Source organism: Rhinolophus sinicus, linkage group LG05 (assembly GCF_036562045.2).
Source record: "Rhinolophus sinicus isolate RSC01 linkage group LG05, ASM3656204v1, whole genome shotgun sequence".
NCBI lineage: Eukaryota > Metazoa > Chordata > Mammalia > Chiroptera > Rhinolophidae > Rhinolophus > Rhinolophus sinicus.
The window spans coordinates 23,931,906-24,076,084 of record NC_133755.1 but is presented as its reverse complement, the minus strand read 5'-3'; positions in this window follow the sequence as shown (position 1 = coordinate 24,076,084).

Genomic DNA, 144,179 nt, shown 5'->3' with positions numbered 1-144,179 from the left:
GTCAGAAAGTCCTCCATAAATAACCTCCTTCAAGCAGTGTTTGGATATGAGGTGAAAAGTATAGAACTTATGATTACATTTTTATGAGCCCATGAATAATTCTTCATTATTAATTGAGGGTGCATTACTGATTATTGATTGTCCCTCATCATGTTATATGCTGAATTATTCTTATTATCACCACCTCTACCAAACTCACCATTGTCAGAAAGTATCTACTTAATCGCGTCATGATATGCACATAGTTGGTGATTAATGATCATGAGTTGAATTAACTATGCTAGGAGCCAGTTGAAAGAAACTCCAAGTTTATATCTCTTTGGAAATTGACTGTTAAATAAGCACTAAAGATATATCAGAGATAAACAGAATTTTCTATAATCAATTGCATCAGCATGAAATACCTAATTTTCAAGCCATCGGGAAAATGGTCCTAAGAATTGTATCCATGAAGTGGGCCCTCAGAAAGTTTTAAAATGAAGATGAAGGGATGATAAAAAAAAAAAGTATTCTGGACAAAGAGCAGTGTTTGGGAGAATACTCAGTAGGCAGAACATTTCTAACCTTATTTTAAGAAGTCCAAGTTCACAAAAATGATTAAAATGAACACTTCTATAAAAATAACTTCCTTTTACCTTAAATCCGTCCTGCGTAGTAGAGATTAGTATATAGTCATCCATGGAAAGAGACTCAGAATGGCTATAGAAAGACCTCTCTATGTCACAGGGCCAGGACTAAGGATGTTTTCTGAGATCAAATCCTAAGCTTTAAGAGGTCTCTCTTCTGCCTCTAAAGTTTGCTAAAGATGTATTTAAAAACTGATAAATATTCAGCATGGAAGGAACAGATCTTCCACTTGCTAATTCTCCTCTTCTTCACCACCTTATCCAGTTATACCCCTTTTGTTCTGTACTTCCTTCTCATCTTGTTTTCCCTTCCTGCCAATTCATAAAAGTAGAGCGTAAGACAGAACACCTAGTGGATAGTCATACTTATGGATTGATTCTTCAAATTTGGGGAATGATGCAAAGAAACCCATTCCCTGAAGAATGTTACAAGAGTTCCCGACAAAGCAAGATCATCATAACATAAACTTGATATTTCAGTTATGACTTGGGTTCAACTGTAAATATCAAATACCAGAAATAATTGTGGCTTAACCAAAATAGATGTGCAGTGGACATCTAGGAGTGGCCATCCAAAGATGGGAGAGTAGATATATGGAGTCATCAGGTTCTAGGTTTCTTTCTGCTTCACCAGTCTTAGCGCTGGGTGCTAGACACTCTATGAACCCATGAACTGAGTTGGCTCTGGGAACTCGAGTCATTAGATCCAATGAAGGTTAGCAGCAGAGGGAAATTGGGGAGGGTGAAGACTACTCACCTCTCTTTTTAAACAGTGGTCTTAAAGAAGGATCCACTTGGGTCATATAAGGCTTTGATTTACATCACATTGCCTAGAGCTTAGCCACAGGCTGCAGAAGAGCTAGTAAATCAAGACTGTTCCTAGAGGCAATGTACTATACTAAATATAGGGGCTCTGCTACTGAGAAAGAAAGATGGGATGCCACAAATGGTGTGAATAAATTATTATAGTTAGGATTTCTAGTTTCTGATAATTACAGATTTAAGACTTTTTTTCCAACATAAATAATTTTCTCACTTAGGTTACTCTTTCTGTATTGCATCTACTCTTAACCTCAGTTAGATTTAAAACTCATGTTCCCACGAAAAAAAAAAAAAGAAAAGAAAAAGAACGGATTGATATCCTCTTTCTTTTGTTCACTCTAACAATAGTTGATTAAAAACTCTCAAAATTCTTATAATAAATGTTACTTTTAAATATCTTGATATTTCTTTCCTAATATTGCTTCCCTTTTTTTTTTCATTTACAATCTTTACCATTTACTTGTATTTTGAAAACTGAGAACCTTTTCCAAAACCATATGAATTTGTATCATTGTTTTCTGTGTTTTTTTTTTTTTTTTTTTCTGGCAAGAATTTTTGTGTAAGATTAAAATTACTTACCTCCTTCATGCCAAATTTAATTATGTCTTAATGCAGAACCACTTTTAATGAAAGATGTTGAGAAAGACAGATACTTGGTTATTTTTAGTTTCTAAATTTGACTCCGTGGGATAGGTTTCCTGACCCATTTGAAGTTAGGCATAAAAGAAAACTGCATCCTACAGATCACAAGGTAAAATAGAAAACATTTTGAAACCCCTTTCCCCTTCATTCTTTCTTGCTAAAAATAGATTCTTTCCTTCAGAATTCTTTTTATACTATTCCTCTTCTTAAAATAGGTTTTATCCATTGCACATGACAATTTCTTATAGATGCATCTACCTTTAGAATTTTCCACTACCCATCAAAGGCATTTGACTCTATTTATTTGTTATTCTTTTAAAGTTATTATTTAAAAAAGTGTAATTTTGAACATAGGCAAAATGAAACACCTAGAATCTCACAACCTTAACACAACAGTTTCAGATTTGCATAGGTTCTAATGGTACCACATTTCATTTCATCTAAGATGTATCATTATTTCATATACCACTAAGACAGAAAAAGTTCTTATAATTAAAACATAAGATGGTATTAACTGTAAAATGCATCTTGATTTCACAGATGTCAACATACTAAAATATGCCTTTTAGAATTGAGAAAATTTGGCATTGATTTACACCAATACATTCTTTTACAGTTACAGTCATACAATACAGGGCTCTCTTTATTTTTCCCCACTCAAACTGTAAATGATAAACATTTCCTACATTTCTACATTTACTTTATAATTACCATTTTAATAACTACATAGTTTTCCATCAAGTTAATGTACTGTAATTTACTAAATCATTTTGTTACTGTTTTGCATTTAGGGTGTTTCTAGGTTTTTGACAATAAATATCTTATGCATGTAGATTTTTTTATACCATTGAGTAATTTATCTGTTTCACTTCTTTGATTATCTGGATCAAAAGGTTCATGAACATTTATATGATTCCTGATATTTTTCCATTCATTTTAAAAATGTTGTACCAATTTCCATTGCCACCAGCAGTAAATAAGCATCCCAATTCCACAGGAACTACTCCAAATGTTGAGAACTATTTTTTTCCCAGTACTCATACCCTTTTATTTTACACATAGAGATCTTTCTTTAAGATTATAAAAATTTTAAGATGATGATAAGAATATATGAAACTTATCTGGCCAGAAGGAATACTTTTATTTTATTTTATTTATTTATTTTTAAGGAGGGCGCATCTCACAGTGGCCCATGTGGGGATCGAACTGGCAACCTTGGTTTTATCAGCACCATGCTCTAACCAACTGAGCTAACTGGCCACCTCCAGAAGGAAGAATTTTAATAAAAATATAAGTAATAGGCAGGGTAATGAAAGTGGAACTGTTACATGGGATTTTCCAGAAAGCTCCACCAAAAGAAATAATTCAAATGGAAGGAATGTCCCTTTCCTACCCTCCCTTTTCCCACTTGATACTTCTTGATATCTGGAAAGAGTATGTGATGTTTGGAATAATAGTAAATATTTTATGCCCTTGAGATCGGATACAATGAGCTGGGGAGAGCAGAGAAGAAAGATAGAAACAGCCTGATAAATCGATGAAGTTATAACCCTTCCTAACAGCCTTGAAGTGACAGCTCTGGACTTATTTTTCATAAGAAAAGTATTTGTTTAAACCATTGTTATTTTAGATTTTCTGTTACACATAGCCTAATCGAATCTTAATTATTCTATTATCCCTTCCCTCTCTGATTTCCTTCCTTCTTTTTTTCCTTTATAAATGTATGAAACTCTTGCAGGGCATTTGGATCTGTCCCAAACGTCCACTGAGACGTTTGACCCAAACCAAAAGGTACTTTATATTTATTTGGTCCTGTCCACAGTCATTGGACCAATAAGACATGATAATATTTTTTTAAATGTATTAATATTGTAAACCAAAAGTATAAATAAGCGTATGGGCTATTTGAACCTGGGGACATTTTCTTTGTATGGACATTTTGACAGGACCAAATTTGCTCATGAACATTTTTGAGAGCATCAAATTTCAAGGATCTTTTGGCATGGACCGAAAGTCTCAGTGGACATTTTGGAGAGGACCAAATATCCACTAATTCTATAAAAACACTTCTGACACCATATATAAGTCTTCAGAGTTAAAATAAAGAACAAAAGAGAGAAATAATTAGAAATTAACATAAGAACCTAGAATAAAAGTTGTAAATGAAAAATGACATGACTAGTTTAAAAATATTTTAAGTGTGTGCAGCCAAAGGGTATAAAACTAGGATTAATAAGTACATTTATGTACAGGTGAAATTGCATTTTTGGTGATGATTGTTCTGACATGGTTTGGTCAAAACTTAATTCCCCCAATAGCTCTTATTAACTTACTCATACACTCCCCAGTATTGACTAGTTTTGATCAACAGAATATTTATCTTTCTATTTTGCATAAAAGGTAAGCTTTTGTTGGAGTACTCTTGCTAGGTGATTTAAAAAAAAAAAAAAGCTCTCTGGTTCTAGATCTGAATGTAGATTCCTCTTATAATGACCTCCTTCCCCACTTGAGTTTCCATATAGCAGGAAGGGAGAGACACATCCAATGCCAATGCTTTATGTTATTTTTTTCCAATTTGTAACTTTATTTTTTAAAAGATTTTTATTAAAATATAGCTAACATGCAATATTTTATTAGTTTCAGGTGTACACCATAGTTATTCAACATTTATGTATCTAAATAAATGATCACCACAAGTCCAGCAACCATCTGACACTGTACCATACTATCATAATATTATTGACTATATTCCCTATGTTGTACATTACATCCTCACGACTTACTTGTTTTTTACCTGGACATTTGAACCTCTTATTACCCTTCACCTTTTACCCCCTGTTTAAAATTTTCAGTTACAGTTGACATTCACTATTATTTTATATTAATTTCAGGTGTAGAGCATAGTGGTTAGATATTTATATAATTCAAGAAGTGATCCCCTTGACTAGTCTAGTACTCACCTGGCACTAGACATAGTTATTACCATATTATTAACTATATTCTCTGTGCTTTACTTTACATCTTCATGACTACTTTGTAGCTACCAATTTGTACTTCTTAATGCCATCACCTTTTTCACCCTGTTGCCTAACCCACCTCCCATCTATCACCCCAATAAATCTAGTACCCATTTAACACCATACATAGTTATTACAATATTATTGACTATATTTCTTATGCTATACCCTACATCCTCATGACTACTTTGTAACAATAAATCTATACTTCTTAATCCCTTTCCCTTTTTATTCATCCCCTCAACCCCCTCTCATCTGGCAACCATCAAAATGTTCTCTGTATCTATGAGTTTGTTTCTGTTTTGTTTGTTTGTTTATTTTGTTCTTTAGATTCCACATGTAAGCAAAATCACATTGCATTTGTCTCTAGCTGTCTGACATACTCCACCTACCACAGTACCCTTCAGGTCCATCCATGCTGCCACTGATGGTGAGAACCCATTCCTTTCCATGCCCGAGCAATATTTCTTTGTATATATGTACAACCTCCTCGTTATCCATTCATCCATCCACAAACACCCAGGCTGCCTCCACATCTTGGCCATTGTAAACAATACTGTAATGAACATATGAATGCACAGGTCCCCTCAAAGTAGTGTTTTGGGTTTCTTGGGATAATTACCCAGAAGTTGGAATACTGGTTCCTTCTTTATCACTTGTTAAAGGGTTTGTTTTGAAGTCTATTTTGTCTGGTATAAGTATTGCTACCACATTTTGTTTGTTTGTTTGTTTTCATTTTCATGAAATATCTTTTTCCCATCACTTTACTTTCAATCTCTGCCTCTGTGTGTCTTGATCTAAAGTGAGTCTCTTATAGGCAGCATATGTAAGGGTCTTGTTTTCTTATCTATTCAGTCACCCTATCTTTTGATTGGAGCATTTAATCCATTTACATTTAAAGTAATTGTTGATAGATATGTAGTTATTGCCATTTTATTATTCATATTTTTTGCCTTTTTCTTTTCTTAAAGAAGTCCCTCTGACATTCCTTGTAATACTGGATTGGTGGTGAGGAACTCTGTTAGCCTTTTCTTGTCTGGAAAGCTCTTTATCTGACTTTTGTTTCTAAATGATAGCTTTGCTGGGTAGAGTAATCTTGGTTGTAGGTCCTTGCTTTTCATTACTTTAAATGTTTTGTGCTATTCCCTTCTGAACTACAAAGTTTCTGTCGAGAAATCAGCTGACAATCTTATGGGAGCTCCCTTATAAGTTACTAGTTGCCTTTCCTTTGCAGCTTTTAGGATTTTCTTTGTCTTTAAACTTTGGCATTTTAATTACGATATGTTTTGGTGTGGGCCTCTTTTGGTTCATCTTGTTTGGGACTCTCTGTTGCTCCCTGGGCTTATATATCTATTTCCTTCACCAGGTTAGGGAAGTTTTCAGTCATTATTTCTTCAAATAGGTTTTCAATTCCTTGCTGTCTCTCTTCTCCTTCTGTTATCCCTATGATACAAATGTTGGTATGCTTGATTTTTTCCCAGAGGCCCCCTTAATATACTTTTTTTTTGGGATTCTTTTTTCTTTTTCTCTTTTGTTTGGGTGTATTCTGTTATCTTCTAAATCAATGATTATATTATCTTTTTCATTTAATCTACTGTTGATGCCCTATAATGTATTCTTCATTTCAATCATTGTATTCTTTATTTCTGACTGGTTCTTTTTAATGTTTTCTATCTCCATTTTTACGTTTCCTCTTTGTTGAAGTTCTCGCTAAGTTCCTTGAGCATCCTTATAATCAGTGTTTGGTACTCTGTGTCTGGTAGATTGCCTGTCCCAATTTTGTTTAGTTCTCCTTTCATTCTTTTTTTTTTGGGGGGGGCATGTTTCTTTGTCTTCCTATTTTGGCTGCCTCCCTGTGTTTGTTTCCATGTAGAGCTGCTATTCATCTAGGTTTTAGTAGAGTGGACTTATGTAGTAAGTATCCTGTGGGACCCAGTGGCACATTCTCCCTGGTCAGCCAAACCAGGTGCTCCTGGTGTGTCCCTTGTGTGGGCTGTGTGTGCCCTCCTGTTGTAGTTGAGAATTGATTGCTGTTTGTATACCAATGGGAGGATTGACCCTCAGGATGATTTGTTGTGAGGACTGGCTCTGACTACAGTGGAGGAGATGTTGTGCAGGGGCTTACCCTAAGAGCAGGGTTCCTGTAGCAGGGCTCTGGTGCCTGCCCAGTCTACCCTTTGGCTGTGTCATCCTTGGAGTTGGTCGGGTGATACTCCCGTTCAGTCCAAAGCTGGTCACTGGGCCTACCAGTGCTAGGACCTCCTGGGAGGGGAGCCACTGCAGGCCAAGTTCTGCTGCAGTCTGTGCCCTGTCTAGGGCCACCTGGCATGAGCCACCAAGCAACTCAGAGATGGCCACACCCTGTGCTATGGTTGCAGGAGCCTTGAGAGTCCAAGCCGTGAACCAAGGCGAGCTGCTGCTGGTGCTGGGCTTAGTTTGAGCTGCTCAGCCAGAGATACAGGACACGTGGAAGCCAGATGCTGCTAGTTTGGGTTTTGTGAACCTTTGAGAGATTTTAGGAAAGTCCAAAGCATGAGCCAAAGCAGGCCGTTTATATGGAAAACCCACTGGAAGCGGCTTGGGTGTGCCCGAAAGGTGGGTGGGGCATGACCTCAGGCTATAACTAGGGTGGGGCAGATGAAAGGTGATAGTATGATGGAGACTTAAATTGGCATCTGCCTGCGTCTGCGCGCATGGAAGGGGAGGTCTCAACAAAGACACAATGGCTTTTGCCAGCTCCTCCATCGGGAAGAAAGCTGCTCTTCCAACTCTCATCCTGCAGCTAGACAATTTAGTTCCTCCCCATATTTCCCTGGAGACTTTTGAGCTGCTGCCCCAGCACCGGAGCTTAAAGCGAGTGATCCATCAATGAGTAAGTCCATGTGTGTTTCCTTTAAGATGAGCACCTGGGAGTGCTGTTACCCTGTGTCTCACTCAGCCACAGTCTCCACTTGTTTTCACAGCCAGAAGTTATGGGAACTTCTCTTCCCAGCATTGAATCCCTGGGCTGGGGAAGGGCTGGGACTCTTTGCTCTGGGGGGAACCTTCACAGCTGAGATATCACTCCCAATTTTTAATGGTCATATGCAGGTGTGGGACCAGCCCGTTCTGCTTCTCTGTTCCTCCTACCAGTCTTGAAGTGGCTTTTTCTGCATGTTTGTAGTTAAAGGGCTTCGGTTCAGCTAGACTTCAGGTGATTCTCAATAATGGTTGTTCTGTGGTTTAGTTGTAATTGATGTGGTCTGAGAGGAGGTGAGCACAGCATTTACCTACTCTGCCATTTTGACCAGAAATTTCCAAGAACTATTTAAAATCCCAACTTTTTTCTTATTCTAAAGTACTTCATAAATGTTGCTTTACTTTATATTTATTTGAACTAGTAAGGGTAAACATTTTCCCTTATGCTTGTTTATTAAAATTTTCCTTATTAAGCCTTATTTACCAATTACTGATAGTTTTGGTTTCTATTTCTTAAATTTGGGACTGGGACAGTTTTTAAAATAGTTGTGCTGTTGGTGTTGATAGAGAAAACAAACAAACAAAAAACAAACTAGTCTTTTCTACCTAAGGTCAGGATTGAGGTGGTAGCAGAGTTGGGTGATGTTGAAAGAGAGGTGCCCCCGGTTTAGCAGAAAAAGACTGGGAATTTCTTGAACTTGCATTTTCAGCATCTACAGAGGCTCAGTGGTTTTTGCTTTCTTTTGTCTTTGAAGGCCATTAGGTGATAGTTGTAGAGAGAGCCGCTGTGGAATAAAGACTTTGGTGCTAGTCCTACTGAGTTTTAATTCTAATTTTGACACGTAGTAGTTGTATGATTGGGCAAATTACTTGAAGTTTCATCTCAATTAAGTGGTCTATTAATCCTCACCTAGCAGGGTATTGAGAACATTGAATAGGTTAATGTATGAAAAGCATCTAATGTGAGGCTTGAGTTGCAATGGCACACTTAATTCTCCTGTTTCTGCTGTGGTTGCTAGAGCAGGTCATACATAGTATAAGGACACCACATTTAAGGGATGCCACTTGTATAATAGTCATTGTGGATTTATATATTTATTGCAATATAATAGACATTGCGGATTTTATGAACTATTTTCTTGTTTTAAATAAATTGAAATATTGTAACATTTCATCAGCTGGAGGTAAAGTTTCTAGAGAAAAGGTACTTTTTAAAATTTACATAGCAAAACAACATTACTGGTTAGATTAAAAAATATGTTAGTTTTATGAATGACTAGTTTATCATTACCTAAGTGTTTTTCTTGTTACAAAATAAGTTACATTTGTACTGGCAGACTAATGCTCCCTCAACCCCTCAAAGAAGTGCATGTCCTCAGAAACTGAAGATGTATTAATTACCTTCCATGGCAAAGGGGAATGAAGGTTGCAGATGGATGGAATTAGGTTACTAATCAACTGACCTTAGAATAGTGAGAATACCCTGTATTATTCGACTGTGCCCAGTGTAATTGTAAGAGTTCTTGAAAGTGGCAGAAGGAGGCAGAATAAGACTTAATCAGAGTGACGCAACTTGAGAGGATCTGATCCACTGTTGCTGACTTTGAAGATGGAGGAAGGGGCTATGGAATGTGTGCATTTTTTAGAAGCTGGAAAAGGGCAAGAAAGTGGATTTTCTATCTCTCCTAGAGTCTCTAAAAAGGAGCCCTCTTGACCCCTTGAATTTGGCAGTGAACCCATTTTGTATTTGTAAACTAAAGAACTGTATGATAACAAATTTCTGTTGTTTTAAGGCACTCAGTTTGTGGTAAATTGTTACAGCAGCAATAGAAAACTAATACAACATTATTAGCAGGAAATTTAGAAAATATGGACAAGAAAAAAGAAGAAAATAAAACTTCCTCATATTATTTTCTACTTCTGTCTTCTGAGCGGGCCTAGTGACAATGGCATACCAACAATAACAGCATCCCTCCCCTCAGATTTTGGTAAGAAAGGGAAACAATAGTAACTTGACAGTAGAGATACCTGGCAGACCCTACTATAACGAATGGTCAAGGTTAACTTCACCAGTGATAAGTCATATTGTTGTCATATACCTCCTGATCTGATGTGAGAAAGGCACTCTACTACTTCTATGGTATTCTTTAAAACCTATAACCTCAGTCAAATCATTAAAAAAAAAATCAGAAAAATCCAAATTGCAGCACAGTTTACAAAATACCTGGGCTGTGCTCCTCAAAACTGTCAAGATTGTGATAAACAAAGAAAGACTAAGAAACTCATAGATGAGAAAGATTAAGGAGACATGACACCTAGGAGCAAAATGACGTCCTTGAATAGAAAAAGGACATCATTGAAAAAAACTGGTGAATTCTAAATAAAGTCTGGAGCTAATCATAAGGCAGGAATATGAATCTCTCAGTTTTAACAAATACACTATAGTTATATAAGAGGTTGACATTCAGGGACATTGGGTGAAGAGTACATGGTAGTTCACTTTACTACCTTTCCAACTTTTCTGTAAATCTAAAATTATCCCCTCCTTCCAAAAATATCTTTTACATAATATCACTCAAAATTGTTATTCATATTTTATAAAAGTGAAGTTAAACTGTGATTTTTGGCAACCTGCTTTTTTACTTGTCAGCATATTAGGACGTTATCCCGTTTATAGAGCCAGGAGACACAGCTCCTTAGTTCTAGTCATTGTGGTTCTTAGTGGTCCTTTGGCTGTTTAAAGAGAGATAGTGACTGGTCAGCAGATTCTTAGATTGTACTGGACGAATGACATCTACCATATCATGGGAGGTAGGCTCTGCCTGGCCTTGGTTTGGTCCAAACCTCACTCCACTTGTGAAAGAGAGAAGCTTTCATAAGCTTTAATGTTCATTACCTTTCATATGTTCTCTACTCTCTGCATAACGGTGCCTGTCTAACAGCCACAGAACAAGAAAAGCATGAGGAGAGGTTCCTGTTGCTTTAACACAAGAGCATTGTCTTCTTTTATAATCCATGATTTATGATGCCACCAGTAGAGTTGACATGGTCCTTTGAAGGAAAAAACAAACAAACAAACAAACAAAACAAACCCAAATGACTATTTACTACTTGCCAGTCACTAGATGTTTTATGTGCATCAACTCATTTAATCCTCAAAGCAATCCTTTGCTTTGGAGGCAGGAAATATTCTCATCCCCATTTCTCACATCTATATATAGAGAGGTTAAGTAATTCACCCAAGGACACACAGTAAATAGCAGGGCTAAGTTTCAGCAAAGGCAGCCTGACTCCAACGAGAATATTTGATCTTCGTGCTATGCTGTTTCCTCAGGGAACAGTTACATAAATTGGGAGTTTGGGGAGAAATCACAGACCTTATTCTATGGAAATTAGTTGTGGAACAACAGCAACAACAAAACCCTTCTACAGTTGTCTTGTGTGACTGAGTCAGACTGCTTGGAAGAGAGAATGTCAGAGCAAGAAGCAGGGACATGAAAGAAAGAGTAAACTAGAGAGTTCTCTGCCCCTCCAAAGTGTCACTCCTACTCTAGTTATACTAAACTGCCATTTAAGTGACATTATTTTCAATATCTGTCATAAATACTTTTCTATATCATGTTTGAGGACATCATAGGGCATCACATCAATGTGACAGACCCTAAAACTTTTGCAAGTTCAGGAAAGGGAGTGTGGTAAATCTTTAAAATGCTTTATAAACTGTAAACTGCTATATAAGTATTAAGCATCCTATTATAACATATTTTTTAAATTGGCATTATTGTCGTACAATTTTTAAAGTGTCTGTATAGTTTGTTAATGCTAAAACCAAAGAAAACTTAAATGTAATTTTCTCTTATCTTGGTTTCTGTCTTGCATTTTTCTTTGTGAGTAGAATTAAATTACAACCAAAAATAGAAATGCATTTGTTAGCACCTGGTACCATTGTTCTGAAAGAAAGATATTTTCTCCATGACGGGCAACCTTCCTACGCTTAATAATATACAATTGAATTTGCATGTTAAAAAAAAATGTGTGCACTGCTTTTTTATAATTAAAGATAAGATTAACCTGTGTATTGAATTTTCCTCCAACAACAACTTGAAACATTTTCATGTTAATTTCACTGAAAATAGGATGAGAGTAATAGGTTATTATTTTCTGCTGACATTCTCTCCTATTAGATTGAATGTGCATTTTGGGACTGAGCTGTCAGTTTTGATTTCAGCTTAGCTTCCATGTAGAGTTGGTGCATTGAGATTATTTTCCCATTATTGTTTAATATGTGCTTTTTTATGGGAGTAGAAGTAATTTTGGGTCATCCTGTCCATCATTCCCTTAAAGTTTGGACATCTATGTGAGAAATAAGAAGGAAAGTTTTGAGTCATTTGTTTCAAGCAACCTAATTTATTTATGTATATAAAAACTCTGATTTTGTACCCTTTGTTAGAACTGACCATGGTTTATGTTAAATAATTTAATGAAAATCTATATATGCTAGTGTCATGGACAAAAAGTCATTTTATTTGTTTATACAAATAAATCCATTCATTCATTTTTAATGCCAGGCTCCTACGTATATTGCATTGACTAGGTGGTATTTATCCAGGTAGCTCAAAATATAATGTCAGCTGATCTCATCTTTTCTTAGCCTTCTTATGAATCTGAGGTATTGAATCACATGAAGAAATTCTGATTAATGTAATTATTAATTCATAAGGAGAACTTTACTTTCATTTCATACACTGATGGTTTAATAACAATGTTTTTTGTTTTTATTCATTCTTCAAACATTTATTATGTACCAACTATATAATCACCCTGTTAAGTGGAAAGCGGGGTCTAAGAAATACAAGAGGAGGTTTCTGAGCTCCAGACAGCAGCAATTCAGCAGCCTGGAAAGGTATTTTGAATATTATTTGATAAATTTTTGGGGACTAATGAATGTTTTTGATCAGGGCCATCAACTGATGGTTTAGAGAATTGAATTGATGGTGGTATATGCCATACAACTTACGGGGTCATAGACTGGGGCACCTGATATGAGGATATCATATCAGGTGATATGGGGCAAATTAGGGTGATGACATTTAGATAGATGGACAAAAGGGGAACAGAAGCAGTTGAGGAGCGTCTAAACATCCTGACAGCTGACCAGCTAACTCAGAAGGTTTGCATGTGCGTGACTAGATGCATCATTTTAGAGGCATAGTCAAGTCTGGGAGAGACTCTGGATGGGAATGGAGGTGGTGGTTTTTTGAACAACTTGAATTTGGATGGGTGGGATATTCAGTAACAAGTGGACATACAGGCTGAAACATGGAGAGAGAACAGGGAGGTACAGTTTCTGGAATCCCTGTTTTATAAACAGAAATTAGTATTCAGTACCTGTCAAAGTGGATAAAATTCCCTAGGGCAGTTGTTTTCAAATATTGTTGACTGTGACCCATGATATATTTTACATCATAACTCTTTACATGTGTATGTCTAAGTGTGAATATTTATACATGCTGCGTGATTGTGCATGCGCTCATATATATATATGTATATATATAAAATCTTCATATAAACACATTTCCCCCCATATTTTAACTTTATTACATTTAATATACTCTGATGATTTTCCATTGTATTTTTAAGCTCTTATTTTTAAAAAATGCTGGTCAGCACCAGTTTACTAGATTTCACAATCTACAGATCAGTCGCCACCTGCAGTAGACCCCAGGGCCGTGGATCCAGCTTCTGTGTGTTCTTCCCTGTGGCATGCCCTGCCCTCTACAGGGGAGGGTGGATTGTGAGCAGGCTGGTGTTGGGAACAGCAGCAGCCCTGTTTTTGCTGCTCCCAGAATTCTCCATCTATCTGAAATTGAACTGAGATGAATCAACAGCACTTAATTAAGGATGTCTTCTGATTCTTAGGGATCTGGGATGTGCAGAGTGTGGTTTTATTTTACACATGATAAAAAGAAAGGCAAGGAAAAAAGGGAAAAGGGAAAAGATAAGTGGATTAGAAGGCATGAAGGAAAATTTACTTACTTTGATGTTGTCTCCACCTTTCTTCACATGTATATACGCGGTCAGGTTATTGGCAATTAAATACCTTTAAGGTCATCAGAGGAGCCAGAGCTCTTAATCTGTTTTTGTATTGAAAGTAGGAAGTTGGAGGGTAGTGTGTGCCCTTGTGGTTGTGTATATATGTGTTTTTGTGCACTTGTATATTTTTGTGTGTGCATACTTGTGTGTTTATGTGTGTGTGTGTGTACTAGGCACCATTTTATTGCTTTATTCAAATCTTCACCCTGACCTTCAGTTTATACAGGCTCTTTGACATAACTGCCTTAGACTGCACCATCTGCTACCATCCCTCCATGTTGAAATCAACTATTCCCCTCCCAGATACTCTCCCTAATTCATTTAGGATTTAAGTACCTGGTTTATCTTTATTTTTCCACTAATTTTCTCATCATTTTTGATAACATCACATAATATTCACATAGACAATGGACTCCCATACCCTATCCTCTATCCAAGACACTCCTGCAAGGCTCTTGCTTCCATCCTTTGTACCCAGTTACTACCATAGTCATAGTTATTCCCTCTTATCAAATCTCCATACTCCTTGACTCATTCTTACTCTTAGTTGGTGATTTTGCATCTTATTTCACTTGTAGAATAGAAGCTATTGGTGGAGGACTTCAACGTATTTCCTCACCTCATTTTCCAACCCACCTACATTTTTGCTCCTGTATGCTGTCTTCCTCCTGCCACAATGAAGGATCCTTACTGCCATTATTGTTCCACCTGCTACACTGGATGCATGTTCTCACATCTGCTCAAGGATATTCCTCCTGTGGTTATACTTTTCCCCACCATAGAAATTTCCCCCTTTACCAGATTGCTTATGTCAGCATACAAATATGTTGAAATGTCTCCCATCTTCAGGGAAAAAAATGTCCATTTCCTTACTAAAATAGCCCATACTTGCTGTTTTCACTTCTTAACCTCTTACTCTCTCAGGCTTTCTTTCCCACTCCTACACCAAAACTGTTCTTGGCAATATTACCAGTGACCTATATCTGTTAAAATTTATTGGTCAGTTTTAAGTTTTTTACTCACTCAAATTCCAACAGACTTTTACATCAGTAATTATTCCATTCTGGAATCACTTTCTTCACTTGGCTTCTGGGTTACACAGTATCCTGATTGTTTTTCTCCCTCCCTGGTTGCTCTGTGGGATCTTCCTCTTCTCTATATCTCCAAATTGTGGAGAGACCCAGGACTCAGTCCCCAGTCCTCAGACCTCTTCTCTGTATTCTATGTTGGGTTGTCTCATTGATCCTTTGGCATTAAATGTCAATTAAGTGCTAATGACACTACAATTTATATTTCTAGACTTTTAATTCTTCCTTTAGCCTTAGTTTGACATTGATATCTATCTTTAAATTTTTAATATTCATCTCAAACTCAAGAGTGCCCCAAAAAACTAGGAGTCATCTTTGATTCCTCTTTTCCCTAATGTCATACATCTGGTCTACCAGAAGGTCCTGCTAGCAATGTTTCAAATATCTGTACTGAATTCAACCACTTTTCACCATTTCCACAACTGTCCAGGATACCATCATTTCTCCAGTGGATCACTGCTGCCGCTGGCCAAATAGCCTTCCTGCTTCTGCTCTTGGCTGGTATTCATACAGCAGCTAGAATGATCCTTTAAAAATTTAATCAAGTCTCTTCCTGTTCTCAAAACCATTTAAGGCTTCCCATCATAATTAGATTAAAATCCAAAACAAATATCCAGGACAATGCTAGTCCTTCACGATCCTCAGTTTTTATTATCCCTCCCTCAGCCCCTCTGGTGTTCCTCAAATACAACGAGCTTGTTTGGGCCTTCATTCTTCCCTCCCTCCCCACAAGGACACTTTCCCCCCAGATTCTCATTTCTTTCAGGTCTTTGCCAAAAGGTCATCTTCTCAGAAAGGCTTTTATTCTGACCTCTATATCTAAATAGCAGCCCCTCCCACCTCCTGCCATTGCTCTTACTCTTGTACTTTGATTCTCTTTTCTTTAGGGCACTTATTTGATGCTGCAACTATAAGATATATTATTAATCAGATTCTGTTCTTCTCATTCTTCACCCCCACCGCCCATCCAGAAAGCAAGTTCAAGTAGGCAAGGGCTTTATCTGTGTAGTTCATCTGTATCTGCAACATCTAGAAAAGTGATGCCTGGCACATAAAAGTGCTCTACTATTTGTAAAATTAAAACAAATTTATTTTCAAAAAGGAATATTAATACATTGGAATCTTATCATAGTTTAGTCTTCCCTGTAAGTCTCTTACCTGTGCGCTTACTTTTAAAGAGGACTCCTTTCTGATTATACCCACAGCATCTTATAAAACCAACCTCAACTATAAAGACAGTCTCAAGGCCAGTCTTAGACCCAAGTCCATATGTGAACATTGGGAAAAAAATCTTGATTGATTTAAAAAAAATTTTGCATTGTGTTCCTTTCAAGTGAATAGAAAGATCAATTGCAGCAAACAAATACCAATTCTTTTTCTGTTATTGAGAACTCAATACCTCAATAACTTGTGTGGTCTCAGGTCACTGAATGGCCTGAGACCACACAAGTTTTGCTGGCAGGTGTAGTAAGAAAGAGGACAGGAGTGGAGGAGATGTGGTTTCTAAAACTAGCACTACTAGCAAACTGTAGTAGGAATGGGGGTGAATCACCTAATGTCATAATCCGTGGTGCTCAAGTTTCCTTGTCATAATTTGGGATTGCTCCCAGAGGGTGGATGATATTCATTAGTATCTCTGGCTCCTTTCTGCTCTAATATCATACAGTTCTTTTGTCATACAAGCCTCTAAAATGAGCCTTAGCCATAGCTGTCAGGTATGCTATTCAGTTACTTCATATATAATGTATACATGGACAAATTTAATCCCTATGAACCATTTAGCCTTTTCTGAGGGAGAGCAATCTGTGTCACACTGAGCAAACCCATGCTGCTGGTACCAAGGCAGCAGTAAGCTGGAGCTGATGACCGATATAGCCAGTAGCGGGTACCTCTTTCCAACTTATTGTTCAGTCATGTCACACTGTGTTGGTAGACTGAAATTGGGCATGGATGCAATATTTACACCAGGGAAATTCTACAGGTCAGGGCTTTCCTCCCTTATCCTGCTCCCTGCCCAAGACACAGTTGTTAAATATTTATTAGCACACCACCAGATAAATGTGAATGGGTGTCATCACCATTATTAGATAAATCAAAGGATGTCTTTGATTCATAATGGTACATGGGTACGTAGAAAACCCACATGTACAACCACCAGCACCATCCTTTTAACAAACTTGATTGAGAAGTTACTTATTGAGCACAACAATAAGGATTCTATATGACTTATTTAACGCTGACAACAGCTTGTGAAATTATTATTATTACTATCATTTTTATAGACAAGGAAGCAAACATGGTGAGAGGATAAATAACCTACCTGAGATCATGCAAGTGACAGATGACAGAACCTGAACTTGAGCCCAGGTTTTTCTGATTTCAATGGTGAGGCCACACTGCCTCCCTGACACATAATGTACACACAGACACGTTCGTATCTATACCTATGTTTATGGGTTTAAAATACTCTTTCCCCCACTGTGGTCATTGTTTATCTCTTTCCTCACAAAGTGCAAACATGTCACAAACATGAATATTACAACAGCCTTGTTGGTTCTCTGAGACATTTAAAAAATTTCCTTGGGACTATTTCAGAAATGAGACCAAGGGTCTAATCTGAGTCAAAATCATCAAGGCGTAGAGATATGGAAGATGCACACACTTTTGGTCTTAGAAAGCTTTATCTCCCTCTGCTAGCAAAATAGTTGAAAAGGAAACTGCTTAACCTAAGACAGAGCAATTTACCCTCAAAATAAATTGCTTCTTTAAAAAGGGTAGTTGTATAATCTTCGAATTAAAATTCCAAATCCACAGAGGAAAACGGTACCGGCATGTGTTAGGTTTAAAGGAAAGTGTCCATTAGCTCACAGAACATGCTAAGGAAGCTAATCTCAGGGCAGAATGTAAGTCCCAGGAGTAATGACAACACCTTGTTCCAATACCCATATGGCATTCTTGACAGTATATGTAAATGACCTTTAAAAAGTATTTGAAAGCACGCAAACCTGGAAACATTTATAGATTTCTAAATCTGAGTATCTAATCAGATGAGAAGGAAATGAAGCTTTTCTTCATTTACTTCAACTAGAAGCTCCCTTTTCTAAGTTTTCCTTACATAAGCGTCTTTAAAGATGACAGTTGCAATGCTGCTAGAAATGCCTCCAGTCGATAAAGAAGGGGAAAAGAGAATAGCTGCAGTATAACTAATCAGTTTAAGCATATTGATCAATTTCTCTTCCCAGGAGATTTGGCTGAAGTAGTTGGCAAGGGGGTTGGGGATTTAGTTCAGGGCTTTCCACTAGGCAGTAGCATTTGGACCACTTGTTACATGGGTCTAAGGGTTTGTAAGACATTAAATATGCTAATGAATCAGGTTATTGTTCTATGGGAAATATTTCTCATCTGTCTGCATCTCTATGTCAGATGGAAGAGGGCTATTTTCAGTATGACCCTGAGTTGTTTACAGGCTGAAGCTGCTGGTCCACATGGCAAACTTTTGAGAAACACTGGTCTATGGTTTTCCACTACAGCTTCACTATTTTTTTGTTGTTATTTGTTTGTTTGTTTTAAGAGTAGGAAAGCCTGGAACTGCCTCAGACTAAAATCTCTGGGGCAGAGCTGGGACATCAGTGCCTTTTGCAAGCTCCTCCGGTGATTCTCTGGGTTGAAAACCATGGGTCCAATGATCTGGGCCCACATCTTCATTTTACAGGTGAAGAAACTCTGTTTAGAAATGTGACTAGTGCGAGGTTACACTTAGTTTAGTTTAGTTCAGCAAATGTTTTTTCAATCCCAGTTATGAGTTGAGCAATGGCTGTGAGCTCAGGAGTATAGAGATGAAGGCATTGCTTATATGAAAAGGGGTAGGTCTGTGCTTCTCCAGCTTGGCATTTCCTGAACTCCTTTCAGGTGTCTTAGGGCTCCGAAGGATATTTTCTTTATTTCAAAAATACTACAGGAGACTCCGTGTTCGCCCTTGATAAATCTGCATGAACTAACCACATGATCTAATTTATTTGCTATTAGTTGAAATTCTATCAACTCTGGTGTTCTTCTGCCAACCAGGAGCTCTGATTTCAGCAGCAGATATAACATGTAATGGTTATAAACACTGACATCTAGCATCAAATTTTTGGGTCAAGTCCTGGCTCCTCTCCTGACTAGTTATTTGACTCTGGTCAAGAAATTTTATTTCTCTATGCCTCAGTTTCCTCAAATGGGGTAACGATAGCTTTTTAGGCAGAGGGTTGTTGTGAAATATCTGTAAAGTACTTTTATCGTCAGGAAAATAACACACTATAAATGTCAGCTATTGTTACTAGTGTGTATTTGTTCCTTTCTTCTTTCTTCTACAAGCTTTTACTAAGCTCTATATTGGCTCTAATGCTAGGGAATGTGTCAGATCGCCAATCATTGTACATCTCTAACTTTGAATTCTGGTAATTATCAAGGTGAACTAGAAAAATAGGAGCCATGAATTGCATTGTTCTCTTTGTTGAAAGCAGTCAATTAACTGGAGCAGCAGGGACTTACCAGTGCCGAGGTGGAACTGTGTGGTGGCTGTGGGGGGTGGGGGGAAGGGGTGACTCAGAGAGAGAAGCAGTGGCAGAGGCAGTGGATTCAGTAACACTGAAAGTGAGCAGTCTTTTCTTACTTTAACCAAATATTTGGTAATAGACATCTCCAACAGAATATAATTAGCATAAATAAAACTGGCACAATAAATTGTCACCTTAATCATTGTCCCACACTACTGGGCAAATTTTTACACAATATTTTATTATTTAGATTTTTGCAAGTAGAAAGGAAACATGGTTAACAAGGGTTGGACCATTTTGAGCAGAATTTGTTTGTAGATCCTTTTACAAATTGACATAAAAAACACAATATGCAGTGTATGCTAATCTCAAATAGTCTTCATTAATAATTGGTGATTACTCATAGTTTAGGATGGGACAATATCCTCTCTGATGAGTAAATCCTTTTTGGTGTGTGTGTGTGTGTGTGTGTATGTGTGTAGGAGAAACTGAATTCTCTCACAGAACCTTTTCTTTGTCTGGATGTCTTTGATAATAATGTGAAGCTATCGATCTTATTCCCAGGAAAATGTGTTTCTAAATGTATAGGCATGATTTTTGTATGCATTTATAGATCCTTTCAGGTGAAAATAAGCTATAAGGTTGTACCTACCAAAGTTTATCATTGCCAAACTGAAATCTACAAAAAAGTGGGAGGGCTGGACATTTACTATATGAGAACATGTCTACCACTCAGGACTCTTCAGCTTCTCTGAAGGTTTGAGTCAGGTGGTATACAGGTACTGCTTTTTTGTAGTTGCCATAACAACCATGAGATGCTGGTCTGAACTATTGGCCCCCTACCCTCCCCAAATAATTTAGTGAATTTTTGTTAAATCTGAAGGTATAGTCAGTACTTGACCATGTGCAGAGAACTGTGGGGGTGAATTCCTTAGACATCTAACTATTGTTAGTTTTGGAAACTTGGTGATCTAAACAAGCTACTGAAACCAGTCTTGGAGATGCCATAGGCAGCACTGGCTACATGACTTGTGGGGCCCAGTGCTAAATGAAACTGCTGGCCCTCTTGTTCAAAAAGCATTCAGAATTTCAAGATGGTGACAGTAGAGCATTGAATCATATGGGGAATGCGTCTAAGCATGGGGTCTTGTGCAACTGCACAGGACGGTCACCCATGAAGCTGGCCACACCATCTGGTCCTTAGAAAGTTCCCTCAATATGCTTATAGTACAGATGTAACCAATCTTAAAACATATATGGCACAAAGACAGTGAATCTCTCTAGAACACTAACCTAGTGCAGTATCTCTGACATGGATGTCATTCATCAAAGAAATAACCACAAGACCTTCTTTCGTGAAAAAGTATTTTTGGTCTTGAGCTTTGGCATATGAGGTCTGACAATTAAATTTGCGAACTCATCCTAGAAAAGGTCTACATACCTCATTGCTGAGTATCACTATAGTCACCTTCGAAGTACTCCCCCCTGGGAAGCCATGCACTGACACCAGTGCCTAGTCCATCCTTTACAGCAATTTTGGAACTCTTTCTCTGGAATGGCCATCAGAGCTGTCATCATATTACCCTCGATGTCCTGAAGGTCATCAAAATGTCTTAAAATGTCTTCCTTTCAATATTTCCTTTCTCTTTGGGTAAAGAAAGAAGTCATTGGGGGCCAGATCAGGTGAGTAGGGAGGATGTTCCAATACAGTTATTTGTTTACTGGCTAAAAACTCCCTCACAGACAGTGCCATGTGAGCTGGTGTATTGTCGTGATGCAAGAGCCATGAATGGTTGGCGAAAAGCTCAGGTTGTCTAACTTTTTCACGCAGATTTTTCAGCACTGCCAAATAGTAAACGTGGTTAACTGCTTGTCCAGTTGGTACAAATTCATAATGAATAATCCTTCTGATATCAAAAACAGTTTAGCAACATTTTTCCAACAAATTCATGAACTTGTCAGACCTCATATGCTCATTGGACAGAAAAATAAAATAACTTTAAAAAAGATGGTTACCAGCTGATTATACTTATCAATTACAAGATGTCTGCCTTACATAACACACAATAGACTTCTCATCGATTGCTTACCTTGGTGAAGAAGCTTCGTGCATATTTACATGTTACTCTTCATGGATTAAAAATGTTTCTATTGACTCACCATTAGTAAACATATGTTGCAGACTCTTTACAGACACAGTTAATCGATACCTCCCCTCAGAAAGATGTAAGGTATAATCTAGTAGTTAATGAGGGTGTTGGATTCAGCCACACCAGTTTTTATGTCCCAGTTCACTGACATTGACCAAGTTATTTAACTTGAATACACTTCTGTTTCCTCATACTGTGTCCTGTTCTATGACACTACTGACAGAACCTATCTCATAGTATTATTTTGAGGATTAAATGAGATTAGGTATGTTAAATGCCAGAAGCCAATTAAGTGTTCAGTGATTGTTAGTGCTGGTGACAATTAAGATGGTGATAACGATGGTCCCAGGGGCAGGATGTGGTCTATGGCTATGGGGAAAAGTTCTCCCCTATCCTCCCTCCCATTTCTGCAAAGTAAAGAATAAAATATGGAAATTAATCCTGTCTTAATTAGTTAATGTAACTAAACTAAATGCTATGAGCACAATATAGTATGTTGGTTTCTTCCCTCCCTCTCATAATGATGGTTCACATCAAGAATTGCAATTTCACAGTTGCTGATACCTGCTAAGAGATTAGGGCCGGTGAGATGCCTTAACCAAGGACATAATACATAGGAAGAATGAAGGTCACGTTCCTTCTGAGACTTGGAAAACACCTTTTCCCCATGATTTCTTTGACAAAAGGTGGCTCCATATCAGTTTTCATGCAAGATTTATTAAATTGTCACAGAAAGTCATGCATATTCTAGCAGAAGAAACTAATGATGATTCTAAAGGTGTATTCTTTTGTAACCTTCAGTCAGTAATAGAAACCAATGCTTGACATGAAACTCCCAAGAAGATATGGAGACAGAGTAATGTGTCACTAAAAATGAAGTTGCGATTCATTTTGGCGTGCTTTTTACCATTCTATCATGTGGAAGTGACTCTGAATAGAGAAAGAGTACTCAATGCCTTTGGCTGGAGGCAATCTTATGGAAATAAAAAGGAACCAGCATATGAAGAATAATGGGAGGACGAAAATGCTTAAGTAATCACCAAGGTGTAAAATAACCAGTCACATCAGCAAAGAATGTTTAGACAGAAAGGCGTGTGACACAACAGGCAAGATGGCAGAGTGTTAACAAGTAGGCAAGACTGGAAGGCATGTTCTCATGAAGGAAAAGGGTTACTACTAAAACAGCCAATAGATAATTGAATTGAGTGATTATGATGTATTAGATCCTCTGATAATTATTTTATAACTGTAACTCAACATTATTCTACAAAGCTTTACACCTCATTTTCAAGTATTGCCATCATTTTGTAGATCAGGAAACTGTGACACAGAAGGTTGAGCAACTTTCCAAAGTTACATGTCTCAGAAAGGAAGGTACTAGCATTGGAGCCCAGGAAATTTGGTTCTATAGCTAGGAGATGGTAAGTCATCATTCAAAATTGAGGAGCAGGGGCAAGCCAGAGCCCTTGTGCTCAACCACTAGGCTACACTGTCTCCAGCTGATATAACTTAAAAGGGCCTATTTTGTGAGTCCCCTCAGAGAAATAAATGTTTTGTGGACTATTTTATAACATCTGAGACATAGGAGCCCACAGCTCTGTTTTGAATTCCCAATAGTGTTATCATCTGTCCCAGTTTGTCCAAGACTGCCCTGGTTTATGCCTGCTGTCAAGGTGTAATCAATAACAGAGCTTTAAAAAGTGTCCCAATTTGGAAGATAAAGTATATAGTCACCCTAAGCAGACAGTCAAATGGTTAATCCTTGGGCAAGACTAACCCCACGTGAAAGCTGAAGTGCTGTGCTAATGATTTCTTATATACACAAAAGATGGATGAGGTTGAGGAGAACTTGTTCTGTAATACGAATACTAAGGAAGTAACACCTCACACACCTGGGGGGGTGGGGAGAAAAGAAAACAGAAAAACCAAATAGCAATAACAGGATATCAAACTAGGCAGCCTAATTAGATTTAGTAAAAACTACAACCACACCTCAGAGATATTATGGGTTCGGTTTCCGACCACCGCAATAAAGTGAGTATCACAATAAAGTAAATCATCTTTTTGCTGGTGGAGGGTCTTGCTTTCAGTTTGTAAAAAAGGCAACATGTGTGAAGCACAATAAAGCAAAGCACAATAAAATTAGGTATGCCTGTACTCTAAAGAGGGCATTTCATTGAGCTTCCTCTGCCAAAAGCCATAACTAGGATAAAAGACTGATTTCCTCAGAGGAAATTTGAGGTGAATTCCAATCATGTCTGGGCTGTTTTAATATCTATCCAGGCATTAAATCCCAGCCCTAAATATCAGGAATTAGATATGAGGTGGAGTTAATTTATTAGAATGTCTTCACAGCTTGTTGTAGGGAAACTGAATCTATTCCACCAATACCAATATAATAACTCTCAGAGAGAGTTCACAGGTGGGGTTGCTCATCAATAAATTAGTGTATAGCAGCTATTAAATGAATGCACTGATTATTAAATTACCTTTTGTGTGTGGGAGGTTAGTCCTTTTTTATTTATGTCTATTCTCTGTGTCTTTCCTGAAATAAATGTTGGGCCTTTCCTTTTCGTACTTAAAACAATGACAAATAAGTTTATGAAGATATTGCATCCTCTTCAATATCAGTAAGCCACATTAGAGTGTATACAGCTTAACCTTTCTTAGCCAATCCCCTGGGTGCCAGAGGCAGCAGGAAGCCACAAACATCCTTGTATAATTTGCCACAGTGCATATGGCAACATTTCTCTGCAAGCCCACTAAAAACTGCAGACTTAAGATGTGTTTTCAAGACCTGGAGCTACTAAATGTAAGCCTAGAAGTTTTTAGCAAACCATTCTCAATGCCAAATAAACTGGCCATGAGTTCTTTGGGCCAGAACAGGAAGGATGTGCCTTTGGGATATCTTTGAGAAGACATGGGGAGAGGGAAGCTGGAATGAACGAACCTCTGTGTTGTCGATATATGAAACTTCACATAGATTTTCCATAAATAACTCACTATACACTGAAAGGATGGCAAAGAATATACTCAGTGAGTTATAAAATGTTGAGGTTTAATCATAAAAATTGAATTCCTATTGATAACATAGCAGAATTGGGCTTTTTATGGTATATATCGCAATGAAAAAGCACCAACTCTTAATAAGTAATAGATATGTTGGAATTCATTACTTTACAATTACCAGGTAGGCAATTTATTTGAAAGCTATAGAAACTTGGTCAAGTACCTCTACTTATTTTTCACTAAGTTTGATTATGCTTTATTTCCATCCAACTTTCCATTGATAAAGTTGGTGCTGAGATAAAAGATTTTTTGTGCTATTAATGTACAGCAGGGTCTAGTTTCAAGAATACTTGAAATAATTGCTTCTATGTTGGCTCAGAATTGTGAGTCAGAAAACTGGGGAACTTTCACTTCATCTGGGCTGTTTTTAAGCCTATTGCTTCTGCTACAATTTCCAGTAGAATTTTATCATTCCTTTTTTTTTAATAGGTAATTTTTGTGACAACTTTGTGGGAAACCAGATGCAGAGTTTAGCTGTACTATTCTTGAAAACCAAATGGCTCCCTGTAGTGCCATGCCATTTGTCATTCTCTTCCTCTCCATCTTCAAAGACACGTGGGCACCCATATGTACATGAGACAGTGTGAGGCCCTAGGCAAACAATTTAATGGGAACAAATCCTGCTCATTGGGGACTTTCTTTTTATTTTGATCAGGTGAATCTGATGACTATAACAAATAACCCCCAAATCCCTGGATTAATACAATAAAGTTTCACTTGTCATTCAGTTCACAGTCTACCAAGGGTTGACAGGGGCTGTGGTCCATGCAACCATTTCAGGACCCGGGCTCCATCTATTAATATCTAGAGCCTCCTCGAGCCCATAATCCCTCAGACGCCTCCACTGCAAACCCTTACTCCAGCCAGCAGACAAGAGGGTTTATTGTCAAATATTTCTTGGGGTACCAGAATTGTAATTTATGCCCCTACATTTCTGAAAAGCTGCAGTTCTTAAGTGAATGAGTGAGTCTGAGGCAAAATAGGCCAATTGACTATAGTTTTAGGGGCTCCCCTTTGGAAAATTATTCAAATTTTATCCCCTTGAGTAACTTTTTGTATGATCAAAATATTAACTGATATGTTAACCTGGTGAGACAATGATACTCTGTCTTGATGTAGATGATAATATTCACCATGGACTGCACCTTTCCTCTCTTCCTTATACTGTAATATATTACATTTGTTATTTCTATTTGACGCCACAACTTTGCGAGGAAAATGTTCATTGTACAAAAGAGGAGACTGAGGATCTTTTTCCAGTGTCACCCCACCCATGCCAAATATAAAACAAATATAATTTATGTGAAGCAGTTAGTACAAAAACATGTATATATGAAATATCACTGCCAAAGGCAGACATGTCTCTTCTAATAGATTTCTGTCACCAATCCATTTCATACCTCTGTGCAACCATTTCTAGGTGTGGTATAACAAAATGTCTGTTAATTTAGAGGCCTTTTCAACCTATTTCATTGATGGAAACTTATTAGAAATATAAGGAAGAAAATGGAGTGCAAATTCAACTCATGGAATTCTTCACTTTTCCATTTCTCGCTGAGTCTCCTTTTCATGATGAGACTGTGGCTTCTTCGTTCTCTGAGTGTCTCTTGGAGACCACTCTGAACCACCTGGATGGTCCCTCATGATATGAAGAGGCCTCACCGAATGACACTGACTCAACATCTTTCCCACTTCCTGGTAAAGGCCCTAGCAGCACTTAGCTGGACTCAGGTCTTTGGCTCATCAGCAATGAGCATGGTCCTGAGATGTTATCATTGCCTTCTTGTCACCTTCCGGAACTCCATCAGTTATCACTGGAGCTAAATAGAGGCTGTCACTGACCTCCAAACATTCCTTACCAGGCCTATGTTGTTAAAAGGAGCTCTAGACCAAGAACTTTTGTTAATTCATGTATATCTGCAGATCCTTCTCTCCTTGATAGTGTATCAGTTGACAACATTTTCCGTATGATAGTTATTATTATTATTTTACATGATTTTTTTAATACTCAGATAAATATCACTGTTCTCTACCATAGGGAAGTAATAGAGGAAACCTCTGCCAGTCAAGTGCTAAATAGAAATGAAATGATCTATTCTAATAAAATACAAACTGTTATTTTCCTTTGCCTCCTAGCTGAGTGTTCAGCTTGAGTTAATTTCTTGTTGATACCAGCTGATGTATTGTCTTGAGTATTTCATTGGCACAACTGTAAAAGGGGGCAAACCAAATGAAAGAAATTAAACAAGGCATAACCAAGTTGACTGTTTCAGATGCTTTAAGGAAACTGTCTAATACATGTTAGGTTAGACATTAGCTCTAAACAGCAAGGAGACACATGTATTCCATTTCTTTAGATTTACTTAGCAAACAACAAAAACAAACAAACAAAAAAACTAGCTACAGGGAAGGAGAAAGTAGTGACCAACATCATTCTCCATTCTCCACCATGTAGCTGATGCTTATAAATATTAAAAACAGATTATAATCAACTAATACATGTTTCAGCTTCTCCTGAGTGCCATCATTATGCTGAGTTAAAGAAATTAATTAGACAATTCCTTCCTCTTTAGGAGCAAGAGACAGGTAAACAAAGAAGGTATACATCAATAGAAATTTGTACAAATTACAGAAAAGGGAATAATTAGCCAGAAAGTTGGAATTTGAAGATTGGGTAGGGTTTCACCTAGAAGGTCATTTGCAGCACTTTTTATATGCAGAAGGTATAGTATATGTAGACTAACAGGGTATATTCAGGGAACTCTAAAGAGTTTCTTCTAATTACTTGAAGGTCAAGGGCCAGGAATGAGGGTAGACGTGGTAGGAACCATTGCTGAAGAGATAAGCAGAGACTACAGTGTGAGGTGCCCGTCAGAATTCATTAAGTACTCAGCAGTAAGTAAGGCACTATGTGGGGTACAAAAAACTTCTTAGATCTTTTGCTGCTCTTAAAGAATTATGATCAAACCGAGAAGACAAACCAACATACATGAAGCAATTAAAATACAATTAAGAAATCAATGATGTGTTATTGACTCTAAGTGCAGTTGGAATTCAAAGAAGGTACAAAAATCAATGCAGTATTAAATAATCAAAGAATTAAAAATTGGATTTGCACGGCCCATTGATGAATGGGAAGGCTTAGCTCAAGAGTTCTTAACCAACCAGTATTACCCCCTAGGTGACATTCGGAAATGTATAGATTTATTTTGAAATGTTACAGTGGGGAGGGAGGGTCACTTTATGCACTCATTGGACTAGAAATGCTAAATCTACAGAAGAGACCTACTCAGTGAAGAACTGTCCCTCTCAAAACTAATAATACCCCCATTCAGAAGCACTGATTAGACAAATAGAGGGCAGAGAGAGTAGATTCCAGATGGTGAGAAAATAAAACAAATATAGGAATTGTAGGTATACATCACTCTCGGTCATTAACAAAATTTAATAGGATCATTCAGAAATAGATTCTATTTTATTTTATTTTGTTTTGTTTGTTTATTTTGTTCTTTAGAGTTCATATAATCTAAATCACATTGCATCTCTCTTTCTCTGTCTGACACTCCATTCAGCACTATCTATACCCTCCAGGTCCATCCATACAGCCTCAAATGGCAAGAACCCATTCCCTTCCATGGCCACGCAATATTCCATTGTATATACGAGGTCGCACAATTAAATTTGCAAATTCATCCCAGAAAAAGTGCTACATACCTCATTGCTGAATATCACTCCAGTCACCTTTGAAGTACTCCCCTTGGGAAGCTGTACACCGATGCCAGTGCCTAGTCCACCCTTCAAAGCAATTTCGGAACTCCTTTTCTGGAATGGCCATAAGGTCTGTCATCATATTACTCTTGATGTCCTGAAGGTCATCAAAATATCTTCCTTTCAATATTTCCTTTATCTTCACATAAAGAAAGAAGTCATTGGGGGCCAGATCTGGTGAGTAAGGAGGGTGTTCCAATACAATTATTTGTTTACTGGCTGAAAACTCCCTCATGGACAGTGCCATGTGAGCTGGTGCATTGTTGTGATGCAAGAGGCATGAATCGTTGGCGAAAAATTCAGGTCGTCTAACTTTTTCACACAGCCTTTTCAGCACTTCCAAATAGTAAACATGGTTAACTGCTTGTCCAGCTGGTACAAATTCATAATGAATAATCCCTCTGATAACAAAAACATTTAACAACATCGTTGCAACAAGTTTGTGAACTTAATTGTCAGATCTTGTATGTACCATCTTCTCTTTATCCACTCATCGACAGACACCTAGGTTGCTTCCACATCTTAGCCATTGTAAACAATACTACAATGCATATATGGATGGACATGTCCTCTTGAAATAGTGTTTTGGGTTTCTTTAGATAAATACTCAGAAGTGGGATTACTGGGTCTTTCTTTATCTCTTGTTATATAGCCTTTGTTTTAAAGTCTATTTTGTCTGATATAACTATTGCTACCATAGTTTTTTTCCATTTTCATGAAATATGTTTTCCCATCCTTTTACTTTCCATCTGTGTGTGTCTTTCAATATGAAGTGAGTCTCTTTTATTCAGCTTATGTAAAGGTCTTGTTTTCTTATTCTTTCAGCCCTGTTATGTCTTCTGATTGGAGCGTTTAATCCACTTACATTGAAAGTAATTGTTGTTAGATATGTAGCTCTTGCCATTTTATTCATAGTTTTTATTTTTATTTTTTATTTTTATTTTTGTCTTAAAAAGTCTCTCTAACATTCCTTGTAATACTGATTTGGTGGTGATGAACTCCTTTAGCTTTTTCTTGTCCGGGAAGCTCTGTCTGTTCTTCAATTTTAAATGATAGCCTTGATGGGTAGAGTACTCTTGGTTGTAGGTCCTTGCTTTTCATCACATTGGATATTTTGTGCCAGTCTCTTCTGGCCTGCAGTTTCTGTCGACAAATCAGCTGACAATCTTATGGGAGCTCCCTTATAAGTTACTAGTTGCCTTTTTCTCTTGCTGCTTTTTGTATTCTATCTTTGTCTTAACGTTTGTCATTTTAATTATGATGCGGCCTATTTGGGTTCATCTTGTTTAAGACTCTCTGTGTTTCCTGGACTTGTATGTCTATTTCCACTGCCAGTTTAGGAAAGTTTCAGTCATTATTGTTTCAAATAGGTTATCAATCCCTTGCTCTTTCTCTTCTCCTTCTGGTACCCCATGATGTGAATGTTATTATGCTTGACGTTGTCCCAAAGGTCTCTTAAACTATCTTCATTTTTTTTTTTTTTTGATTCTTTTTTGTTTTTGCTGTTCTGATTGGGTGTTTTCTGCTACCTTGTCTTCCAAACCCCTAATTTAAATCTCTGTTTCATCTAATTTGCTGGTGATTCCTTCTAGTGAATTCTTCATTTCAATTATCGTATTCTTCACTTCTGACTGGTTCTTTTTTATGGTTTCTATGTCCTTTTTTATACTTGTTATCTCTTTGTCGAAGTTCTCACTAAGTTCCTTGAGCATCCTTATAAACATTCCTTTGAACTCTGTCTCTGGTAGGCTGCTTGCCTCCATTTCATTTAGTTCTTCTTCTGAAGTTTTCTCCTGTTCTTTCATTTGGGATGTCTTTCTTTGTTTCCTCATTTTGACTATCTCTGTGTGTTTGTTTCTCTGTATTAGGTAGATCTGCTATGTCTCCCAATCTTGGCTTAGTGGCCTTATGTAATAGGTGCCCTGTGGGGCCCGGTGGCACAATCTCCCTGGTCACCTATGTTGGGTGCTTAAAGAGTTTCCCTTTTGGGGGTTTTGTGTGTCTTCCTGTTATAGTTGAGCCTTGATTGCTATTGGCACATCAGTGGGTGTGATTGGCCCTCAGGCTGACTGGCTGTGGGATTTGTACACAACCACAGCTTATGGGGTGCTATGCAGAGGGCTTACCCCACTTAGTGGGATTCACGTGGGCTCTGGTGCCTGTTGAGACCACACTTTCTGTGTGGTGCTTGTGGGCTAATTGGGTGATGCTCTGCTGTGGTCTGAAACCAACTTCCAAGTATCTTCTGTGGCCTCTTGGGAGGGGCTCTGGTGCAGGCCCAGGTCATCCATTGCCTATGACCAACAGGGGAGTACCTGGTAAGGACTGCAAAGTACTCTGTGGTTGCTAACTGACTGTGCTAAACCTGAAGGCACATGGGAAAGGCCACACTGCAAACTGAGGATGGCTGCCGCCAGTACTGAGCCTGGGGTAGCTCTACAATAAGCCAGGACATCCTTAGGCCTACTGCCACCTGCCATTTGCTTAAGGCTCAACCACTGATGAAGCCTTGTGCAGTATGCAGGTTGAGTGAAGCAGGTTCTCAGGGAGTCACTAGAGTGGATAGAGTTGTGTTCACCAGGTTAATGTAGATTCTGTTTTCATTCCAGTGCTGAGCCTGGAGCTACTCTATGAAAGTCTGAGACACCAAGGCCAACGCCATCTGCCTGTGGCCTGTGGACCCCAATTGTTTTCCAAGAAAGTGTGCAGTGCTGTTGGGGCTAGCTGTTAGCCAAGAAAATGCCTCCAGCATTGGGGGAGTTGGATAGGATAGGGTCCCCAGGAGTCAGCCAGGTAAGACAGCAGAGCTCACGAGACCAATTCAGATTCAGATTTTGCCTATGGGGGAGGGCTTAACACAAGAAAGATGGCACCTGCCTGCTGGCTGCATAGGAAGAGAACCCTACACAGGGAAAATGGAGACTCTCCTTCTAGTCCTCGCAGTGAAGCCACACAACTCAGTCTCTCCCCATATGTCTCTGATACCCTCTGAGTCACTGTCCCTGTGCCAAAGCCCAGGGTACGTGCCTGCAAGCAAGTCAGTGAGTGGTCCCGTTAAGAGGGTGTCTGTGTTTCCTGCAGCCCTCAGTTCTACCTGGATGGTGAGAATCCCCACTGTTTTTCACAGTCAGATGTTGTGGAGGATCCTCTTCCTGGCACCAGTACTCTGGGCTGGGGAGCCTGGTGTGGGGTTGCGGTTCCTTGCTCATCTGGGGGGAATCTCCACAGTTGAGATATCCCTCTGATTCCCAACTGCCACACAGAGGATTGGGGCTGACTTGTTCTGCATCTCTAGCCCTCCTACCAGTCTTCACATGGCTTCTTTATATCTTTAGTTGTAAAACTTCTGTTCAGCCAGACTTTGGATGGTTTTCCAAGTTGATTGTTCTATAATTTAGTTGTAATTTTAATGTGTTCACAGAAGGAGGCAGGCACAGAGTTTATCTATTCCATCATCTTGGATCTCTCTCTCATTTTTAAAATTTATTAACTTCCTCAATTTACTTCAGAAAATGTGTGATTAAATAGGCCTTTTATAGGGTTGCAATCTCAAGTGCAATTATGGGTTAGAAAGAGAACATAAAATGGTAAATGGGCAATTTAACCAGCACCACCTTCCTCTCTCTCCCAATGCTGTAAGGTTATTCCAGATGTATGGCAGCTCTGCACCATGGCTGTTTATCCCCTCACCAAGCAGTATGTGCCCATTCTTTTGCTTCTGACCATCCACAATGGGGTGAATCCAACTGTTTTTCTTCAACCACCTTTCTTATGTTATGGCTTCTGCCTGCTCTTGACTTCTGTTTACTGCCCCCTCTCAGGTTCTTCCCCATCACCAACCATCAAGCTCTCTATCTAATTTTCAAACTCCCTAAGATTTAGTATTAAATCAGTTTTTTCCATTGCTCCTTCCCTGATGGGCAAAGTCTTATTCTGCCTTGTGGGTAATTGAATGACTTGTAGGTTGCTTGCCCTACAAGCATTCTTGAGTTAGGTCATTCTCCCATCAGTTAGCTATGGACAGAATGGGGTGGTATTAAGCATGTACCCATGCAAAAGGAATTGGGCCATAGCCTCGCCAACAAATGTAGTGGCTTTTGAACAATGTCTCTGGCTAGACTGAAATTAAGGAGGTTTAATTGAAGTGGAACTGTAGAATCTGCTCGTTAGTTTCCATAAAAAAAATAAAAATAAAAAGCCAACTTTGATGAACACACATCACATTTATACATATAGATTGTGGTCTCTTTCAAATTCAGGTGGCACTCTTTTCAAATATAAAAGTCATGAGCCTACTGTTACTTCAAAGTCAACAATTACAAAGTTTAACTCATAGATTTCTACCAGCACTAAATTACCCTGCAAGCTTCTCAATTTTCAGCCATAGTATTAGAGATTTTAAAGGGAGTGTAGAACTAATTGTTAAGGGGAATAGATCATGACTGTGAAAATTGTAAATATCCTAGGCTTCACTTGCTAGAATGCCCCAGAGTCAAGATTGATGGTGAGAAATATCTTAATAACCCTATAAAACAAAATTTATAACCTGATGGTCTGCCAGGCAAATTGGGCTAAGAAATGTTTTTCATTTTGATGAGCACTACGTATTGTTAGCATTTGAATTAGAATGCATATAAATAAGTCATGTGAAGTAGAGATTTCAACAGTCTCCACCAATCCGGAAAAGCCTAGCTAAAGAAGCAGCTACAGATGAGTACCAACTTACAGGAGATGAAGTGCAGGTGTAACACCAAAGATGGGCATGTGATGAGGTCAGGTGGGAAATGTTTTGTTCGGCTTATAATTTTAAATGCTCACATTTCATTTCTTTTAAGGTGGTTATACTCACCATCCACTGTGTGACACCGACAGTCACGTGGCTGTCTCTTTCACCTGTATGTAGAACTGGTCTAGTGGGAAAAAATAAGTGTGCACTTAGAAATCTAATTAAAACACACCCTGTCAGCAACACCATCCTGAAAGCCCCATTAAACATTTTATGAATGCCCATGAGTGCCCCTGCCCATGTTTGGAGTGACACATTTTGGCTCAGCTGATGACAATTAAGATCAGACCCAGGACACTAGAGAATATGCACTGCATCCCATATGGCTGAGTGTGTAAGTAGATTGTTTTCTGGGTACCTGAGACTCAGTGAAAAAGCTCTGGGTAGGAATTAGATGAAAATGATGGAGAATGCAAATTAGCACACTATAGATGGATCTGCATCGTGTATGGCTGCATTATGGATTGGATTCAGCTGTCAGATGGTTATGCATTATTCATGATCAAATTCAGGGTAAAGATACCAGATGGCAAGGCATATTCATGGTCAGATCGTAGTTGTTCGATTAATTATAAATCTACATGAGAATTGGATAATAATAATTTAGACTGCTCTCAGAAGTGTACTCTGTAGATCATCTAATCAAAAGTGTTTTTAAAATAAGGTGAATAGGTTATTAGGTGCCATTAAATATTTTATGTTGCCATAAGTTATTTTTCTAAAAGACTCTATAGTAACATAAAAAAAAAATTCAGATTTCACTAACCTGTGGCTTTGGTCTTAATGTTTGATAGAGCTGGTGGTAACAATGCCATTTCTTTGAAGAAGTGCAAATAATTTACACTAAAAACCATGTCAAGGGACTAGCAAAATTCTGTTGCACAATAAAAATGTTTTTGTCTGCATGGTTACAACTCATGTACAAAAACACTCTGAACCCAGGTCCTACCTAAACATCATCGGCATCTCTGTGGGCTGGACATCGTGTGATTGCCTCTCTGAATGCCCTCTCGCCTTCCTACCCTGCATTGTTCTCAGTGAGGCTGATCTGCAAGTGTCACACCAGTGAGCTCTTTTGTCTTCTGGATTCCAGCTGGTAGACCAGTGAAGAGCAGCACTGGAAGATTGGGGTGGGGGAGAGTGAATATTCTCTAGGGTCTCTCCCTGTAGAATCTCCTTAGGCTGGCTGCCTCCGCCACAAAGGCCGCAGCTTCTGGTAGGTGATCTTCTCCACATGGCTTTCTCTTTGGATTCTGGAAACTTCATGAATGATTGTGGTTTTCAGCAGTTATCAGCCCTCAGGGTGTTCTGCATTATCCTTTGTGGTTTCTCTACACCCTGCCCACACCTTTGTAAGTAGTCCTTTTATTAAGTTCTTCTTAAATACTCACTTTGAGTGTGCCAGCTGGTTTCTGCTGGAATCTAGACTGAAATAAACCCTAAGCACAGAATCACAGAATCAAAGGGCGTTTTGGCTACAATGGAGTGTAGATATATATGTTCCATCCTCCTCATTTTACTGATGAGGGAACTGAGTCAGATATTAAGGTGTTGGTCCAAAGTCACCAGCTATTGTGTGACAGACTGGGGACTGCAACTCAGATCTTCTGGGTCTCTTCAGTGTATTTTCCATAACAGAATCCTCTTCAGAAGGTCTTGGGCACCAAAGAAGGTGTTTACTCTAAGTGTTTGTCCAGGACAGTTAGCTCCAAGGGGTTATCCAGGGGTAGATATTTTTATACACAGCCACTTCTGGGCAAGATGTTATCAGCAACTCCAAGAGACTCAGTAAGGAGGTTAGTGATAGTGGAAACCCAGAGATCCACAATAAGATTTTGGGGAATTGCTTCCAAAGATCCTAGCTAAACTTAGCTTCCAGAATGTTGCTCCAGTCAGTAAGGAGGATAAAAGGGGAAATGCATGAAGTGGGGACTTCATCTTTCAGTACTAAGGTATACTCTGTAGACAGGTAGGGGATGGGCAAGGGGATGGTTGCAACCAGGCAAGACAGGTGTTACCACGTAGGCACTAGAGATCAAAGACAGGGATAAAATCATTACTATGAATTGAATGCCTATGTGGCAGGAACTGCACTCAGGATTTCACATTCATTATTTTACATAATCCTAACCATAACCCTCATTTCAAAGATGAGGACTTTTAAGCAAAATAAGTTATACCTGTGGTGAGTGGAAACAAGCCCCAGAGGACTCTTAGCATTCAATACACATTGAGAACACAGTCATGGTGGTAACAAAGATCATAAAATGTGTGTAATTGCCTGTCACTGAGTCAGGTGCTGGGGAAGGAAGAGAAACGAAGATCAAGAAAGAAGCACCATGAATTAGAAAGACCTACTTGCTGCCACAGAGTCTCTATCCTATGGGCTCTGGGGCTCTGGGCATAGGACAGTGCACAGATGACTGGAATATAGTTTGAGAAGGGTTAAAATCTGCAAGGACAGTGTACCAAGGGGGCACAGAGTAGGGCACGCGACACAGGCAGGGGAGGGCACGGGCAATGAAGCTTTCACAGAGGAAGTAGCACCTGAGTTAAGAACTGAAGGATGAAGAGGAGTTGGCAGATGAAGTGGAAGGCAAATGTGTTTCAGGTAGAGTGAATAGTGTGTGCAAAGGTCTGCTATTAAGAGAAAAATTTCATTAAAGTTGATCATAGACGTTACAAGGAAGTGGAGAGGTCAATGCTAAAAAGCTATGTCAAGGATTGTATAAGTTGAACCTTAGGCCATGTTAAGCAATTTGGATTTTTTTTCCCCATCAGAACATTAGAGAGACACTGAGGCTTTTAAATAGGGAGATGACATGACCAGATTATCAGGGGTCACTGATCCTAGGACAGAGATTGCTCTCTGCTCTGGATTTTTTTGGGTGAATGAAAAGACTGCACTCTGTTTAGGGTAGGTCTATAAGTCAGCCAGCACGAGTTTGAGCTCACAGGGACCCATGGATGTTAATTATCCTTGACCAAGAGCCGGGCCCCTCCAGGAATCCCAGCAGCTCTGTTTCACTGTGTTTGCCAGGCTATCTGGCACTCTGCCTAATGCCAAGGAATTTGTATTTACTTTTTTCATCTTCCTTCCATTAGAGTTTTGTCTTGTTTTAAAGGAGAGCCCAAGCTGTTCAACAGAGATGGTGAATTATTTTTATATTGTGTTATTATAAGTAGTTGCCATCTCTTTTTAACTAACCTCTTGTTTCAGTTGCTTTTGCTTTTCTCATTCAGTACACTCTATTCCTGAGCTGGAGACAGTGGCTCAGGACATTTAGCTGCCTTGGGTGGACTTGGAAAACTTGACCTTGAATTTGGATCTGGTCACGTGATCCAATCAGAACTTTGGGAGCCATAGCATTCATAGGAAAGGTATTTCCAGGCAGTAAGAAGGCAGACAGGGTATTCCTTTGTAAAATGTGAATGAAACAGGACTCAGACCTTGGCTGTATCTCTGTGTGTCTTAAACTATTCAGAGAAGTTACTTAAAATATGCTTACAGAATAAAAGAGGGAGGTCCTTGGTTATTCTTTATAACTGAAGCAAAATTTTCATGAAATAATATCTATCCTTACATGTGCTTTTCCTCCATTCCTTTCCTCTCTCCTCCCTTCCTCTTCCATTATACTTTACTTAAAAAGAAAATGCTAGTTACAAACCACTAAACTGATTTCAAAACTCACTAATGAGTTGGTTATAACCTACAGTTTGAGAAACATTGTTACAGAGGATTTAACCAAAAACGTATTTTCCCTTGCTATGCCAAAAAGCTAATTCAACCTGAACTATGGAGTTATTAAGTCCTACCTAATTGCTTGGGGTGTCTGAGGATTGGTGAAGATTTCCACAGAGACTCTTGCCTCATTTTAAGGGTAGCAATATTATTTTTTCAAAAAGCCATATCTTTATGTGGCTAAGAGATAGTAAACTCTTGAATCCCACTGTATTTGGGAGGATGTTGAGTAGTGTTTGATAGCCACATAATGGTTTCTTCCCATGAGAAATCTATTTTCAGTTCCAACTCTAATCAGAGGATTATTTCTCTGACTAAAACAAATAATATGGCAGACATATTGCAAATCACTAACTCCAAAACAGCTGACTAGATTTCAGAATGCTGAGATCAGAGAAAGAAAGCTACAGGGCTAGATAAATAGGAAAACGTGACAGTCTTGTGTTCTAAAGTAACTGGAAGCGTACATTTTCCAGATTCTATTGAAGGGAGCAGTTCCACTTAGCATTATTGATAATTACGTCTTAGTCCTGAAAATAAGTGAGTGAGTGGAGACTTGAAAATTTTTTCATGTTCCATTATGGAAGTATAAAAGCCTTGTAAGTCCCATCTGGTGTGGAATAACACCATGGAAATGATGGGACCCTGGAAAAAGGATTGGAACAGTAAAGGAGAGAAGATCAACCTAGATGGAACACACTAGAGCAAAGACATCTTCTCTTAGTCTCCTGGGCTAAGAGGTTTCCCCCAATTTTTTAATGAGAGAATAATTAGAAATTGATACCGGAAACTCAGTGTGGGTATTTGCAAACTTTCTTCAAATAAATGAGTGGTCAGCATTACATGACTCTCCTCCTGCACTGCAGACTCAGTGATTTTCACAAGCCATTTATGTTCTTTATAAGTTCTAGGTCCATGATTCCAAACAAAAACTGACAAATCTATTTTCAACTGGTTCTATCCTGTTCTATATGTCACCAATGAGTGTAGTTTTTGCTTTGTATTCAGCAAATATGACTTTTAAAAATTGTTTTCCTTCCTGCTATGGTCTTGAATGTTTCTGTTGCCCCCAAATTCAGATGTTGACATCCTAACTCCCAAACTGGATGGTATTAGTAGGTGGGGCCTTTGGGATGTGCTTACGTCATGGGTGTGGGACCCTTATGAATGGGACTAGTGCTTTATATAAGAGACTCCAGAGTGACAGATCCCCAGCCCCTTCTGCCATGCGAGGATACAAGGAGAAGTGTTCAGCCTTGGGGAGGGCCCTCACCCGACCACGCTGGCACCCTAATCTTGGATTTCCAGCCTCTAGAACTGTGAGCAATAAATTTCTGGTTTTAAGCTACCCAGTCTGTGGTATTTTGTTATAGCAGCTCAGACATACTAACATACTTTCCTTAGAACTTGAGTTATTGAAGATTTTCAGCAACAATTCTCAGATGGGGAATTCACAAATTCATATTCTCCATGCTTGTTCTCTGCAACATTGTGGAGTAGACTGTGTTTGTTTGCCAAGTCCCCTGGCTCTCTTTCTACAGGGATTTCTTCCCTTTCAATCTTGCCTTCTTCAGGAACCCAGTTCTTCTTCTTCTTTTCTTTTTTTTAAGTAAAGTTTATTTGAGTGACAATTGTTAGTAAAGTTACATAGGTTTCAAGTGTGAAACTCTGTAATACATCATTTATATATCTCATTATGTGTTCACCACCCAGAGTCAATTCTCCTTCCATCATCATATATTTGATCCCTTTTAGGAACCCAGTTTTTGATGAGGTACGTTCCCTCTGTGCTATCCTTTGACTTTTCCTGCCAAATATACCTGTATGCGTTGCAGTGCTCCAGAAATAGGGTTAATCTTCGAAGAATTTTGCTAAAATGAATTAAGCAGGATATCTCTTCTGGAAAACTTTTCACTTTACCTGAGCCCTTCTGTGCCTTAGCCCAAAGGTCAGACATAATTAGGCCAATTCTTTCATTTCCTGATCTAGATGAGAGATCGAAGGCTCATAGATGTTTTCAACTTGTCCCAGTTTCTCTTCAAAAGGAATATTCTATCAGCCAGATTTTTAAGTTTCTTGGTCCATCATTGAGGCATTATATTTTCTTAGACGGAAAACACAATGCTTTTCTGAGCTTTATGGTTTTTCATAGGAGATTGTTGGTGAATTTATCCTGGTGTGTATTGGAGCACTAAAAGTTGGTTTGTAACATATCGAGAGAATAAAAGGGATACAACAGGAACATTTCAACTGAATATATTGTTTTACTGCTGTTCCACGTCCATTGATCTTCTAGAGATTCTATGAGATACTCAGATTACATATAAGGAGAAAATGGGAAGAGAAATTAACACCTTTTGAAAGCTTGCCTGTTTCAAGGGCTTGTGCACACCATCTCACTTAATTCTCACAGCCAATATTTTAGTTGAGTGTTCTTACCTCCATTTTATAGAAGAGGAGACTGAGACGCATGTACTCTTTTGTCCATGACCACATAGATCATATAAGCAGGATTTGAACTTAGCTTTTGTTGTCTCTGAAGTTCATATTGTTTTTACTAATCTGTGAAAACTTTTAATTTTCACAAAACTTATAATTCAGATGGGGAGTATGTCAGACACAAAAAGGAGATAATTTATGTTTGAAGTACTATATGTTAAATGTCAAAAAATGAGTGGTTAATTTTATCAAAATAAGATTAGATAAGTAAGCCAGGGCTTATTTTACAAATAATTCTTCTGGTTCAAACTTAGGGATATAGAGAGCTAAAAAGAGTGTCTTTCATACGCTTACAATGGAAAAAAAATCTAGACAGATTTCCATTGAATACTTTTTTTGAACTTGTAAGAGAGCCTGTCACAGGGTAACTACCTGGCCCAAAATCTAAAGAGAGAGAGGCTGCTGCAGGGAGAGAAAAACATAAGCACTTGTTTACCTGATGTAGACACAAGTGGACACTTGTAAGAAGAGTTCCACTGGGGGAATTAGAGAATTGGTGGAGGCCTAGTGTGCACGGGTGAGAGAGTGTGAAACCCCTAGGGGCCACAAAAATTGGGTGAATCTGCAATCTCTTCAGGTTTTTTCTCTACAAACCCTACTGAGCACTTGCTCAGAAAAGGATGGAGAAAGTTTTGAGAAAGGGTCCTAATATGGGGAGGAAAAGAGGAGCCACTGAAAGATGGCCACAGGATGCCATCTGGACCCCTCTTACCAAGTTTTCCCATGGAATAAAAGCTTTAATCTGTAGGGGGAAGGGCAACAAACATGGTTATTTATAGTACACTAGTGAAAGCCCATTGTAACTAGGGGAAGGAGGCTAAGGAAAAATACTATGTCATTGGGGGAGGGGCAGGAATAAGGACTATATTGGGCCCATAACTACATCGAGGGAAGAAGAGAAACACTGAGATGACCATACCTTTGAGAAGCTTAATCTGCTGAGAGTGGCGAGGATGCCCCAGTAACAATAAGCACACCTCATGCTAATGCTCAGGAATCGGTTTCAAAATACCATTCTTCAATAAAATAAATTAGGGTTCCTTAAAAAAGTGGCCCATTCCAGGGCTGAAGCAGGGAAAATGCAGGATGATCCTGGAGTATTTTGAAGTTGTCAAAAAACAAAGAAGTGAAGAAAAAAAAAAGTTAGTTTCATTCAAAGGGGCACAACAGCCAAAAGAGCTCCCACTGGCCAAATCTAATAATTTGAGCAACAAAATAAATAGTGAGAGTATTGGATTATAACCCAAAGGATGAAGTAAGTATCCATGAATCTATACTGATATAAATAAATAACCGAATAAATATATAAATGGAGAAAGGGTAAATTGTCCTTATAGAGGAATTCCAAATAATAAATGTTGAAGGAATGAGGGAAGTAGACAAATTCCCACCAGAACACAGGAAAAAGTCACAGTAAAAATTGCTACTGTCAAGATCCACATATCGGTGCTAAAAATCAGTGGATGAAAGTTTGAGGAGAAACAGAATATTTGTAGGGTACCAAAGTATTTCCTCTAAATATTTATTACTAACAAAGGGAAAAACAGTAACTGTACAGTGGAGAAATCTGGAAAAACCACCTTAACCAAGTGATCCCCCGTAATAGTGTCAACATTAGGTGCCCTTTTATGATACACTGACGAGTACACACCTCCTGTGCAGTGTTCTTCTAAATACAGCGCAACCGCAATCCAACCATAATGAATTCCTTAACATCTCTTAACTGCATAAAAGGTATATGTAAGCTATTACAAGCTATTTGAAGATAAGGATGTCAAGAGTGTTTATTTTTCTTCATTTTTAGTGCTGTTAAAAATGGAGATAATGCTGAGTACAGTCAAAGCCTTGAAAAGAAAGAAAAAAATGCCAGGCTCAGTGCTAAAACACTACTAGTGATTGAATATCGCACGTAGCTCTGAGCTTCCTTGTTCCCAAGGTGAAAAAAAGAGAATCACAAGGAATAAACACCAAATTTCATGAGAGATAGAGTTTTGTATACCAATATATATATTTTTGCACCACTCTAAATGTGTTTCAAAAGAGTGGGAAATGGCACCTATAATCCCACTCCTAATACATAGTTTAGCTTTGAATGTTTATTCTTGTTTTGTTTGACTATGTATTTTACATATCTGCAATCACAGTGTAGATGTCGTTTTTGCATTTTTATTCACTTATGTCATAAACATTTTCCATCATTCTACATAGTCTTCAAAGTTATCTTTTTAATGCTTGCCTTACACTCTGTCATGTGAAAATACCATAATTTACTTATACATTTCCCTATTGTTGGACATGTAGGCACTAAATGCTTCTTGGCACTGACATCTAGAAGATGCTTTTTTTTTTTTTTTTTTTTTTTTAATGTGGGAATCCCCAAAAAGGGACGAGGAACAAAGAAGCAGACAACACCACTGACAGCACTTTTACACAACGCAGAAGAGAATTGCATGTGAACGTTGCATATAATCACTTTCCATAAGAAGTGAGGGATGGTCTAAGTACATAAACCAGTGAAGTGAATTTACCAGTTTGTGGCAGGACTCATTTGTAGGTGGTGTATATCTTTGTATGTCTTTCCATGTTTAACATTGAACCTTTCCCATAACCGAAGCTGAGTAAATACATGTTGATGTAAGCATACTTCCATCCTCCTCATTTTTCCATCTCTGCAACTGCCTTCACGTTGTGGGGAAATCTGCCTCTAAACTGTATTATTTCTAAGGTTTCACGTCAGAGTCATATGGTAGCAAGAAACAAAATACTTACATGCAGCAAAGGAGATATGGAATGCCCTTGGTACTGGGGAAAAAAAAGGAAAACAAAAACAACTCTCAAAGCTACAAGGCACCAAGTAGAAAAATATATTTACTAGTGGAGCAAATAATATTTAAGGACCCGTGCTTTCCCATTCCTCCTTTCAAAACTAAATGAAAAACCAGCAGGATTTTCAATGTTTTCAAGTAGATTATGTAGATAAGTAGAAATTATTTTATTATTGGGCTATGAGAAACTCTCTTAGGTCTGATATAAAAATCTTTGTAAATAGATCAAGTTTTTAAATGGCCAGGTGTCTGCTTCTTTATATAAAACTATGTTTTTTCTTTTTCTTTTTTTATTAGTTTCAGGTGTGTAAAACAATGTGATAGTTAGACATTTGCACCCTTCACAAAGTGATAACCCCCACCTCAATCTACTACCCCTCTGACATCATATATAGCTGTTGCAATTCCCTTGACTCTATTCCCTATGCTGTACTCCACATCCTGTGACCATATACATATATATAGTTATATGTAGTTATATGTAGTAGTTGACATTCAGTATTATTCAGCTTCAGCTTCACGTGTACAATGCAGTGATTAGGCATCTACATCATCCCTGAGGTGGTCTCCCTAATGAGACAAGTGCCCATCTGACATCCTACAGAAACTTTACAACATTATTGATTATATTCCCCAAACTGTCTTTAGTATCCATGTGGCAATATTGTGGTTACCAATTTGTGCTTTCTAATCCCCTCACTTTTTCCCTCATCCCCACCCTGCTCCCATCTAGCAACCCTTAATTTTTCCTCTGCATCTCTGAGACTGTTTCTGATTAGTTTGCTCATTTATTCGGTTCTTTAGATTCCACATATAAGCGAGATCATATGGTATTTGTCTTTCTGCATCTGACTTATTTCACTTAGCATAATGTTCTCTAGGTCCATCCATGTCATTGCAAACGGTAAGATTTCATTCTTCTTTATGGCTGCGTAATACTCCATTGTATAAATGTACCACAGTTTCTTAATCCAGTCGTCTACCGATGGTCATTTCGGTTGTTTCTGTGTCTGAGCTAAGTGAATAGTGCTGCAATAAACATAGGGGTGCATATATTTTTTCAAATTAGCATTTGGGATTTCTCTGATTAGATACCTAAGTGTGGAACTGCTGGGTCATAAGGTAGTTCCATTTCCAGTTTCTTGGGGTACCTCCATACCGATTTCCATAATGGCTGCACCAATCTGCAATCCCACCAACAGTGCACGAGGGTTCCTTTTTCTCCACGTCCTCGCCAGCACTTGGTGTAAAACTACATTTTTTAATATATTATTTTAAACTCTGAGTTCAAGTTCTTAATCTTCGCTGATATATTTTCCTTTTTAAATATCTTACCGTTTTTTCAATTATGTTTTCATTATTTAAAACATCTGAACAATCTTCCATTTCTTGTAAATATTTTCACTTTTGGGTTTTCTAGTCATGAGTTATATTTTTCCTTCTTTGAAAGTTTTGTTTTTCTAAGTCCTAGAATTCACCTGTGACTCTATTTAAAATTTACATTTCTTTACTATAATAAATTCAAGAGTATATAATAACGTCTTGGGTGTTCCATAGTTTTAATGCTCTATGTCTGGTATAAAACTGTGAACTCTTTCCACTTGCCCTTTTTGTGCATATGTGAGTTGTTACATCTAATCATTTACTTTTCATCAACTGTGAAAAAATTATCAGCTATTATCTCTTCAAATATTGCTTCTTTATTATGATTTCTCTTTGCTCATTCTGGAACTCTGATTAAATAAATATAGGACTTTCTCATCTGCCCTTTATGTCTTTTAACTCCTCATTCGTATTCCCCATCTCTCTGTAGATAATTTTTAATACATATCTTCTGGCTCATAAACCTTTTTTAAAAACCTGTATCTAATGGGATAATCTGTCCACATCGGTTTACGTTAATTACTATATTTTGTTTTTCATTTGTATGTTATTTATAATTTATGTTTCGTCTTGTCCTGTCATTTGCCTAAACTGACTAATTTATCCATAAAGTTTGTGTGTGTGGATTGAGATATGTTACTATTCACTACCTGCTATTAATAACCCGGCTTCCTAAGCAAGCATATAAAGTAAAAAATATTTCAAGGAAATGAAAACACATAATTTTTTTAGTATTGTCCCATGCAATATTTGGGCTATAATTATATAAAACAGGCACCTTTTATTTATCTGAAATTCAAGTTAACCTGCGTATCTTGCATTTTTATTTGTTAAATCCTGCAACACTAGGAAATGTTTAAGCACTGTACTGAGTAATATGACATTGCTTAGTCATTAGCAATAAAATGAAAGACATATGGAAAGGTCGGACAATTAAGTACTCAAACTTTCCGCCGTGTAAGTGCATGGTGGAGGGTTTGCGAACTTAATTGTCCGCCTTTGCCAGTTTGCAGTAATCAGGCTTTGTCGAATCTAGATATTTTGTCAATAGTCTGTCCAAATTCTTCAGGAATCTCCTGATTATGAGTATGGAAATGTTTGTCTAGGCCCCTGGATTTCTGCCAAATCATATACTGCGGTGCCAAAAAAATGTATACACATGACTTGTATTCATCGGTTCTTATAGGTATATATTGAGTATCACAATTTGAATACAGTTTTTTCCTTTCTTAAAATGTGTATACATTTTTTTGGCACCCTCTGTACATATCACAAATCACATGTAACCTGGACATATCCTCACACCTCTAAAAAGCTCACTTACCAGCTGTATGACTTGCTCCTGACAGTTTTGCAATGCAAGATTCAAATTAATACCTTAGAAACGTGACAAATTATTACCTGTCATAGACCTTTCCAGTGGCTCGCTGTCACAATCATAAATGTGAAAAAAATGTGATCATCACAGCAATGATTTTCACGCTGTCTTTTGAGTCCTGAGGTTCCTCTGCCGTGTCCCTAAAGCCACTGTGAAGGTAAAGTTCTCAGTCCCTGAAAGAATGCAAGTTGCTTACATTTTTGTCTGATATATGTATTTGGGCTCTACAAAACACTTCATACAAACTAAAGTATTCTGCTGTTAAGATATAATTTGACAACCAATAATTTGGAAACATGTAGGCTTTGGTGTGAGAAAAACATGTCTTACCTTGGTTTGGGCGTTTATCTTCTATATAAATTTAGACTGGTTACTTAACCTCTCCCAAACCTTTTTCTCCAATGAGAGTGATAATGATAGAAGTTTTCTCACAGGTCTTTTTTTAATCTTTATTGTGTTAAGAACGCTTAGCATAAGATCTACTCTCTTAACAAAATTTTTCAGTGCACAATACAGCATTGTTAACTATAGGCACATTTCTGTACAGCACATCTCTAGAACTTACTTATGCTGCATATCTGAAATGTTATACCAATTGGACAGCAACTCCCCATTTCTCCCTCCCCCCAGCCTCTGGTAACCACCATTCTATTTTCTGTTTCGATGTGTTTGGCGTTTTAGGTACCTCATATAAGTGGAATCACGCAGTTGTCTTTTATGACTGGCTTATTTAATTTAACATGATGTCTTCCATGTTCAACTATGTTATTGCAAATGGCAGGATATCTTTTTATTTTAAGGCTGAATAATATTCCATTATACACACACACACACACACACACACACACACACACACACATACAGAGGATGCCAAAAATGTGTATACATTTTAAGAAAGGAGAAAACTGTATTAAAATTGTAATACTCAATATATACCAACAACAGAAGATGAATACAAGTCACGTTTGACTTCTGCAATTACAAGAAATGCTCAAAGTGGTTAGCATCAGCATAATTTTAATACAGCATTTTCCTTTCTTAAAATGTGTATACATTTTTTTGGCACCGTGTGTGTGTGTGTGTGTGTGTGTGTGTGTGTGTGTATGAATATTATTCATTTTCCATTATATATAATGGAATATTATTCATATATATATAATGGAATATATATGCCACATATTATTTATTTATCTGTTGATGGACATTTAGTTTGTTTCCATATCTTAGCTATTGTGAATAGAGTTGCAGTAAACATGGGAATGCAGATATCTTTTTTAGATCCTGATTTCAATTCCTTTGGATATATATACCCAGAAGTGGGATTACTGGATCCTATGCTAAGACAAATGAGATAATTAATCTAAATTGTTTAGTACAGCAACTGATACATAGTAAATCAATAATAAATGTTAGCTTTTATAATTCATGCGGAAGTGGCAGCCTAGAGTTTTGAACTTGGGTGTCTGAGTCCAAGTATGCTATTCTTTCTATTAAACCCAAACTATCTCCTCCAGAGTCAACAAGGAGTACATTGATCATGATTGACAATATCATCTAAAATTTTAGGTCTGTGGGTATTATAGTTTTGTAGAAAAGTTGCATTTTTAAATAATTACCTAGCGTCTTCTTTCTAAGAATCAATATAAATGTAATATAAGTGATCAGAAGAATTTTTGAGGGTCTTTGTTTCAGGTGCTCTCTGATTACTTACTTCCTGGACTCCAGAAAACTGTGGTTTGCTGTTTTAATCCATGTAGACTTTAGGAGTGGAGGAAAGCTCCTTGTCATCTCACCTTCTTGATAGTCTTGCTTTCCTATAACTTCCTATAGTTACCTTCTTATCATTATTACGGTGGGTTAATGACATCAAAGAGCATTTTGTAGCAGATAACATGCAATGCTTCTGACAAATACACAATTATAGCAAATCATACCAAATAGGGCTTTTTTCTAAGCTGCTGAAATACAGAAATGTCTTATTTTTTTCAAGTATTAAAAATATTTTGTAATTAGCACACCAAGTTATCCCAGTCATTGGGAATGGCGACATAGAAACACTTCACTAGGGATTTTCCATCGGCTTGTTGAACTGGCATTGATTTGAAATAGTCTTTCTTCACCGGAATTTCCATGTTAACAAATCCCAATAAAATATCGATGAATGTTTGTCTCCTCTCTTTTTAGTTCCTATAATGTTACTGTTTATGAGACATTTTTTGTTTGACACTTTTCACAGGTTATTTCACTTAATCTTTATTACAACCCAACAAGGTAGGTTTTATTCCATTCCCAACTACGAGGAAACAGAAGCTGAGGGAGTTAGAACTTCCCACGTAAAGTTTCACTACCTGTAAATGGAGAAGCTAGAATTGATTCCCAGTTTTTGTTAACCCTATGGGTGAAGCTTCTTCCCAACCTAAATGCAAATAAACCCAAATCTCAACGGACTCCGCCCATGAGGTACATGATTAGAGGTATATAGGAAAGTACCACTTAGGATGCAGCAGAAATCAGTGTGATAAATATGGTAACACCGTAGCTAACATTTACTCTGAGCTTATTATGTACTAGGCATTGGGTAGCACTTTACAGATACTGCCTTAATATGCACAAAACCTCTAAGTATGTTTTTATACCAAAATTACAGGTGAGGAAACTGAAGTGTAGACAATTGTCACTTTCATAATATTCCACATTTAGTAAGTGGGGAAGCCTGGGTTTTGACTTGATTCTGTATGACTAAAGTCCTTCTCTTCATGCCTAGATGATGCAGTGGTTTTTGTTCTAGTAATCCCCTTCCTTATTTAGTGTCTTGGCAGGTTCTGACTCTGTCATGTTTTGGGTGCTGGCAGAAATTGTGTGTTGATTTAGTCTAGGGAGATTGATATCTGATTTCTCATCCAGCCTCTCCTTATAACTTCTGGAAGTAAGGAAAAATGTCTTATATATTAATTCTCTGTTAATCCAGTGGATATACTGCATGGATTTGTAAATAGTGCTTAGTTTTAGCTTAGAAAGTTCTTTTATCTATTATTTAAAACAATCTTGATTCTTTTTTTAGAAATATATGTTAGTTACCAAGTACTTTTCATTTCTTTTTAATATATTTACAGATATTTTGAAACCTCTCTTTAAGAAAGCCTCTTTTACATTTTAGATTTTATTTATTTTAAAACATTAACATTTATTAAATCTGGTATTAATCTTTAATTTTTTTTTAATTGGGGGAGATTGGAGAACAGTGTGTTTCTCCAGGGCCCAACAGCTCCAAGTTGTTGTCCTTCAATCTAGTTCTGGAGGGCACAGCTCAGCTTCAAGTCCAGTCACCATTTTCAATCTTTAGTTGCAGGGGGCAGAGCCCACCATCCCATGAGGGAATTGAACCGGCAACCTTGTTGTTGAGAGCTCACGCTCTAACCAACTGAGCCATCCAACCAACCCAATCTTTGATTTTTGTATTGACATATAATTGATCTATAACATATTATTAGATTTGTGCAAAAGTAATTGTGTTTTTTGTAATTTTTAACCTTTTAAACCGCAATTACTTTTGCACCAACCTAACAGTTTCAGGTGTACAACGTAATGATCCAATATTTGTACAATTGTGAAATTCACCACAATGAATCCAGTTAACATCTGTACCATGCATAGTTTTCTTTTCTTGTGATGAGAACTTTAAAGATCTACTCTCTTAGCAACTTTCAAATTTGCAATACAATTTTATTAACTACAGTCACCATTCTGCGCATTACATCCTCATGACTTATTTATATTTTAAAACCAAGTTTTTGTCATAATTTTTTAAAAATACAAATAATTAAAACCCTATCTTCTTACAACCCTGTTTCTAACTACTTTTAAAATCCTAATTTTTATCCTCTTTCTTTTGGCCATTAAAAAAATTAAATATGCTTATTTATGCATTAAGTCCTGTGCCTGGTATTTTTTAAGGAACTTTTAACAACATGGTCCTCACCTGATGTTTCCACCGTACTTGTGTCTGACCTCATCTAGGGATCAATACAACATCAAAAGAGAACAGATTATAGAACAATCAATCTGTTTCTAAGCCACTTACTCTCTCCATTATCCCTCCTTCTGTGACTTAAGTTCCATTTAGAACAAATGTGGCACTTGGGAGGAGTCAGTGTAGCCTGAAACAACGAATGATTCCCACACACTAGTGGGAGGTCTCTGTGCCTGTGTTGCTATGGTGAGTCTTGGGAAGCCCCTGCAAAGAAGGGATCAGGGCACCTGGATTCAGGGCCAGTGTGGAGATCAAGTCCATAAAGCATGGAGAGGCTCGGGAGGGTCCCTCTGCTCAGGATGACCTTCACAACTCATCCTTTCTGGAGGGTGGCTTTGAGGTAGATCACTACTGAGCACTATTAAGACCAAAAGGAGGTGCTGCTCATAATCATGTCCACACGACAGGTTTGGACGTGGACTCTCTTGAGCCTTTGCCCAGAATGATCTTGTTCACTATTCTGTCCACTTTCCTGAAATTCCTTATCCTCTGACTCTATTCCCAGTGATCAAGGGAGTTTGTAAGGGCAAGTTTCTCGTTTCAATGAAAACATCACAGAAATAATAATAACTCTTAGTTATATACTGTTTCTGTAAGTTGTGTAGGCCTTATTCTATTTAACTTATACATATTAACTTATTTAATCCTCAACACAACATATGACAAATGGACGAAGAGAGGTATAGGAAAGGTAGTGGCTGCCCAAGGCACACAGTGAAAAAGGGGAGATGCTGGGATTTGAAACAAGGTGGGCTTCCTCTGGACTCTGTCTTCAACCATTTCATCATACAGTACCACATGTTTATCTATTAACGCTAATTGAATGCATTAAAATCAATTCATGATGTTTCCAGATTGTGAAAGGATAAACCTAATAGGACTTACTTCATTATTATGGCATGAATAATTCACTCACCCATTTAGCAAGTACTTATTGAGCTCCTGCTGTGTGCTTGTTACTGTGTGAAGCATAATGGTATAAAATAGACAATGTCCCTGATTTTATGGAACATTCAGCCTGTCTAAGAACATAGATGTTTAAACAAACGATTGTGGGGGAACAAGCATGATGTGTGATTTGATGGGCATGCTTCAGGGAACAAAGGACCTAATCATGTCTATGAATCAGGGAGGGTTTCCTTGAGGAGGTAACTTTGCCACTGAGACCTGAAGGATGAGTAGAAGTTCATGAGGCAAAGGGTAAGTGGAAGTGTGTTTCTAAGTGGAGGTAGCGGGAGATGGGGTAGGGGTGTGATTCAGCCTGTCTAAGAAGCCTGAAAGAACCATCTGGAGCCTGCAGAGAAGATTCAGGTACAGAAACAGCAGGACTGAGGCTGAAGAGCTAAGCAGGCCAGATCATGGACAGATTTGAAACCATATTAAAGAGTTTCCCCTTTATCTCAAGGTCAAAGAAAACCCATGTGAAAGATGTAAAAGTTGAGGAGTGAGCGTCATGATTAGATTTGCAATTTAGAAAGAATAGTCTGAGTATTATGTGAAGAGTAGATTGAAAGTTTGGTGTGTAAATGGAGAAGTAAGTCTAGAAGCAGGGAGGCAGTTAGGAGTGGTAGTCCAGGAACAATGGTGGCCAGGTCTGGATTACTAGTGGAGAGAATTGGCCCAATTTAAGAGATACACAAAAGGTAGAATCGTAGTAATTGACTGCATGTGAGAATGAGGAATTGAGGGTCAGATGTTTCAGGCTCTGGTAGAGCGGAAAACAATTATGCCACTTACTGAGATGAAGAATCCTGGATATGTGCATAGGAGAGGTGATGATGACATTATCTGTGTGTGTTGAGTTTTAGGTGCCTCTGATACATCTCAGTGAAGTTGTTAAGAGCCTACAACAGTGCACATAGTGTATCGTACATACTCAATAAATATTACTGGTTGAATGAATATATGCTAGACAGTGGAATGCATGGAGCTCAAACTCAGGCTTGCAGACATAGAGATAGGATTTCTAAAATATTAGCATGTAGATGACAACCAGAGCCAAGGCAATACTGAGATGTAGGAGGAGTGTGAAGAGTGAGAAGAGCAGAAGGCCTGGAACTGAGCCTGGGGCCGTGCCAATATTCGTGCAATAGGCAGAGGAAGAGGCTATACAGGAAAAGTAGCCAGTGAGGCTGGAGGAATAGTGCTTCATGGAAGCAGAGAGAACGGGTATTTTTCAGAGGTCAGATTGTCACATCCGTCAGACAGATCCAGCAGTTTAAGGACTGAGAGCTGTCTCTTGGATTTAGAAATAAAATAGTCACTGATGATCTAGTAACATTAGAAAGTGATGAGGGCTGAAGCCAGATGGCAGTGGGTTGAGGGATGACTAATGGTTGAGAAAAGGAAGACAGTAGATATGGGCGACTTGCAAGAGAATATTGGCTGTGAATGGCAAAAGAGATCACAACAACAAAAAGCTAATAAAAAGAATACTATGGTCTTTTCCTTTTCCCTTCCTAAATAATTTAGTCCCAAAACCACTAGGTGGAGAAAAGCAAGAGAACTGGCTGGCTGGTGTAAGATGTTGGAGGCCAAGCAGGGTGAGGAGAGTGGCTTCTTGGCAAAACAGGTGCTGATGAGGGTGTTAAGATGAGGTTGGGGTAGGGGCTGCTTGACTGTGCCAGGATAGAAGGAAAATAGTTATCCTTCAGAGAGAAATAGATGGAAAGAATAATAAGCGCCAGCTCAGAGTAGTTAAATAACTTGTTGAAGATGATAAAGCTAGAAAGAGTGAGCTGGAGCTCAAAGGGTTTTATTTGGCTCCACATTTCACAGCATTCAATAGGTCTGTTAGAGAGGACTTCAGGATTCTGAAAAAGCAGGTTTAGTAGAAAGATGATGAAAGCCTGATGACAGAGGGTTAGTGGGAGAGTGATAGGTGGGAGGAGGAAGAATAGGATTATTGTTTTCTCTTTTGTCTCAGTGTGTGAAAGAGAGAGGCAAGGCAGGAACCTGGAGGGGTGTCAAGGTTGACAGATCTTTTTCTTAGCATGGCAGAATCCTGAGTAGATCTCCACACAGAAAGCAAAGACCAATAGAAAGGAAAGCCTGAAGATACAAGAGAGAGCAGCAGGTGGGGGTTACATCAAAAGGGGCTCGGGATGCTTTTCTGGAGAGCCTGGTTTTAGGTCTGTGAGTGATAGACAGCCACTTGAAACTGATGGAGGCCATATTTAGGTAGCGGAGCGCAGTGATCCAGAGCTTCGATTATGGAGTCAGACTGCCTGGATGCCTATTTTGGTTCTGCCATGTGTTAGATGTGACATTGGGCAAGTAACTTAATCTCTCTCTCTCGATTAATTTATCTTTAACATGAGGGGGATCATAAAAACACCAAGGATTACATGAATTAATACATGCAAGAAGCCTGGAAAGTGCCTGACACATGGCAACACTCAATAAATGTAAACAATTATTATTTTTGATGGGCTAATAATGTGTGGCAGTCTGAAAAGCTTTTTCAATAGTTGAAGTGAGAGATAATGAGCACTTGAACCAAGGTAGAAGGATTTCAATGGGGGGCTAAATATGAGACGTATGAGGAGGGAAACATTGGGAGACTTGGTAACTGATTGAAGGCGTAGAGTAAGGGAAAGGATTTGCAGAATTGAGTGGATGATATTGACATTCATTAAAACAGGAAATGGTGAATTGAAGATAGCAAATTCAGTTTGGGATGTATTGAAATTGAGGTGCCTATGTACATCCAGGTGGAGATACCCCATAAACTGTTGGGTATATGAGCCTGAATTGCTGGAAAGAAGTGATCAGTTATAACCTATAGCTAGACCATGAGACTGGATGGGGGTGTGGTCAGGCAAAACATAGTGTGCTAAAGATTTGAGGGATTTGGGACAGGTTTGGCAGCTATTCTGTAAAAAACAAAAACAAAACAAAATGAAAAACAGGAAGAAACTCCCCAAAGTCAAGTAGGAGGCAGTTGTGGGTTAGGATAAGGCAAAGTTCCAATTCAGGTCCGGGGAAAGACAAGGTGTTCTAAGTCATATGGTAAGGTGGCCCTGGTGGTGCAGAGCAAGGCCTTCCCTACATGGTGGGCATTTGGGGAACATTAGATACAGCTTCCTTCAGTTTGTCTCAGACACTAAGCCTTTGTAATTAATTACGTCCACATGGGATGCAGCCATAATGTTTTCTATTGAAATATTTTGTCCAGAACTAAACAGAAAGTCAGACTCGGTAGAACTGTTGTTGCAATCAGCATAATTTATGTCTGATCCCATCTTTGGTTGATTGTTATGCCTCAAAAGTCCTGGCGAAGCACCTCTCTGTGGCACTGTGCCTCCTTAGCAGATGGGAATGAATGTACTTATTCAATGATTTGGTTCATGCATCAACTTTAATGATCAAAACAGGATTTTCTGAGCAGTGTCTAAGCATGAGGTTAAAAGGATAAAATGCCATCACATCTCCAGCACAGAAATGGATTAGTGCTGAAAACTGAATTGCTTATGAAAGTTAAAAGTTTGTTAAATTTCACTCCAGATTTGTGTTCGTCTGGAAAGTTATGATAATGAAGGCTCTCGGTCCCAATTCTGCTCTCTAGAGGAAGAACACATACAAATCCATTTAATAACCCAGACTGACTTTTATCTCTGAACAGATGAATCAAGTGTAGAAAAGTGGAATATAGATCTTTGGGTGTACTTCATATCACATTGCTTTTGCAGAAGTTAGTACAATTTTGGAGTTGTTCTAAAAGCAAGGAGATAAGTTCTGGAGCTCTAATGTACAGCATGGTGACTATAATTAGTAATACTGTATCGGATACTTGAAATTTGCTAAGAGAGTAGATTTTAAGCATTCCTACCACACACACACACAAATGGTAAATATGTGAGGTGATGGAGTGTTAACTTGATTGTGGTAGTCACTTCACAAAGTATACATATACCAAAACATCATATTGTATACTTAAATATATACAATTTTTTTTTTGTCAGGTACACTTCAGTAAAGCTGGAAAAATAAAATAAAGGAAAGGGGAAATACAAATGTAAAGGAAATGTATTAAGAAATTCAGCACATACAATATTTTAAAGTTTCAAATATATAAACAATAATAAAAATTTGACGTCAGAGTCAAAATTGGATAGCCATGTTTACACACTCAAGGTGAAAGTGAGAATTCAAGGAGATTCCAAGATAAATACAGGAAAAATATTTTTATTCAACTATATTAATTTTAGGTTAAAATTCCTTTCTGCATAAGGGTTTCAATTTTTTATTTTGCTTTTAGTACATAATATATTATATAATTATAATTGTGTGGTAGTGTGTGTTTCAGTTTTCTATTATTCTGTAACACGCAATTCCCAAACTTAAGGGCTGATGTAACCATTTATTTTGCTCATGACTTTGTGGGTCAGGAATTTGGGAAGGGCTCTGCTGCATGGTTCATCTCTGCTATGTGTGGTGTCCAGTGGGGTGGCTGGGGCTGGAAGACCCACTTCCAACATGGCATCTTCACTCATGTCTGGTGCCTTGGTGTTCCTTAGCACCTCTCTGTTTCTCATCTCACAGCATGGTGGCGTCAGGGTAGTTTCTTAGTTTAAAGAAGCAGGAAGCAAATGATTCCAGGCTTCTTAAGGGTTATGCCTGCACCTGGCACAGCATCAGTTCTTCTGTGTTCTGTTGGTTGAAGCAGACACAGGACCTACTAGATTCAAGAGGGTAGAGAAATAAATTCCACCTCTTGATGGAGATCTGACAAGAAAGGAGCATGTGTGAGGGATATTGCCACCATCATCTTTAAAATAGTATACAATAAGCCACATAGCAAGACTTTTAGGGTTTCCCAAAGTGTGATCCACTGACCACCTGCGTTAGAATTACCTGAAGAGGGGATATTTTTTGATATGGAGAATGATAAGCCTCATTCCAGACTTTCTGAATCAGAATCAGAATCTCTATGAGTGGGATTCTGTAGCTTTAACAAGGCATTCAAGTGATTTTTTTTTTTTGTGCGCTAGGCTAGTCACAAGTATTTCTGAGCATGGCTCTGGAGACACAAAGACCTGGATTCAAATCTGACTGCCCCCAAGTAGCTGTGTGACCTTGGGAGTGACTTTATTCACCTGTAAGTTATGCCTAGTGAGAGTACCTGTTTCACTGTGCTGTTTTGTAGAAGAAAACACATACCACTTGTAAAGTCTCTAGCACAGTGTCTGAAACACTGTTGGTACATGAATGGTAAAGGGTTAATGAGTTACTGGGTTTCATTCCCAAAACAGATGATGACTCTTGAGGCTTCATTCACATGAATTGCCTGGACCTGAATTGTGGCCACGATTACATTTGTCAGTGTGTCCATCTGCCAATGATGAGTGTACACTTTCTCATAGAGCAAGTGTGGACCTTCCTATATGTTTAGGGAGTTAAATTGATTCATGTATAATAAAGAACTAACTTACTGGACAGCAAACAGCACACTAGCTGACAATAACCTTGAAATTCTTTAAAATATGATCCAGTAAAATGATCAGTACAGTTTAGGCAGACAGACACTCTTGGCATTCCATAATTGGGTGGATTTCGGATCTGTGTTGACATGGCCTTTTTGAAAAAGTAAAGAAACGAAGGGCACAATATCATACATTTATTAATGTGTTTTGTTATAATAGAGTTATAATTAAAAACATGAAGCACGGATAAGTATGAATAAATTCAGAGAAGCCCAAGTTGTTCTTGAAAAGTTTCACGCTTCGAATGTCAACAAAAGTTTCAGAAAAGACTCTTAAAATATTTGATTCTGTTCTAGATGTCAGCTGCAATGGATGTAAGACTGCAGCATCTGAAAAATGGGCACCATATGTTTGTGACAGTGAAAGAAGAGAAGAGTGTTCAGAAAAAGATGAAAAGCACCCAGGTTCTGTTTCTTGTCCCTGAAGAGCTCCTAAAGGGAGGTTCTTCTTTAAAAGTCAACATACTTGAAATCCTGTACGTAAATGCGTTTTGTACAGCTCAGAACAAAATGAGAAACGGGTCCTGGGAGAGGTCCGTTTAGAATGATAGATTGAATTTTTACATACTCTGTGAATTTTCTATGCACTGTCTGTCCCTTTAGAGAGAGAGAGGAAGAGAAAGCAAAACCTCTTATTTATGCAGTACATATTCTTCTAACACGTCCAGAGCTTGATGGCTGACATTGATCTATATTTACCTATTTAATAAAGTTCCAAAACATTCCTAATTACCTAATTTCTATTTCTTTATGTTCCCTTGTTTTTTTTTTTCCTTTCTCCTCTTCTTTTTTCTAATTTTCTAAAATATTTCCTTTCATTTGTTCATCTTCTTTATTAACTTCATTCTGACCTCTACCCACCCAATTTATCCAATATTTACCCTTGGGAATAACAATCCACCAGCCACAATAATAACAACAGAATCGGTTAATATTTATTGGGCATTTTCTGTGTGTCAGATGCTACTACTTTCTTTTTTCCTTTTCTCTCACCTGTGCTTCTCCCCCAGTAGAGACACTCTTTTCTCATTCTAAATTGTGGACATATATTTGTCTCCTTTTGTGATATATCATACCCTCATCACAGCCATGAACACAAATCATGAGCATACTCTAATTCTTTACCAATATCCAGAATGTAGGAGGAAGAAGCCATCTTGGATCAAACGATAAACACACTCATCATGTCCATACTTAATCTCAGGCATCATATCTAACAGAGTCTATTAATTCATTGTTTTATTTAATTGTGAATATTTTGTGACCAAGAAAAAAAAATATTTCAAGGAAATGACATCATCAGGGGATTAGAAGAGTTATAGGGTGGAGTGGCCTCCATGAACACTTGAGCAAAAGGCTCCTTGACTGCTTGTCCGCCATCTCCTGGCCCACCTTGGTGCCAGCAATTTATAGGAGAAGCTGGGCAGGGAGACGCCCTTCCTTTGTACCATGAGCATGATGTTGTTGTTTTCATTCCTAAAAAATCAGGCGTAACATCTTAGTATGATAATGCAAACTGCAGAACTTGGAAGAACTTTCCATTTATCTCTGGGAGAGTCCATCCTTGATATTTCTTCTATGCCTGATATTTTTATAAAACCATTGTAAAACTCAACATTCGAAGCATATCCTCAGGAAATACATTAGATCTCTTCTGTGCAAGTATGAATTATGGGACTAACAAGAGGTTTTTGGTTTATCAAATCTTTAAAAACTGAAACAGGAGGAAATATTTTCAACAGTTTTTTGGCAATGGTAAAACTAAGCTGATTTAAGGAGTTGTATTTTCTATGCTATTATTGCCCGAGCATAGCCCACTTGTCCATAAAACTTTTATCTTAGCTGTCAGGATTAGGACATAAGCACGACACCAGAAATTTGTATTCCGAGCAGACACATAAATTCATCTCTAAAGAGTCAGAAAATGGAAGGAAGCTGCAGCGAAGGTGGCTTGAATGAAATGAACAAGAAACTGCGTGGGGTGCCTCATAACACAGCCTCACTCAGGACCAACCACTGCCATAAATGACCCCTTTGGAGGCTGAAAGCTGCCTTGACTTCAGAGGAAAAAGAAGGAGGAAAAGAGACATGAATTAACATGGATTATGTCAGCTATTTTCTATCTGTTACCTTCCCGGAGAGGAAGGATTTGAACCAGCATCTGCCTCTTAAGCTTGTGTTCTTTCCACTGCCTCTTGCTGCCACACTGAGAAACCACGTGCTTAGAATTTCTTCCTTAAATCATTAGAATTACTAATAACATTGAGGTAGATGATTTTCTAGCCTCAGTTTGAGCCTAGAGTAGTTCTCACCTAGTTTAAACTTAGTTATTGTTTTAAGTATTTTGTTTCACCAGCATATCCTACCTGGTGGAAACTCGACTGCCCTACCAGGTACTGCAAAAGCTGTCAGCTTGCCCGAGCAGCCCTCTGCTCTCATGTCAGCATGGTGTTTCTACTCTCAGTTTGGTATACTCTGATTCATGACGTCACAGCTGACATAAAGGAGTGTGGCTGTTCACTAAAATCTGCAGCCCCTGTCCATATCACGTGCTTACTCTATAATGATGCTCTGTCACTTAAAATGGGATTTTGCATGACTGCATCATATAACTGAATTATCCTGTTGCAAACAGCTTATTTTCTTCTGATCCATAATCCAAAACAAAACAAAAACAATGACATAAGAAATGACATATCAGATGCCTTAGTACCTTGACTTCACTTCCGGCTTTGCAGCTTGCATATGATTTCAGATGGTAGAAAATTAAAGTGCCTAGCCTTCAATTTTTTATGACCATTACCATCTTGTGCAGAAAAGAGTTTACCAAGAAACCAGGACTGGCAATTCCTTTTCCTCTCTCCTCTGCATGTCATGAGAAGCAATCAAGGGCCTGGGAGTTAATCTTCAGGGCTGAGAAGACCTGGGCAGCTAAACCTATTTACAACACCCATGGATGTTAGACTCTTTGCAGCACCTGAGTTCTCAGCTGTGGATGAGTTAATATTAAAAATGTGGTGTGATCTGGATTATGAGAGATTGTGCTGCTACTGTTACACTTGTGTTCTTCTATTAAAAGTCTCACCCATCAAAGAATATGGTGTCATCTATCAGCCTATGTTGTGATAAACTGCTCCTGGAGGAACTGAGAAGCACTCTGAAAGCTTCGTTTCAGGAAAAATTCCAACGATGCGCCTCTATTTTAGCAACTCACCATTCGGCGTTTGGACTTAAGTACATACTGAACCCTCTGCTTTTTATACTTCCTTTTTTTTTTGCATATTGATATTGTTTCTATTAGGAAAACAAGTTTATCAATTTTTTCTAGCAGGAGGAGCTTTCCTTTTTGCGTTTTCATTGTTTCAAACTCAAATATGGGCAGATCCAGAGTCAAGGGAACAATTTGCAGTGCTCATGTTGTGTCTTGGCATTAGAACTCATCTCTAGCTGTAGTTCACGTCTACTGCTTTCCCATAGGTGTGACAGACATACATCATGAAAAATTCAAATAAATGTTTGTTTTCAAAAAGATTCCTTAAAAACCAGTTCCTTACAGTATACACAGGACATCACTCCCTAGATTCAAGCAATCAACACATTGCTTTTCCGAAACACTTTATAATCTGTGCTCTAATCTCCATCCCTGCTCCTTTTTCCCCAGCCCTCCAATACCGTAGTTCACTATTTGCCTGATCATTGCCACAGTTTCCTGTACCTCCCCCCTTTTTCAATATTAGTCAATCTTCTCTTTTTGGTCAGGTTACTTTCTAAGAAACAAATCTGATCACATTGATCCCCTGCCTGAAATACTCACAAGTGTTCCCTTTGCCTACAGGACATACTGAGAACTTCATAGCCTGACACTCATCATCTGTCCACAACCTGCTTTCTCTAATTGTTTTATTTGTATTTTATTTGTATTTTGTATTTATTTGTTTTTATGCCATTGTATTTTGGTGGCTCTTAGAAGTACATACAATCTAAGAAGCTAAAATATGAAAGTAGAAAGGAATTAAATCAAAGGGATGGATGATATTTTGTTTTCCTTTTTTGCTTTGCCAAGTCGATGAATTGCTCTGTCAAAATAGTATGGAAATCATTGCTATATTGATGGAGGCAGCCAAAGGAAATCTTATATGAGTGCTCTGTAATTAAATAGATATGAGAAGTTACTTGCCTATTTTCCTTTCTCAAATCCTACGTTTTCTCTCTTGGAACCTGTTGATGGTATAGCCTAGTTTACATGCAAATATGTAAGTTTTTATCAGGATAATGTCAGCATTATTACGCAGACATTGCTTTTCTAGCAAATGAGGAAAGATACTTTAAAACCTGAGAAGTTTAAAAAAAAATACTAGGCTGTCTATTGTTTCCCTGATCTGAGTTAGGAAAGAATCAGAAACTTATTAGGCTAGTTGGGTCTGCTATACTCATAGATACAAGGAAAAGTAGGATGTGGTATTTGATGGGTGGGCACAATTCATATGGAGCAGGGAATTTTAAATAGCGGGAAAAGCATGACAAGTGTATGAAAATCGAAACACATTATGTGTTTAAATTATGGTGAATAAAAATGTTTGGGTAAAAAGAAAATTATACATCTGGAAATAGAAAGCAATATGGGCAGAAATGTTCTTGAGGGCAGAGCATAGACGATCTGAAATGCCAGATTAAGGGATCTGAACATGATTCAGTGGGCAGTAAGGTGCTACTGGAAGAGTTTCTACACATTCAGCCCGCGCTGCTCCTTTTACATGCAGGTGGAGGTGCTGGGTAGGATGCTGGACATCTGGGTTTGTCCCAATTGTATCAGGTTAAAATGAAACACTTTAAAGCCTCCATTTATAGCTCCTTTCACTCTGGAAAGAAATGGAATCCATTAATGTAGACTCCTGAATGAACAAGCTTGATAACTAAATGACACAAGTTCAAGTTCCACCTGAGATGATGTACCTGTGTGACTTTACCAGCAATCTTGTCTGTGTTTTCATTCATAAAATGAACTAGTGGGAGTGATGTGTGAGCAGGTCACAGTATTACAACTGAGGGACTTTGCAGAGTCTAAGAAGCTGGTGTCAGAGGCTTCCCAGGAACTTTCTTAGGCAAGCAGAAAACTGAGCCTTCAGAAGTGAGAGTATTCTGGAGGAGGAGGTTGTAGGTTGGAGGTTAGGCAGCACCCTTGTTTAGGACTTGCATAGGTTTATAAGATGTACTGTAGCAATTGGTTAAAATAATGAAAATAATGATTACTTTGTTGAAATTTTGAAAATTGCAGAATAAGTATTTTTAAAAAGTAAAAAAAGAAACATTTTCAATCCAAACATCCAGTGATAACCTTTATAGCATTTTGGTATATATACAGAGAAGTGTTTTGTTTTCCTCCATATTGAATGGCATAATCCTGTACATACATAAGGCTTTGTAACTTGTCTTTGTAAAAATGCGTAAGAGTGTTTTTCCAGGTCAAGATAGTTTTTTGTTCTCTGTCTCTGTCTCTGTCTCTGTCTCTGTCTCTGTCTCTGTCTCTCTCTCTCTCTCTCTCTCTCTCTCTCTTAGAGATAATTGAAGGACAATCTCAGGTCAGCTTACTTCCAGCATAGGCAACTGAGGGCAAAATGGCATATGATCAACATTTTGAATATTTAGTGAAAATTTTACCTTCTTATAAAATCACAAGCTGGGGCATGCTAACCGGTCATTAGTGATACAAATCACATTGTGATAAATATAATTTCTTTCATATATTTATTTGCTTCCTTAGGATGAATTTTCAGACGTAAAACTTCTGGGTCAAAAGTTGTAAACAACTTTAAGGCTATCAGTGAATGTTTCCACATTGTCCCCAGGAGGTTTTTATAGTTTACATTCCCGTTTCCGATGTGCAGATCAATCCTGAGATTTAGAGGGTAGTGATTTGATGGGTCGTTTGATTAATACATTCCATGCATGTGCAATGGCACTGTAATGGATAAGCATCAGATGGGGCTGTTTGCTGCAACTGGATATAGATTGTCACTCCCCTTGATATTTTAGAAATATTTAAGTAGGTGCTTAATACATGATAAATAGCATGCATCAAATCCTTTGATTAAACATAAAACATTTATTATAACTCCTGAAGTTATTGGAAAAAATCAGCAAAGCATGTGAAAATACTTAATCTGGCTAGTTACAAATTTATAATGTAAGAGGTACTTTTCATGTGTTTTTATTAAAGTGGAATCAGATTGAAGAATTCTCAATAATTTAAATAAAGTGTTCCCGTGGAAGTCACCATATGCTACCATCTGAATTTTGTATGTTTTATTAATTCAGAAGGAAAAATAAAATCTTAAGAGCTACAAGTAAAGCTAGTGCAATTTAACCATAGCATTTATTTTGTCAGGTTATTCAAAGGATATGTCCTTATGGGTGCAAAATAAATATTATTGAATTAAGTTTTTAAATTCATAGGGACCCAAGAGAGCAAGACCCTTTTTGCAAATTGGAAAATGAATGCAAAGAAAACTTATTCTCTTTACAAAACAAAACGAAAAGATTCTGTGGAGATGTGATTAATTCTTAGAAGGTTTTCTGTTTTTGCTTTTTCTTTTTTTTTTTTTTTTTTTTTTTTTTTATGTGCTATTAGCTATAGACTGGTATGTTTGTCAAGAATACCTCATGACCAAGTTGATGAATACACAGACAACAGATTGCTAACACTCGGGTGTTCTACCACTCAGGGAATCCCTAGAATTTCTGAAGGAGCAAATAACTATTTTCCTTCTTTTTCTTGACAACATTTGTCAACAGCTTCTGGGAGTTGTGGTCTCCTGTAGGAAGTCTCGTTTGTTTAAATACTGGATTTTAAACATTTATCTTGTTTCTACCTATTGGATTAATTGTAATACTGAATTTTAGTAAATGTGTCGTGCTAGATTTTAAGGGTCTTAAAAATATGTACTTCATTTGGAAACTGGATTCTCATCACTATTTTGTAATGAAAGTGGAGTGATCACATGCACATACAATTTCTAGAACAGTACTGTGTATTGCCAACTCTTATACATGATAGCTGTTTTTATTTAAAAGTCACAATACTTGTTATTGATGTTGCCATGGGTGTTTTATCTATTATTATTACAATCAGGAAAGTAGTCGACTTTTCTCTTCCACCTTTTCAGAGAATTGCTGATATAAATTACTGCTGGTCAGGAAAATTCTTCAGATGAGGGTGGGGAGCAGTATCTGATCAACGTTGTTCCAGGGAATTTCATTATGTTGAGATCCACAACAATAGCCCTATTCTGCACTCCCACTCTTCAAAATGAAACAACTCAATAGCAGCAACAACACAAGCCTTCCTCAAATGCTGACCCCTGTACTGGCTGTTGCAGACATGGATGATGTCTCTCTGGATGCCGGACCAACGGTGCTCCATATGATCTCTCTTCTAGATTATCTTTCTGAGACTGACCCAACCTTTCCCTGTCCCTGTTTTTTCCTCCTTACAAGGTGAAGTTAGACTCACCAAGACAAAAAAGATGGGTCACCTAAACACAGGTATAGTACTGTGTTGTCTCTAAAAGCAGTTCAAATGTCTTCATTGTTTTCCCTCTAAATTTTAAACTATTTCAAGTAAAAAATGCCTAGTCTTTAACACCACATCTGTTGGGGTTGACTTCTTCTTTAAAGGCTAAAACAGTCTTGGTACAAGATGACAATTAGAATGAATGAGAAAAGGACATCTATGGAATTCTCTCCAGCAACTCCCTCTCTTGCCCACTCTCTTAGCTATGAGATTTCCATGTGGCTATTTCAGGGGCTGTCATTTTCTGACATGACCCTGTTCTCCAGGCAAATGTCCTGATATTGGGGGGAAATGGTTTGCAATGGGAAAGAAGGAATCCAATATAAGAAAGGCACAAAGAGATGAGAAAAAGAGAATGGTAGAGAGAAAGAGAGAGAGAGAGAGAGAAGGAATGAGAGAGAGAAAGAGGGATAGCAAGAGAGAGAGAGAGAGGTATCCATCTTCCTGGTCTTAGCCCTAGCTGTTCCAGAGGACCAAACATCCCTGACATTCGTCTTTTTTGATGATTCAACTGTTACTTGGACTCCCTGAGCCAACCAACTTCCCTTTGATATTTAAGCTGGTTTGGCTTTGCCTTGGGTTTCTACTATTTCAACAAAATGAGTCTTGACATCTCACTGTCATTGTCCTCTCTGACTTCTCCTTGCTATTCACATTCAGGCTGCTGAGAGACTTAGATTTGCCGTCAGATGGGCTGTGCTTACTCTGCCAAGCATTACACTCAACAGTCTCAGCCTGAGTATCATTTCATTACAACATGAGATGGATATTATTGATTAGTTCAGCTCTCGGTACTGGCAGAGTTAAATGCCCTAATTCAAACAGCATGACTTATCCAAAAGAGTAGCCACATTCTAGTCTAGTCTATATTTTACAAGCTGAAAAAGCTGCATGTTCTAGCAAGTGATCATATGTGCCCTTCTTGTTTCTGCCAATTCTCCTACTTACTTATTACTCCCTTCCATTTGTCATGAGGTAATAGCGCTGAATGGGTTTTCTCTTTTTAAGGCAATTATTGCTTCCATAATTTAGACAGCAAATTGTATTTCAAATTAAGTTCAAAATAAGTCTGCTAGAGATGTGATCTTTTGGGGGTTTGAAACCCTTTAACATACTAACATTATATATATATATATATATATATATATATATATATATATATATATTTATTTATTTATTTATAGTTAATTCTAAATCCTAGGCACTCCATCTTTGTTTTGCTAAAATAATTATTATGGAGAAAAGAATCATGAATTCAGTTAGAGATTCATTTTTGGTTAGTTATCTGAATAACAGGCTCCCTGATTCTTTATCTTGACCTGTGTTATGAATAAATCAGGGACCATAGTCAAAAATTCTTATTTATTGAAATGCAGGGCTGTATCTAAAGTGAGATGAGTGAGGCAGTTAAGGTGTGAAGTGTAAGGAGACCCTCCCAGGATCGTACTAGGCATCTCTCTTGGCCCACCTTGTTCTGGACCTGTTGAAATGTCATAAGCTAATTTAGGAAGCATTCACATGTATCAAATCAGAAAATTAAACAATATAGTTAATATATGTATCAACTGCAGAATTAAGAAAAAGAGAGGGAAAAAATAACCTTTAGCAGAGCTGCCAGATTCAACTTCTTTCCTTCATCAGGAAAAGCAGCACTTACAGCTTTCAGCACAGACAAGTCTGACCCAGAAAGCATCATACAACATTAGGAAGAGTCCCTGGGACTCAAGTTCACATTTTTGAATGAGTTACTCCTGACTATGGAAAATCAAAATAACCAGATTATCTCCAAGGTCCTTTTCAGCCAGGGGGTTCTAGGTCCAAGATATTTCCACCTTGGTGATTATTCAGGAGGTTCTTACTTAGCTGTTGGGGAGTGTAGATAGCCTGTCCTGGGCAACTATGACGTGAGTGGTTTCTTTCCAGCAACCTATCCTCTTTATTTTGTCTCCCTTTTTCTTGGTGATGGGTCCCTTTTTCTAGTTTTTTTTTGAGTGCCAGTTGTCCTCATGGTTTCCCTCATTCCCTTACTCATAAAGTGGGATCTGAATTCACTGGTATGGAGACGATGATTACTGACAGTTTGAAATAGTGTTCCTCTGTAGGGAGTGTGCAACTGGGAAGGCACAAGTATGATGTAAGCTATTAGTAAATGGGCGAAGAGGTGGGCAGGTGGGACATGGATTTAGGACAGGTGAGCCAGGACAGGTAAACTGAAGGTTCAGCTCGAAATGGTGATAACCTTTGATCCAAGAACAAAGACGAGATTTCCTCTGACCCTATTCCAAGGTTTGGCAGAAAAGTGGCTGATAGTAAGAGAGGCAAGTCTCTCCTTAAATCTCCATAAGGACTTGTAGCAATTTATTGGGATAGAGGCGCTAAGGTTACCCCTAATTATCTCCTATTTTGGCAATATACTCGTCAGGTTTAGCTCTGTTTTATGAATTTAAAACTTGTTTCCTCCACCTAAGATTGTAAGCAAATTGAGGTCATGTATCTCTCATTTTACCTGGTACAGTGCTAGGAAGGTAGCAGGTGGTGAATGTTTGTTCACTTTAATTGAATTTTACAACATGCACGGTCTATTTATCTCAAATACATATGTGACCCTCCTGTCATGTACTATTAATGTTGTTCCTGCTAATAAAGATCATAATATCATTATTTTAACACTTATTTTTCTTTAAAGGAAGTTATATTTGAATCTCTTTTTCCCCCCAGAAACTGTATTAAAAGAAGTCTTCTAGCTCTTAAATCCTATGTGACTTAATTGAATAATCAAGACACTTCATTCTCCATCCTGAGACAATCTAACATGTTGTTTCCAGTCCATTCTGCCTGCATTAACTGATATAAGATTTTTTTTTTTTTTAAAGAGCAATCTGAATTCTTTAGAAGGTCTGCTTGGGCCAGCCTCAGACATCACCTCCAATTGACAATTCAGAGATCAGCCTGGTGATTCTCAATAACTTCCTCAGTTACACCCCTCCCTTGCTAAAAAAAAAACAAACAAAAGGGAGCACTAACAAAAGCATCTTCTAACTTAGGGCTTTGACTACTTTAAAAGTACCACGTGAAGAAAATACAACCACATGACCCAATGTTCCTTCCAGTAAAGCACTTGGAGCAGAATTGAGTTCTGTATGTTTGTTTTAACCATGCCGTGCATATGCCATCTGGCATATTTCGCATAAAAATGAAACTGCTTTCATGGCTGAGTAGATGCCAAAATGGAATTGTATAACAGTAATAAGGCCTTTTCTGGTTCATGAATATACCTTAGGTGCTGTTTCAAGCATGAAACTATAGATGATGCTAAAATAGTCACTTTTTTTTCTCTTCAGAGGTGAAAAATATACTAAGAGTGAAGTCATACACTTCTGTGCACTTAGATCCTAGCCACGATTTTTAACGTGGAGAAAGAGAATTGCAAATTCTTTGTCTATGATTTTTGAAATGTAATTCAACGCTTTAATTTAACTTTAGGTTTCTGCCTCTCCAAAATAGCTGGGTGGTGGGGGGGAAATAAAAAATTCAGACTAGAGACTGGATCTTTTTTGCCTTCATGATGTAAAAAAATAAAGTTTCTAAATGTCTAGAAGTTTGGGGGTTTCTAGACTATATCAAGTATACAGATGATTGACAGAACTTCCTTTTTTCCATTACTTTAATGTTATGCTGCCAAATCCCAAGCCATGCCTCCTTTTCACCTTCCCTAAGCTTTATACACCTTACAAAAATGAATTGTACCCATGCCAACCTCCAGGGTGCTGATATAGGTTTAAGGAATTTTAAAACACTGTACAATTTCGGTGGAACATATCACATTGGTTGAGGAGGTGCCAGGGATAGAAATAATCCTTCGTGGTTAAAGGTATTTGTAGAAAACTCATGCATTTCTGTCATGTTGTGCAACCTAAAAGTATATTCCCCTCTGTCTATAATAATTTATCTTCTGGCAAACTTGGGCTCCACATTTGTCATTTTTGATATTCAGCTTTACTTCAAAGTGTACTCTTAATACAGCTGTATGCATTTCATCCGAATTTGTATCTCTTTCCATAATAATTTTAGGCCCAGTAGAACCTCTCCCTATGTTATCAGAACCGATATCTACAGAACCTAAGCAATTTTCCAATCTTTTAAGTCATTTATCCCAATACCTTGCTGTAGTACAAGCATAAGTGAAATCAGAAATAGGACATGCATGTACTTTTCTGGTCAATTTACCACCAATGTAAACTCGTCTCTTTGCATGTAGTTATGAAGTCATTGATATGTAAAATGGCACATTCTTATAACACATGTTGGGACTTTATGTCATACAGCTGTGAGAGATCTGGGAAACTTGTGCTTGCAAACTAAGTTTTTTCTTTGGTTCATCATCTAACACTGGGAAGCTGGTTGAGAGATTGCCCACGCACTTATTTGTCTCTTTTAAGAGATTTCACCCCTCTTCCTGCATGCATTTTTTGATACCAGTTGCAGAAGAAAGTTCCACTGGTTGTTTTTCTCCAGCACTTATTTGCAACTATAATTGTCATTAAAAATGTGTCTGATCCAAATACAAATGTGCTGAAGCTTCCCTTCCCTTGTAATCACATTTCAAACGGTGTGAAGCAACTGGGCTGTCGATGTCTGAGGGTCTAGAATTTAGTAAATGTTCTGCAGGAATTGATTTCAATCCCAGGGCCCTTTGAAGAACCATCACTGGGACATTAACATACCTGTTCTTTCTTCCAAAATGTTCTATGCAGGAAACAGAAAGTATTCTTTTGCCTGTAGTGCCTAGAAAAGCAGGAAACATTGCATAGGCTTCTTGCATAGGCTTTTATAGCCTGTGGGGATGAAAGATTATAGTAATACTAAACTTTTAGTAATTTACTTACAAGCTTATCATTCATATGTGACTTCTTGTTATTGCTCTGAGTTTTACAGTTCAATTAGGCTTTCAGAGTATAAAGATTATAACTGATTGGCAGTGTCTTGTCATTATCCTGTTTTGCTAAGCTTCCATCCATTTTGGAAAATCTATTCCATTCTTGTGAACAAAAGTGGCCCTGCTTAAAAGGAGCAGCATTGAGACCCCCAGTGAAACATATGCATAGAGCCACCATTTTGTCCCCTTTCACAATTAGCAGAGGGTCTTGTAGATGAAATACTGTGTAAATAGATCCTGCAGGGCATCTTCTGTGTGGATTTATAGATTGTCCTACAGATGAAATGGCTGTGTTTTCAGCTGATTTTGTACTGATGGAATCACATCTGCTTGAGAACCACAAAAAAGTTATTGTGGCCGGAGGGGAATACACATGTGATGTGCAATGTGTCACAAACAGAAAGAGATTTAACAGTAAAAACTATTTACTTACGTTTTCCCCCTGCCACTTCCTCAACTGGTATGCCACATTAAATAACATTGGAATAATTTGTGAGAATTGATGAAGAGTTTTGGAATTCTGAAGACCACATCAGTGCCTCATCAGCTGGCATTTAAAAGTTTTAAATTCAATGTCCTAAAATGTGCGCAAGGAGAAGGGGGTGGAACAGAGATTGTGGAGATGGAGTATTGCCTGGGTGTTGTTATCATAATATCCAAATAAGAGAATGAGAAGAGAGAACCACTGTCAACCATGCAGTGATGTACAGAAACCCAAATCTCTCTTTAGATGGTAACATTTGGGCATTTGACATAAAAATATCTTCTAATGGAGTAAAGTTTTCATTTGTTTTCTCCAGATATCTTAGAGATGTGTAGTCCCAGGTTAGAATAAAATCTCCCAATAGCATTGCAGGATTTCTACCAGCTATTATGAAATACAGCGTTATTCTTTTATTCATTCAGTTAACAAATGTGTACTCAGCACTTACCAAGAATTATTTCAAATGCTACAGATTCACTGGTGATTAAGTTACACTTGGACTTTCTTATTTGGAGTTTACACTCCTTTCTGAATAGGAGGAAGCTGCAGGGAGAATTTCTGCCCTGAGAGGGTACTTTGAAGATAAGCTCACCTATCTCTTCTCTAACATGCAGGGCAGCCAGCTTTCTATGTAAAAATCTACCAATCCCTAACTTTATCGAGTATTTATATTTAGTCCCACAAATTACTTTTACGTGTCTTTCCCCAGTTGTGTCTAATCTGCTATTTAATCCTTTGGTTGACTGTTGAATTTCATTTTAAAAAAATTATTTTTATATTTTCCATAAGCTCTATTTTATTCTTTTCCAAGCATACCTCATTATTTTCATAGTCTCCTCTTTGTTTTAGTTTAGATAATTTTATTTCTATAACTCTATTAAGTATAATTGTTTTAGGCTATATATTTGATAATTCTAATATTTACAGTTTTTCTTGGTCTGTTTCTGCTTTTTATCCTTTTTTTGTGTGAGCACAGGTTTTCTGGAACATAATTTGTGGGAAATTTGTTTTGAGGATAAACTTTTAGGTGCTTTTCTCTAAGGAGGATTTTCATGGGCTAATGAAGAGTAAATGCTCATTCTAAAATTATTTTTAAGCTCCCCTTTCCTCCCTCCCAGGTGAGTCATGTAAATTCTGTCTGTAACCCATGTGAGTTCAGACTTGGAAATATAAATTCTCAGGGAAACATTTCTACTTTTCCCACCCTTCCACCCAGAGCCAAGATGAGATGTCAAGTGTCTTCACTGTGTCCTTCAACAGAGATTCTTTCCCCTAGTTTATCTCATTTCACTGAAGGTGTTGATCGTGAAGGTCTTAGCTTTATGTGAAACTGTCCTTTAAAGATACAGCATCCCTTCAGGTCTTGGCCAGGGTTTAGTCATTATGCTTCAGCTCAGATGTTACTTTTTCAAAGTTTCCTGACTGTCCAAAGTAGACTTCTTGGTCATGTCATCCTATTTTATTGTCTTTGTATCCTTATTGATACATAAAACTGTCTAGTTATTTAGTGTATTATTTTTCTCTATTAAAAAAAAATCAGCTTTCTCAGTCAAGACGATGAATTGCACAAGTGTTAGAATGTCCTCTTTTGTCCATTGCTGCATCTCCAGGGCTTGAGATGGTGCTTGGCCCAAAGCTCAAAAAATTTGTATTGAATGAGAAATTGATGGAATGAGCTAATAGAATAGGTTAACATTATGAATTACTATACCATTCAACATGGGGAAGTTAACTTCCTTCTAGGTCAATACAGGGAAGTTAACTTATTTCTGGTGTGCGTACCCAGGTTGTTTAAAAACAGGAAAGAGAGCACAGGGCCTGGTTATATTCAAAATGATTGTTGTGTACTGTAATGGTTACCTAGATTCGACTGCCCTTTCCTCTCCTCCTTGCACTTTGACATGGAGGCTCCCTCAGTTCTAAGTTGGATTGAGTGGAAATGCAGCCTAAGTGGCTTCCCCCTGCATGATACAGTGGGGATGAGATTTTAGTGTGCCAGTACTATGACTTGAATCCCTCCATATTTATAGTGAGGCCCTCCTGCCAGACGTCTGTCCTTGAGGAGGTGAGGGCAGGATATGGTGCTAACTCTCCCATATTGGATGGTGTTGACTCTCATTGGCTACGGCATGGTACATTATCATTGCTTCCTGCCTTGCCCAAAAGATTCTAGGTCAAGGAAAAATGAACTTCCAGATGCAGTTCTATGCTGGATACACAGAAAATGAAGAATTAGAAGTCAAGCAGCACATGCCCAAAAATGTAGTAAAAGTGAATAAAAAAATTTTTAAATTTAAATTTATTGGGGTGACAATGGTTAGTAAAATTACCTAGATTTCAAGCGTTCAATTCTGTAATATGTCATCTATATATATCATTGTGTGTTCACCACCCAGAGTCAGTTCTCCTTCAATCACCATATATTTGACCCCATTTAACCTCTTCCACCACCCCCCTCTCCCCTTACCCTCTAGTAACCACTCAACTATTGTCTGTGTCTATGAGTTTTTGTTTGTTTGTCTTGTTGCTTTGTTACTTTCAGTTTTATATCCCACATATCAGTGAAGTCATATGGTTCTTGACTTTTTCTACCTAATTTCGCTTAGCATAATAATCTTAAGATCTATCCATGTTTTCGCAAATGGCACTCTTCCATCTTCTTACGGCAGAGTAGTATTCCGTTGTGTATATATACCCCATCTTCTTTATCTAGTCATCTATCAAAGGACACTGTGGTTGTTTCCATGTCTTGGCCACTGTAAATGAAGCTGCAATGAACTTTGGAGCACACGTGTCTTTATGGATAAATGTTTTCAGATTTTTTTGGGTACATGCCCAGGAGATGGATTGCTGGGTCATATGGTAATTCTATTCATAATTTTTTGAGGAACCACCACACTGCCTTCCATAGAGGCTGCACCAATCTGCATTCCTATCAATAATGTATGAGAGTTCCTGTTTCTCCACAGCCTCTCCAACACTTGTTACTATTTGTCTTCTTGGTGATAGCCATTCTGACGAGGGTGAGGTGATATCTCATTGTGGTTTTTATTTGTATTTCTTTAATGACTAGTGATGTTGAGCATTTTTTCATATGTCTATTGGCCATCTGTATGTCCTCTTTGGAGAAATGTCTCTTCAGGTCCTCTGCCCATTTGTTAATTGGATTGTTTATCTTTTTGTTGTTGAGCTGTATGAGTTCCTTATATATTTTGGATATTGGCCCCTTATTGGAGGCATTGTTTGCAAATATCTTCTCCCATTTGGTTGGTTGCCTCTTGTTTTGTTGATGGTTTCTTTTGCTGTGCAGAAGCTTTTTAGTTTGATGTAGTCCCATTCATTTATTTTAGCTTTCAATTTCCTTGCCTTTCAGGTCAAATTCATAAAATGCTCTTTGAACCCAAGGTCCATAAGTTTAGTACCTATGTTTCCATCTATGCAGTTTATTGTTTCAGGTCTTATGTTTAGGTCTTTGAACCATTTTGAGATGATTTTGGTGCATCGTAACAGATAGCAGTCTAGTTTCATTCTTTTGCATGTGGAAAAGTGAATAAAAATTGAACAAAATTCGTCACCATCAAGAATAAGTATGCAAGCAGCAAACTCTTAAAGATCAGCAGGAGTCCTCAGCTGAACTCAGAAGCCACCAAAAGCTTGCCTAACCTCTGATGGGATGATTCTAGGCTCCTGTGGCCCTCGGGAAGAGTACTTTTTCTGTGTACTTTGTCTTGATGAACAAGTGTCCTTTTGACTGTCTTGACTGGTGTTTAATTCTCTACAAAGAATCAGAGAATATGGGGACTCCATTGCTTACATATGAGATGTCCCATGATATGTCAGAGTATTGCTTCCTAGTTCTTTCCTCTTTTTCTGGCCTTAGATCTGCGTTTCTGTTTATCTTTCCATTTCTAGGTAGACTAATCCCAGTTTGTAACTTTTACCTATAAAAGTGAACCTGCAACAGTGCCCTGGTTAATTTCTTACCTCTTTGTGTCAGCTTCTGCATCATCCCAGGCCCCTAACTTGAATCGTTGCTTCCTGTTTTTCACCACTGCTTCCTGTTTTTCACCACTGCTGTGCTTTGCCCTGGTCCCTCTCACTTGAAAATAAAAGTATAAGATGCATTTAGGAGGAAAAGCATAAACAAAAGTGGTCTTCTTGTTAAATACTTTAAAATGTAATCATGTTTTTAAAATAGCATAACCTCATTAAAGCAAATGTTGAAAACAAGTAGAAAAACAGAATTAAAAAATCACTTATAATCCACACCCAGTCACAATTATGGTATTATTTCTTTCTGTTTTTTACATATGTTTAATTTTATTTTTTCCTACTTTATATACAATTATACTCTATATACAATTTTAAATCCTGATATTTTCAGTTATTGCTATTATCATCTTTTTAATACTTTTGAATATAGTCTGTGATGACTGCATAGTACTCCAATTAATGCATATACATTAGTTTTCTCAGGCATTCACCTACTAGGAACATTTGCATTGCTTCACAAGTCACATGTTCACATAAATGTTTATAGATCCAATATATAATCCATATCATGCATTATGTCGGATCCCACTCCTGGGAAATTAATCAACTCAGCAAAACCTGTTATTAGTTGAGGCCAGAGTAGGCTGCGTGATGCTCTAAGGAATAGTGCTCTGTATTGGATCACATCCTGGGAGGCCTACCAAGGACTGAGAGGTCACATACACTGGGTTGGGTGTGTGCAGACATAAATACATGCACAGAGGCTAGAAGGCATTCCTCTAGAGAGACGCATTTGGGGGGTGTAATCCCTCAGGATGAGATAGGGATCCATTTTACCCAAGGAAACAAGGGAAATGCATATCTATAATTTTCTAAGGAAAATTTTATAGTTCAAAGGAATTCCTAAATTTCAATTGACTAGAATATTCTGATGGAAATAAAAATAAAACTGATTGAAAATTCCTTTTATATTGCTAATAAGCTCCAAAAGTATTATGTTCAGATTTGCAGACTTATGAAGGAAAGCAATATTTTAAAGTGACATTACTTCTGTGTCAGGAATGTCATTGTTGCTTGGATGTTCATACAAAAAAGTAAAGATTTATGATTCTTAAAAGTGTGAGATCAGATTTGGCACCGATTCTCCTTTATATGCAATATATATTTCAGAGACTGAATTTAAGTTGGAAAATAAATAGCTTCATGGAATACACATTGTGAAAGTAAGATTAGATTAGTTTATCTTAGGAATGTTCTTAGGGGTGCCCTAAGTAAGCCATGATTTTTTTTAAAACTAAATCATTTCAGCATTTCTCTGTAAAACTCATGCTAAAAAAAAAAAAAGAAAAAAAAATAAATTGAAAAAATTAAATCTGTAGGGGGCAATAATCTGGTCCTGATGGAAAAAAGGAGTACTTCAATGTTTCATGAAATATCTTTGCTCTAATGACATGGAAGTGACATCATGTTCCTTTTAAAATATCCTTCCGGAGTAGTATAAATGAAAACATATTTTTCTCTGCCTTCCTTCCTTCTAACTGCTCTTCACCCTGTCTTTGGTCTTTCTGCTCGTAGCTGCCATTTCGTTTGTCCCTTCTTCGCCCCTCAACCCTATCACTTTGATCTGCATTTCCTTACAATTTCTACTCCATTCTTCTTTAATTTGAAACTTATTTCTTTATTTCTCTAGCATCTTTTTGCTACTCTACTTGAATTTGTCTTTTGAACCAAATAATCATATTGATTATGAAAAAGGAAAACAGTGTTAGATGTTGCTCTTTGCCCACAAATAACAACAACAAAAACCCCAAACATAGTCATAAATATTAAAATGTTTTTCTCATTTTAAGAAAAAAATTTTTCTGGGTGTCTTTGATTTGTGTGGCTTTATGTAAACTACCTGCTTTTGAAGAATAAGAAAGATGATGATGCACAGTGTTTGCACTTATTTATTGAAACTTTTATTTAAATAACTTTTCACTGAATGAGTAAACTTACAGAATGACTTCCTCATCAAATTAAGGCAGAAGACTAGTTAGGTTCAACCAGTCTGCACTCCATGGAGGAAGGATATGACACCCAAGACAGTCACTTGAAAATTAAATAATAATAAAAAAATCTTAAATCAAGGATGTCATTTATATGTCACTCATACTCCCACTCCTGTCCCCAGCTCTCATGGCAGACATCATTAATCAACCACAGCAGTCTTTCTTGCTAGATATAGCCCCACATTCCTTCAAAGCATCACAGGTAGACATTGTAAATTAACTAGATGTGTTACTTGAGTTGAAATCAATTTGCCATCTTTGCTTTAGACTGTGTATGTCTAATGACCTTCCATATCACAAATGCTACAATACATACAGCCTATGAGGTAGGTATTATTTTAAGAATTTTACAGGAGAAAATTTTACCACGTTAGAAGGATTTAAGTAATTCATCAAGGTTATCAGCTTGTAATAGGACTAATTCAGTTCTTCTTAAAGCAAGATCAGTTCCTGTTCTCTATAGTTGATTAAAGAGCTAACTGTGGACTTGTAACTCAGATCTTCTAAAGAAATAGCTAGCAAATGGTAAAAGAAAAGTCCAATTATGTTCAGGAAAATTTTTATTCCAGGGTCACAGTAAGGTAGCATTGAGGGCTAGTGTTGAATATAAGTAAAATCAGCTGCCATCTATGAGGTGTGATCAAACAATACAGTGAATCTTTAAATTGAAAAAAAAACACTTATTACAGTAAAAGACACATTGCCATTAACCCCCCTGGAATTACTCCGCCTTACTTGGAACACAATTACCCCAACATTCTTGCCACTTCCTGAAGCAGTTCTGGAAGTCCTCTTTTGTGAGTGTCTTTAGCTGTGCTGTCATGGCTGCCTTGATGTCCTGAATCATTTTGACTTTGAGGAAGAGCCAGAAGTTGCATGGTGCCAGATCCAATGAATAAGGTGGATGAGGACACACTATAAAGTTTTTATTTGACAGAAATAGCCATATACTAGCAGTAATATGTGACATAGAGCATTGTCATGATGGAGGATGATATACAGCATACTTTAAAACACACCTTCTCTCAACTGTAACTCACACCTGACTGACTGCACCAGACACATTGAAACTTGTCACACACTGTTTCTAAGGTTGGATGTGCTGCTTCCTGTATTAAAGATCCCTGCCTTTCATTGGATTGCGCTTGGCAGCAGCTTTCACCATATTTTGTGATCAAATAAAGGCTCTGTGTCACACATTACTTCTGGTGTATGGCAATTTCTGTCAAATAAAATCAATATGGGGTGTCCTCATCCACCTTATTCACTGGATCCTGCACTCTGCAACTTCTGGCTCTTCCACAAAGTCAAAATGACCATGAAAGGTAAACATTTTGCATTAATTCAGGACATCAAGGCAGCCATGACAGTGCAACTAAAGGCACTCACGAAAGAGGACTTCCAGAACTGCTTCAGAAAGTGGCAAAGATGATGGGATAAGTGGCGGGGAGTATTTTGAGGGGAGTTAATGGCAATGTGCCTTTTACTGTAATTTTTTTATTGAAACATTCACCATATTTTTTTAATCATACCTCGGACTTGGGGAAGATAGGAAATACCAAAAAAGTGGAACCTAGTATTTCCTAGAAACTCCATTCCCCCTTAGCACCTCCATACACACACATTTCACTGTCATTGTGCTCAGAATGTCAGCAATATTTATTTAGATTAGGGAATCCTTTTTTTAAAAGATGCTACCATGATTCCCTGAAAATAAGACTGGATCTTACATTAAACTTTTGCTCCAAAAGACACATTAGGGTGTATTTTCTGGGGTCTTAATTTTCATGTACAACAATCTACATTTATTCAAATATAGTCATGTCATCTTCTTCTGGAACATCGTCGTAATGTAATAAATGTGTTCATCTGGATGGCGATCTTAACTGGGGCTTATTTTGGGAGTAGGTCTTATTTTCGGGGAAACACGGTAGTCACCACTGATGAAACAGGAAATCAATTCAATTCATAGCACTTAATAGAAGTGTGTATTTTCATATCATCTGTTGTTACATTGGAAACCCATAATCGTGCCTTATGAAAAAGGAAGAATCAGATAGGAAACATTATTTTAAAGCTTGGAGGGTTACTGAGGGGGGCAGGCTTAGATGTGAGTCATTACAAAATAGCTACTAAAAGCACCTAAGAGAAACACAAACTTTTCAATTTTTAAGGAGGCTGGCCCTACAGTAACCTGAGGAAAACTTGCCCCTCCTGATCTTCTCTCTCTGGGTTTCAATCTCTCCCTGCCTTTTTCACATAGTTAGCAGGTGGCAGAAGGATACTACTTTTTTTCAAACAATCTTGGCAGAGATTTCTACCTCCACCCCAACCCTAGCATTTAGAAGATTAGATCTACAGTCTTTAAAATATTTTATCAGGTCTTCCATAGTTTTGCATATTTCCATAATGATAAGATCTACACCTTAGTTATTTTCCATAACAAGCTGGAAAATACCATACAGACATGAAGTGGAATCAGAGAGGGGCTAACACACACTGCCAATTTGATCTTTACTATATACTTCATCAAGTTACTTCACCTGAATCCCAGTCCGAAGCACTTTTGTTTTCCGTCACAAATCAAAAATCTAATGTCTTAGAATACATATGCTATTTCAAGAGGCATTCCATTATTCTTCATACTCAACACACTTCCTTTCAGATGCTATTTTCTTATTATGAACTCTGGCTGGGAAAGAAGCACCTTATGCTCTCAGAGCAGCAACTATGATCTATGACCCAGCCTCCTAAAGCACCACAGAGTTCTGAGTAAATGTTTATTGGATCAATAGTTATTTGATTTGACAGTTGTTTAGGGAACTTGTAGTTTAAAAAATAAATTGTCTTAAAGAGAATAACGCTTATGTAAGGGTGCAAAATATTGTATGCACCGTATTTTTATGCTGTTAAGTCAGTGTTATTTTGTGTAATTTTATTCTTTTCCCAAAGAATATTTGTAGAAATGGGTTTTTTAAAAATCAATTATGTGAAAATTAAGGTCCTCTCTGCATTTCATTCTGCTAGAAATCAACAAATTTGAAAATTAATATCTGTATTCATGATCTTCTCTTAAGGAGATGGAAACTGAAATTTAGTTTTAGAAAATGATATTTGCTAATTGATCTATCCAGAGTAAACTGTTCAGGAAATGAGAATATTAATAGGTTTAAAATAAAGAACTTATACTGTAAAACAAATTTATGAAAATGCATACTATCATGACTCTTATTTATTCTAAGAACTTAATATTTTTCATTCCTGTAGCTTTTAAACCCTCTTTCAAAGTAAAATCAAAGTAATATTTATGTCAACATTGTCTATTATTTGTTTGTTATGTGAACATTGACATTAAATATTCTTTGTAAATAAAAAATTGTTAGTTTTTCCCAGATCCAGAAAACCTGATATAAGGAAATAAACCTAAGGCTATCTGTGCTCATGAGTGCATGTTAAAGCTTTAATTTCTGGGATATTGAACAATAGTGAGTGATATACTATAAGCGATAAATGGATAGAGTATTCTTTTAGGGTCCCTAGCTGTGAAGTTGTCAAATATTCCTCCAAATCAGAAACAGCTTCATTTTTTCCTTAAAAGATCTCCCAATCCTTAAAGAGCAGAGGGGAGAGAAGTAGGTATGCAGCATTCACAGGTAACTGGAGAGCTCCAAAACTATGTTTTGGACAGCAGATAAATCAGTAAATGTCTCCTTTGTTGGAAAACAGATTAACTTTCACATTTGCTTTTCAGATCAATTGGGGAAAAACAAAAACAGCCAGGCCCAAACTACAGCTGCTTGTGCCTCATCGTATTTTTAATCAAATTGAGAATTTGTATCCTTACTTTCAAGATTCTCTAGCTTTCTATTCTTAGGTACCACTTTGAGAATCTGTAAAGCAGATGTTCTTCTGGTATAAATCAGTGTGCCCCAAATTATTTTAGTCCTTCTCAGTAAATCATCCCTCTCCAATCCCTTCCCAGGAAACACTCCTTTTGGAAAATGTGAATACAGTTGACTACTACACACTGGAGATTGGGATGGAATGAACTAGCAGTAGGGTATTTTCCTCCAGTACCCCCACTAACACCATATATATCTTTGATCTTTGAAATGAACTAATCAAAAAATATTCTTTCACAGTGAGAAAAGAAAAGAACAGAACAGAAATAAAGGTCTTTAGGTGCTAAGTGACTTATCCAAGATACCTTAGGACAGAGTCCACAGCTGGTCCATCCTGAGATGACGGCGGGCATAACCTGGCTGTCCCCTCTGTGCCTCCCAGGTACTTCCAGTAGAAGAGATGTGGTGCTAACAGCTGCCATCATTGTCCCTCACCTAGGGGGATTGAGGAAGAAAGACTATCTTGCCCATTCTTTGTCTTGCACCTACCAGTAACCTCTCCATCCCTTTGCTCATATAACCACCCCAGTCCTATATAACCCACTGTTTAAGAGAATTTCCCTCTAGGGAATAGCATAGAGATTGTCTGCTGAAAATTTTTAGAACTTGTGCGAACAAAGGTACTTTCTAGGCTAGCCAGATACACTTCTCACTTGCTAGAAATGATCTGACTTTTAATTTCACTTTCACAGCGTGTTATTGCCACTGTCTGCCTGTGCCCTGGAAAACATAATTAGACACAGGGGGTGAACATTTTACTTTAAGTCAAGGGAACATTCCTTCTGGATAAATCACTGTGGGACCCTAAAAATAATGGTGTTTTACTGGCTTGATGTTAAAAGGACTGAATGAGCCTTTAGAATTTTGGTTGTATTTGATACTTTAACACAAGATACAATCTACAAGATACTTGTTTGGGAAATCTCTTTCTTTCTTGAGGGCATTTTTAATTTTAAACAAGTGTTCTAAACAAGTAGAGTCTGTTTTACCAAAATTAGAATGCAGCCATGTATCCTATCCCAATTTTCTGTAGTTCGCTTTGTATGAGAGAAATCAATTTCCTCTTCTTTTCTTGTTAGACTGAATGTTTTAAAGATGATACTGTCCTTTAACAAGGGACCCAGGGCACATTATTTGAAAAGGTAGCTTATATCTTTATTTTCTTAAATCTTACAGTATATTCATTTCCCGTAGGTCTCTTCTATAAAAGTGGGTACTTAGGTAGAGTTGTAGTTCTGGGGTGGCCATAGAAACACTCTAACTCACCATGTCTGCTTGGGACACACCCTTCTCTTGTATGGCTACAGATCCTGTTTGCCAGCCCCTGACTTCTTTAGCCTTGCCCAGCTGTGGACAGAGACAACCCTTGTGCTTAGCCTTGGCCCTACCCGACGCCTAATCTGGAGCTGAGCAGACCAAAGAACACATGAGGAGTCTCTTCTTTTACAGTGGGTGGGGTCCAAGTTAGATATGTTTACATAGTCTTATATTCAGTGAGATAGAAGTAAGCTCACAGCTATATCCTTATGAGGTCTCAGCCTTTCCCCAAGCCCTGCCTTATTGGTCTTGTCTCTGGTTCTTTTCTTAGTATCTCAGTTCTGCAGGGGTTAGAAGCCTGGTTCAACTCTAGCTTGCTTAGATGGAGCTTTCTCCTTCTCTGGTCTTTGCTGGTTGTCTCCGTGATGAACTTGGACTCTGTTCTCAGCATCACCCAGTTCAAATCTCAATGAATTGGTCTCCACCTTTGGTTTGCCCTATAAAAAGCATCACAGTGAAGCTAAAAAAAAAAAAAAAAAGTATGTTCTTATTTCATGTCTTCTGCTTAATAACTAGGTACTGTAGGCACATGGATGGTGGGTCCTTCCTTCCAGGGCTGGCCTCATTAGTAGCAAACATAATTTCTGTCTTATTGCCTCACACTTTTTCTTGAGGTAGTGATGAACATGATGAGTTTGTTCTTTAATACCATTCAGGCAATACTATACCAGGGGTATATGGTGAGTTTAAAGGCATTCATTGGGGACGTTAGGAACACTGTCTCTAAAATTCCAACAACCGACTGACAGAGAAATCCACTTATGCACAGGGACTCCATGCTAGGCATTGCAGGTAGGCAGCTGACTGACCTAATTCATTCATCAGCTGAGTCATGTCCCAGCTGCCAAGCACTTCCGTACAGATATTTGATACTGTTTTTCCACTTGCATGATCTCTGCATATTTTGTTCTGGTTGATTTTTCTATTTTTGTTTCTTCTCTGCTCCTAGGGAAAGTTCTCTGCCTAGTAGGCATGAGGAAAACTCAGCCATATATTATAAAAAAGATAGAGCCTGCTCTCAACTCATTCCTCACCAGCATTCTCTTGCAACACCCAGCCAGAAGTGAATTCCCCTTCCTCTAAACTACCATTGCCCTCAGTCAGCATGTGACATTGTGTAGGGTCTTCCATGTGCGTTATTTATCTTTGACTACTCAGTGCCTGGTCCAGTGGCTGGAATAATATGAACACTCAATAAAGGTCTGTTGCATGAATGAGTAGACTTATTTTTATAATAAGCTTTTTATTTTAGATCTGTTTTAGGTTTATAGAAAAATGGGGAGGACGGTAGAGAAAGACCATATGTTAGCACCAAGTTTCCGCTATTATTAACATCTTAGGTTAATATGTTACGTTTGTCACAATTAATAAACCAATACCAAAATATTATTGTTAACAAAAGTCCAAACTGTATTCTGATTACTTCAGTTTTTTTCTAGTGCCCTTTGGTTTGCTCTAGGATCCGATCTAGGCCACCACGTTACATTTAATCATCATCAATCCTTAGGCTCCTCTTGACTCTGACAGTTTCTCCGACTTTCTGTTTTCTTTTCTTTTCTGTTTTTAATGACCTTGACAATTTTGAGGAGTACTCGTCATGTGTTTTATAGAATGTTCCTCAAGTTTGGTTTGTCTTCTGCCTTACTTCTGATTAGACTAGAGTTGTGGGCTTTTGAGATGAAGACCACAGAGGGAGAGTGTCATTTATGTCACATCATAACAAGGGTACGTACTGTCAGCATGACTTACCACTTGACGTTAACCTTGATCATCTGGTTGAGGTAGTTTTATCAGGTTTCTCCACTGTCAAGACAGGTTACTCTTTTCATCCTCATCTTTTTGTGCTGTGCACTTTGGAGGGAAGCCACTATGTGTAACTTACACTTACGGGGTGGGGAACTATGTTGAGCTTTGTAAAAATTTGGAATCCACCTCCTTGAGCTTTGTAAAAATTTGGAATTCTCTTGCATGCAGGAGTTACCATCTGGTCTCTCATTTATTTATTTTATTTGATCATTTGTTTAAATAAAATAGATTTATGGGTGTTTTGCACTTTGAGTAATAATCCAATCTATTTTTTCACAACTAGATCAGACGTTCCTAGGGAATTAGAACTGATTTCTGCTTCTATCTGTACCTCTGATTGCCTGACAGAACAGTTGTCCAAAAATAGACAATTATGGGTTAATAGAACTAAAATAAGAATTAAGCTCATAATATCTGTAATGATCCTAAAGCAACCTAATTGGTCTCTTGACATTATCTTATTATATTTAACTGCCCTTCTGAAAAAGATGTCAGAAATGGAAAGATCCTTAGAAATCATCTAATTCAATCCTCATTTATGGGTGGTGAAACATAGAACTGGAGAGGAAATTTCTGGACCCATACGTGAGCTGAGAACCCACTTTTCTGAACTGCCAATGTGATGCTTTTTAGACAGAATGCATGCAGTGTCAAGCAGGTCTAACGGACTCAGCACAGGTTGGTTGAATTTGCAACTGTAGGCAAAAGTGAGCCATCAAGGATATTTTCTTTGTTTTATTTTTGTTTTGCAAAGTGGATTTTCACTTTCAACAGATCTCTGAGGCAGAAACTCAAGAAGGAGAGTGGATGGGTGCAAGAATGATAAGCTATTTAAGGAGGCCAAGTGAGAGTCTGTGCTAAGCCATTGCAGTGGAAAGTGAACAACAGTTATGCTGAGAAGAATTTCAGAAGCAGAATTGGTATAAGTTGGTTACCAAATAATGTAGAGAGTGAGGAAGTCAGAGTGCTGAAGGTGACGCTGAGGTTCCTGATTTGAGCAACTAGTTGGAAGGTGACGTCACTAATCAGAACAAAGCAGTTTGGGATGGGAAGATGAACTTGTTAGGTGTGAAGTACTCCTTAGGTTCTTAGTACGTCAAGTAGGTATCAGAAAATATGTGTGGAGCTGAGAAGAGAAATTGAAGTCCCAAGTATTGATCTAAGAGTTAATGTCAGTTGACAAACCATTGGAAGTGGTCAGATCACCTAAGAAATGTAGAGAAAACCCAGAGGACTGCACAGCTGAGTTCACTACGGATAGAGGACAGAAAAAGCAGCAGGATGGAAGAAGAAACTATCAGAGAACCAAATGTGGAGTGGTGTGGGGAAGCTAGGTAAGGAGACTTGGTTCATTTATGCAATGAGATCGAATCAGATGAGGATTTAAAGGAGGCTGTGGCGAATGATAGTATGTAGGTCACAGGTGACCTTAGCAAGAGTCATTCCAGTGCAGAGGTGGAGGGCTGTATGTAAAAGAATCAGACACTGCAGAAACGAAGGACAAGATCAATACACAGCATTTTCATTATGATTCTTCCTGGCTCAAACTCCTTTCATTTTCAAAGATTAGAGACAATTACACGAGAGAGGATTTAAGTTAAATACATAGGAATAGGTTAATGGGGTTGTTGAATCTCATTTGTGAGGGTTTCCAGAATAAAGGTGTGGAATTTAAACTGGACTAGTGTGTCTTACATGAATGAAGAATGCCTCTGAAGTCCCCTTTAAGTCTTAGTATCTCTTATTCCATAAGGCTACAAGGAGAGAGTTTATATTTTTGCTGTGTACTTAGAGGATAAATTTGCCCTATCTGAAAATATTGAATTTGCTTATTAGATGATTTATTCACAGGTCTCTGAATATTTCAGTATGCAATCAATTTTACTTTTAATAAACCATAAATTATGCTTACCACCTTATTTATTGACTATAATCAGAATGACTTGTTGGTTTACTAGTATAGAGCTCTCGACAGGCTTCAGAAACTGGGTTTAATTACTGGAGACAATAATACGGCAAAATGATAGGATGATTTTATGCTTTAAAAACAGAACAAAACAGAGCAAAGTAAAGCTTTTTTTTGTGTGTGTGTTTGTTTGGAGGCAGATTCTGTCTAGAAGATAGAAGGCCAACATTGTGAAAATTTTGCTGTGGCTCTTCCTGTCTTTCAAACAGGTGCAAGCGACATAAAATTCCTGTTAAAGAATAGCCTTCACAGCTCCTCACTGCCTCACCGCTGTGTTTGCCAGAGGTGTAAATAGATTCAAAGGTCACCTGCTTCTTAATATCCCATTTCTCTCCTTTTGGAGTGGCTTCAGTTAGAGTTGGAGGCATTCAGATGTGGCAGCTCCCCAGTCAATCTGAGAGGCTCAAAAGAACACTTACACCCCCTACAGAGCCTTTTGCAATCCTCTGGGTCTTAACACTTAAATTATTTGATTATGTTTGGTTAGAGTTGCAATATTGATTGGAGTTAGAGGTGGTCAGGAAGGGTCAAACTGTGCTTTATGTCTGCTTGTAGTCACATAGATCAGATTATTACCTCCATGTCACCTGCAGGAAAGAATTGCCATCATCTTTCTAAAAACAAAAGGCACTGCAAAAAGTGTTATAGTCCTAAAGAGAGCTTTGAAAAAACTAGTTGGCAAGGTAATGATTTGGTTTTCATGAAACGGTTTTCTTTGGTGAATAAATAGCACTGTTTACACACAGAATAAAGATCACTGAAAATCCCTCTATTTGTTTTTGACAAGTTCACTGAAAAATTGACAAGAGAAACATTTATTTTAGACAGTGCTGGTCAATCCAATAAAGATCCTGCTAAATTAAATTTTTAGGTTTTATTTCAAATACAATATAGACTCACAGACTGGGGAGAGAAAGTTGTTTTCAGTAGTTTTTTATGTTTGTACATCAAACACCCATAAATGAATTGCTCTCTGAAACATGTAAGTCTTCGTTTAGAGAAAACTCTAGCATGAAGGATCAAGTTTTGAAGGCATCACATTTTGCACTTGGCATGAGTTCATCAATAGCAGGGGAAATAAACACCCTAGAAAACACTAGCCCTCTTCTACTCCCACATTGCAACCATTCAATACAAGATTCAATGAAAAGAAGTTCAAAGAAAAGAAGCCATGTAATATACAGTGTGCCTATGATGATGGAACGACCATTTCTAGGAACTTCTCAATGTGAGTCATTCCCAGATCACTCACTATTCTAGAGAGACTGCAGAAGCCATGTATGGCCCTGCCCCTTGAGGATTCCTGTAAAAGTGTCCGTGACTGTATTGCCTCTGATTCCAGCCAGGGCCTCAGTGGCTACTTTTGGAATCTATCTGTGTTGTGCATAGGGAAAGGAGAGGCAGGCAATGCGGTCTTGAGAAAAATGAAAGCAAAAGAAAAAAAGAAATGTAGTGCATTGCTGAAAAATCCATACATTCTTAGGGAAAATAGAAAGATAAAATAAAAATGAGCTTTATGTTATTTCATTCTGCAAATACGTTTTATTTAGATTTACTGCCTTCCATAATAATACAGTAACTTTGACAGGACAGTTATGTTGTATAAAAGCAAATGTGATTGAACTAAAATAGCATTGTACTAGCTTTGAACAAAGGAAGCATTTGACAAAAGACAGAAGTAAGAGGAAACTGTTTTTGTTACTGTTGTCTCACATAAATTATAACACATGAATCTAGAAAATGCCTTTACTGAGGAGAGTAATGAACTAATAATTGAAAAACAAAATCCCATTGCACTGCAAGAGTTTTTATGAATACAAGTATTCCAAGCTCCTCTTGCTTTCCACCGGGCCTAGCTTTGGTGTGTATTCAATAAATATTTTTGATGAATGCACTGCACTCCATAGTCTTTCTGACAGTTTGCATGTTCCGGTGGACTTTTTCAAAACAAATTTCCTTCAGATGTCAAAAGGGAGATTGAGAACAAGATGATACGGTGCAATGGAACTCGCGTCAAAAATGGAGAGAGCATCAGGAGGCTGGCGGTGCTAAGAGGCTTGTTTTATTGGAGCGGTGGCTCAGGTCCAGGAACCTCACATGTGAAACCAGGTGGCCCCTGGGGACATGATGCCCAAAAACATCAACTCATAAATGGTCTTTGGTCCCCATTTCATCCTAAAGAACACTCTCCAAGCCCGGAGACTTCTGATGGTAAACACCCGTTTGGGGATCCTGCCTAATCTACCAACCCTGAAAACAACTGAACTTCCGCGCTGGCTAGGGAAAAATAAGATTTCAGTGTCAAGGGGAAATTTTCCAACATCCTCCCCAAAACTATCTGCAATTTTTAGAAACTTTTCACTGGCATTTAAATTTTATTCAACAGGACTTCACGGCAGTCAAAGATCTGGCAAAAACAAACTGGCCTGGGTGGAGTGAAAGCTGTGTTGTTACATTGCGGCCACATGTATACACATTGCTTAGGAGATTGTTTACAGGTTTTATAAGGGAGGGTGTCAAGAAACCTGGGGAACTTTGGAGTGGTGCAAGAACTTTGAGAGCTCAGAAAATCTGAAGGCTTCAAAGTTTTGCCCAGACCTCACCATAAGTACTTCAGGTGATAACAAGACAAATGATGAGGAGGCATTTATGTCTAGTAGAGGCAGCTAAACAGAACTTCCATGCTACTCTCCACTAATATGCTCCAGATATCTTAAAATCCCACTGAGCTAATCAAGAAACACAAGTCTGCGTTATTTCCAGATAGGTGCTTGTAAAAGAGAAAAGGCTCTTCATGTCTGTCTTCTAGCTGCAACCATCCCTTTCTCCTTCCTTCCTTCCACACTTCTCTCCCTGCCTACTTTCCTGCCTTTCACCCATTCCTAAACATTTTTCAAGAACCTACTGTGAAGTTGTTAGATAATCCGAGGTGTATGGTACACAATTCCTGCCTTCATGAAAATAATGAGGCAAATAAATATTCAAAGTATGCCTGAACATTTTATATCTTTCATTCATAGTAGGCTTGTAGAGGGGGCACTGGAGGGATGGGAGCGCTTGGTGAGAGAGCTCTAAGCTGAAGTGTGGACACATGTACAGTGTGGGCAAGGGGGTAGCTGGATGTTCTGTGTGCATGAGATACGGTATTCTTAACAAAGAAATGAAAAGGAACACTAAGTTCTTGACTCTGGTATCCCACAGGAGCTATGAAAGCTTATGTCTATGAGTATAGTTAATGAGTCTATTTCATGAGTGTCTAAATATATTTCATGTATCTATAAGTGTATTTGAAAGGAAAGAAATTCAACATACAAATGAGAGGAAACTGTCCTAGGTGCTGCACAAATTTCATCTTTATTATTTCAATTATCTCTCATGATAACCCAAAAGACATGCTATTTCCCTATTTCTTTTCAGGTGTAGAAACTAGGGCTCAGGGAGAAATTCACACATATTTAAGTTAAACTGTGGTGGGAATTGGGAGGTTACAAAGGTGATGGGGGACTCCGAAAAAACAAAACATGGATGGACTAGACAAGGAACTCTTTTGGGAATCTCACATGCTAGGAGTATGATAGAAATGGCTTTCTTATTTCCGATGCTCTATTGCATACAACAAATCCCATTATAATAAAAATTAGACAAGTTCCTTTAATATTTTTTAAAGTGACCATGGTTAATTTTCTATGGCAATCCTGAAACTTATTCAAATCCAAGATTCACATATAACCATATGTTCCCCAAATTGAAAATAAGCATAACCAGTCTAAGAAACATAGTTATGAATACAATTAAATCAAATTATATATATATTTTTTACCAATAAATAAGGTCAACTATTTATTACTTCCCCAAATAGTTAATTGAATATTTTAGAAGAATTTCTAATTGCATTGTCATTGTCTTGCCGTTTCTTAGTGCTTAGCCCTCTAATTTGAGATCTACTGGAGGGCAACATTTGCAAATTAGAAACATAATTGAAATCTACTGCTGAATAAATTGATGTTTACCGCTACATAAAATTAGTGCAATCGTTTTAAATGGTATGGAATCTATTTTCTTTTCACTTCACTGGCTTCTTGTTTTTCTTTGATGAAATTCTAGTTGGAGATGACCCTTAGAAAAAGCAAACTTTCTTCTTTAAAATATTCCCAAAGGAGCAGTAGGGGGAAAGGAATGGTGACACTGCTGAGGAACCACAGGACGCTGTGATCTTTCACAATGGTGGGTCCTCCCTAATTGCTAAAGTTGGAAAATTTTAAGCAGCAAAATAAATAACATAGTATTAAATTATAATCCAAAGTATGCAATAATTATCCATGAGTTCATTCTGATATAATTATTTGATTGAATGAATGAATACATAAATAAATGAGGGGGCAATAGACAACTCTCCTGTAGAATTGTAAATAATTTATGTAAATACTTTACTCTCAAGAAGGTAAGGCATAACTGTTTCCCCCACCAACCATCCCTTAATATAGTGATTCCTTCTGAAGATGCAGTATGGAGAAAGGGGAAAAAGAATAACTACAGTGAAGAAACTTGAGAAACACTACCTCAGCCAGTGATGATCCACGCTTAACATCAATTGTTGATAGTAGGTACCCTTGATATGATGTGATAAAGATGTTGCTTTACTTCTGTGGTCTTCTTTCCCAAAACTCACAATCCCAGTCTAATTATGAGGAAAATATCAGACAGACCCAAATTGAGGGATATTCCACAAAATACACAACCACAACTCCTCAAAATCATCAAAACCAAGCAAAGTCTAAGAAACTTTCATGGTGTAGAGGAGCCTCAGAGACATGACAACCAAATATAAAGCAGTTCCTGGATGAGATTCTGTAACAAAAAAAAATGATAGTCAGTGAAAACTAAATAAATCTGGAAAAAAATATCGACTTTAATTAGTTGTAGTGTATCAGTATTGGTTGTGACATTAAGTTGTGACAAATGTACCAAACTAATGTTAGATGTTAACCACAGAGGAAAGTGAGTGCTGTGAATCAACACAAAGGCAAAGGAAGACAGAAAAATATCAAGATGGAAGCATTTACAGAATTGTGATGTGACTGTAAACACTGGTTTTACCTGGGAATATGCTACAAGTTTGGGAATTTTCTTATGTATGAAAATAGAGGTTCCTTTCTTTGGATCTCTACCACAATTTCTCTATTTCTGGTCTTCATTTCTTTATCTACTCTGAGATGGCCTTTCTATCCTTATCTCCCACTCATTTTAACAAACCTGCCAGTAGGCACACTGATCTGCATACCATCTGCTAAATACCATGTTTCCCCGAAAATAAGACCTACCCCCAAAATAAGCCCCAGTTAAGATCGTCAGCCAGATGGATGCATTTAGCACGTTATGACGATGTTCCAGAAGACGACATGATTGTAGTTGAATAAATGTAGATTGTTGTATGTGAAAAAATAAGACATCCCCGGAAAATACGTTCTAATGTGTATTTTGGAGCAAAAATCAATATAAGACCTGGTCTTATTTTCGTGGAAACACGGTATGCATAAAGGTTCTTTTGCTTAAAGTGCTCTCACTTGAATGCACTTTCCTCTTGTAGTTCTAATCATCCATCCTGAAGTTCTAGCCATCCAAACAAGAATTCTTTGGAGTTCCTTGGCTTCCCCAGCTGAAAGAGATTCCATTCTCCTCTGATCCACAAAGTTGCTCTGTACTTCTGACATCAACCATATACTACTTAATATGGTGATTTTAAGTGTAGCTTCCATATTGGCTATTGAATTCTTTGAGAGGGGCTGATTTGTGCATCTATACATTTCCCATGGCTCCCTTCATAGATATTTACAGAAGGTTGAGCTAATTAATTTTTATCAATGTTGGACAGTCATTTTCAATTAAGAGAAAAACTTGAAACCAAGAACAATTGGACAAAATTAAAAATAAAATTTAAATTATTCATAACAGGAGTCATTTGATGGAAAGGGGCTGCTCCATTTTCCCTACATCTGTTATTATTGTGGTCTATCCATTTGCAGTTGATAATGTACTGAGTCCATGAATGTCAGGTAATGCCTCTTGTGTGTGAGCCATTATTACAATAATTAATAACAATGGCAGCTCACTTGATAGGAACTTGGCAATGTGTGTATCCTTATCTGCAAAGCTCCAAATGGTTTGAAATTTGACTTTTTTGTGAAAACATTTAATAGAAAAGTGTGTATTTAGAATCTGTTCCCAGCTCAAAGACTGACCCTTATCTCTGAAGTCCTTAATGAGAAAACACCTGACAAATTGACTGGCACACTCCACTCTTCCAAGTAATTTTCCTTCCTGCCAAATGAGTCTGTTGTAGTCTCCACTTCTGTTGAAACCATTGAATGATGAACAGTCTGAAGCCAATGTTTGAAGCTTCAGAAAGCTGTCTTCAAAAGGTGATTCACAAAATAAAATTAACTTATTGAAAAGGTGGAAAATCAATCAATTTTTTTTCATTGTGCCAATTAATTACTTGATGAGTTTTACTTGACTTAATTGGCTGATGGCTTTAGTACTCCATAGCTTCCAAAAAATGAATTCTTATGACTGTCATGAAGTTCTTTTGTTGAAATACAGTCCCACAGAACAGTACTGCAAATAAACAAAAATCAAATGTATTATTAATCTTCAAAGAGCTAGCTGAGTGTACTCATAAAGCTTCCTAATTAGAATTTATTATTAGTTTAACAAATATTCAATCAATACCGAAAGTGGGTAGGATTAATAGGTGACAAAAATAAAAATAAAAATAGCTGGCCTTATTTCACTGAAAAGAAAAGCAAAAGTTTTCAAGTGAAAAGAATTCATCAAAATGGGACTAGAAAAATTATAATCACTGACTCTATCCTCCTTATCAAGAGAAATAATTAGTAGTTTATAACACAACGAAAACATTTTCATTGTGTGAGGTAGTAATTTTAAAACAATATGGAAATTTTGAACACTTTATGTAAACTTTAAACCATGTGTTCAAGATTATTATTTATGGAAAATGCTTAACATATGTTTAAAGGATTAAGAATTTAGTGGCAAATAAAAAACTGTTAATATGAGATGGCATTCCTCTTTCAAGAAGCTTGGCTGAAAAGAATGAGATCATGAGGATACTATCAAAATGGGATAACAGAGTGAAGAGAACTTTATAAAATGACAACCTATGGACAAACTTGATTTTAATAAGCTGAGGAATAGTGCCAGTAGTGAAGAAGAGACTGAGGATTTAGAGAGAGGAGTAATTGATCAGAGTGCAAGATATCAAGAGTAAAGGTAGAGAAGTTGACCTGAAGTAAAATGATTATTCTTTATCTTTGAGACTGGAAGGAAAGCTAAGCATGGGTGGATACATGGATACTCTTAGAAGTATCTACTCTTAGAAGAGTACTCTAAGTACTCTTAGATTAGCGAAATGAGAGAGGCAGATAACCTGGAATCAATAAAGTACACTGGTGAGCAGGACTGGAGGGTCCACATTACAGGAGCACTAATATGTATGGTGGTTTTATGGTATTCTTTAGCTCTGCTGAATGATTTGGGTATAATAACGGCAAGAACACTGTGATGATAAGTACTAGATTAGCTGATTTAGTCTTCATAGGTAGCCTCTGAAATAAATCCTATTATTATTATTTCCAATGATGAAACTAAGGTGTTGAGGCTAAGAAATTTGTCCAAATGTACATAGCTTATAAGCATTCAAACCAATATTTATTTGAACCCAAGCAGTCTGACTTACAGACTGAGCCTATGCTGGGCTACTTAGTTTTAGAGGTATACTGTTTTAATCAGAGACTTGTATGGTTAAAGGCCAAAATGACAAGAACTTTTAGTAGTGCAAGAGGATTGAACTGTTCTTTTGGGTTATAGAGCTATTCATGAGAATAACTATGCAACTCACACTGAATAAGGAAGTGAGGCCAGGATGGATGGCCAACTGGTAAACCTCGTAGGACCGTGAAACTGAAGGTCCCTGAGGCTGGGGAGAGGTTGTAAAGGGTATGAAAGCATCTTTTTAGGAAGAGATTATGGTCAGGGGACAGGATGCTGGAGGGTTCTGAGGTGATGCATTTCTGAGTGATGATAGAGTTCAAGGGGTTATCGGTATGAGTAGCTGGTGTGGATGAAATGAAGGAGAAATGAAGGACTCAGGAAAATATGAGGAGTTAAAGAAATTATGGTGGATTCCTATTCAGAAACAACTGTTCTTAAGGGATATTTATTTCTGAATAATAGGTTTTGCTGAGGAGATGTTTATGTTCCTGCTATAAAATAGGCAGTGTTCCAGGCTGTCAGGATATAACAGTGGGCAAAACAGACAAAGTTGCTTCCCTCATGGAGTTTATATTCTAGTGTCTGTATGTCAAGTAGTGATAAAATGCCTAAGGGAATCATTCAGCAGGGAAGGAGAATAGGCATTTTCAGGACAAGGGATGTGACTGTTATAAAGGGTGATCAGGAACCAGTGAGGAACTGGTGTGGCCAAAAGCATTGAGTGATCATTTACAGAGATGGAAGTTTCAAGTTTTGTTGGGGTCTGAGAATAAGGAGTTAGACTTTTGACCAATTGATGCTGAGATACTCATCAGACCTCAAGAGGAATATTGCATATTAAATAGAGACTGGATATAAGATTCTGATATAAGATTCTAGATTTCATGGAGAATTTCAGAAATCTGGGCTCTAGATACAAATTTGGGAATTGTGTAGATGGTACATAAAGCTATAAAAATGAATGTGATCACTGAAAGAATTGGTAGGGACATAAAATCCTCAGAGGACTGTATACAGGGACTACTAACATACAGGGACATAAGAAGAGTCCAGCAAAGAGATTGAGAAAAAAGTGACCAGAGAAAAAGGAGGAAAACCAAAAGAGGGATATCATGGAAGCCATGTGAAGAATGTGTTTTAAGATGGAGGGTGATCAATTCAGTCAAATATTGCCGAAGAGTAAAAGAAAGTGAAAACTGAGAATTGTCCATTGGATTTAGCAATATGGAGGTAACTAGTGGCCATGACAGAGCATCCTGATTGGTGATGGTTCAATAGAGAAGGGAGAAACTGAAATAGAGAAGATGGGTGTCAACATCTTCCTAGATGCTCTTATCAAACAGAGCAGAGAAATACAGTGACTATTGGGGAAAGATGTAAGATCAAGGGAATTTTTTAGTATGTAAGGTGGAAAAGGTTGCAGCATGTTTGAAAGGTGATGGAAGCTAACCAGCAGAGAAGGAGAAATTGATGATTCAGGAGAGAGAGGGACAAGTGTTAGAGCATTGCTGAAACATAAGTGAAAGAAGATGAGATCCAAGCACAGGTGGAGCAGTTGCTCTTGGGAACACAATCTATCCACAGCTGCAACTCCAGTGTCATTAGGAGACTAGAACGCTAGCTGATGGGTGTCAGGAACACAATTTAGTCTGTATCTGCACATACCAAGTACTGGTAAACATGACGTAAATTCTAGAAAGTAATGGTTCATGACATTGGGCATGGAGACTTGAGACAGTGGAATTGCCCTTCTGCTGTCAAGTGAACATGACCGAATAGCTGAATGAGCAATGTTAATAAATTGTGACTGTTAAAAATCTGTATGGAGACCAATGAAATGCATGTTTAGTGGGGTTTTCACCTTCAGAAGTGAGATTTCTTTATTGAAAACTACAGTGTGGTAATGGGAGGGGGGGTAGTATATTATTCCCTTCCAAACCCCATCCCTTCTACTGAAGAAAAAAAAAAGAATCTGCTTTTTACCCATATTGGTGTTCTAAGTATATTTTATGGTTGTTTAAAATTTCTCCCTTATAGCTTATCTCTGTATATAGAAACTGTTTTTGCAAACAGAGGGAAACTGTATATTCTTTTACCTTTTTATTTTCAGAAAATAATGTACGTTAGCGTGGAAAGAAATCTGAAATGGGAATCAGTTTACCATGTTTCTTGCCCTGCCACTAACTCACTGGGAATTGGTTTCCTCTCTGGAAAATGAAGTAGTTGGCCCAGAGGATCTGTAAAGTCCCTTCTGAATCCAAGTAATGAAATCATAATAACAATCTAAATAGTTCACAAATTCACAGCTGATGCCCTTTATTTTTATATGCCCATAATATTCTATGTCAAGATAAGTCACATTTATATTGTTACCAATCACCCATGCATTAATATCTTACAGGGTTATTGTGAAGATTAAGGGAAAATGTGAAAGAAATTCACTAATATAAAGTGAAATACTGTCAGTCATTAATAATCTGTAGACACTGAAATATTACATCCATTACTATCATCCAGGTTCTGCTTTTACTGGATGGCCTTTGGGACATCAAATAAAGTTGGTATCCAAGAAATCCAAATAGGGAAGGAGAAGGTTTTACCTAAAGAAAGCCTGCAACTGTCTTTCTAACTTTTTTGTTGTTGAAAAGTGGCCTTATGCTACTTGCAGGAGTAAAAAGACTTTAAGACCTAGGGAACGGCATTGAGATAAACATAAGGGCTGGATGTATTGGTATTAATTTACCATCAAACATATGCCTACATCAAGGTAGCAAGGAAAGAAATATTGTCAGGTTTTGTAAAATTCTCAGATTGCTTAAAAACAAAAGAAAAACTGAGTAAATTAAAAATTATGACTGATGGGATAATTTCAAACTTTAAGGTTAAATCAGCAGTCTAACTTAATTCTAATCTATTATCGTAACTATATTTTTACTTCCAAGTTTATTCCTTTTTGCTTAATTCTCATTTTTTTTGGTTTGTATTTATTGCTTTACTCATTCACAGTAAGAAATTTAATAATGGGCACATACCTGGCAATCTGTATTTTTTTTTTGTAACAAGAATCATATCTCTCTGGTGGAGAAATTGTTGGAATGGACATCCTATGATAACAATGACAGTACATTTTATATTTGCACATATTTAATTTCTGCAGAGCAGATTCACAATTATCTCACTTTATTTTAGCAATGCCACTTAGTATCCATATGACAGACAAGTAACTCAACCTCTCAGTGACACACAGTTTCCTTATCTGTGAAATGGAGATCATACTTTAGTACTTCTCTCAAAGAGTTGTGTGAAGATGAAATGAGTTAATATGTAGAAAACATTTAGGACAATGCCTGGCACATAGTAAGCATTTGCCATAGAAAACATTGCTACTTATTATAATTACCATTAATATTATTTCTCCCTCTCAGTGGTTTGGAGCTCATATATGTTTTGGGCCCTTGTGCCATTTTGCAGCAGTCCCAATGATTTATCTACCATAACTGTTATAAATTCAAATGTCTATAAAGGTATCTAGCAGTAATAGAAATGAATACAGCCTGCTACTGGTGATGGTGGCAAATTGAGCAGTTCACATCTCTAAAACCAGCAGCCTCTACTCAATACTAGGCAATGCTGTCATATGGAATATAATCCTAGTCTTGCCACACCCTCCAATTTCTCTGGAAGGTATTTAGTTTCTTATTTAATCTCCTGACTTAAAAAAGTTTGGTAAATATTTGAATTTTGGTAAAACACAATATAAACCCAACGCATACAAGTGTGGGGTGGGCTTAGAACTATGGTCCACAGCTTCCTTATGAGACCTCATCACTGTCTTGCATGTGGTAGGGTCTTCACATAATCCTAATTGACTGTAAAATTTGGGTAATCATAGTTACTTGGAGGATTGAGGCACCATTAAAAATTGCTATGTGAACTTCTCAATGGACGTTGATAATGAGTGAATTGGAAAATCTAAAATGATAGATGAAGATCAAAGAGGCACTGTCAGGATACCAGGGACACCATCCCCAGAAAGCTTCTGGGATGCAGGAGGCCACAACCTTGCAGATTCCTTGAACTTTTGGAAGAAAGAATGAAGGGTGGGAAAGTGCGTAGGAAGACAGGATATGCAGCAGAGCGGGGAAAAACTCCAAAACAAAAATCCAGGTCTTCCAGACACCAAAGTCGATGCTCCTCCATATTATCAGGCTGCTTAGAAATCAAATTAACAGTTGCATATCTCTTTCCAGTATTCAGGACGTTAGCTCAGCCTTGGTTGGGGGTTCCAATATAGCACTTACCTGCGCTTCAAAGCCAGGTGGTGATTACTGATGCTCTGCCTGTGTTTATGGAGGTAGGTGCAGAAGGTGCCAGTTTAGAGCAAGATAAAATGTGATTCTCTGACCCCACTGACAGGAAAAAAAGCTTGTCAGTGATGCAGACAAGTGACTAACCTTTGATGTGATTCAACTTTATGGAACTTACCATTCGTTACGACTTTTGAAAAACACATTTGAAATCATGTAAGTCCCAATTCTTTGATGATTCCTTTATCACAGAGGGAGGCTCAGATAATTGAAAAGGGATGAGTCATAATGAGTTTTCACTGATGCATGTTGCCTCTCATCGCTAAATCCACGGATATCCTATAGGGAACATAAAGTGCCTCTCATCTCACTGATTGGTGGCATAAAAAGGCCTGCATCTGACACCTACAGCTTGACACTGCCCTTTCCAAACTGGGTGAGTTTGCCTAGGGACAGAAAGGAGAAGGCCTTTGTTCTCTGACCCTCTTTCCTACAAAAGCTCGAATCCAGTCAATTTTGTTCCTGATGGATTGGAGAATACCCAGATGCCATGCTCCAGCATTATCTTTCCAGGCATTTGTTCCACAGTTGCACCTGCGCTCAGTTGCTATTCCAGTGGGACAGTTAGAGGATTTAGATAAACATGGTGTAATTTCCCATATACTGCAAAAGGTCTCTTTGTTCTTGAAATATTAGCTATTCTATCATCAATTCACCTGATATTTAATCATAAGACAGTTTTACATTTCAGTCCCCCAGGCAATTGAGAAATGAGTGTTTAAAAATAATGTAAACAACATAGGGGTCATATTTCCCTTCAATTTTTGCATCCGTAAAGCCTGTTGTGCTAGATGACTATAAAGTGCTCAATAAATGTTTATTGAACCAAATCAAAATCTTAAGCAATTGTCATCCCAGAAATACTTGTATACGTTTATGGGTTTTAAACACATGTTTATATTTAGATAACTTCGTGAACTGGGGGTAGTCTGGCTAGGACACTGTTACATGAATGTAATACTCCACTGATATGGAATAGAGCATTGTGCCTATAACTACCTGGACACAAAGCCAGGATTCAACATACAAGTGAACAAAGTTTTCGAAATAACAACAAGAAGAAAAAACCAATGCTCATTACAGGAGAGGTACAAGGTGTTAAAAATCACTGAATTCAAGAGCTTAGTCTTTAGTTTCTCTTTTAATCTTTGATTTTACTGGTTCAAGAGAAGATATTTATTTTATTATGAAATAAATGGTAGTAGTGAGAGAGTTGCACCTTGCCAGGCCGTGTTGGAATCTGGGGTAAAAGGAAAAAATCAGTAATATTGATCTTGATGTTTTGTTTAATTGATAATTTGTTTGCCATGGATTTTATTCAATTTTTATTAAAAAATATATTTTATTAAAATATTCTGATCACTGAGGCTTTTGATTCCCCCCTTAAATTTTGCAGCCAAGGAGGTGAGTGCCTCACTTGCCTTACCCTAGTCCTGGTCGAGTGTGTGACAGTAGAAATGTTATTTTATGGCTGGAACAGTTTAGAAAAAAATTAACTTCACATCTTAATGTAATTCTGATTCATTAAGAAACAAATGTAAAAAAAAGAAACAACCACCACCAATCTATTATTTTTAATAAGGGAGGAAAATGTCATATTTTAAAGATTTCTGTCAAACAGAAATAACATTATAAAAAGCCTATTAGTTAGAAATGCTTTCAGCTGTAAGAAATGGCAGTCCACTTACAGAGACTTCAAATTATAAGTCTGTTTTTCTCACATAACACGTGGTCTAAAGGTAGGCAGCTAAGGAATTTCTTCCCTTGGCCTCCTAATGCTTGTTGCCTTGTGGTTGTAAAATATCTACCCCAATTCTAGCAAATGCATGTTTCTAATGCAATAAGAAGGGGATAAAACCTTGCTAGGAATACAGATGGTGCCAAAAAGATGTATACACATTTTAAGAAAGGAAAACTGTATTAAAATTGTAATACTCAATATATTCTGATAACAAAAGATGAATACAAGTCACGTTTGACTTCTGCAATTACAAGAGATGCTCAGAGTGTTTACCATCAGTGTCCAGACACTTCTGATTATGGTGAACTACTGCTTGAGCAATGTTGACCAAAGTGTCCACTTGCATACATTTTTTTGGCATCCCTGGTATATGCCCTTTATCAGGAGTGCCTAAGCTTTCCCAGAGACCACAGCAAGGTGCCTTTGCTCATGTCCCTTTTCAGAATTATGAGCCTACCGTGTCTCCAAAGGAGGCTGAGAAATCCAGACTGTCACACTCCTGCCCTGAACAAAAGGGTGCTAAGCAGCAAGAAGGAAGTCGATATTGATTTATGAGCTGAGAGTGTCTATGACAGGGTCCTAACATGAGTTCGCATCTATAGAATTTGTGTCAATGATGCCTTAACTATGTGATGGCGAATGTGAGCTGCAGCATTTATAAACTCATCTTCAAGAATGACATTCTTGAAATTGGTGTTTATTAGGGACTCTGTGGTTTTTATTATTTAGAAGTCAGCACCCAATGCCATCTCCCTAACATTCCCATTGATAAATCTTAAAATGTAAGTGACAACAAATATGTCTGTGTACAGATATGCCAGAAAAAATACGTGGATTGAATGTGTTAGCAACTGTGTTTGAATATTGATTTCTGTGAGTTAGACTGTATCTTTTTTATCTAGCTGTGCTTTAAGCAACAATCTCTTATCCATCAGCATTTGGGGTTACAACATCAACCCACTGACCTTCCTTTTCAACTAAATTGAAACATATGAGGTCTGACAATTAAGTTCGCGAACTTGTTGCAACGATGTTGCTAACTTTTTTTGATATAAGAGGGATTATTCATTATAAATTTGTACCAATTGGACAAACAGTAAACCAAGTCTACTATTCGGAAGTGCTGAAAAGGCTGCATGAAAAAGTTAGACAACATGAACTTTTCGCCAACAATGCATCACAACAATGCACCAGTTCACACGACACTGTCTGTGAGGGAGTTTTTAGCCAGTAAACAAATAACTGTATTGGAACACCCTCTCTACTCACCTGATCTGGCCCCCAATGACTTCTTTCTTTACTTGAAGATAAAGGAAATAGTGAAAGAAAGACATTTGGATGACATTCGGGACATCAAGGGTAATACAATGACAGCTCTGACGGCCATTCCAGAAAGAGTTCCAAAATTGCTTTGAAGGGTGGACTAGGTGCTGGCATCAGTGCATAGTTTCCCAAGGGGAGCACTTCAAAGGTGACTGTAGTGATATTCAGCAATGAGGTATGTAGCACTTTTTCTAGGATGAGTTCGTGAACATAATTGTCAGATCTCATGTATTAGGCTGGCTTCCTGGACTGTTACATGGTAGTATTTTTAAGCAAACTATTTGGTACCAGAAAACAGTAGAGGTGCAGTATATTTAGTTACTGTTTTATAAGTTACACTTTTACAAATTATTATTTAGTTCATAGAAGTTTTTTACATTTTAAATTGTAAATACCTTCAAAACATTTTTAAACAATTTAATTATATGGTATTAATCCATTTAATTATGCAGATGAACTTTCAGAAAGTCCATAGAATAAGATAGTATTTCTTTTCTCTTTTCTAGTTTCTGAGTCATAGGGATGTGATTAAATGAAAGTTCAGCATTGGGCTTCCAGAAGGTCCTCCCGGTTTCGGGAGTTAAAGGATCAAGTTCAAGGAGCACACACAGGCAGTAACTATAGACTTGAGATCTTTGTAGCAAAACGTGTGTCATATTAAAATAGGCACAAGTCATGGTAATTAACAGAATTGATTTTTGTTTCCTTTGCGGTTTGTTCTTTATTTTAAATTTTAGGATTACTTTTGTACCCTGAGAGAACATTATGCATTGAATGATCTGTGTTGTAGAGGAAGCATGTGCGATGGACTCAAAATAGCTGGTTTAGCTAAATGACTGCTAATAATTATAATAACCTTAGGTTAGTCACTCTATCCCATCCTTTGGGACTTGGTTTACTTATTCACAAAATTGGTACCTTTTTTTTTTTTTTTTTAAGAATAATTCTTTTCTTCAAATCTGGTCTTATAGAGAAGCTTTATATATTTGGACAGATGAAAGCAGAGCTACTCTGATTGAAATTAGGCAGGGGGTCATCCCCGAACTCTACCCACTGAGTCTTTCTTTTAGATCCTGCCTTAGACTTGGAAATTCTGCTACAAAATCCTTAGGCTTCCATGGTGCCCTTAAACACTCCTCAGGGAGAGGGAATAATGAAAACTGTGAATAAGATCTTAAGAGATAAATCAAAACTCATTTTGTTTTCACTTTCCTGAATTTTCTTTTTTTCTAATTTTTTTGAGGGGGGGTTCTTTAGAAGACCTAGGGCATTGTTTTCATGGTCCACCTTGTAATTGCTTTAATTACCCTGTTTGTGAATACATAATTATCTTTATCCTAATTATTTTTTCTCTGCATGTCACATCTACTCACTTTCATTGACATGCATATAGAACAACTGCATCAGCAATTTTCTTATTTAATTGTTTAACCTCCTTATTGTGCTTAGAGCAGAAATATAAGCATCAAAGATTTTGTCGCAAAGAAGCTGTCCATGAAATCACCATTCAGTCCAGGAAGTAGAACATTGCCAGAATTCTAGAAATGAAACTTGTGACCCACTGGCCCCCATTCAGTGCTCATTAGTGTTCACTCCCTTTCTGATTCGGGCCCAGAGATGATAATGGGGTGCCACTTTTTCCATTTCTGATGCTTCTCCATTCCTCCTTGGTTCCCCTCTCCCTGCCATCACCTCTTCAATCACCTTTCTTCAATTAAACTGCTTGTGTTTAATTAACCATCATGTGATTTCTCTCCTTGATACTGTTGATGTTTGAATTACATTAATTGCATTTTGAATGTTAAGTTCTGTCGAGATCTTAAAAAAATCAGTTTGGTCTGGTGTGATATTTCCTTTTAAAAATACTACTGAATTTGGTTATCATACATCTTGTTTAGGATTTTTTCATCTATATTTTGAGTGGGATGGATTCATAATTTTTGTTGCATTTAATATATGCATCTAAAGCTCTGAATTATTCTCTATGCTAACCATTAGCTGTATTACGCAGGTTATAATAGATAGTGTAGATGTCATTATTATTCAGTTCAAAATATTTTTCTAATTTAAATGTTGATAGTTTACATTGATCCAGGTTATTTAGAAATGTATTTCTTAATTTCAAACTATGATTATTTTCTATTAGGTTGGTGCAAAAGTAATTGCGGTTCAAAAGATTAAAAATAATTGCAAAAACCGCAATTACTTTTGCACCAACCTAATATGGTAATTTTCTTCCGTTAACTTCTACCTAAATGGCCTTTTTGTCAGAGACCATACACACATGATTTTAATTTTTAAAATTTGTTGATGCTTGTTGATTACCCAGAATATTGTTAAATTAAAAAAATATATATTCTGTATATTTGAAAAGTATTTATTCTGCAGTTATTGGGTAAATTGTTATATGTATATGTTCCATAGGTAAAATAATTGTGTGCTATTCAAATACTCTATGTACTTAATGAATTTTTGTCTGCTGATTCTATCAGTTACTGACAGAGATATGTTCAAAATCTTCCAATATGATTGTGGGATTGATATGTTGATATGTTCTTTTACTCCCGTGAAGGTTTTGCTTTAAAGATTTGAAGCATCTTTTATTAAGGGCAAAAATTTAGAATTTTTATATCTTCCTGGCAAATCCAATAGTGTACCTTTTTGATATGTACTTCCTTCTCTCCAATAATGCTTTCAATCCTTAAAAAATTTACTTTGATATCAAAGCAGTGACCCTTGCTTCTTTCTGGTTAGTGTTTTCATGATCTTTCATTCTTTGCTTTTCAGGTTGACTACGCATATATCCTTATTGTTTTATGAGCAACATATAAAGTTATTTTAAAATGCAGTCTGATAATATATGTCTTTAAATTGGAACATTTAGTTCATTCACTTTAATGTAATCACTGATGTCTTTTGGTTTAAATTTGCAATCTTAGTATTCTTAGTGTTCCTTTTTCCTCTCTTTTCTTATCTATGTATTCATTCTATTATTTTTCTTCTGTGTGCTCAGATGTACCATCCTCTTTTACTACCCTCTCAGTGGTTACCTAGCGATTAGACCATGCATCCTTAGTTTATCAATGTCTAATGTTTGTTTGGCATTTTGACCCAGGCAGTGCAGTGATCTTGGCTTACCAGAACTCTGTCCTCTTTCAACCTATATGCCACTGTTGTCCTGCATTTTATTTCATTGTATATTTCAGTTTCAAGGCATTATTAATATTGATTTATTCAGTCAACATGAATTTGTATTTTCTGGGACATGTTATTTCAATACTTATTTTTTCTTTCCCATCTCTGATCTTCCATCTGGGATCATTATCCTTCTGCCTATAAAATACCTTTAGTATTTATTTTAGTGTGGGTCTGATAATGATAAATTCTCTTGTTTGTCTAAAAATCTATTTATGGTTACCTTATTTTTTGACTTATATTTTCACTTGGAATGAAATTTTACATTGTCTGAGTTTTTTTCCCGTCATTTTGAAAGTATTCTATTCTAAGTTCTGAATTTTATAGTTTTTGCTGAGGAGTCAGTAGATACTCTAATTGTTGCTCCTGAAAATATAACAAACCTCTCTCTCTCTCATCTCTTTTAAGCTGTTTTTAAGATTTGTTTTGAAATCTCAGGGTTTCTTGATTCTGTGGCTAGATGTTTTTTATTAGTTTTGGAAACAATTCAGCTATTATATCTTGATTGCTCCTTCTGTTTCATCCTCTCTTCTCTGCCACTTCAAATATATGCATATTAGACCTTATAACTATATGCTATGTATCTATTTCTTCCTTTTATTTGTTAGTGCTCTTCTCTCTTTGTATTTCTTCTTAAGCATTTTTTTTTTCTGATTTATCTTCTAATCTAACAATTATCTCTTCAGCTACATATAATCTGCTATTAAACTCATTCATTGATTCCTTGTTTTTTGGTTATTTTATTTTTCAGTTCTAGAATTAAACTTGGTGCTTTTTCAATCATTTTTAATTTTATGCTAAGAATTAGTCCTCTATTTCTTGAACACAGTAAGTATAGTTTTTTAAAAGTCTATTATGATGATCTGAGTTTATTGAGCCGCTAGTGGGGTCTTTTTCTGTTGTCTATTGTTTCTGTTACTTTTGTTCATGTCGTCTATCTTCTCATCCTCATATGCCCTGTTGTTTCTAGGGCAGACATTATATTTGCAAAATTGTAGAAATAATGTGTGATCTATGATAATGTTACCTCCTCCCAGGGAAGGATTTACAATTTGCTTCTGCCAGGTACCTAAGGGTACTGCCTATTTGGGAACATTTTAATTCAACTTTAGAGATTAAACCGATTTGAAACTGAGCTATTGTCCCTGTGAAGCCCTGTCTACTTTCTCCTTCCAGTTTCCTCTGACTCTTAGTTGGAACCCTTTTATGGTTCCAACCCAAAGGAAATGGAACAGACCTGATCCTCCATTAGGTTTTGGCTTCTGATCTTTCTTTGTCCCTTTAGCCCTAGAAGATGACCCCAAACTCTTACCTTTCCCACTAAAATTGATAAATGATACCGAAGAAAAGGATCTTGAAAAGCGGGCTCACCTTCAAATCTGTGCTCTCCCATGTTGAGTCCTTGCAGTCATATTCATTAGCTCTCTGATGTCTATTTTTTTCAATAATTCCAAATGGGAAAGTTGCTTTGAATTACCTAGTCTGCTATTGTCAGAGATGGCTGCCTCATTGAATACATTTATATATATTTTTCCCAGTAATTTGTTTTATGGGTTACTCCTGGCGTGTCATAGTCCCTTTATGAGTCCTCCTAGGAATGCGTGAAATACTAGAAATACACTCTTACCAAGTTATATTAAAAATATTTTTTTATTTATTAAAATAGAAAAATTTAGCTATGGGACATAAATTCTATAGGCAGTATTAAAATACTTGAGAATCCCTGGAAATGTGAAATTTCAAACTCTGCCCAAACTGTGAGGTGCAGCTTGTTTCTGTTTCTAGACGGCCCATCTCTCCAAATTTCCAAAGGTTCCTTTATATGCACTGACTTCTGTTTTTTTTGTTTTCAAAAGTCAAACTGAACATATTTTCAAAGGGACATATAGCACAACTATTTCAGGGCTAGCTTTCATATATGTAATAAGTCTTAGTATAGGAATATCCACTGAAATCTCCCCCAGCTAAACTTACTGCTCCCCTTTCTACTATCTATCACTGGCTTTAACCTTTAGTGGCTTATTATTTATTTTTTTTCAATTTCCCACTTTTTTTTTCTTCATTCCAAGAATCCACAGGTAGCAATAGTCACTGCTTACCCACCCTGGTTTTGAATAAATCACCAACATTCTATTTTACCAGCACGGAGGATAACTATTTCTTCTACTGGTCTTTACCACCGTGTTTCTCTCTCCTCTGTGACTTACTTTACCTGAGAAGGGTGTTTCTGGTCCCCGGTATCAGCTTTTCTTTTTTTGCTGGCCAGTTCTCTGAGAACTTTGCTTCCAGAATTTCTCACTCACTCACTTTTTACAAAATCAAGCATAGAAGAAGAAGAACAACAACAACAGCAACAGCAAAAACTAATATAAAATGCAGCCATTCTCTTTTATTTCCTTTCTTGTTCATATGTTTTTAGCAACCAGTGCCAAAGCATGGCATACAAGCTGAGGCATCCAGTGCTTCAGTATAATCTCATCTGGGAGATTCCATCACTGCTTTTAACATAAATTGCTGCTTATTTGCAAATGATTAGCATTTGTATGTCCAGTTTAGACCTCTCCTCTGGTATTCCTCAGGTGCATTAAACTCCACATATCTGAAACCAAAATAATGATCTTTCCCTAAATCTGGCTCTTTTCCAGTCATTTGTATTTAAACAAAAACCATTACTGTCCATTTCCTTTTTCAAGACTGTATTTGAAGGTTTTTTTTTTTTAAATTGCTAGACTTTTTTTCTTCGAGCAGTTTTTGGTTTAAAGAAAAATTGAAAAGAAACAAAAGTTCTCATATACTCCTTTTAATCCTGCCCTGTTTACCCTATTGTTAATATTTTGCAATGATGTGGTACTTTTGTTGTAATTGATAAGCTAATGTTGATACATTATTATTAACTAAATTTCATAGTTTACATTAGGGTTCACTCTTTGTATTGTATCATTCTGTCGGTTTTGCTAAATGTATAATGTCATGTATTCACCAGTATATCATCATACCAAATATTTTCAATGCCTGAAAATCCCCTGTGCTCCACTTATTCATCCCTCCATCCTATTTCTTCCTCTCCTGCTCCTGCAACCACTGATCGGATCTTTTTATTATCTCCATTGTTTTTCCTTTTCCAGAATATAATTGGAATCATACAGTAATATCGCCTTTCAGATTGGCTTCATTGTATTGACAATATGCCTTTTAAGTTCCTCCATGTCTTTTTTGTAGCCTGGAAGGTCATTTGTTTTTATTATTAAATAATATTCCATTGTATTGATTAAAGAATTTGTTTAGCTATTCACTTATTGAAAGACGTCTTGGTTACTTGTAATTTTTGGAAATTATGAATAAATTTGTATAAATGTCATTGTGCAGGTTTTTATGTGGACATGACTCTTTAACTCATGTGGATAAATAACTAGAAACATGATTGCTAGGTCATATATTAAGACATGTTTCATTTTGTAAGAAACTGCTAAACTACTCAACTGCTAAACTGACTTCCAAGGTGGAATGCAAAATACCATTTTGCATGCCTACCAGCAATGAATGAGAGTTCCTGTTGCTCCACATGTTTTCTAGCATTTGGTGTTATCAATGTTTTGGATTTTAGCCATTCTAATAGGCATGGAGTGGTATCTCATTGTTGACATCCATCTACTTTTACAAAGCCACATCTTTAGCTCTCTTTGACATTTTTCTCTCACTCAGCTCCTATCACCATTTCTTCTGTAGATTTTCCTTCTACGTATTTTTCCATTTTATCTACTCTCTATCTTCATAGCTGCTACTCTGGTCCAATCTATCTGTCATTACCTCTGGATCACTTCAAAGCTCCCTTGCCCCCTAAATAATGCAACCACAGCAATCTTTTCAAAAAGCAAATCTGATCACATAACATCACCCCCAAAACTTGCTGGAAACTTCCCAATAAATTTGTATTGTGCTTAAGATAAAATCAAATTTTCTGTCATGACTTACAATGTTCTATATGGCGGTCTTCTACTTACTTTTACTTCTTCTGTCTTATCTGGTACCATGCCCCTATACTCTCTGCATTACCACAATGGTCCTCTTGAGAGCCTTGAAAGCACTATCTTAAGACTTTCTATTTCTTCTGCTAATTACAATCTTCCCCCTATTCTGTTTTCCCAATTTATTCCTACCCATCCTTCCACTCTAAGCACAAATGTTACATCTTAGGGAAGGTCCCCCTGAGCTCACCAAAGGGGTAGGTTTTCTTATTATCCTCATGTGATACCATATATATTATATGAAAGTTGTAACAGTACATTTGTTATCATGATTATTTCATTGATGTCTGTCTTCCACACTAGGTTCTAATTTTGAGGAGGAGTTTTCACGTTTGTTTGTTTATTTAATTTGTTATCATTTATTTTAAATCATTACATCCTCAGCAACTAACACACTGCCTGGTACCAAGTAGATGCCTTATAAAAATACGTTTAATAAATGCTTTGTCCTAGTTGATAATGAGATTTATTAGTTAGAAATCAAAATTTATGAGCTATATAGTCACAGAAATCTAACTGGCAATTGGATATTAGGCAAAAGAGAAAAAGAAGGAAGGAAAAGAAAACTATCATTTTAGATGCATAGTATTTTCTTTTTCTTTTCACAGTTTAGGAACATATAGAGAGGTAACAGCTATTTAGGGGGAGCTTAGGGTATCTTAAAAATGATGGTAGTGTTTTATTTTTTTCTCTTAAATATCTTCAATTAAAATACACCAGAGTGCAGTTCTTATTTCCCCTATAAATCTAGGCGGCTTTTTAGTATTTCTACTTGGATGAAATACAGAATCTGTAGATTTCACTTGGCCCTGTCCACATGCATTAATGCTCCCTTAATCATGATCCCTCTCTACATGTATTATCCCCAAGTTAAAAGAACATAAGTATATGTGTGTCTATGGCCCAACAGGTTACAAGAACATAATAGAAAACAGCCCATTGTTATCCTTTCAAGCCCATTCCCAGATGTCTCTTCCACGTACTAAGGTTATTTGCATGTGTTGAGATTTTGGCTAAACCTCTAACCACATTGTGCTTTTGGAGTATTTCTCACTCTTAATAAAATATCTGCATTTCCTCTGAGACCTGCCAAGTAGCCAACGTGGGCCTCTGTACCTATAGGAAGCCTGTGAATTATTAATTAAGGCAATGAGAAAGACATGCGCTTTAGGGTGTTTCTTACAGGAATCATCAGAAAGCTTTGGTTGTGCATCCTTAAGGTCTGGTGAAGTTATAGTGAAGTCTTCAGGTAAAGCTGCCTTAGCCTGAAGCTGTTCATTCACCTTTAAAGCTTCATTCCCTGCTGGCAATGGAGGGGAATAAACTAGGTTGCAGAGAACTCTTGACAAAGGCTATGGGTAGACATTGTTTATTTCAGTGAAGGCTGGCATTCATTCAGCCATCCATTTGTCCATTTGTTTCAAAATTTCTAAAATATTTTTGGGCACCAGATATGTATAAATCATGGAACTAGCCATGTAGATACAAACATGATTTATTTAGCCTAAAAATTATAAAGGACTTACATGTGCAGAGTACTATGTCCTGTGTAAGAAAGAAGCCTAAACAGTGAGTGTGTACGAGGGTCAGGTAACAGGGTGCTCCATAATTTGGCCCTGATTCTACCTATTTGATCTTACTTTCTGTTTTTCACTTGACTGGTGGCAATTTTCCAGATTTACTGAGAGGAGCTCCAGGGAGGGAACGCTGGGGTTGTGGGGGGAGGGTTGTCAAGAGGTACCTGAGCAGGCAGGGCTTCAATCTCTCTCACTTCCCTCTCCTTTTCTCTGTAGTAGTTTTCATTGCTTTACATACTGTGCTCCTTCACCTGGTTCCGTTGGAAGGAGTCAGTGACTGACACATTTTGAAAATTATAATCTAGGATAAACCATCCCTTCTAGTCAGACCACTCACCTTTATTGTTGCCACCCCCTCAAGAATACATATGTTGTAAATATTTGCATGCCTTTGCTCATTGTTTCTTTTTTCTTCTTCCAACTTGGAAAACCCTTTCCATTTTCTCTATATACCATATTGCTACCTATGGAAGACCCTTCTTCCAAGGCTCAGTTCCGTGGAAGCTTCCTTAACTTTTACCTGAGTCTATAATTGTTTTCTTTTAATCATCAAAATGGTAAGCATAACTCTAGGATCGTATTGCATCTTTAGGAGATATCTGTTGGCTGAATGAGAACGTAAAAGGACAAAATATAAAAGAAACTAAGATGTTATCTGAAGGATAACCCTTGTGAGTTCAGCTGTAGGAAGTATACATATTTTCACTTTTAAATCTGCCTTTTGGAGATTTTATACAATTTAATTTTCTACTTAGAAGGATAAAACAGTGGGGGAGAAAATATGGGAAAGCTAAATAGGTTTCTTCAACAGAAAACAACTCTAATCTCTAAGAGCTATGCCATCCATACTCAGGACTCTTGAGTGTGTGTTTAGTTTTAAAGAGGAATATTAATTCACTACCCTGGCCAGTCTGGCAACTATTAAAGCTCTTTTGAGAGATGAACAATTTCTAAGGAAAGGTTATAATCTAGTTTCTTCTATTTTGTTATAATCAAATTTCTTCTATTTCAACTACTGAATACCTACTGTGCATCTACCTCCTCTGAGAAGTATAAGTGAAGTGAAGTCGAATCAGACAGGGTTTCTGCTTTTAGAAACTCATAATTTAGTGGAGAAACAATCACAAAGAGAAGAAACACTGCAGCCTGTGGTAAGAATTAGAGTCACAGTAGAAAGTGCAATAGTAAACAGAGGAGGGAGAGATTAGTTTTGTCTGAAGGGGATCCCTAGCACACCTGATGGAGGAAGCATTTCCTAAAGGCTGTGCAGAAATTCAATAGAGGGAAATGAGGTCAGAGTATTGAAGGTTCAGGGGACATCATGGGAAAGGCACAGAATCAGAAAATTATAGGAAATGTTTGTGATGCATTGAATCACCTGTGTGAGCACAGCACCAGTTACAATGGGGATGGCATATGAGAAGTAACATGGGAATTCTGCTGCAGCCAGGTCATACAGAATATTTTATTTTATTTTATTTTATGTGTAGTTAGGGGCCATTGACTGTTTTGAGAAGGAGAAAGATGTAATATGATCCAGGTTGGACTTGGAGTTAACTTTGGTGACGTGACAGACGAGGACAAAGCACTTAGGATACTATTGGAATGCTCCTGACAAGCCTTAGTGATGACTGGACCTATGGAGATCAGAATGAAGGAACCAGGGTGAGAGATACCTCCGGACCATTTGACAGGGTTTGATACAACTTGGATGTGGTAGAGAAAGAAAATACTTTAATAGAAAGATAAAGTACTTGAAGATGTTTCTAAAGTTTTGAGCTTGAAATACTGGGGAGGATGGTGATTGTATTTATTAAGATACAGAATATAACAGATAGAGGAAATATGGGGGTAGAAAGAAAGAGCTAGTGGGAGAAGATGGTGTGTTCAATGTTGCATATGTTAAGTTTCAAATGCCTACCAGTTATCCATGAAATGATGTCTCATAGATGATTAAGCGTGCATGACCTGAATCGAGAATGGGCAGCATGTTTGGGAATCATTACTACAGAGTGGTAATTAAGTCATGGAGAGTAGAAGGCAAAGAGAGAACCTAGAACTTTTACAGATACCTATGGAGAGTCTGGCTGAAGAAATGATGGTGTGTAAGCCCCAATCATGAAACTAGGAAAGTACCCTATCACGGATGCCAAGAGAGGGAGTCATGAATAGCTGACAGAATGAGTAGATGAGGAATGTGAAGGTTGAATGTTCTAATCAGACAAATATTAATGATCTAGAAAAGTAATTTCCCTAGCAGGAATAGAGAGTAGAGTGCAGATTGCATGAGATTGAGAAGTTGTAAAAAGGAAGAAATGGGATAGGATCTTGCAGGTGAAGTCGTTTTTTGGAATAGACTTTGAATGTACTTGTAGTGAAGGAGATGGGATGAAGGAATCAGCACAGAGAATAAACTACACATAAAATGACTTCTAATCATGCAGCAGAAATAAGTAGATATAAGCAAATGAAAGTAAGCCTCTCCCAGAAAACAGACCCAAAGGATAAGAACAGTGGAAAACAGGTCAATTTAACATCAGTGGGCATCAGAGAGCTCTGCCGGAAAAGGATATTCGGCTGAAGTAATTTTGATCACAGCAGTTTTGGTCACATCTGGTGTGCACACACTTGGAGGAAAACCAACTAGCGAAAGGGTTATCTCCAAGGAAGGACCAAGGAGGGTCTAAACAAAGGAGCCTGGGCACCAGCCACTCCCCATATTCTGATGACATGATAATGACAGGAAGTGTGGCCTGATATGGTTCCAGCACAGGAACCTGGAGGAAGTCCTGGGCAGGAGCCTGGATAGAGTAAAGAGAGAGAACAAAGGAGAGAGGGGTTTGGGGTGTTGCAAGAGCACATAAATCCAAGCTGGTATTCTGAGTTTATCTTGGTATTGCAGGCTTGTCACCCCACTCTCTGATTTTGGTCAAAGTCAGTATTAAATTAGGAATCATGTCATTGTGAAACAGGCCACTCATTATTTTACTAGTTAGCATTACTCACTGGAGTAAATGTTTAACCAGACAATGGGGACATGTGACTTTCCTGGCAGACTGAATAGGGGATGTGACTCAAAGAAGCCAAAGGGAAAAAAAAAGCCTACAGCTGTGGTCACTCTCCCTGCCCTGACTCAGACTCAAGGAGGCCTGGGGCTTATCCATCTGTAGGGGTTGGGAGAGGTAATCAACAGAAGGGGAGAAGTGGAAGTTATGAGAGGCAGAGGGGATGTGGTTGGTTAAGCCAAGCCACTTAGGGTGAGGATGGAGGTTCCGTGGAAAAGACAGGTAATGAGCAAGTTATTGGATTTGAAGTGAGGCAGAACAAATGGAAAGAAGATACAGTAAAGGGACTATTAAGAAAATATTTGAGGTTGAAAGGAAGGGAGCTAGAGATTGATTGGCATTGAATTTCTCTCAAACAGTTGATGTGGTTAAGGGTTTGGGAACTTAGAAAGAACTGAAAAATGTTTTCAATGGTTCCTATGTGGTATTCAATAGTGCATATGCATGGGTTACAAGGACCAGAGGACTCACGGGGAGAAAAGCTAGGGATGTAAAATGCCGGTAGGGGCAGCTGAGGAAGTTGATAGAAAGGGCCAAGAGGTGAAAAAGGTAAAGATCTGGAGGCGACATAATGGGCTCCTTTGTGCTCAGAGTTGGACAACGACGAAAGTCTCAAGGACTGCATTCACTCTTCAAGTCAACAGTATTTGTTTCCCAATTATATGAAGTATCTTTATTAAATGTATTGGGGTGATATTGGTTAATAAAATTATATGTTTCATATGCACAATTCTGTAATACATCATCTGTATATTGCATTGTGTGATTCCCACCTAAAACCAATTCTCCTTCCATCACCATATATGTGACGCCCTTCACCCTCGTCTACCTCCCCCCTCCCCACTTCCCTTCTGGTAACCACTAGACTGTTGTCTGTGTCTATGAGTTTTTGTTCATTTGTTTGTTTGTCTTGTTCATTTGCTGTCAAGTCAACATTAGAAATATTATGTTGTGCTTCTTCATTCAGCTGGGTTAAGAGCTCCTTGAATTATCTTAGTGATTCCTGCCATCAAGAAGAAATGCAATAGAAATTCAAACTACCAGCACAGTTGTCCAACAGAGATATAATGTAGACTTCGTAGGACCTTCTAAAATTTTCTAATAGCCACAATAAAAAATAAATGCAAAGAAACAGTTCTTAAAAATATATTTTATTTAACCCAATATATCTAAAACGTCGTTTCAACTTATAAAAAATATAAAAATTATTAATAAGATATTTTGCAGTCTCTTTTCTTACTAAGTCTTTTAAATCTTGTGTGTATTATTTGCTTTCAGCACATCTTAGCTTGGATGCTAAATTTTCATCAGAAATACTTGACCTGTACTTATATTTCATATAATTTACTGCTGAAAAAGTAGGTTCACATATCCAGGTTGTTCCAAACATAATTAAAATTTTAAAAGTTGTTTAAATTTGCATTAATCAAAGTTTAAATGAAATATAAAAATTCAGTTTCTCAGTCGTGTAGTCATTTTTAAGTGTTCAGTAGCCACATTGATCCGTGGCTGCTGCACTGGACAGCAGTCCCAGTATATTGGGTAATTGCTAATATTATTAAGCTGTTATTGACCACATTGGGTTTTATGTACTATTTTATGGAGATTAAGAGGTGAGAATTGGTCTCTGCCCTTTGGAAAATAAAACCATCAAGGCATGAGAGTGTGGGCATCTGATTCCCGTTGTTTGGGAAAGTGCCAGGAGACATACATATGCCAGTATTGCCATAGCCTGTCACAATGAAAGTTCTTGTGTTTTTAGTTCATATTCAGATGATTTATAAGGCTCACCTTTCTTCTAAAAGACAGTCCTGCCTTGAGCTTTAAAATGAAAATAATGGTAACTATATTATAAAATTATTCCCTCTGGCTTCCAAGCCCTTTTCCTAGACTGTGGACCATTGATAAGAGGCTGCTTAGAATTATCCTCCATTTTTATTATTTTTAAAAGCATTTGGCTCTTGTTCTTACTGCAGTAAGCTTGGATAAAAGGAACTGGTTTGAATCTGCATTGTTGTTTAGTGTGGTTTGTAACGCATGCTTTGTCTCACGTGTATGTAGCTCCTGATCAATTTGCACATAAAGTTCATTGAGCTCTTTGGGAATATTTAGATGAAAGAAACTCTGTAAATGCCAGATATTTATTATCTTCATTATGGTCATATAATGTGGTAATAACAGAAATGTTACAATTGATTTAATGGAGTTCTGTAATTAGAAGCCAAGTCTTTAGAGTTATTATTGTGAACTTATTTCTTGAGTTTTTATATTTCTTGCATGTTGTTTCATCTATGAGCTTTCTTGTATAGTGACCAGACCCTGAGCAGATCTGGTTTCTTTTAGAAGTAGAATCGCAGTGTCCCACACATACGGTTTACAGAGAACAATGGCATATATTGTCTGTTATGAATCACTTGTAAAGTAGGAAAGGTTGTGTGATTTGCCCTATTTTAAAGATGAAAAATGTCAGGCCTAGAGTTATGTAGTGTAAGATTACACAATTAGTAAATGGCTATGTGATGACCAGTACTTCCCCTTTTTATCACAAATTCACAATTTCTGAATTATATGTTAATAAATAATATTTCAGAAAAGCTGTACAAAAGAACGGCTAACAGTACAGGCTCTGGGTTGCAATGGCCCTGCTTCAAATCCTACTCTGCCTCTCACTAGCTATGTGGTCTTGGCCAAGGTACCCTCAAAACCCCAGTGTCCTCACTTATAAAAGGGGGAAATAACAATAATTAATTTTTTTAACATTAGGCTGAAACTATTGCTCAATCTTGATTTGTAATTGAAGAATACAAATATTTACAAGTTTGGCATATTAAATAAATAACTGGGAAGAGTAACATTAGGTATAAGCACCACTTTGACCCGAATGATGGCACCGCTTGGGCCCTTATCTCTACCCACCACATTCCAAGCCTCTCTGCCTCTTACCAACTACCTCCCGGTACTACTGGCCTCTTTCCAAAGTTTTGAATCTGCTAAGCTCTTTCCCTCCCGTAGAGCCTATGCTCTCCAACAGCCTTTTTGCTGGGCCCTTGCTCTCTCCTTGCCTCCCTAGATTCCTTCCTTCTGGTTTCAGGTTAAATGTCACCACCTCACAAAGGCCTTTTCTGACTCCCCCACCTAAGGAGACCCCCGTCTTTCCTGTTATCTCCTGTTACTAGTCTCTGCTTCTATTAGGTTGGTGCAAAAGTAATTGAGGTTTTTGCAATTTTTAACCTTTTAAGCTGCAATTACTTTTGCACAAACCTACTACACAGCCAATATCACAGTTTGTTATTAAAATTGTATTGACTGAATTCAATTCACTTGTCCACAGAAGATATGCCAACAATATTCTGGGAATTGTATATAGTTGTGCATTTGTGTTTGAATATATATGTATATCCAATTTTGAATTCCACTTTTTAATAGTCTAGCATTTTACTATGGAAATTTTCTGGTTGTCAAAAATACCTTTGTAACATAACTTCCTAATGTTTATATATTATTTGGTCACATGGATCACACAGAATTTAATCACTTCTGTTTTATTGTATATCTTCCTTTCACTATTTTCAAATCTCTATTTATACCTTTGATTATTTCGTTAGGATAGCCTATGGGAAATGGAAGTATAGAATTAAAAGGAATATACTCCTTTAAAGACTTGCCTACATATTGCTAGATTTCTTTCTGGAGAGATTTTAACAATTTGTATTCCTGTGACAGTGTTTGAGAACACCTATCTTACATACTGTAAGCAGCACTGAATATTATTCTTCATAAATAATGCAATTTTATAGGCAACAAATAGAATTTCATTATTGTAACTTGCCTTTATTTGAATACTCAGGAGAAATCAGACTTTCGGGTTTATTATACATTTGTATTTCTTATTCTAACAATGGGCTGTTCTTTTTCCATTTTGGCTTTATGTTTTTCTTATTAATATATAAGGCCAATTATATGTTAAGAAAGTTAACTCGTTGTACACAATATTATTGCAAATATTTTTCCAATTTATTGCTTGATTTTTAACATTGTTTATATTTTTGATGGATATACTTTCAAAAGTATATCCCATCTTGGGATAAGGGCTAACTTAAGTAGTCTCCACTGAGGCTTAACCAGGAAGCTTCCCCAGTGTAGAGAACCATTATCTCCCAGCTATACGAAGAAAAATTAATTCTACCCTCCCTGGACATTTCTCTCAGACAACTAGTGTCAGCAGGAATAATATTACTTCTGGGGAATGCATGGAGCAAGAGGACAGGTCAGTTCTCCCTGTGTCAGCTCAAGTGTTCCGTCTAAGTTAGCCATGAGTCAGAGATTCTCACCACAAGCTTTGCCAAAGACACAGAGCCACATTGAAATGACTGGGTTCTCCGTCATCTCAGCATTGGAAACAGTGGTGCCCTGAACTTGCATCTTCTCATCGATGAATTTGAGGCCTCAGATGTAATGTTGGGATCTCCTCCATGTTTTCCAGTTCTAGGCTTACTTAGCCAAGTAGTTCAGTGTTCCAGAACAAGGAAGGTCAGGATGATATATTATTATGCTTAGGACATTTCCCCATGTTGGTGTTAATTTTTATTGTGTTTAGAAGAACTTATTTCTTACTACAAAAGAAATTACTCTTTTTATACAAAATTAAAACATACGATATACTAAAGGAATACTGCTATAATCCCATATCCTCATCGCACTCTTCTCCACTCCAGCCCCAAATTACCATGAACAATTTGGTATGATCTTTCTTCTCTTTTTTGTTTTTTTACTGATACAGTAAGTATAAAATTAGTAACATTCCTAAGCAAATTATCTTCATTTTCTATAATCAGTTTATAACTGGATCTGAAACCCCAGCCTACCTAACCTGAACATTTTACTCAGGTCAACTTCAGGATTTCTCTGACTCCAATCCAATGATTTGACAGATTCAGGTTTATAAATCAGTCACATCCTAGCTTAATATTAATTCCTGGGTTTTTCTCTACATCCACCTGCTCTCTGACTTGTCTGTATTCTTACGGGTTTTCAAGCCTGCTGCCCAGTAGGGTTAGTAATTGTATTAGTCAGGGTTCTCCAGAGGGAAAAAATAATTATATATATATATATATATAGATAGATAGATAGATAGATAGATAGATAGATAGATAGATAATTTATTATAAGAATTGGCTCATGCAGTTATGGAAGCTGAGAAGTCCCACAATCTGCCGTCTGCAAGCTGTAGAACTAGGAAAACTGGTGGTATAATTAGGTTCAAGTCTGAAGGCCTAAGAATTGGGGAGCTGATGGTGTTAGTCCTGATCTGAATCTGAAAGTCTGAGAACCAGGAAGGCTGTTGTCCGAGGACAGGAGAAGATGGATGTCTCAGCTCAAGGAGAGAGTGAATTTGCTTTTCCTCTATCTTTTTGTTCTATTCAGGCCCTCCGCAGATTGAATGATGACCACTCACATTGGGGAGGGCCATCTGCTTTACTTAGTTCACTGATTCAAATACTAATCTATTCTGGAAACACCTTCACAGACACACTCAGAAATAATGTTTCACCAGCTATCTGGGCATCTTTTAGCCCAGTCGTGTTGGCTCATAAAATTAACCATTCCAGTAAGAAAAAGAGATCATTTTTAAACTTGGGCAACTGTTAGGCCATTGTTAGGACTCTACAGATATGCCCTTCCCATCTGTTCCCACTTCCTAGAGCTTCCTCAGCTTTCAGTCCAGCTGGTGTTCTCAGGAGATTTCCACCACATATGCTGACTATCTATGACTTGGACTGTCCATGCCTTACTGCTGCTAAGATTTTCCCCTCACCTTATGCTTCTTCAGATACTTGGCAGGCCTCTTGGTCCTATCCCTCTACTACTTCTATACTCCACTCCGACAATTTGGCTTTCTCCACTCCTTTTAGAAGCCAGAGGAAACGCTATCCTCTCTCCCCCTTCTCCTAGCTCCACATGCATCCATTTCCTCTGCTAGTTCATACCATATAGTTTGTGAATACTTCTACTAGCTTCCCATATGAGGAATTATACAGATTTTCCTACTCTTCCATCTTTAGGTCTTCTCAAACAACAAGGGAAAATCTGATTGTGTGTGTGTGTGTTTTAAGGGAATGGAAGGCAAGAAAAAGCAACCCACTTATATACTCCATTTTATCCCAATTCCCTCTCTTTTTTTTTCTGCCTAATTAGCCACCCTTCTTTCAAGCTTTGCAAATGTGTCTTTCCTTTCACACTAGGAAAGAAGAACAAAACTAGCAGCTCTCATAACAAACTATTGGTATCGAAGTATTAGTCTACCACAAATTAAAACTTTACATAGCAATAAAGCATATCAACATTTTATTGTGCTGACCACCTGTGGATATTTACCTTAAACCAAATATTGCATGGGACATACTTATACTGAAATACTGGTCATCGTTTGTCTGAAATTCTAATTTACTAGGGCATCCTGAATTTTATCTGACATTTCTGCACTAATACTCTTAAAAAGGGTTCATCAACCTCTTGTCTGCTTCTCAATAATCAGTACATTGCCTCATAGGATAAATCATCCCGAATGCCAGACTTTCTTCCCTATGCTTCTGTCCTCCTTGGGCTTTTGGTTCGGTAATTTATCATTAGTTTGTTTATTTTTCAGTACCTTCAAGCAGATTTTAAAGTATATTTTATTTGTTATCTAGTTCTGTTCCATGAGACAGTTGCTGTGAATTGCTCATTCTACCTGGAAACAAGAGTCCCCCTGTTTCTTTTTGAACCTGTTTCACCCTGTGGTCCTCAAGGTATTGAAGGGTTGCTGCTCAGGTGATATCAGGGGTTTTATTTTTTACCAAAATGACCATCCTGGAAGCACAGTAAGGCTGTGGGCCCCATCCATCCAACGCCCCAAGCTGGCTATTGAGACCTTCTAATTGGGGGGAGGTATTTCCAGGACCTTGTCCATGTGGCCTTCAACTCAAAGGCATGATCACCCTGCACTACTTCCAGCAACTCAAGTGAGCAGTAAGCTTCAAAGATTGAATTTGTACTGAGCTTTGATGTCCAGAATAAAAAATAAAACCTCTGTCTTCTTCTTCCCATAATGTTTCACCAATAGTGAAAATTTTGGAGCGCCTCCCTTTTCTGGTAGAGTACAAATTTTTCCAATAAGGTCTGACTTGCTCTAACCAGACCTGCCACTCCAAGTCACCCATACGCCTACGAAATGGCTCCATCCGGAGTCCTGTTGATATATGATGTAGTTAAGATGCACAACCTCCCACCTCATCATATGTCCTTCCAGAAAGGTTAGGCATTCAGCCTCAGGAACAAAGGCACCTGCTGTTATGAAGCCATGTTCAATTTCCAGAGTTGCATCCTGCAGACTTCATCTCACACCTACAAACTGGTAACATTCCGGGAGTAAGTTTTAACCACAGTTTATTGACAACAAGGAGATCATATTATACACACTATGTTGCATTTGATTTAATATCTCTGTGAAATCCTCTTATGTAAGTACATGTAGTCCTATCTTATTCCTTTTAATATGTGTAGGGTTCAATTGCCTTGATAGGTCATGGTTCATTTGACATTTTAAGATTTAAAATTAACAAAGTTTTTCATACAGTCTTGGAGAAAAAATCATCTTAATACATATATTTAATTTAATAGAGTAATGTAAATAAGAAAACGGAGACTTTTTAGCATCCACCACCACCACCACCCCCCATTCATATCTGGGCATATTTAGACATTGGAAGTTCAGAGGCGGCTTTATCATCATTCAGCCTGAAATTACGTCCTGGCCATATTGTAAACCTGCACAGGCTCCATGGGTCTGAGGGCTTACGGATTGCCCATTATTAGTTACCTTGTCCCTAGTCAGCACCCTTCACCTTCCTATGGCAGCTGTTCTAAGATGTTCCGATCCATTTTATGCTTGTTCTCCCTTAAGTCTTAATATTGCCTGTGTTCCACAGAAAAAAATATAAGTATTTGAGCAGAATTCTCCTCACCTTACCTTACTGCAACCTATGACTGATCTGAAACATTCTCAGCTTTTCTGCTAGCATCGCATCTCACACAGAGATACTTCTCCAGGTGGTCTCTAAGAGATGGTCACATGGCATGTGAGTACCCAAATAACAATACATTCAGTACCCAGAGGAGTAAACCACATGAAAGTTTAACATGTGTGACTGACCTAGAAGGTAGGAAATAGAAAGAAAATGTACCCTGAAAGGAGAAAGGGGGGAAATGTGTAATACAGAAACAACACAACACCTGAAATCCTGAGCTTCATGATATTGTAGATTGAAGTAAAGTTGCAGGATAATATATTGAATACAAATTTAAGCATATCTCACTCAATGCCTATTAATACTTTGTATAACATTCCTGACAAAGTTGTGTGATATTAGCAGTAATTTTACAAGATGGAGACAATAGGAGGATTTCACAAATAGCAGGATAACCCCAAATCTTAATTCTCATTAAGCCTGAGTCAGATTAATGAACATAGAGATTTTATATTATTTGAGATTAAAATAATTTTATAGGATTAAAGGGACTACGCACTAGATAGAAGGAAAAATATAGAATCACAAACTCGAAAGGAATGGCATTCATTCTTTTTAAATACATCAAAACACATTTTCTTTTTTTACTTTTGCCAATGTGTATTATTCCTTTTCATTATAAATCATTTTTTTGATAATAATTGTTTCATGTTCCCTTTTGGCCATTAGCCACTCACTAATTTTGCTGTAACAGAATGAAGTATCTTTTTTTATAATCACTTGTTTCAATTTATTAAAGGGCATTTCTCATTTTAAATCAGAACATTTATGATGTGGAATGTTTTTAAATGATTTTATTATCCAAATAAAATGCAGGTAATTATTTTGGAAATTTTAGCCAAAAATCATAAGATTCTATGTATTTTTAACATGCAGACTATATGTTACAATCTTTACATACTGAAAAACTGCATTTCATTAAAGCATCAGATATTTAATAATTAGAAAGTTTCATTTCAACAGGTAAAATTATGAATTATAAACAATTTGAACAAAAGCTATCCTTTATAAAGGTTTTAACTTTATTCAGTGACTGTCTGGGCAAAAAATAGTTATTCCCTCATGCCTTAAACAGTTCCTAAAGAAATCTCTTTGTAGATGCTTAGGAAACCTGTATGAGGAGTCGTTTGTGCATCAAGAAGCAAAGCTTTGAAGTTAGGCAAACCTGGATTTCAATCCCAGCTAGACCACTTGTGCACTATATAACCTTCTGTAGATCACCCAAATTACTTAAATTACTTCTCCAGTTTCCTCATACATACACAGGGGTGAGAATACCTACCTCATAGCGCTGGTGTTGAGATGAAGTGAGTGCATGTACGCCACACAGCTTCACATACAATTCCTTCAATAAATAGTGGTTATTCTGATTAGTACCATAGATTATTACTTAAAACTGATATCATCGCATATGCCTTCTTTACATTTGCTCCCACATGCTTTAAGTTTGTTTAAATCAGACATGGTTCTTGAAATATTAAATATGCTCAAATTTGCTTCATTTACTAAATGTAAAATGTATATTTTAACCCAATCCCACGTGGATGATAAAAATTTGTAAATGTAATCACTTATTATTGTCTGGCATTGTTATAAAAAAATGCTGTACTATTGAAGCAGAATGCTGGGCAAGCACCAGAAATTAGCAGTGGATGGTATGGGAACCATAGAGCAAATAGTAGCATCTTCGAATAGCACCAGCCATACCGATGCTGAGAGTACATTCGAGCCATACCGATGCTGAGAGTACATTCATCTAAAGGCAATTATGTTTCCTCTTGTTTTGTTTTTCTTTTTCACGCAGCCTCCCTGGAAGGAGAAAGAGCTAATAAGGCTTTCTAAATGGCTGGTACTGGCAAGTAGTCAAATATTTAGAGGCCAAGGGTCTTTAATCACTTAAGTGCTTTTCAATGAATACTGATTTGAAAAGGGTTCATATTTAATTGATTCCAAAGTGACTTTATGCTAAGTAATGGTTCACTAAAGAATTTGAAAACATAGCTACTCCCAATTAAAAAGTATACATCTTCTTCTATGTCAGACTTGTTAACAGACATGTCAAAGCAAGTCATCAGGTCACTGAGACTCTGTGGATAGAGGTAGTAAATATAAGTGTCTGCGTGCACTTGGGCAGCTGTGGGAGGAAAGATGGAGGAGGAGGGACTTCCAATTATTTTAAATTTGTCTTAGAAATATAAGTGAATTTACCTTGAAACTCTCTAAGACACAACCAGTAGACTTGATCAAAATACAGCATTTTGAGAACTGAATGTGCACACCAGAATAATTTGTTTACCAATCACCAGTATTGGAAATACATGTTTTGTTGCAGCAAAATGACTCCCAACAAGATTTGTGTAGATCTCTAATTTTGCCAGAGGGCAGATATATACATATACATATATACATATATGTATATATATGTATATATGTACATATATGTATATATACATATATATGTATATATACATATACTTATATATATGTTAGATGTTCATAAATATTTCTTCTACTATTAGAACTTACAAAATTATTATTGCAAGAGCTAATGTAAATGTAAGAAGCTCGGTGAGCATTAATGTATAAAATTACCATCCTCTCACATCGACTTATCATTGCAATCATTATTCTAACCAGAAGTATGCTAGAATGGTTTGAAATCCAAAAGAGAGTAATCAGTGATTTAAATCACTGGTCTTATTACTTATTAACTGAAACTACCAAGAGAAGTTGCTTCTTAGGAGAATCCGAACAGCTGGAAAGAAAGATAAGGGGAAAGGAACTTGTGGTGAAAGTCTATTTTCACTGAGCCCTTCTGTGAGGTTTAATAAGAAGAATGTTGTACTCTGTAAAGACATTTTAACTTCAATTTCATAAAGGTGGACGAGAGCACTGACAATGTCATTTCTTTAACAAATACTGTGTTTATGATGAATACTACATTCAGCCAAAGTTGCCATTCACAGGTGATGCATTAAATAAATTTAAGAGATTTAGATTATCTTGGATAATAATGGATTTAAGTTTTCTTGAATCACATACCTATTCATGCTTCCCGTCTAGTTAGTGCTTTGATAATTGCAGTAAATAGTTTCTCCTCTCACTTTTCCACGCACGTGCAAACCAAATACAGACATACGATAGAAACACACACCCAGAAACACACAACTGTTGCTAATAAGTTTGGCTTTGCTGTTTACAGATGAGTACAGTAGCTTTTAAAATGCCTTCTTGTCAATAGGGCTGTTATTCAAACAAGCAAATTGGCAATTATATTGTGAGGACCAACTGGTCATTTTCTTTAGTCTTTCTCAATTTCTAATTATAAGGTAGAAAAGATAGGGAAGTGACAGTTTGCCTAAGTGAAATTGATAAAACCGGTTTCTTTGCTAAGATTGATGTTTTTATTTTATTCAGTCCAATATATGAGTTTCACACACTTAAAATGTACTTGACAATATTCCTATATACTGCATAGGGTACAAAAGATCTCAGCCCCAAAGAGCTTCATCCCTATGGAGAGAAATTTTGGTACTGTAATAACTGAAACACAATAGAAATCATAATATTGAGGCATCAAAATGATTGCAAATGCCTCACAACTAGAAACAATAAAGGTTACCATGAAAACTGAGTACATTAGAAGTCTTCAAGGAGAAGACTGAATTCAAACATTTCCTTAAAGAAAATTTAGGGTTAGAAAGTCAGAAAGAAAAAATAACATAGTTTCTTCCTTCAAAATTACTATGTATGTAGAATGTTTTCCATTTTCTCCTCAAACCTATATTCACAATATTCATATAAACTAGAAACAATACATCCTTGACATTTGAAAGAGATATACTGGAGAACTTTTTAATTCTCAATTCACAAATGCTGCACTATCATAAAAATTTCCCCATAAAATTGATTAAACATTTTAAGTTGCCCTTTCTGACCCTTAATAAGATTTACTATACAGAAGAAAACTCTGAGAGCTACGTCGGGGCGCAGGAAGGGTAACTAGATTCTCTTCCGAGCCCAAAGAAAATGGCAAACATTCTTATAATGACCTCAGTAAGATGACGAATTACAGGCCTTTGGGGGTGCTTAGCAGTTCAGTAAAACCTTAGTCCTGAAGGTTTACTGCATAACCAAAGGTGAGAAAACTTTTGTGCACACCTGAATCTTATCTAGCGCTTTTAAAAAATACAAATGCTTTGGCTCCATCCCGGATATTCTGAGGAACCATGGCATCTACATTTTTAAAGTTTTCTATCGGATTCTGATGTTCACCTATTAGAATCACCTGCTGGAAAAATTACCTCCCCAAAAATGTCTCACTGCATCATATTCAAAATCTATTAGGTTGGTGCGAAAGTAATTGCGGTTTTGCAATTTTTAACCTTTTAAACTGCAATTACTTTTGCACAAACCTAATATATGTAATTAACTTCACTCCGATACATCAGAATTTCATCCCATGAATATTTCTGGAACACAAAGAAATTATTTCTATATTGAAATAGTTACTTCATTATCAAAATAAGGACAATAAAATATCAAATGCTTATTAGAGAATTTGACTATGTCTAAAATTCCAGAAATCTCAGAATTATGATGTCTTCATGAAAAACATGATTTCAGTCCTTAAGAATTATTTTGAAATCGATTCTGATGCAGTGTTGTAGAAAAGTGTTTTTTTAGAGAGATAATGCAGTTTTACATTTCCATTTATTCATCATCTGTAATCACATAGTGAACAAAACCTGCTTATAGAAGAGTCTTTCAGAAGAAGCTAATTTGGGGGAAACTGTAAGTTTATTTTTTCAAGCTAACCTCTTTCAAGGAACCAAACTGTTGTTTCTTATACAGTATTATGGAAGTTGACCTGTTACATGCCCAGCTTCTGCCAATCTTAATGACACTCATTTTCCCTCTACGTTTATCCACAAGAAAATCGCCTTATAAAAATGTGGTGTTGATTCTCTGAAAAATGAAAATCTCTTTCATTGGAAATATTCATTCAAGAAAGTTCTCAAAAAGCTACAAAATTTCACTGAAAAAAAGGAGATATTTTCTTGAAAGGGAATACTGAATATTTAAATATGTCAAATTTTCAAATATTAATGATTAACATTGATGAAAATTCAAAAACAAATGTCTCATGAGCATTTTTTATTAAATTGATATTTTTAACTTCCAATGGCTGCTGTAATAAACTACCACAAACTTGATGGTTTAAAAGAGCATGCATTTATTCTGACAGAGTTCCTGAGGTAAAAGCCCCAAATCAGTTTCACTGGGCTGAAATGAAGGTGCTGGCAGGGCCATGCTCCCCTTAGGTTGCTCTGTGTTCCTTGGCTCATGGCCCCTTTCTCCATCTTCAATGCCAGCAGCATAGCATCCCAGAACATCGTGTCTTCTGGTGAAGAAAATCTTATCTTTTGCTGCCTGACAATACACTACAGCTGAAGAGCTGGGGTGAAAGCTCATGTTGAGGAGACCCTCACTTTCTAACAGGAACAGGTAAAGAAAGCTCAGGAAAGAGGCACAGTGGAAAAACAGAAACAGGTGGCTCCGACTGGGGAGGTGGCCCCATTAAAAGTGAAAAACAGAATCAATAGTGCTGAAAATGGGGTTTGTGATGAGAAGGTTAAATGGAGGAACTATCTTTCAACACAAAGAAGAAATACTAAGAAATGTAAATCATAACTGAAAATATAAGAGACATAGAAGACAGTCCTAGGAGAAATAATATGCAAATAATCAGCATTCCAGAAGAAAAAGGAGCAGATGGAGGTGAAATCAATATAGCATAAAATTAGCTCCCTGATCTGAAGAAAGATCAAAAGGGCTTACTAAAGATCTGGCAGAAGTGACAAAAATGACACATCTAGATATATGTTTATGAAATTTCTGGTCTCTGTGGAAAAAGGAAAAAAAAATCACATTTTTTTTTTAGTCAGATGAAAAAGTTCAAATATAATGAAAAAGAAATGTTGGACTTTGATTTCTTGTGTGCCACACTAGAAGCTTGTTGAATAATGTTTTCTCTGAGAGAGAAAGCACTGTTGTATAAAAATCCTACTCCCTGAAAAGTTATTCACAGGATGACAAAAGAAGGATATTTTTTTTGGATATGTAGAACTCAAAGTATTCTACTAATATTTTCATTAAATTATTCAAGACTCTACTCCAGAATAAAAAATGATAGTAAATTTGAATAGAAATCAAAAGCAAGTAGGGAAAAAAGAATACAATAGACAATAGTGAGCAATGAATCTAGTAAAATATGGAGGTAACCCTATGTGGCTGAGGATAAAGTGATGGCAAATTGTAGTGTCACTGTTCAGTAAGCATACTATAAGAAGTGAAGAAGCGCATTCTAAGGGAAAAGTGAAAAATAGTATGGAATTACATTTCTAAAGTAGTTCAGAAAAATCTAGGATTTGTAAATGATGTGAGCGAATATGAGTAAAATATTCTTAAGATCCTGTCATGGGGAATGGGTAAGTACTATTTGTCATGGGTAAAAGTACTATTAATTTGAATACATAGCAGAGAAATATGAGTTTTAATATAACTGTTAAAAATGAAAGCTGGTGAACTGGTAAATAGAGAAACATATTGCCATTATTGGTAGGGGGCATTCAAATGCAAAACAAGATAAACAGCATAAAACAACTTGTTCAAGCCACTGGAAGTAGAAAAGCATAAGAGCAGGAAAGTGTATAATAAAGAAATTAAAATAAAATTAGATGGGAACGAGAACAAATATCACTTTTCGTAAGAAATGTAAATAGATTGACTTCTCCAATTAAAACATAAAGTCCAGCTTTATGCTTTTTATAAGAAATGTGCCCGAAATAAAATAAGGGTTATAAATAAAAGGAAGGGCAAAGACATATGTAGTAAATGAAAAGAAAACGGGGTGGTTATAATGATATCAGAAAATGGGGAATTCTAGGCAAAAATAAAGTATACTGTAATAATAAATATTTTAAAAGCAGCAAAACTCTCTGGTCTGTGTATCAGAAAGGGTCCAGTCAGGAGATAATAATCATACTGTAATTTGAACAGGGAAAGTTTACTACAAAGAATTTTTAACTAATAACAGGGAATTCGCTACTAAGAAGTAAAGTGAGCGCTAAAGAATGCAGGAAGGGCAGGGAGTCACAACCCCTAGGGCTGCGATTGAGTACCTAAGGAAGGAACAAGCTTGGGAGAGCTCCCAGGTCAGGTACCAAAGGAGAAATGTTTATAGGATCTAGCTCCAGAATGTGTACAGACTCAGAAAAGCACCATGTTCTTATAGAAAGAGAAAATAGCCAGTAAACTGTACAGAATGTGAGGCACATATTTGGGGTTGGTTTGTTCAAGACCTAAGTTTCTTTTAGCATGTCTCTGCACACTTCTGAGACAAGAAAGGCAGGAATTGCATTTCCCAAGCTCACAGGAAGCTTGGGTTCTGTGTGGCCAAGGGTCTCCCTGGCTGACATCATGATACGAGCAAGAACAAGATGAGACACCGCTGTATGTGGGAAGGGCAGCTCTTCTTGAGTGCAGGATGTTGGAGACATTTGGCTTTTCTGGGCAGCTCTGGTGTAAGGTTCAAGTGTCAAGTTCCAGTGTGCTGGCTGCCCAGTTGTGCAGTCTCAGCCGTAGATTTTCTGCTTGAATAGTCTGTGGTGTAGATGAGCTTTTCTCCTGGCTCCTTTTATTTTGGACTGTATATAATACAAACCGGTCTCTGTGGCTTTGCCAGAAATTTTGCACGGTACCTATTACTCTCTAACAAATCCCTTTCTGCTTAAACCAGCTATATATGATACTGTTTTCAGTACTAAGAACCTCAGCCAATAATGTATGATCTATTACTATAAAGAGAAACATCTCTTTCTCCTTCTCTTTCAGTATAAAGATGTATAAAATTTTAGCTATGTCTAAGCAAACTTATTAGACAAATGGGAAATATACAGACCAAACTATCATACAGGTAGCATGCAGTGGAAGAGGGAGGTACCTTTATTTCTGTATCAGTCAGAGTCCAACTCAGTCAGGACATTTTATACCACTGAAGGCTGGAGCTGTCACTACCTCCAGGACTCATTGCTGTTTATGATAAAATTTTCCTTTTTGGTTGTTGTGTTGAATTGGGATTTCTAATACTTGCAGCAATAAATTTTATAAATTTATAATGATAAATTGCTGAGCGTATATCCATGTTCAAAATCCTGGAAGGCTATGTCAAATGCAACTAATCTAAATACAACTACATATATTTACTTAAGCTACTATTGACACTCTATAGCAGGGGTGTCAGAACTGTGGCCCATGGGCCAGCTGCGGTCTCAATCCATTGTTAATTGGCCCGCAGCAAATTCCAAAAATATACTTAGTTTACTTAAATAAACCAGGTGAGGCAATACGTACTTCACCTCTAGTAAGTGGCCCAGCTGTTTGTGTGTTTTACTGCATATAGCCCTTGGTAAAAAACATTGGAAAAAGTTTGGACACCCCTGCTCTATAGGCGTGCCAAGTCCATATTGTAATAAATATCACAACTTTAATTAAAACATGATATGTCTGCTGAACGGAAATTATCCTTGTAAGTAACTGATTATATTGCTTTAATTTTACATTTCTGATATTTGGTTTTCTATGTCAGGCTTATTATCAATTATTTGGTTATGTAATCTATATATATTTAGATAGATATTTATATGTTTTAAAAGCCCTGGAAGCCTATCATATCCCATGAGGTAAATAAATAATTATGGAATAGGACTGTCTCCTCCTAGTTTCCCTGTAATGAACAGTTAATGCTTCATTTACTCAGCACCCACCTACTCTCCTCACAAATGTCTTCAGGAGTGGAATGACTGCTGCTGAGGTCTTATACACCCTAAGTCCTCTCTTCCTCTTGGAATTTTTTTTTTTTTCCCCTGGTGGAAGAATTGGCTTATGACTCACACTAGGCCTGGGAATTTTTGAAGACAGAATAGAGAAAATAAGGGTCAATACTCCTTTTGCTGATGAAGCTGTGAAATTTCTTACCAAGTTTATCATCAGGATATGGTAATGAGGCTGGTGTGCAGAGAAGAGTAGAAATTTGGATGGTGAGTGAGAATCCTGGCAACATTTTTGGTTACCTGAGCCTGATTGTTTAACACGCAATTGAAATAGGAATTTCAGTTCCTTGCAATGGAGAGACACAAGTAATGGAATCCCCTCCATAGCTTTATTTTTCTTGAGATGAGTTTGGCAGAAAACAAAATTGCTTACCCTGCAGAGTTTAGTAATGGATTGCCTAGCAACACTGAATTGGGGGTGTGGTGGTTTAAAGTGTTGAGTGCTATTTGAAGGTAGTTACGTTGGTGAAAGGAGGGTCTACACTCGGAGGAATGTAAACACTGAGTCCATGCTACCCAGTTTTGTTGGCCCCTAAATGGAGTTCTATCCCTCCCACCCCATTTTGGGTCTCCTGGATCCTCTAGTTCAGATTGTTACTCTCCTCCTTCACTCCTGCCCCCACCAATTCTCACACACCCTTCTCCCATCTCCATTTTTGTCTGGTTTGGGAGAGCAGAAACCCTCCTGAAACATTAAAGAGCTGCATGCCTGTGAACAAGCAGCCTAATTCCATCCAGGCCCAAGTTTCCTAATGTACAAAATGGAAAAGGTTGGCAAGGTCACTTCTAATATTACTTTTAACCTAAAAATATGATTCTATGAATTATGAGGTAGAATGATTTGGAACGAGAGCTACTTTTCAAAAAATAGGTAATATCCATTAAAAAAAATTAACTTATGCTTTAACATAAGATAAGGGTGATTAGTAGAGTCAGGGCCACTTGGGGTTGTGAAAGGAGAATTAAATGACAGGATAAGCAAGAAGATGAACGTGGTTGCCGTGACATGTATGTCATCTCTCTGTGAGAGATGACAGATGACAGTAAGCTCCTCTGCCCCCAATTGGCTCCAAGAGATTTGTTACACAAAAGAAAAAAAAAAATAAAAGAAAAGAAATTACACATACATAAAATACCCTTCTTATTAAGAAGGTCCTAATTACCCAACATTTAGAATCAGAATGTCTCAATGTGACAAACTACCGAATTATGTAAATTCCCAATTATTCAGGTAAATTTATATTTTGTGACAGTATTTGACCAATTTGGAAAATAACAGAAAAATGACATATTTTTGTGGGAGTATTTGAACAGTGTAGAAAATAACAGAAGAAAACAGAACCTCTCACATCCATAAATAGCTATTATGACACAAATGAGGCAGACCATGAAGAAATTTTGAGAAGGAAAAGTTTATAAAAGAAAGAAAAGATCTATGAAACATCCATAAAGAATAATAGAAGGGGATTATGTGAGATGAAGTGAAAGTATTATAAATTGAAAGGTAACTTGACTTTTTAAAGTCCTACATTATAATTATCTGAGAAAAATTATCATGTTTATCACCTGACTCATGTTTTCTGCCTGATACACTAAAATACACTAGAATTTCCATACTTAGAATTTTTTTCTCTTCATTAGTTACAATGGTAGGAATATATGGTGTATTTTTAAATTGGCACTGGGCAGTCAGCAATCTGAATAGGTGAAGGAAATCATGGTAACTACAGGAGAGCTGAAGTACACAGTTAAAAGATGTGTGGGAGACACTATTGGTTGCCTGTACAATAGCCGTTTACCCTGCCCTTCTACAATAACAAAGTCTAATTTTGTTCAGGAATTCAGGTGGTTGTCAATGTGCCCAGGGAATGTGGATTCTTTCTCAGGCTCCATGGGCTGAATCATGGTTCAACCAAACAAGAGAGGGTGGTCGTTTGCCAATGATTAATTAAGCAGAGGGGGTGTGGCATGTGACCCAGTTCTGACCTATAACCTAGAAGAGGGTGTTTGCTAGGCAGTGCTGGGAAAGATTTTTCCTCCTGATAAAAATAGACACATGTAGGAAGAGACACCCTCCCCATTTCTTTTCTGCCTTTGGATGTTGTCATATGAAGAGATGATGTTTGGCATTGCGGCAGCCATTTTATGATCACGAGGAGAAAGCAAAAGTATCTCGGAGAATATGACCCAGAGCCCTAGCATTGGAGAGCTCACGATTAAACTAACTCTGGAAACATGTAACTGCAGTTTTCTTGTTATTAGAAATAGCCCATCTTATTTAAGGTTTTTTGTTGTTGTTATTTGTAGATAAAAAACACACTCTAATACAAAATTGACTGAATTCTGTTAAAATGTGTTCACCATGGAATCAAACAGTCCTGATTTTGAATCACAGCTTTATCAATTAATATTCCTATAAACGTTACAGATCATGCTTTAACCCTTCTAAGCTTCAGTTTTCTCATCTCTAAAATGGGGATAGTAATAGAGTCCAACTCACTGGATTGTTGAGAGGATTAAACAGCATACTGCATTTAATACTGGCCACATGGTAAACACACAGTGGAAGTTAGCTAATTTTTATGACTGTTTTACTTTGGTTACTATTAAAAGGCTTGTGACTGTAACATATGCAGCTCTGTGGTAGCTCCATTAAAGCAAGTTAGAGAAAAGTAAGTACTCTCTTCTAGCTTGCTTGCCCCTGATCAGCACTATTCCACTCTCAAAATGGCCCTTTAGTTCCCTCTTTAATTGCTGCAGAAGATTTAAGAACAAAGGAGGACTCAGAGACAGCTGTTCATTGGAGGATGAACAGAGCCTAGGGGCTGGCACTGTGGGAAATTGTGCATATCAGGATGTGTTATTAAAATGGAGCTTGTGGGAAGTTCTGGACTTGAGCGAGAGATGAGGGCATCTGGAGGTGAGCAGGAGGTTAAACTTTTGAGAGTCAGACGACAGAAAAGATTGAGTTAGAAGTTAATTTGAAGAATTGATTGAAAATTAAGGTGATCAAAGTAATATTTGGCAGTTGGGGAACATAGGGCATATCCATGTTATTTAAGTATCCACATTGTTAAATTCTGGTAATGCATCTTTCTTCCTTACTTTTGTATTTTTTATTCAGTGTAGGGTAAATAGCTGGGAGTGGAATCATGCAAAGCAGAGGATTTACAAACAATCCTTTCTTTCATCTCTATGCCCCTGAAAACTTTATATTTTTCCATAAGCTCTTGGAATAATATTGACCCCAATAGATCCTCTTGGTTTGAAAAGCTGATACTGCCAAACCTAATGCACAGAAGCCAGGGATGCGAGAAAGTATAAGCTGACGTTCTCCAGCTCTTGCTTCAAAGTGGGATTTAGTCAGTGACTCTGAAAGCCATGTGACAACAGGGGACCACCTCAGTGCCTTCTTCCTGTCTGCATCATTTCCTCTGCCCTCAAGGTCATATAGGAGCTAAGGGGAACTAGAAGTTTGGTTGACCAATCTTTAGCAATCTAATATGGAGTCCTGTGGTTTTAGTACTACTTCACTGCAAAGTCTAGCTTCAGATATTCACAGCCATCTAGTCACCTTAGGATTACCTAAGAATCATTGGAATACTTGTTAAAAATGATGCAGATTTCAGGGAGAGTCTGGTTAAAAACATTAGTATGGGGCCCAGGGACATGCAATTGTCAATAGTCATCCTCAGTGAATCTAAGACAGGTGTTCCAGGAACTACATTTTTAAAAACATGCTCTAAGTACTGGGCCTGCTTTCAAAATATCTTTCTTTTCCTTTCTTCCCCCCAGCTCCTATGATATGCAGCAATAATAGATGCTACTGTTAAATAACTACTGAGAAACTCTCTTTAAAAATTAAAGATATCTCAGCAATGTTCTGAAATGAGAACTTTCCCTCGGAAGACTAGGCTATATCAGAAGGAACATGCCTCTCCTGGGCACAGCCAACACCACTGAAATACTCGAGGACCAGCTAATGCCGTCTCTTGTGCCCGCAGAGCTCCTTCAAGGAGAGAGGGCTCTTTGAAGTCAATGGGAACTCTGCCAGAGAGGAAAGTGAGTGAGGGAGAGGTGAGCCACAGGGGTCAGAAAACTCACATTCAGGCACATTCAAGAAATCATTTGATGAATGAAATCTTATAATGCTTTGTTTAGAGACAAGCAAAACTTTAGTGACCTGGGCAAGAAACAGATCCAGGCCCCAGTTGTCGCCTTGAGGTTGGAAGCAGTGTGCTGATGGGTGTTCAGTCCTGTGTTCCTGAGAGAGGAGGCGGGGCTTCCACTCTAAAGCATCATCACCATACATGCTTCCACAGGAAGCTTTCTCCTACAAATTTCATCATACGTGTGATGAAATGGGTTAAATGCATGCCGGAAAAGAGATTTTAAATCTTTTTTTGGATATTGACTCAATTTCCGGAAGTCATGGATTCTTTCTCCAAAATGGATGTAAGTAAGCATACACATGGAAAATTTCTGTACCATTTCAAGGATTCATGGACCTCCGGAAACTCATCTGTAGACTCCAAGGGAAGAACGTCTGCTCGAGAATAAATATTGCAGACCCTGGAGATAGATGTCAGGGATATGATAATCCAGTACAAATGAGATTTTGGTTGAGTGAGTAAAGCATTGACTTCACTATAGCCTGTCTCTGAAGCCAGACTATGTGGTTAGAATCCTGGCCATATCCCAGTTTCTCCCCTCAGCCCCCCAGCTATAGAAAATGAGGCAGTCCACCTTCTTTCCTGTGACACAGTTCCACATTTCTAAAACACAGATATGGTTACTGAGGAATGAAGGAGCGAATATGTGTCAAGTCTACCAGGCTCATAAAGATTTGCCAATACTCTTATTTTATTCCTAATGAATGAGGCCAACAGTGGCCACCTATCCAGCCAGACTTGAGAGAAAGCTTAGAGTTATCACTGGAATTCTAACTCTTCCATACATGCTGTATTTTGTCAAACAGAAAAAAAGCTCCATGAGGATTGATCTGAACATTTTAGACCCTGTATTGCATACAGAGTTGATATTTAATGCAAATATGTCTATAACAGTGAATTTGTGGAAAGACTATTAGTGGGCCTCCCTAAATGTCCTTCTAATCTTTCCGTTCCTTTATATCTTCACTGCCACTGTTTGAATTCAGATCCTCTTCCTTATTCATCAGAATTCTCAAAACAGCCACTGCCTAGCAAGCATTTCTGAAAGCTGCCTGCATATTAGCATCACCTGGGAGCATTTTAACTACAGATTCCTGGCTCCCATGAGATGTATAGAAGCTCCGAAGTGATGGTACTGTAGAAAGGAGAATATTTTCAAAAGTTTCTCAGGTGATTCTTAAATAATGCTAGTTTTTTTTTGTTTTTTTTAAAGTATTTGGTTACTATTTCCTTTTTAAAATTTTTATTTAAAATGTAACCAGCATACAATATTATATTAGTTTCAAGGGTACACCATAGTTATTCAACAAATGTACAGCTAAAGAAGTGATAACCGTGATAAGTCCAGCAACCATCTGACACCATCCTATGCTATCACAACATTATTGACGATATTCCCCGTGACTTATTTGTTTTATACCTGGAAACTTGAACCTATTATTCCCCTTCACCTCCCTCTCCACCCGATTAAATTTTCCAATTACAGTTGAAGTTCAATATTATTTTATATTAATTTCAGGGGTACAGCATAGTGATTAGACTTTCATGTAATTTAAGAAGTGATCCCCCTGATGAGTCTAGTACCCACATGGCACCCTACATAGTTATTGCCATATCATTTACTGTATTTCCTATGCTTTGCTTACATCCCCATGACTATTTAGTTACTGCCAATTTGTACTTCTTAATCCCTTCACCTTTTTCACCCCATACTCCAATACCTTCCCATCTATCACCCAACAAATCTAGTACCCATCTGACAGCACACAAAGGTATTGCAATATTATTGACTGTATTCTTTATGCTGTACCCTACATCCCCATGATGACTTTGCAACAACCAATTTGTACTTCTTAATCCCCTCCCCTTTTGACCCACCCACCCAAACCTACTCCCATCTGACAACCATCAAAATGTTCTCTGTATTTATGAGTTTGTTTCTTTTTTGTTCGTTCGTTTATTTTGTTCTTTAGATTTCATATATAAGTGAAATCACGTTGAATCTGTCTTTCTCTGTCTGACATACTTCACTCAGCACAACACCCTCCAGGGTCCATCCAATCCACAGCAGATGGCAAGAACACGCTCACTTCCATGGCCGAGCAATATTCCATTGTATATATGTACTACCTACTCCTTATTCATTCTTCCATTGACAGACATCCAGATGCCGCCACATCTTGGCCATTGTAAACGATGCTGCAATGAACATAAGGATACACAGGTCCCCTCAAGTAGCATTTTGGGTTTCTTCGAAACCCAAAAATGCAAATACTGGATGGTTCATTGTCTCTTATTATAGCCTTTGTTTTAAAGTCTATTTTGTTTGCTGTAAGTATTACTATCCCAGCTTTTTTTTTTCTCCCCATTTTCACGAAATAACTTTTTCTGTCCCTTTGTTTTCTATTTGTGAGTGTCCCGGAAGTGAGTTTCTTGTAGGCAGCCTATGTAAGGGTTTTGTTTTCTTATCCATTCATCCCTCCTATGTCTTTACATTGGACAATTTAATCCATTTACATTGAAAGTAATTGTTGATACATATGTAGCTATTGCCATTTTATTATTCATAATATTTATTTATTTTTTTCAATCTTAATGAAGTCCATCTAACATTCCAATACGGGTTTGGTGGTGAGGAACACCTTTAGATTTTTTGTTGTTTGGGAAGCTCTTTATCCGTCTTTCTATTCTAAATGATAGCCTTGCTGAGTAGAGTAGTCTTGGTTGTGGGTCCTTGCTTTTCATCACATTGAATATTTTGTGCCAGTCCCTTCTGGCCTGCAACTTCTGTTGAGAAATCAGCTGACAGTCTAATGGGGGATCAGTTATAAGTTACTAATTACCTTTCTCTTGCTGCTTTTAGGATTCTCTTTGTCTTTAACCTTTGCCATTATAATTATTATGGGTCTAGGTGTGGGCCTGTTAGGGTTCATCCTGTTTGGGACTCTCTGAACTTCCTGGGTTTGTATATCTATTTTCTTCACTAAGTTAGGGAAGTTTTCAGTCATTACTTTTACAAATAGGTTCTCAATGCCTTGCTTTCTTTCTTCGCCTTCTGGTACCTCTGTGATGTGAATGTTATTACGCTTGATATTTTCCCAGACTTTTCTTAAACAATCCTCACTTTTTTGGATTCTTTTTTCTTTTTGCTGTTCTGATTGGGTGTTTTATGCTACCTTGTCTTCCAAAATGCTAATTCAATCCTCTCCGTCATCTAGTCTGCTGGTGATTCCTTTTAATGCATTCTTTATTTCAGTTATTGTATTATTCACTTCTGACTGGTTCTTTTTTATGGTTTCTATGTTGTTTTTTATGCTTCCTATCTCTCTGTTGAAGTTCTCACTAAGTTATTTGAACATCCTTATAACCATTGTTTTGAACTCTGTCTGTGGTAGGTTGCTTGCCTCCATTTTGTTTAGTTCTTTTTCCTGAGTTTTCTCCTGTTCTTTCATTAGTGATGTATTTCTTTGTTTCCTCATTTGGGCAGCTTCTCTGTGTTTGTTTCTATGTATTAGGTAAATATTTTATGTTCCCAGTGTTGGCAGGGTGACCTTATGTAGTAAATGCCCTGTGGGGCCCTGGCACAGTCTCCCTGGTCATCTGCTCTGTATGCTCCAAGAGTGTCCCTTGTGTGGGTTGTATGTGCCTTCTTATTATAGTTGAGCCTACGTTGCTATTGGCATGTCAGTGGATGAGATTGGCTCTCAGGCAATTAGCTATTGGGCTTAGCCCTGTCCACAACTTACAGGCTGCTGTTCAAGGGGGGGGGGGGCTTACCCCAATGAATGGGATTTGCCTCAGTGGGCTTTGGTGCCTGTTGAGACCACCCTTTGTGTGTGCCACTTGTGGGGCTAATTGGGTGGTGCTGTGCTGTGATCTGAAGCCAATCTCCAAGTATGTTGGTTCTAGGGCCTCTTGGGAGGAGCTGCACTGCAGGCCCACGTCTGCCACTGCCTATAACAAGCTGAGGAGTACCTGGTAAACGCTACAAAGAGATTCACGGTTTTTAGCTCCTTTTGCTCAAGTTGGAGGCACGTGGGAGAGGCCATGCTGTAAACCATGGAAGGCTTCCACCAGTACCAGGCTTGGGGTAGCTCTGCAAAAAGCCAGGACACCCTGAGGCCTACTGCCACCTGCCAGCTTCCTTAAGCTTCAGCCACTGGTAAAGTCTCGTGTGGTACACAAGTTGGGTGAGGCAGGATCTCAGGGACTCACTAGAGTGGAAAAATTTGTGGTCACCAGGTTAATGTGACTCTGGTTTGGTGCCAGTGCTGAGCCTAGAGCTACTCAGCAAAAGTCTCAGAGGACACTGAGGCCAGTCGCCTCCCACCTGAGTCTCAAGGAGTCCCATACTTTCCCAAGAAAATGTGCAATGTGGGTGGGGCTGGCTGCTTGCCCAGAAATTGCCTCTGGTGTTGGGTGAGTTGTGTGTGGCAGGGTCCCATTGGAGCTCACCAGGCCAATCAGTCAGATTTGGCTGTGTGGGGGAGGGCTCAACACAAGAACAATAGCACCTGCCTGCCTGCTGCATGGGAGGAGGACCCCACAGAGCAAAAATGGTGACTGTCCTACAGCCCTCCCTGCAAAGCCACACATCTCAGTCTGCCCCCCCATATGACTCTGATGCCCCTGAGTCACTGTCCCTCTGCCGTAGTCCAAGGTGAGTGCCTGCGAGCAAGTGAGTCTGTGCGTGGCCCTTTAAGAAAGAGTACGTCTGGGTTTCCTGCAGCCTTCCATCCCACCCAGGTGGTTGAAATCTCCAGTTTTTCACAGCCAGATGTTGTGGGGGCTCCTCTTTCTGGCACCAGTACTGCAGACAGACTGGGGAGGTTGGTATGGGGCTGAGTTCACTCGCTCCTCTGGGAGGAATCCCCAAGGCAGAGATATCTCTCCTGATTCTAAAAAACAGCCACACGGAGGTTTGGGGTCAGCTCATTTTGCATCTCCACCCCTCCTGTGAGTCTCAATGTGGCTTCTTTATATCCTTAGTTATAAACCTTCTGTTCAGCCAGACTTTAGATTTTCTCCAGGTTGATTGTTCTATAATTTAGTTGTAATTTTAACGTGTTCATGGAAGGAAGCAGGCACAGTGTTTATCTACTTTCCATGTTGGATCTAAATAATGCTAGTTTGAAAATACTTGCTCTATATTAAAAAGTCATTTTTAAAAATTTCCAATAATTGTGTTATTTTTTTTTTAGTTATTTTGAAACCTTGATGTGTGAGTCCTCCAACTTTTTTCCCCCCAACATATTAACTATTCTGAGACATTTTCACTTACATAAAAATTTTAGTATCACCTTTTCAATTTCTGCAAAAAAGGGAGCCAAGATTCTGATAGGAATTGATTATATAAATAAATTTGAGGAGTATTGCCATCTTAATAATGTTAAGTCTTTTCATGAACATGGAATATCTTTCCATTTATTTAGGTCTTCTTTAATGTCAATAAATTTTTTGATTTTCAGTGTATCAGTTTTATACCTTTTCTGTTAAATTTATTCATAAATATTTTATTCTTTTTGATGTTACTATAAATGCATTGTTTTCTGAATTTCATTTTTGGATTGTTTATTACTAATGCATGGAAATACAGTTGATTTTTGGATATTTAATTGTCCCGTAACTTTGCTGAATTCATTTGTTAGTGGATTTCTTAGGATTTTCTATATATGAGATCATGCCATTTGTGAAACATGGGCTTTTAATTCACATGGTATTTTGGTTAATATGGGTTCTGTATCATTAACTACTTTATTATCTTGATCAAACTGATTAACTTTTTTTCCTTATCTGTAAAATGACAATAATAATTCCAAAATCCATAGTTGCTGGGAAGACTACTCATGCTGACATTCATCAAATAGCCATTAGTTCAGTGATTTAATACATGAATCATAAGAATAGGCTCTTTGTAGTTAGGAATAAGTAAATCATTTTCCAAATACTTCCCCCAATTCTATTCACTTTTTGGGGTATTTTAACTAGATATGGAGCTAAAAAAAAGAGCATATTAGGTAATGTCAAGTCTTTTAGGGTGATTGGAGTAACAGGAAATTAAGCTTCAAAGATAGGTTGAAATTCTATTTAAATACTTTGCTAGATATGATGAACATTATTCTAACAAACTATTAAAGTGTTTTTGTTGGAGAATAATGTCATTAATGTGGAGGCATATTCAAAGAGTAAGAAATTAAGGGTAGGGGGCTGTTATAGATCAATCAAGAATTGATGAAGACCTTAACTAAGGCACTATCTGGGAAGGTGAGGAAAAAACAATATACATTGAAGATGCTTAGTATGTTTTGGGTGGAGGATAAGGGTCATAATTTCTAGGATTCTGGACTGAAAGAGGGAGTACAAGAGGAGAAGAAAGTTTGGGGAGAGTGATGTTTTCTTTCTTGGAAACATTGTTTAAGTTACCTGCAGAGTATGAAAGTAGATATCCTAATAGGGTGACAGAGAATAAACTTGGAATTTAGGAGAGAGAGTTGAAGATGCTAGATACAAAATTTTTAAATTTGCTGTCTGTGACAACTCCTGGTCTTCACTTCTATTCTTCCTTAGATAGATCTCATGCTTTACAATCACTGTAACTTCTTTGTAAATAACCTCAAATCTCTTTTTCCCTCCCCTCCCCCCTTCCCTCCCCTCCCCTCCCTTCCTTTCTCTCTCTCATTCTCTCTCTCTCTCTCTCTCTCTCTCTCTCTCTCTCTTTCTCTTTCTCATGTAGTTGTGTGTAAAATAATACCCCTACCATAGTAATACCTAAACTCCTGAGACCTCCTTCTCCCATAACCTTTCTTCTCTTGTGCTGGTCTGAACTGATTGCTCTCCAGGGCACTTATTGCCTTAGAACTACTGCTTGCTTGCTTCTTTTGCTGAATCTTCTGTTTCCTGGATAATATATATTTTTTTCTTAATTTAAGGTAGCATGGGAAGTGAATTTTAAAATTGTTGCTTGTGTGAAAATATTTTACCACCACGGCATGTTGACTCGATTTAGAATTGTAGGTTGAAAATCAGTTTCCCTCAGAATTTCAAAGGCATTGAAGGCATTTTAGGACTTGGAATCCTGACATCATTCTGATATCTGTTTTATTGTTTATGACCTGTGGTTCTGCATTGAAGGGCTAGTGAAGTTTATTTGAAGATTTTAGGATCTTCTCTTTATTTCTTGTCTTCTGAAATTTTAGATCGATATGTGGACTTTTTAAAATTTAGTCTTTTGGGCATTTGATGGGTCTTTTCTAACTGGATATCCATTTCCAATAGTTTGGGGAAATTATCCTATATTACTTATTTGAAAATATCTTCCCTTCCATTTTTACTTTTATCTCCTATTATATAGAACAAAGATTCTTTGAATGATCCTCTAATTCTTTCATCTATTATCCTTATTACCTTTTAATTATAATGTCTGAATGACTATTTTCACTTTATTTTCCACTTATTTGATTTTCCATACAATTAGTTTCACATGTTTGATTATTTTTCATTTCAAAAGCCCTTTCATGTTTTAAATTTTTTTAAAGTAGCGTCTTGCTCTTTTTCATGGAAGTAATAATTTTCTTATCTTTCCACTTACACTAATTAAAATTTTTAAAAGTGATTATTTTTCTTCATATATTATCTGTGATTTCCAAATTCTTTTTTCTGTTTGACATTCATATTTAGCCTGGCCTTCAAGTTCATTTGGCATGTATACTTATAAAACAACAGATTTCGCATTTAAAGAACATGAGTAATTTTGACTTCTTTAGAAAAATTGAAAGATTTAGCCATACTAGGGCTGTGTTTTTTTGTTTTCGTTTTTGTTTTAATAGAGACTGTGCATTTTAGATAGGATGTGTATTCTACTGGTATCCTGTTTTATTCATTTATCTGTAAGGCCATATAGGCATTACGGTAGATCCCTTTTTCCCATGTTCCTCTGTCACTCATACTTGTATGTCTCCAGTCCACTCAGAAATCATTTTGACCTATATTTCTGGACACAGGGCTTATCTTTGAAGGTATAATATTTGCTCTGTTTTTCTTTCATTAAAGCCTCTTCTGTCATCAAGTCCATTTGTAATGTAGCTGTTCTTTTAACAAGACAGTGAGAACAAGTTTTATGACCATTGAAATTCACCAAAGACGGGCTATTATTTGGTATGCTCCAAAGACACTCACTAGTATGGATAATTTAGAGTATTCAATCTTACAAATCTACTCTTGTACAAATTAAAGAAAATTTAAAGTTTTAAGTTTCTCTTGTATCATGTAAGGTTTGAGTCAATTAACACTTTCTAAAGATAGGGGTTTCTCTTTTATATGTGGATAGGTGACTTAATTAAATGTTGGTAACTTGGTGTTTATAATGTAGTAAATGAAAGTTTCTTTAGTTTTTATTTTTAAGGAAAGAACTGATGTAATTCAGGACATTTCCATCATAGTTAAATAAAACAATATACCATATCTTATAGGAAGACCACTTGATTGAAAGTCACAGGAGCTAGATTTTAGTTTTTGACTCATTATCCAATCACAAATATTTATTGAGGTGCTACTATGTGTCAAGCACTCTTCAAGGTACTATAAGCAATCAATCAATCAAATAGATCAAGTTTCTGTTTTCAGGGAACTTACAATATAATGGGGAGCAAATAGGCTATAAGTTATACAAACAAATAAATATGTTAACTTATGTTAATATATTGGCTTTGGAAAAATCATTTTATATTTCTGAGACTCAGTTTCTCCATGTGTAAAATTAGACTGTTAAACTCTAATTTTCTCCCACATCTATAAGTTAATGTTCCCCTTTATATTTTAATTTGTCTTTAATTGTGTAAGAATCTTGACTGAATATGGATGTCACACAAGGATAACATCTAGTAGAAAAAAATAACCTCTTGATGTGGTTTGTCTGAGATGGTATCTTGAGAAACAGAAGAGTGTCATATTGATTTTTAAATTGTCTGAGACTGTATGATGGAAATAGGTTTGTTTTTCTCCAGGGATTTTCTGTTTTCAAAAAAGTAAGAAAAATTATGTTCATTTGAACATACCTCTGTGCCATTCAGTACATATATTTTAGCATCTATTATGTGCTGGACATTGAGAATAGGGTTTAATAAGAGAGAAAATGTTTGTCCTCATGAAGTCTACATTTTTAAATGGAAAATTTTTTTCCTATAAACATAAACAAATAGACAATTTTTCAGGTAGTAATGAGTGCTATGAAGAAAAATAAAGTAGCATAGGAAATTAGACAGCAGCAGAGGAAGAGATGGGTCTATCTGATATGAATATAAAAAAGACCTCTCTGAGGTAGTAGTAGTAAGGTTGCCAGATAACATACAGGATGACCAATTAAATTCAAATTTCAGATAAGTTACAAATAACTTTTTAGTATAACTATATCTCATGCAATATTTGGGACATAATTAGAGTATAAAGTTCATTATTTATCTAAAATTCAAATTTAGCTAGGTATCTTGCATTTTACTTTTCTAATCTGACAGCCTTACATTGGAGCCAAGACGTGAAAATAGTGAGAAAACTGTTTGTATATTGCATCTAGAGGGGTAGATTTCAAGATAAAAGAAACAGGAAGTGGAAAGTCTTATGGTAGTGATGAGAAAGACTTCTCAAGAAATAGCAGGAAAGCTAATGTGATTGGGTTGGATTGAGGCAGGAGGTGAATGGCTGTCTGTGTTGGAGATAGAGGCACAAGTCATACAATACAGGTCCATTAAGCTCCTGTAAATTATTTGGATTTTACTTGATGGATAGCCACTAGAAAATTCTGGATGAGGAATGATGAAATCTAATTTAAGTTTAAAGAGACCTCTTTGGTTGCTTATCTGAACAGATTATATAAGGGCAAGAGATGAAGCAAGAAGACTTGTTGAGAAGCTAATGAAACTGACCTTGCCAGGGATGATGGTTTGGAATACAGCGTTAGCAGTGGGGATGATACACAGAGGTCTGAATTTGGTCATATTTTGCAGGAAGAACCACAGGACTTGCTGGGTGAGTTGTGGGATATGTGAGAAAGATCAACCGGGGATGCTTTTTTCATCTTTGGATGGAGCAGCATGATAACTGATCATAGGATAATTTTATGACGATTAAAGGGAAGTAAATTAAATTTGCTTAAGCAGTTGTTTATTGAATCACACACAGACATATACACAGATCTCTGCACATTCCTTGCCAGGGTTATCAAATCAACTTACTGTTCTACCTCATCATTACCATCATCATTATCCTCATTTTCATGTGCTTTTCCTTATGCCCATTATATCTACTACTCAGCTAATTATCACAACAAGCCTACGATATAGGTACTATTATTATAATCATTCTCATATTACAGATGAGGAAAATGAAGTCTTCAGAGATTAAATTACCTGCCCCAAGGGACATAGCTAGGAGATGGTGAATTATGGCTTTAAAGACATTGTGGCAGACTCTGGGACATTTTCACTTAACAACTGAATTTTGCAAACCAAAGAAAGAAAAAATAAATAAAAAGGTATTTTGAATCATATTGAAATAAAAAAACAAAAACAAACATTTACTCAATGTTTAGACTTCAAGGATTCCAAAAGAAAAACTTAAAAGTTTTAATGAAAGTGAGGAACAAATATCTTAAAAAAAAACTTTACTAAGTGACAAAAAGGAAGATTTGGCAAATTTAAGATCAGGTCTTTGTTCTGGATGGGAAGATTAAAATTATTTTAAAAGTCAGGTTTTTAAATTAATTTATAGTTCAATTCCCATCAAAATCATATATATTATATATGTGTATATATATACATGCATATATATATATGTATTTATTAGTGTTATTTCAACAAATCATAAAGCAAATAAGCCACAATGTAACTTTAATAGGACTAAAAGGAGAAATCACAAATGTCAAATAAAGTAAAAGTATTCTGAGAAAGAGTGGAAGATAGAAGACTCATAAGAGACTACTTTTTCCCCACCAATTTATTCACATATATCTGAAAATGCTATTGATATAGAAAGTATACCCAGATATGTGTTTACTGATGAAAACAAGGAGAGAAACTGGAAAATATTATAATATTTTGGGGTGTAAAAAGATAGAAAACAAGATTATGTACTCATATGCACTTTTATCTGTATAAAGAAACTCTGAAAATATATACCAGCCACTCACAAAAGTTGTCCCAGAATGAGGGACAGGGATGGTAGGAAGACTTTCCACTATATTGTTTTCATATTAAACAATGTGAATGTATTACAAATTGAAAGTTAAAAAAAAATCATATGCTATATTTTGGAAGCTGAAAGGCAACTACTTTCTATGGTGAAAAAGACGTGATTTGAGTGCTGACCATACAAAATTTTACTAGTTTTACTACAAAATGCTTTGACTGGGAAACATATGGTTTTGATCAAATTCATCTCTGCATAATTTTTATAAGTCTTTCATCACCTATTGATTCTGAAAAAAGAAATCCTTTTGACATCATAGTCTATGTTTGGTCCAATTCCATATTACTAACTTGATTTCCTTTCTTATAGTCTCTGAAGTAATTTGCTTCCACGCCTGAGCAGGGTTTCAGTTCAGAGATAAAATAGAAAAAGTATTATCTAAATCTGATGCATTATTTATTCTGTTCTGCTTCTTACTCCTTGAATCTACAGTTCTGTGTTCGATTTATTTTCCAAAAGGGGAATAGAAATGTTTGTAGGTTTAATTCTTTGAACCTTGGATTTTAAGATGTTTTCACACGTTTAATAATTTTCCTATTCCATAACAAGCTTCAAAATAGGCTTGAATAGGTTTTAACGAACTTGATCAGATTGTTTTCCTCCAGAGCTATTATATTTTGCATGATTTTCGCTATAATTCTAATATCTGACTGGTATCTGTAATTTATTCAGTGCAATTTCCCTTTCACACATTTTTATTAACAATATATTTTTATCTATTATCCTCTCATTTTAGTTTGTCAATACTTTAGCTGAATTTGGAGACTATATAATTTACCTTATTTATTTTTACTTTTCCTTC